Source organism: Rhinoderma darwinii, chromosome 11 (genome assembly GCF_050947455.1).
Source record: "Rhinoderma darwinii isolate aRhiDar2 chromosome 11, aRhiDar2.hap1, whole genome shotgun sequence".
Taxonomy (NCBI): Eukaryota; Metazoa; Chordata; class Amphibia; order Anura; family Rhinodermatidae; genus Rhinoderma; species Rhinoderma darwinii.
In genome coordinates, this window is record NC_134697.1 from 84,808,186 (window position 1) to 84,929,523 (window position 121,338).

At 43.5% G+C, this 121,338-nt stretch overlaps 2 protein-coding genes across 2 annotated transcripts; one reads left to right on the top strand and one right to left on the bottom strand.

Annotated features, from left to right (window-relative positions):
- The first annotated feature begins 24,973 nt into the window (after nucleotides 1-24,973).
- Nucleotides 24,974-33,374, top strand: POLD4 (DNA polymerase delta 4, accessory subunit). Its single transcript, XM_075841920.1, has 4 exons — nucleotides 24,974-25,254; nucleotides 29,862-29,939; nucleotides 30,028-30,139; nucleotides 31,504-33,374. Exons 1-4 carry the CDS (start codon nucleotides 25,083-25,085, stop codon nucleotides 31,526-31,528), a joined length of 387 nt encoding a protein of 128 aa, XP_075698035.1. The 5' UTR covers nucleotides 24,974-25,082; the 3' UTR covers nucleotides 31,529-33,374.
- A 21,450-nt stretch (nucleotides 33,375-54,824) lies between these two features.
- SSH3 (slingshot protein phosphatase 3) lies at nucleotides 54,825-119,650 on the bottom strand. Its single transcript, XM_075841921.1, has 14 exons — nucleotides 119,327-119,650; nucleotides 93,216-93,253; nucleotides 92,401-92,560; nucleotides 89,626-89,744; nucleotides 88,464-88,535; nucleotides 88,319-88,384; nucleotides 88,049-88,237; nucleotides 79,626-79,707; nucleotides 78,846-78,974; nucleotides 78,398-78,444; nucleotides 77,162-77,308; nucleotides 65,404-65,604; nucleotides 58,486-58,936; nucleotides 54,825-57,314 (listed from the first exon to the last, which is right to left on the bottom strand). Exons 1-14 carry the CDS (start codon nucleotides 119,576-119,578, stop codon nucleotides 57,051-57,053), a joined length of 2,217 nt encoding a protein of 738 aa, XP_075698036.1. The 5' UTR covers nucleotides 119,579-119,650; the 3' UTR covers nucleotides 54,825-57,050.
- Nucleotides 119,651-121,338: the final 1,688 nt, after the last annotated feature.

The following is a 121,338-nucleotide window of genomic DNA, read 5'->3' on the forward strand; positions in this document are numbered from 1 at the left end:
CCTTGTAAAAGTAGTAAAACATACAAAAATGATACAAATTTGGTATCGTTGCAATCGTAACAACCCGCTGAATAAAGTTATTGTGTTATTTATGCTACACGGTAAATGGCGTAGATTTAGGACGCGAAAAAGAGTGGCAAAATTTCAGGTTTTTTTCTATTCCTCCCCCAAAAAAAAGTTAATAAAAGTTAACCAATAAATAATAATATGTACGTCAAAATGGTGCTATTAAAAAATACAACTTGTCCCGCAAAAAACAAGACCTTATACAGCAATGTCGACGCAATGTCGCAATGACGACGCAGAATGCGACGATGGAAAAATTTAAAAAATGGCTTGGTCATTAAGGTTTAAAATAGGCTGGTCATTAAGGGGTTAATGAATATTGTAGCTGCAAATCCAGCACTAGGGTGAGATAAAACTCTTACTAGAAAGATGCAGTCTGTGTCTGTGTGTCTCTCTGCCTTTCTCTCTCACTCTGCTCCCTGCCCTCTCCACAAACTTCTATAGGCAGCTGTAATCTGATCTTTCAGTAAATCGAAATCTACTCTAAAAGACGGCTTTAGCTGTAAATTTAGAGTGAGCGAACAGCTAGGAGTGAGGGGGGGGGGGAGTCTGATAAGTGAAGAAAGAGGAATTTTCCTCTAAGAAAAACTATATTGCAAAGTTTCTTATATTCACTTGAACTATTGATTTATGCAAAGTCTGTTTAAAAATTAGTGATTAGTTAAGCTTTCCTGTAAGGGTAGTGTCTGGCTGAAGAAAGCAGACAGTAGTTGGTAGCACTGTAAGAGCATGGGAAAGAACTCAGAAATCTTAAAGGGGACTTTATTTTAGAAAACGGCCGCGGTTTCCGACAAGCGTGTTACTTATGCGGGTGGAAGTAGAGAAACCTGGTGTGATGAAGGAAGTGCTGAAGCTGCGAGTTGGTTAACACACATGAGCTTGGTGGACTGTAGTCATGGGTCATAGAGCTGCTTGCTCGCGAGGGGTAGGAGCATCCCGGTGGGTGTTCAGTGTCGTGTGAACTGTGGTCTGTTTGTGATGTGCAGGAACCTCCCCACACGAAACCGTGGTGCAGAGAAGCCAAGGCTGCAGTCAGTTGCAGCCTAGTAGGCCTATATATACCGGACATTCCCTGCATCAGGGAGGAGTTCCCTTGAGTCTGTCCGACGAAAGAGCAAGCCAGCCAACCATCAACTGTCAGCCTGAACAGCAGTTGTACCAAAAGACTATCCATAGCAGACATCCGCACGGCAAGGCTTGGGACCACCAGTGTACCTTCATGGAGCAAAAAGGCAGGGATCAGGTCCCATGGCAGGAACTGAAGAAACTGCTGAAGCTGGTCCAGGAGCAGACCGGGTCGAAACCAGGAAACGTACTACAGGTACTAAGCAGGCAAATCAGATGGATGAGGCTGGAGCGTAGTCAGTAGTCATGACCAGAATAACAGGAAAAAAAATAACTTGGACCAATGTGGCAGATTCTTTAGGAGATGAGGGTTGGACAAAACCAGTATCAGGAACTGCACTTGTGAACTGTACATTAACACTCAGGTTACGCTCCCACGTTGCACACCAATTTGACGTTAACACAGTGGTATTATGGGTAAAATTGTGTGCCATTGCCCACCGCATGCGGGTATAGTTATGTCAGCCGCCATGTGGGACTGTACATTAAGGCCTCATGCACACGACCGTAATTTTTTTTAGGGTATGTTCACACGGCAGCGTCCGTAACGGCTGAAATTACGGGGCTGTTTTCAGGAGAAAACAGCACCGTAATTTCAGCCGTAATGGCATGTTGAGGCGCTTTCTGCTGCGTCCATTACGGACGTTAAATGGAGCTGGTTTTCCATGGAAAACGGCTCCATTTACATCTGAAGAAGTGACAGGTACTTCTTTGACGCGGGCGTATTTTTTACGCCCCGCCTTTTGACAGCGGGGCGTAAAAAAAATGACCGTGTGCACAGAACATCGTAAGACCCATTCTAATGAATGGGCAGATGTTTGCCAACGCTATCGAGCCGCATTTTCGGACGTAAATCGAGGCGTAAAACGGACGAATTACGTCCGTAAATAAGCCGTGTGAACATACCCTTACTGTCCGCAAATACGGATCCATAGTCATCCGCAACTAATCCGCATATAAAACTACGGCCATGTGCATGGGGCCTTAGGCCTCATGCACACGCCGAGCCCATAATCACGGGCCACAATTGCGGGCATTGCCGTCCACTGACAGCTGCAAGCATTTTCGGCCTCTGCTCCCATTCAAAGTATGGGAACACGGCCAGTAATAAGCAAAAGAACAGACATGTCCTATCTTTTGCGGTACACTTCTGCAGCCCTGACACATGACCGTAAATAAACGGGAAGGTGTCCGTGGTCAATAGAAGTGAATGGGTCTGTAATTACGGACAGGTTTTACGGTCGTGTGCATGGGGCCTTAGATAGCGACTTTTGGCTGGGTATAAATAGCGAAGCCTTGATGAGGTCATCAGATCCGGCTGCATAGCAACAGCGCTTGGAATCAGGGAGAGAATTAACCATTGTTTTGCTGATTAGGAGGCTGATTCAGCTATTAGGAGGTGTAAGGGAGAGGAAAGTGTCTAGCAAGTTGCGCAAATTTATCATTCTGCATGTGCCATTTTGATAAAAGCTTTTAGGGGAGAATAGCTCCTATGACACTATGCCGTATGGAGGCTCAAATGGGGCAATCTCCTGTACGCGGCTCTTCTGTGTGCACGACGCCTTACCTTGCATTGTGATTGAATCGACTCTCACCTCTGACACCTGCAGTTTCTAGGAAATCAGAATGTAAGTGACGATTGTGTGTATAGATTTGTGTATTGTTGTGTGGTATTGTGGTGTGTATACGTGTCTATGTATGTGTATATATGTGTGTTTATATACAGCAAACCAGGGGATAGGAGCAGCACTGCGTAAATATCCAAGAAAACGGTTGGTGCTAGCTTCAAAGATAAGGAGTGACGCGCTCCTCATGCATATATCCAAGAAACGAGACTAGAAGCAGCACTCAGCAAAAAATGTGAATTTATTCACCCAACACAGCAACGTTTCACTTCCTCCATGGAAGCATTTTCAAGCAATCAATAGAAACCACACTTGAACATATATAGACAGAGCCACAGCTCAATTAACAGGTGTTATGAATCGTAGCAATTATATAATGTATACAAAAATACGATATTTAATAGCAGTGTAACAAAATATACAATACAGCAGTGTATGAGTCAATTACTGACATATAAATGTAGAAAGTCACATTTCCGACAAGTGAAATATAAGTGTATATAGTAGTGAAACATATTAATAACATATTAATCAGCAATCACAATACAATACAAAGAAGCTGGCGCTCACCAATCTGGATAAACAAGGATAATCAGTCCACGAGTTGTCAATAGCTAAAAACCACATTTTTTTCGGCGCCATCGTCGCCGTAATGCGCATGCCCCAATGGTCACCGTCTATTGGCTAATACTATCACATGCGTCTCTAGATGTTATGATGACGTATTCAGGCGCAGCCTTCATCATCATAAAGGGACAAAAAGTCCCGTGCAGACGCACTGTGTTACAAAGCTAGAACCACGCCATAGTATACACTGGCAAACTTGCCATTAATCTAATCGGAGTAAGCTGCCCGCTATAGTTAAAAAAGGCCAGCATAAAGTAATGCATAGAATATAGATATTAATCTTTATTAATCTCAAATTGTTGTATATATATATATACATATAAAAAGGAGAGGTTAATGGATAATGGTATCTATTCCATTCCCATAGACAAGAAATTCCCCGTACATCTGTCACGATCTATTGTCACAGAGACACTCAAGGGTATTTTGTGACAGGGTCTTAAAAAAGAAAGTTCATAACCCTCCAAAAGCCACCCCTTAATAAAAAAGATTATATATATATATATATGAGTATATAATTATGCATAGCCAGCGCCTCCGTGTCATGTACACAATAGAGACATTATAATTCCTAGACAATCTCGTAGGCAGAAAAAATATATTTGTATAAATAACAATCCTTGTTCCAGTTGGTAAGTGTCCTTCAGTGTTAACCGCAAACCTTCAATCTAAAAGACAGAAGAGAATAAAAATGAATAAACACTTTAAAAACAATTATAGTATAATTACTCCGATTTCATACATCAAAAAAGATATATATATATATATATCGAGTCCTGTACATTGTATGGTCTCAGATACAGTACAAGGGAAAGGATGCTAACGTAAGGACTATAGACACGGGCGGCAACACTTACCCTATTCCCTTTCCCTGGGGTTGCGCATGGAGCGTGAATGCCGGGTGTTCGTCTCTGTCTCCCGTCGTCTGGCCGCTGGCCCTGCGCCTGCGCTGTCTCCTTGGAGACGCGTCTTTGGAGACGCGCAGGCGCGGTGTTGGTATGACGACGGCGGATGGAGTTTGCGTGACCCCGAGCACTTCCGCACATGCGCCGTGGACCTAGGAAAGGGACACAGCTGATTACATTCATAGACAGATACAGGGGCGATATAAACGGACAGGACACACAGCAATCTACACCCCCTGAGGAAGCGATACTCGCGAAACGCGCGTCGGGGTGCCTCAACACTCGGTGGGTCACTTCACTTCTACAAACACCTCCATGGGTAAGCCTTCATCTTTTTTGTTTTGCCACATTAGTGGTTCTGTTTAATGGACGCTTGGTTCATTAGGCTCTAGCAGGCCGGCTCCTTTTTCCCTTGATCTATTTCTGGGACCATGCAATTGAAGAGTTAGACGTAACTCGTGTGGTAGTAGTCGGTAGTTGTTACTTTCATCTGCTGCTGTCCTGTATGCACTATCTGGTGGTGAGATTGCACTGCACCCGTTGCAGTGAACCAGCAATACTTGTATGTGACGGTTAGGTGCTTTCTCTCCCCCATATACTTATTTACTAACGGAACCTCTGATACTGTTATACTTATGGCATGCCCGTGTTGAAGGTTGTTTGATACCTGATCCACCTATCGACTTTCAGTTTTATACACCTCGTTGTGTACTTGTGTTTTTATATATTTTTGTATCTTTTGAGTGTTACAATAAAATCATATATTTTTGTGTACCTATAGTTTATGACTCCTTTTTCTCTTGGCTTCTTATGTTATTGTGGAGTTTTCGCTAGCTTATAGTGATATTTTTGGAGGTAAAACATTTTCGCCTTGATGGTGATACCTAGCCAATTACCATACCTGTGAGACCTTCTTGGTTGTTAATTGAGCACTTAAATACATGTAGAGGATAATCCATATTTAAACCATTAGGATGTAAGGAATTAAGTCTGTTGATCCACTGAACCTCCCGTTGTTTAAGGATCAGCTCCCTATTCCCTCCACGTTTAAGGGGTGGAACTCTATCAATGATGCAGAATCCGAGCTGTTGTACATTATGTCCCATCTCTACAAAGTGTCTGGGTACAGGAAGTTCAACCTTCTTTGTCCGATTACTCGATTTATGATTATTTAGTCTCAGCCTGCATTCAGTTGTGGTTTCACCCACATATATCAAATTGCAAGGGCATTGTAGAATGTAAATGACAAAGTCACTTCTACATGTATAATGTGAAGTGATTCTAAATGTTCTACCAGTGGTGGGATGTGTGAATGAACTACCCTTTAACATAATCGCACAACTGTCACACGACAGACAGGGAAAACAACCATGACGTGTCAAGCCCTGTGGTCCCCGACTATTCACTGCACAAACGTCCGTCTTCACAAGTTTATCCCTCAAATTTCGAGATCTTCTATATGAGAATAGAGGGGGTGACTGAAATTCTACCACTCCATCATAAAAATTGGACAAGATCCTCCAGTGTCTCCTAATGATACCCGCTACATTTGAGCTATGCACACTGAAAGTAGAGACCATAGGGAGTCTGTCAGCAGTCTGTAAAACCTTCCTACCTTGCTGTCTCAGTTGTGTTCTATCAATTTGTTGCACTCTCCCAACATGTTTCCTATGAAGTCTATTTGGATACCCTCTATCAAGAAACTTGCCTACCATCATGTCAAGTTTATGTTCTAAACGAGTTGGATCATCCACTATCCGTTTGACCCTCAACAATTGGCTATATGGTAGGGACCTAATCATCCCCCTCGGGTGATGACTATCAAAATTGAGCAGATTGTTACAATCCGTCTCTTTGACAAAGAGATCCGTCATAAGTTTAGATTCCTGAATATACACCTTCGTGTCTAAAAATTGAACACTAGTGTCAGATACCACCATCGTGAATTTTATATCCGAATCAATCTCATTCAAATATTCAAAGAAAACATTAAGACTGGGTAGATCACCCGTCCAAATAAGGAAGACGTCATCTATGTAGCGCCACCACCCAAGAACTGAGCTGAAGTGGTGGGATACATAGATCAACGTCTCCTCCAAGTCAGCCATCACGATATTGGCATACGTGGGGGCCACATTGGACCCCATGGCCATACCACGGAGTTGCATAAAGAACTCATCATTAAAAAGGAAATAATTGCAGGTAAGAACTATGTCAAGGAGGCCCAACTAGAATTCCCTGCATTCACAGGAAAATTTTGTGTCTCTCAGTGCTTTACCCACACTGTTCATACCCCTCACATGTGTAATAGAAGTGTACAAGCTCGTCACGTCAAAAGAGACCAATCGGGCCCCATTGGGAACAACAATGTCCCTGATCTTATTAAGGAAGTCAGACGTGTCTCTAATATAAGATCTAGCAGACACAGCAAATCTCCTCAAAATTTTATCTAAAAAGACTGCAAGAGGGCAAAGCAGTGAATCCCTCCCCGAAACAATGGGCCTCCCCGGGGGATTAATAAGATTTTTATGTATTTTAGGCAAACAATATAATATAGGGGTTATCGGATATAGCGGTGTTAAGTAAGTATACAGATCCCTATCAATCATATCATTTGCAAAAGCATTGTCAACGAGCACTCTGATACGTTTTTGAATATCTCTCACTGGATCAGCCAAGATTTTCCTATAAACCTCTGTATCATTTAATTGCCTGTAGACTTCATTAAGATACAGGGTTCGGTCCATAATGACAACCGCACCCCCTTTGTCCGCGGGTTTAATGATGAGGTCATCATTACGGACCAATCCTTCCAGGGCTGATTTCTCTTTAATGGATAAATTATATTGGGTATGTCCAGATACACCAGAGCAACTTTCACGTTTAAATTCTGCAATATCTTTCAATACAGATGAAATAAATGTTTCTACCACCTGCAAACATGCAGGAGGCTGAAAACTGCTCTTGTTGGACAAACCCCAATGTTTAAGGCATAATTCAATATCTGGCCCTTGACTACTAGTTTTCACAGGATTAGGCTGTTGGGAAAACCACGTCTTGATCCTAACTGACCCTAAAAAATTATTCAGGTCAATATCAAGTTGCAGCCAATCCATGTTTTGAACAGGGCAAAACGATAATCCCTTATGTAACACTGATAATTCATCAACAGATAACGTATAATCAGAAATATTTACCACTAACTGGTGGTTAGCGGAAACCTCTTCTTCACTTGGGCCGTCGATCTTAGTTGTTTTACATTCTTGCTTCTCACATCCCCGCTTGTATCTTCTACCGCCTCTCCTTGTACATGCTGATTTAACTCTGGTATGCTTGTCGCTTCCCCTAAAAAATCAGCAGAAGGAGAGTCCCTATTTCTTGGGAATCTTCCTTTAAAGTCCCTCCAGGTTGGCTTCTTCTGTAGTGTTGGTTGTTCTTTCTTCCAGTTGTAGATCTTGCCTGAAGCATAGTCGTCTCTGTCACGAAACCACTTATGTCGTTTTATTTCCTCCTGTTCATGCTGAAATTCTGAAAATCTGTAAAATGCCTTTAAACTTCTCATGATACCCAGAGAGTTCGTCACCTTCCATGACCGTATGTAATTTATCCTCCAATTCAGCCTTTTTGGACCCACAGATTTCAATCTCCTTCTGGAGAAATTCAATGTTGAGTAGAATTACATCCAAGGCGTATTTATTGGATAAACCCTCCAGGCTCATGCAGAAGTCCACATTATTTGGAAACAAGTTGGGTTTCAAATGTGATCTTAACCCACGTGGAATGATTTGGTGTCTATAGTATTCACCTAAGATAGACAGATGTAGTCTCAGGTTGATATATCTCCTCGACTCAAATTCAAAACATCGTTTGATGTCGACCTTCGCTGGAATTCCAAGGAAAGTCCCATCTCCTAATGAACCATTCAAGATCCTATTCACATCCTCTGTGGTGTAGGAAAAAATGTTGGGTGAAGCATTCAGAGCCCCCGACGGCTCCATGATACAATATACACGTGCTAAGGCCTCCTCGTCACACAATATACAGCAAACCAGGGGATAGGAGCAGCACTGCGTAAATATCCAAGAAAACGGTTGGTGCTAGCTTCAAAGATAATGAGTGACGCGCTCCTCATGCATGTATCCAAGAAACGAGACTAGAAGCAGCACTCAGCAAAAAATGTGAATTTATTCACCCAACACAGCAACGTTTCACTTCCTCCATGGAAGTATTTTCAAGCAATCAATAGAAACCACACTTGAACATATATAGACAGAGCCACAGCTCAATTAACAGGTGTTATGAATCGTAGCAATTATATAATGTATACAAAAATACGATATTTAATAGCAGTGTAACAAAATATGTTTTAAGTGTGTTTATATACGTGCATGTGTCTATCTCCATTTGTATATATATATATATATATATATATATATATATATATATATATATATATATATATATATACAGTCCAAGGTGGATGAACACAGCACTCCAAATGCAACAAATCAGGCCATGTGCTCGTTACCTGGGGGTGAATCAATTCCCCAATATCCAGATAGAGAGAAATGTAGAGCGTAGTAACGGCACCAGGACTTCAAGATGGATGAAAGCAAAAAGTGGATTTATTTCACCTCAACACAGCAACGTTTCGGTTCAACAGGAACCTTTCTCATGGCTTGAGAAAGGTTCCTGTTGAACCGAAACGTTGCTGTGTTGAGGTGAAATAAATCCACTTTTTGCTTTCATCCATCTTGAAGTCCTGGTGCCGTTACTACGCTCTACATTTCTCTCTCTATATATATATATATATATATATACACACACACACACACACACACACACACACACACACACACGCTCTGGGCTACCATAAGCCGGAAAATAAAAAAAGAAGAAGAAAGGGGACCTCTCGCCATCTGCATCACGTATATGGCCACCATAAATATATTATAGGGGCCCATCAGAAAGCCTGTACTCTCCTCACCACTTAACAAATAAAACAGTGGGTAACAGGTTGCTCGGCCGGCCGGACCCCTGTTCTATTCCTCGCCTCTCCATCTTCACAGCAGTGTGACGTGTGTGGGAAGGGGAGCAGGCAGAGACTCAGAATCAGCTTTTAAAATGTGGTGGCGGGACTCGGGAGATCAGGGCACAGCAATCACACAGGGCACAGCGAGTGATGAGTCTGTCAGGCTGCTGCAATTGGTGTTATGAAGATGTTTGTAGGGAGATGAGAAAGCTCCTGAAGCTGCGGACTGCTCTATGTTCTCTACAGGGAGCAACTCAAGAGCAATTGTTATTAGTCCCCCCTTCCCACAGAGGGCCTGAGTTATTTTTCTTCAATGCCATTTTGTCTGCCCCTTCCCCTGTCACCTAATGTGTACCTACTGTGGGATCCCCTGCTAAGGTTTGTCTCTTCCCTTCCTCCTCCCCTCTCTCACCTGCCTCCCCCCTCTATCACCTGCCTCCTACCTGCTCTCCCCTGCCCCTCTCTCCCCTGCCTCCTCCCCTCCCCCCTGCCTCCTCCCCTCTCTCCCCTGCCTCCTCCCCTCTCTCCCCTGCCTCCTCCCCTCTCTCCCCTGCCTCCACCCCTCTCTCCCCTGCCTCCACCCTGAATCCCCCACCTCTGCCCCTCCCTCCCCCGCTCTCTCCCCTGCCTCCTCCCCTCTCTCCCCCGCCTCCTCCCCTGCCTCCCCCCCTCTCCCCTGCCCCCTCACTCCTCTCTCTCCTCCCCTGCCTCCTACCCGCTCTCCCCTGCCTCCTACCCGCTCTCCCGTCTCCTCCCCTGCCTCCTACCCTCTCTCCCGTCTCCTCCCCTGCCTCCTCCCCCGTATCCTCCTGTCTCCCCCCTGCCTCCTCCCGTCTCCCCCCTGCCTCCTCCCGTCTCCCCCCTGCCTCCTCCCGTCTCCCCCCTGCCTCCTCCCGTCTCCCCCCTGCCTCCTCCCAGTATATTGGGCAAGTGATACAACGATCGCTGGTTATCCAGCATATAAGACTTGCAGAATATAAGCAAAAACCAACAGCCTGCCAGCCTGGGCACTAACTAAACAGCAGGTTTCCCCACCTTTGATAACCCAGGGGTACAGTGTTCCCTGGATCAGGCTTTTCACACTATCCTTGTGTGGATTCCCAGGCTCTGACACTGGATTACATTCACTGCAGCCCTAAACAGCCCAGTGTACTGATCTACCAATCCTCTCTGCCATTTCATTGATATCCAGGCCCAGAAAATAGACTTAAAGAGACTCTGTCACCACATTATAAGTGCCCTGTCTCCTACATAATGTGATGGGCGCTGTAATGTAGGTGACAGCAGTGCTTTTTATTTAGAAAAAACGATCTATTTTTACCATGTTAGGAGCGATTTTTAGCTTTATGCTAATTCATTTCTTAATGCCCAAGTGGGCGTGTTTTTACGTTAGACCAAGTGGGCGTTGTACAGAGGAGTGTATGATGCTGACCAATCAGTGACCAATCAGCCTCATACACTTCTCTCCATTCATTTACACTGCAGATAGCGATATAGCTATATCACTATGTGCAGCCACATACACACACTATACCGTTACTGCAGTGTCCTGACAATGAATATACATTACCTCCAGCCTGGACGTCATGTGTACTCAGAATCCTGACACTTCTGAATATTTTCTGTGAGATTTCCAGCAAGGCAAACGTAATCTCGCGAGATTACAATGTAAACTCATTTAAAACGAGATTACGTTTGCCTTGCTGTAATCTCACAGAAAAGATTCACAAGTGTCAGGATTGTGAATACACATCCCGTCCTGGCTGGAGGTAATGTATATTCATTGTCAGGACACTGCAGTAATGTCATAGTGTGTGTATGAGGCTGCACACAGCGATAGAAGAAACGAATTAGCATAAAGCTAAAAATCGCTCCTAACGTGGTAAAAATAGATTGTTTTTCTAAATAAAAAGCATTACTGTCACCTACATTACAGCGCCAATCACATTATGTAGGAGACAGGGCACTTATAATGTGGTGACAGAACCTCTTTAAGAAAAGCCTCAGCAAACTAAGTTTTGCTGAGAAACCCAACTTTCCTGGATTCCTCATCTCACCTTTTTAGTGGCGTTTTTCGTCCGTGTTATTTCGATTTAACGGCTAAAAAAAGTAATTTTGAGGTAGATTTTTTTTCTGCCTGACAAAACCTGCAGTGTGAACTCCCCCTTAGATTGTGGCTACAACAGAAAGGGGAAGTACATTCGATTTAAAAGCGTGGCGTATCCGAGGAACCACTGGATTCTTTTGTCAACGGGCCCACACAATCCTGAAATCAGCCCTGATGGGTATTGTAGTGCAGTTACATTAACAGGAGAAAAACTTTTTTTTCTAAATCTTTTTGCAGTAATTCATTCCCAACAACTCATGCAAGGTAACGTAGTCATTCATTTGTAAACTGCCTGAAGAAGGAGCCTCTGTGCTCTGAAAGCCGCATATAGAACTTTTATGGTTAGCCAATAAAGGTATCATACCTATTATACTTTTGTCTTTTTTGACACAAAAGTATTTAACATTTCATAAGGTAACGTACGGAAAGTCTCCAGGTGTTGGCTCTGAATGACACTATTGCCACCTGGTGTTCAAATAATGTAAGAGCAGCTGCCAAGATTTTTCTTTTTTAGTTTTATTAATATTTTGAAACTAGCCAGCCTTTGTATTGATCTAATCACATATCATAGAGATACAGTTCCCACGGCGGAATTTTAGCGGATTCCACCGCAAAATTCCACGTTCCATTAATTTCAATGGGAGTCTGACGCTGCTTTTTCCCAGTTTTTTTCAGCTAGCGGGAAAAAGAAGCATCCTGCTCGATCTTCGGGTGGATTCCACCCGTACCTCCCATTGATGTCAATGGGAGGGAGGAATCTTCCTGCCGACGGCTGAATAGTTTGGCGTCGGATTTTGCGGCGGGACCCGCCACGCAAAATCCGCCGTGTGAATGAGTCCTAACATAGGAAATGTAATACAAAATCTTGTGTGCATTGCACAAGTCGTCTCAAGGGGTACAAGTGCTCAGAAGAGTAAAACCGGGCCTGCAATGCTCAGTCACGGAGGAAGGGGTAGTGGGCAGAAGAAAAAAAGGGGCGATAAAAAGGGGGGTAAAACAACAGTCAATATTAACAGTGCAAACGAATTGCTCTCTTTCTCGCAAGAGGAAACAGAGACATTGAAGACCGTTTTTCTTGTCTGCCACTTTCTGGTGCGGCTTTCTATCCTCATGCCATATTTAAGAATAGAAATTTATAAGATATATATATATATATATATATATATATATATATATATATATATATATTTAAAAATGGATACAACAGGAAAGCGCTACTCGATAGGAAGGGATAAGCAGGGTACTGATGATGAGTACATTTATTTACAAAACGTGCAACGCTTTTCAAAGCAGAACCTGTGTCTTCATCAGGCCAAAAGAATCTTGAAACGCGTTGCCGCATTGTCCGTTTTGAAAATAAATTTACTCATCATCAGTCCCCTGCTTATCCCTTCCTTTTGAGTAGCGCTTTCCGGTTGTATCCATTTTCAAATATATATATATCTTTTACATTTCTATTTTCTGCGGCACCACTGCCATGATGCCGGTACTTGGATATTGAAATCTGCAAGCATTTTACTACTGCCCACCTGCATAAGTTGTACCTGCCAGTACAAACTACCTTAGGTGAGTGCAACTACTTACCATGACTATAATTACCCCACCTATCAGGTTTATCTTGCACTATGTGGCGCTGTGTACATTTTTGTCTTTCCAGACACTATATTTAGGAGTAATCTTAGTCCTTTTTTAGGACAGAAATGTGTTGTCGTAGAGCGTCGCCTCATTAGAGCGGTCCTATGCAGGGTGCAGAGTAAGATCATACGTGGCTGCCGAATCTCCTGCAGCAATGCAGCGAACCAACATTCTACAATTATCAGCAATTAACATGTCAAATTTAATTATTCTACTACTGTATTATAGAAGATATTGACTTTAAGGTTAACAATGTTTTCTTTTCAAAATTTGTAAAAAAAATAATATATTTTTACATCTCATTAGGGTTAGCATTAGAGGGTCAGGGTTGATGATTTCAACTTTATTTGCTTACGTCCTACCAGCAGCACAATAACGGGTTCTTTCTGCCCCTGGACATATGGAATTTTTAAGGAATCAAAATAAACACTAATTGACTAGAGCCCCCTCCCTACGTAAGGACATCTAGCCCCTCCACCTTGTGTTTTTTTCTGTCCTTCGAAGGTTTCCGGGCCGAAACGCGTGTCGGGGCTGACGCCAGATACGGAGGTTCTTGATATGGGTAAGAGACCTTCTTGTGCATTGTATAGATCTTTATATATGGTGTGTATACACCCTTATTAATTTATCCACTATTGTTATGGGCAAGATCTCCTGTGCATTATGTAGCGGCTATACATGGTATATACCATTGTTGTATCCATCATTGAACCACCCTATGTTCATATACATTTGGCTGCTGGAATTACTTTTCAAATATAGTCTATATATAAATAAAAGGGGGAGTAAGTTCTCTTACTCCTTCATGCTTTGAAACATATATACATAGGTGTAATGTGCTATGTATTACATAGTTCTGTCCCTCCTTCTCTATACAGCACCATTTTTTGTACTGTATTATCTGGTTGTCTATCTGCACTGTGGCAATCATCTCTATGTTTTTAATGTGTTTGTTTTTTATAATTGATTTAATAAATTTATATCGTTTTAATTAATCTTTGGTGTGTCAGACTCCAATCTTTAGGTATTTGTTTCAATCAGCGGGTTTCACCATTACCACCATGCTTACCATGGGCTTGATTGCCCGTTTCCCTTCAGACATCACACATCAATTGGGATGTATATTTACAATGAGCATTCTAGGGATTCTCTTGGTGTTCTCCATTTAGGTATAGTACTTCTATCAAAAAAGTCTACGTCTGCTTCGTTCTAGCGATCGGTGGGGGTCTCAGTGCTCGGACCCCCAGCAATCCAAACTTCTGACATGTCACTATGACATGTCAGAAGTTTGTCAAATGTTTAGCTACACTTTAATTTATCATTCTAATGGAGAATTCCAGATACATTTTTCTCCTCTGAGGAAGGTGAGGAAAAAGTTGAATATTCTTTCCCGTGGAAAGAACACAAAAATTTTGATAAACAACAGGAGACCAGGGTGTTGACCAAGTGGAAGATCAAGTCTCCACATCTAGGGGGCCTAGGGCCTTCAAAAAGAATGAAGCTTTGAAAAAAGCTATGATTTCAGAAGTGGAAACATCGTAAGCAGTGAGGTCCTCCTCCAAAGATTTATATAGCTATCACCCAAATTGTCTGCTGAACAGGGACAGTGGTGCAATGGATTATGTGAAAGTGATTAGAATAACTTTAAAAGATGACATTTTGCATGGACTCCATCTTGTATGGTAGGCGTCTATTTTGGATCGTTGGAATCAATTTTGTGGCCTAGTAATATAGTAATCTAAGTCAGAAGTTGCCTTGAAACAATTCTATGTTGAATGTTTTTGTTATTCGTGTAAGGAGCAGATCAATCATCCTTGGAAGAGTCTGGAAGAATGACATTGTTTACCATAAGGGAGGGGGTCAGTCTTGAAGAAGGGCTTTGTTTAAATGATTTAATGTTGTGCCATCTTATCTGCAGTCTCCATCCTCTAGTGAGATAAGAAGTAGAGACACATTAACTTGTAGGGACCTTGGAGGGTGAAGAATCATTATAATGCATTGAAATATTCTCATTGGCTGAATCAGAGTCATTATCATATTGTAGATGATTGGCTGAAACCAAAGCCTACACCTTTCCTGTCATTATACTTATGTACTTGTTTGGATCAATAAAGATCAGAGTAGGATTTTGAGCATACAAGCATTGTCTCTTGTGTCATCTTTTCTCTCAGAGATATATATATATATCGATCACCTATGATTTGGACACTGGATAAATCACTGGAGGGCGGGTATCGGTTGACATACCTATTACAAGTTTCAGTCTAATATATTTTGGACCATGATTGCGTTAACAGTTTACATGTCTGGCTATCGGATAACGAGATTGTAGGTTCAGCTCCTACCTGGCTCGAGAATGTTGCCTTATCCTATAGCCTGGCCAAGGAATCTCCTCTGAGCTAAGCTGAGTGTGCCTACCCTCGTCGGATCGCAGACATTACATAGCTTTGGGCCTGACAGGTGTCAGCATGGAGGACGGGCTGGGAACCCCTGGTTCTATTGACTTTTGGAAATCTCTAAACCTCTCAAAAAATGGATTCTTTAGGTCCAAGTAGATATAGATGCTGGAGTTACACATGATGATTTCATCAGTTGAGTCAAAGAGATCAGCAGCACATCCAGGTATATGACACAAGAAGGAAGGAACAAATCCCCCGTAATGGGTGGTGCATGCAGTTAGAAAATCCCAGGTTTAAGGATACGATCCTGATGTCATCAGTTGGGCACCTGACTATCTGAGTGATAGTAGCTCTCAACAGGTAAAGTTGTCAGACAAGACTATGGCCCTATCTACCACAATAGACCTTCTCTCCGGCTTAAACCCTGGATTGCAGTTAATGCTTCCAAGTACAACCTCTAAGTCAAGTAGACTCTATGGCTCCGAGCTGATTAAAATCATAGAAAGCTTCTCTAACCAGAAGGGGTAATCATTACCGCAGTCCTTGGAGGTGAAGACAGACCTTTCAAACATGGAAAAACTTCCTCCGATGCGGCAGAAGTCAATACCGAGGCAAACTAAGTATAATGTCCGTGGCTGCGGGCTGTCAGCTCCAGCCTCCCGCTGACAGCCGCAGCCACGAGTCGGCAAGCACTGGCCCCAGCCTCCTCCTCAGGAGACGCCAGCGCTTGCATCCACTCACCTCCGCCGGAGCCCGCAGGGTGCGCGCGCACGCTCGTCCCTGCTCTTAAAGGGGCAGCGCGCGCACCGGACATCTTGAACAACCTTTGACCCGTGAGTACCCTGGGCTATAAGAGGGGTCCAGCCCCCTAGTTCGATGCCTGAGCGTTGTTAGTTTTCCCAGTCTGTCTTGCAAATGGTCCCTTAGTGTTTCCCGTTCCTGTTGTTACCCGTACCTTGTTCCCCGTTCATGTTTCCCGTGCTTTGCCCTAGTATCAAGTCGTGCCACGTCCTGTGTCATCTGCCACGTCCTGTGTCATCTGCCACGTCCAGAGGAATCTGCCACGTCCTGTGTCATCTGCCACGTCTGGAGGAATCCGCCGCGTCCTGTGTCATCTGCCACGTCCGGAGGAATCCGCCACGTCCTGTGTTATCTGCCACGTCCGGAGGAATCCGCCACATCCTGTGTCATCTGCCACGTCCGGAGGAATCCGCCACGTCCCGTGTTATTTGCCACGTCCGGAGGAATCCGCCACGTCTGGCGCAACTTGCGGCTCCTGTGTCATTCGCCACGTTTGGCGCCATCTGCTGCACCCATCTCATCTGTGCCAGAGCTGCGGCCACCATCTGGACTATTCAGGTACCCTTGTGCGGGACATTGTATTTCTGGGGTGTCCTGTTGTTTGGCCAGCTGCCTCCCCGCTGCGGCGGTACGACCTAGTGGGTCCACTAACCCGCTCCGTGACAGTACGCTCAGGCCATGGACCCCGCTGGTCAACCTGAGACGTTGACTACACAAGCCATGCTGGCTGAGATGGAGGATCTCCAGTCACGACAAGACCAGCTCCTCCAGTCGGTGAACGCTATAGCCCATCGGCTGCTTGCTCCAACCACAGTCATCACCGCACCCGTTCCTGCGGTTCCGCCTGCTACACTTCCTGTCTGTACCGGTACCAACCCCCTGTGTTTCTTGCCGCTACCTCCACTCTATGACGGAGATCCGAGGTCCTGCAGGGGATTTTTGAATCAGTGCCTCATCCATTTCAGACTACATGCCAGGTCCTTCTGTTCGGATGACGTCAGGATCGCCTTTATCATCTCTCTCCTTACCGGCAAAGCCCTGGCATGGGCCAATCCTCTGTGGGAACATCAGGGACCAGAGACCCGGGACTTGCAGTGCTTCTTACAGACCTTCCGCTCGATCTTTGAGGAACCTGGGAGAGTTTCTTCGGCTGCTGCGTCCTTGCTGACCCTACACCAGGGAGACCTCTCCGTGGGCGAGTATGCCATTCAGTTCCGTATCCTGGCTGCTGAATTGACCTGGAACAACGAGGCTTTGGTGGCTACATTCTGGCAGGGACTGTCTTCAGGGATCAAGGACGAGCTGGCTGCTCGCGATCTGCCATCTACCCTGGACGATCTTATCCTACTTGCCTTCCGTGTCGACATGAGGATCCGGGAACGTTCCCAAGAGGTTCTCCGGGGGAGAGAACTTCCCAGGCTGGATTCTGCTGTCCCGCAATCCTCCTCAGTCGTCCCACCAGAGGACCCGATGCAGAGTAATTATGTTAAATTGTCTACTCAGGAGAAACAACGCAGACGCACTTCTGGACTTTGTTTGTATTGCGGCCATGGAGGCCATATTGTGCATCTATGCCCCCAGAGGCCGGAGAGACCCCATTGCCTAGGATTGGTTGGAGAAACAACCCTAGGTGGAACGGAATCTAACAGAGGATTCGCTTCCAAATTGACTATTCCTGTGACCCTGGTATCCGGCGACAGGACGCATCAAGTCTCTGTCTATCTGGACTCTGGCTCTGCTGCAAATTTCATCCAGAAAGAGCTTGTGGATCATCTTCAGCTGCCCACAGTTCCCCTGGAGACATCTTTGGCTGTTGCCTCAGTTAATGGACTGCCTCTGCCTGATCCCATTATCTCTAAAACCAAGCCGTTGAAGCTCCAGGTTGGAGTACTTCATTCTGAATTTATTTTGTTCCTTGTTTTGCCCAAGGCCATCAATCCTGTTCTACTGGGCCTGCCTTGGCTTCGACTACATCCCCCAGTCCTGGACTGGAATTCTGGAGAGGTTCTTCAATGGGGCTCCAAGTGCCATGGTCGTTGTCTGTTGCAGATCCATCCTGTCAAGCCTTCTCTGCCTCAGTCGCTGTCGGGACTGCCTCCCCATTTGGCTCAGTATGCAGATGTTTTCAGCAAAAGGGAGGCTGAGACGCTGCCTCCACATCGCACCTATGACTGCCCCATTGAACTGGTTCATAATGCCTCTCTTCCCCGTGGACGGGTATATCCTCCCTCCTTGCCTGAGTCTCTATCCATGTCGGCCTATATCAAGGAGAATCTGGAGAGGGGTTTTATATGAAAATCTTCCTCCCCGGCCGGGGCTGGATTCTTCTTCGTTAAAAGGAAGGATGGATCCCTTCGTCCCTGCATTGACTACAGGGGTCTCAACCTGATCACAGTCAAGAACAAATACCCGTTGCCACTCATCTCTGAGCTATTTGATCGCATACGAGGGGCCAAAATTTTTTCTAAGCTAGACCTGCGTGGGGCTTACAATCTAGTCCGGATTCGCCGGGGTGACGAATGGAAGATGGCATTTAACACCCGGGATGGGCACTACGAATACCTGGTGATGCCCTTCGGACTGTGTAATGCTCCCGCAGTGTCAGGAGTTCGTTAACGACATCTTCCGAGATCTACTCTATGTCTGTGTTGTTGTTTATCTCGATGATATTTTGATTTTCTCCCCAGATCAGACGACTCATCGGAGGCATGTCCGTCAGGTTCTACTACGATTGAGGGAGAATCATTTATACGCCAAGCTGGAGAAGTGCGTCTTTGAGAAGAGTTCTCTGCCCTTCCTGGGCTACATCATCTCGGATCAAGGCCTTAAGATGGATCCTGAGAAAGTGAAGGCTGTCCTGGAGTGGCCACGTCCCCAAGGCTTAAGGGCCATACAGCGGTTCCTGGGATTCGCCAATTTCTACCGGCAGTTTATTCCTAACTTCTCTTCTCAGACGTCTCCCATCTCGACCCTTACCAAGAAGGGTGTGAACGCCAAAGTGTGGACTCCAGAAGCAGAGTCTGCATTTAATAGCCTGAAGAGTGCCGTCACTTCAGCCTCGATCCTCCATCATCCTGACGTATCTCGGCAGTTCTCACTGGAAGTGGACGCTTCCTCTGTCGGTGCAGGTGCACTTCTGTTCCAGAGGAGCTCCAAAGGAAAGGCAGTAGTATGTGGCTACTACTCTAGACTGTTTTCTTCTGCTGAGCGCAATTACTCCATTGGAGATCGGGAGCTGCTGGCCATCATATTGGCTCTGGAGGAGTGGAGACATCTTCTGGAGGGCGCTGCTCACCCCATCCTGATCTTCACCGACCACAAGAACCTCACTTACCTTCAGTCCGCTCAAAGACTTAATCCTCGTCAAGCCAGGTGGTCGCTGTTCTTCACCCGTTTTCTGTTTGTGCTCCACTACCGTCCCGCGGACAAGAATGTGAGGGCCGATGCCCTGTCCAGATCGTTTGAGACGGAAGACACGGTGGAGTCCCTTCAGACCATCATAGACCCGTCCTGCATTGTCACTGCTAATCCTCTGCAGGTTAGAGACATCCCTCCTGGGAGGACTTTTGTTCAGTTGGCAGACAGGAGAAGAATTCTCCGCTGGGGACATAGTTCTAAACTTGTTGGGCACGCCAGTGTCCGTAAAACCCGAGACCTGATTGCTCGTCTCTTTTGGTGGTCCACGCTACCTAAGGATGTTCTGGACTTTGTCTCTTCTTGCACGGTGTGTGCCTCTAACAAAGTGACTCACTCCAAGCCTGCCGCTCTGCTTCAACCTCTGCCTGTACCCAATGCCCCCTGGCAGCACATTGCGATGGACTTCGTCACAGACCTCCCCCCCTCAGCAGGATGTAACACTGTCTGGGTGGTGGTGGATCAGTTCTCTAAGATGGCTCATTTTATCCCGCTGACCGGCCTACCTTATGCTCCTCGTCTGGCAAGTCTCTTCATTCAGCACATCTTCCGCTTGCATGGCTTGCCTCTTCACATTGTGTCCGACCGGGGGGTTCAGTTTACCTCAAGGTTCTGGAGAGCCCTCTGTAAACTCCTGGATGTGAGATTGGACTTTTCCTCTGCCTATCACCCCCAGTCCAATGGGCAAGTTGAGAGGATCAACCAGATCATGGAGAATTATCTCCGCCACTTCATCTCTTCACAGCACAATAACTGGGTACAGTTTCTACCATGGGCCGAATTTTCTTACAACAACCACACAAGTGAGTCCACCACCTCCACTCCGTTTCACATCGTGTACAGTCAACATCCCAGAGTCCCTCTTCCTGTGTCGACTTCATCTCAGGTTCCCGCTGCTGACTCTGCATATGGGGACTTCCTGCAAATCTGGCAACAGACCCGGTCCTCTATTTTGCTGGCAGTAGATCGCATGAAGCGAAAGGCAGATACTAAGAGAAGAGAGCGGCCTCAGTATCTTCCGGGGACTAAAGTCTGGCTGTCCTCTCGGAACATTCGCTTGAATGTGCCTCATACAAGTTCGCTCCCAGGTTCCTTGGACCATTCGAGGTCCTGCAGCAGATCAACCCTGTCGCCTACAAGCTTCGGCTGCCTCCTACCCTCAGGATTCCCAACTCCTTCCACGTCTCCCTCCTGAAGCCTGTGATCCTAAACCGCTATTCCAAGACTCCCAGCCCTGCGGTTGCTCCCAGCGACTCCTCGGACATCTTTGAGGTCAAGGAGATCTTGGACACCAAGAAAGTGAGAGGAAAGACCTTTTATTTGGTGGATTGGAGGGGGTTTGGTCCCGAAGAGAGGTCCTGGGAGCCAGAGGAGAACCTCAATGCCCCTACTCTTCTAAAGAAGTTTCTCTCTCGCTCCGGTCCCAAGAAGAGGGGGCGAAAGAGGGGGGATACTGTAATGTCCGTGGCTGCGGGCTGTCAGCTCCAGCCTCCTGCTGACAGCCGCAGCCACGAGTCGGCAAGCGCTGGCCCCAGCCTCCTCCTCAGGAGACGCCAGCGCTTGCATCCACTCACCTCCGCCGGAGCCCGCAGGGTGCGCGCGCACGCTCGTCCCTGCTCTTAAAGGGGCAGCGCGCGCACCGGACATCTTGAACAACCTTTGACCCGTGAGTACCCTGGGCTATAAGAGGGGTCCAGCCCCCTAGTTCGATGCCTGAGCGTTGTTAGTTTTCCCAGTCTGTCTTGCAAATGGTCCCTTAGTGTTTCCCGTTCCTGTTGTTACCCGTACCTTGTTCCCCGTTCATGTTTCCCGTGCTTTGCCCTAGTATCAAGTCGTGCCACGTCCTGTGTCATCTGCCACGTCCAGAGGAATCTGCCACGTCTGGAGGAATCCGCCGCGTCCTGTGTCATCTGCCACGTCCGGAGGAATCCGCCACGTCCTGTGTTATCTGCCACATCCGGAGGAATCCGCCACATCCTGTGTCATCTGCCACGCCCGGAGGAATCCGCCACGTCCTGTGTTATTTGCCACGTCCGGAGGAATCCGCCACGTCTGGCGCAACTTGCGGCTCCTGTGTCATCCGCCACGTTTGGCGCCATCTGCTGCACCCATCTCATCTGTGCCACAGCTGCGGCCACCATCTGGACTATTCAGGTACCCTTGTGCGGGACATTGTATTTCTGGGGTGTCCTGTTGTTTGGCCAGCTGCCTCCCCGCTGCGGCGGTACGGCCTAGTGGGTCCACTAACCCGCTCCGTGACACTAAGGTTCCAGAGAGGGGGATGAAGAGGCTATATAGCCCTTAAAGTTAATTAGAATAGCCGAGCAGTCTACGGCTCTGCTTTAACGTTGCAGTCTCCCCTGGAGGCAGGGATTCAGATTCCATTTCTGATACCAGAAAAGCCAAAACTCTGACGCCAGATTCCTTCCTGTAGGTGGTCACATCCAACTTTCTTCTGAAGCTGGCAAAGTAGAACCTCAGATTTCTGGTGTTGAAGATCATGTAGTCCGGTTATTCAATAGATTTTCATTTGCTTCCGCCGGAAAGATTTCTTGCACTGCTTCTTTACATCAGGCCATCCTGGACGTCTCCTTACTACAATTCATAGAAATGCAGATTCTAAAAGAAGACCCTATTCCTGGGAGAGGAACAGGAGTTTATTCTCTGGTTTAGTCTAGCTCTTACGCCTTCGGGCACATGAAGGTAAGGTATTGACCTTCGATTACTTATCCAATTCTCCAGGAAGAATAAATTCAAATAGGAGACAATCTTATCCATGATCTCCATTTTGGAAAACTGAGATTTCATTGCCTCTCTGGTCTTAAAGAGGCTCTGTCACCAGATTATAAGTGCTCTATCTCCTACATAATCTGATTGGCACTGTAATGTAGATAACAGCAGTGGTTTTTATTTTGAAAAACGATCATTTTTGAGCAAGTTATGAGCAATATTAGGTTTATGCCAATTAGTTTCTTAATGACCAACTGGGCGTGTTTTTACTTTTGACCAAGTGGGCGTTGTACAGACGAGTGTATGACACTGACCAAAGTAAAAACACGCCCAGTTGGTCATTAAGAAACTAATTAGAATAAATCTAAAATTGTTTCTAACTTGCTAAAAAATATGATCGTTTTTCAAAATAAAAACCACTGTTGTTATCTACATCACAGCGCCGATCAGATTATGTAGGAGATAGAGCATTTATAATCTGGTGATAGAAACTCTTTAAAGGATGCTTACCTTCCCATTCCCATTTTCGTGCCTCTCAGAAAATATCTAACAATAACGGTGTAGAGAAGAGGCAGTTCAGTTCAGGATCTCTTCGTCTCCTCACACCTTTTCTAAGGTGGTGTCCATTGTAGCTTCTCGTAAGAACAGAGGGGATATCTAGGATTCCACACCTGGACGATTGGCGAAAAAGTCTCTTCTGAAGACATTCTGATACTTCATCTTCAAACTACTGTCCAGTTACTCCAACAATGTTGGATAATAAGTTGGGAAAAGTCAGACATTGCTCCATCAAGAACAAAGACGTTCTTAGGCTTGGTCATAAATATCCAAGAGATACTTTCTCCCTTCCTCCCGCTTGGCGTGAAAGAATCTTGGCAGCAGAGGTTCTTACGTTTCACGTCAGCAGCTGCAGAGGCAGTTCTTTTGGCCTTATGGCACTTGCGACCCCTCCAGAGAAAGATTTAGAACCTGTGGTATTGCAACCCGAAGCAGTTGAACAGTAGATCCAATCCATCAGTAGGAGGTCCGTGATCTAGCCCCTTTGGATCTTGTTGACTACAGATGCATCTCAGCTAGGTTGGGAGAACATTTGGAGGAGTATACAGTCCAGGTCACAAAGAGTCCCCTCTAGAGGTCTATGCCCTTCATCCTCTAGGAACTCATAGCCATATGATATGCTCTATTTTATTTTGCTCTGCAGATCCAGAAGAAAGCAATCCGTGTAGGGTCAGACAACACAATATCAAGCAGGGTGGCCTCCGATCAGAACTCCTTCTCGGGGAAGTGGGAAAGATCTTGGCATGGACAGAGTTGAATCTACCCATCGGTCTGCTGTACATATTCAAGGTGCCCCAACATTATAGCCGACCGACTGAGTCAAGCTCTAGCAGTCCCAGGAGAAAGGTCTCTGAATCTACAGAATTGTAAGCAGATCACTAGGATTTGGGAAGTGCCAGAGAACGATGTCATGGCGAACAGGTTTAGCACCAAGGTGAAAACATTTCTTTCCCTTTACCATGGGGGAAATCCCTTTGCAGTGTACTGTCCATACCTTGGAGGTCCAGGCCGGCCTACATTTTCACTCTGTTTTCCATTAGTCCTAACAGCAGCACAAGCTTCCCGCCCTAATTAAGGTTACTACTTTATAATAAATACAAGGGGGGGGGTTTCGACATCCTTTTTTAGGATCAGGGAGGCTTTAGGTAATTAGTGTCTAATTTGATTAATTAAAAATTCAGTCTTTCCTACTAGTTCACAGGGGCAGAAATACCCTCCATTACTGTGCTGCTGTTAGGACTAATGGAAAACAGATTAACGTTAGAAATCGACACTTTCCCGTCATTGAAGCATGCTACTTGGATAATTTGGGTTGGTGGGGTTCGGTTTTTGTTTTGTTTTTTTTTACCAATTTTTACGTAATCGGTCACCCAAGAAATCAAAGAACATCCTAACTTAAAAATACATTTTTTTAAAGTTTTCCACTCCAACTTTATCATCCATAATATCATAGGAACATTTGGTAGGCAATGCTTATTTGGGTTTACCAAGACCCACCAGTCCTGCCATGCAGAGGGCACCCAGTGATCATGTGATCAGTCAAGTCCACTTGCTATTTCCCTTCGGCCTTTTCGTCTGGCCTTGGTTGTAAATATTTGTAATGTTGTTGTCCAAAAATCTTGATTGCGTGTTTTTGTTTATGACCAGCTTTAAGCTTCTGCATAACATTTACGGATGGCCCTGTAATTTTGGCGCAGGAATGACAAAACGCATAACACGTCATTTTTAAGACCAGTGTTTTGATAAGTGTGCCCTAAATATGCCCTATTCACATGATCTATGGGTTACCACCTCCCTTACCAGTCCCTGTGTCACGAGCGGTCATGTAGTCCAGCCCTGCAGTCCACCCAGAATTTAGTCTAAAAGAAAAACACGTGAAACCGTTGCGTAATGTTCTGCACTTCCTCCTTGTGTACACTAGGTGGCGCAGTTTGTGTGTATACCGTACAGGCAGGCGTGACTGGTGACATGGTAGCTGCAGAGGGTAAACAAGGAAGAAGTCAGAGTATTATCTAATTACCAGGGACAAGTCTGAGCAGCTCCCCAAGGCTGCGGATCATGGAAAGAAAGCTGACGGACTATCTGCCTGTGACGAGGCATGGAAACAAGAGAAACGGTCTGACTAGGGGAAAGCAAGAGGAAAGAGACCGGGTAGAGAGCACTGGATCATCCAACAGGAAGAGACAGCCAGCAAGCAGGAGAGCCGGGGCCACTGAGCAAGAGACAGATGGTAACTATCACTGCTTGCCTGATGTCTGTGTGTGAGCTGTCAGTCACTGAGGAGCTGTCAATCAATGGTGGCTGTTAATGCCACTATGGAATCATTGGTGAGATGTCTACTATTGGGTGGCAGTCATTTACGGAATAATAGGCAGTTCTGGGAGACCTGGCTTTTATTATGGGGCTTTCTTAAAGAGCGGACACTCAGAACTATGCAAAATAGCTCTCCTACAGAAGAAAAGCTGTCTCTCTAGCGCCACCTATAAGCGACTACCCTGTAAGTAAATGTCCAATCCTTTAAAAGCAGCACTACTCAGCTGGCTAACTGAGGACCAGTGACACCAGCTCTCCAGACCCACACACCTGCTGTCATAGATGCATTGTAGGAGGGCAGTGCATTAATGACGGCAAATCTGCCGTCAGGAGCGGAACTGCCGCTGGCACACACGGTCCGAACGCTGACACTCTAAAATAGCTCTCCTCTAGGAGGAAGAAAACGTTTTCTGTAGTGCCACCTATAGGCAAGGAGAATTATTTTACATACTTTTCCCAGGGACTTTTCCCCTTAAGACTCCAAACAAGCTGGATCTCCGCAAGTAGAATCAGTACCTTCCAAGAGCTGCTTCAAAGGCCTCTCACTCAGCCAACCAATACCCTACTCTGTACTAATGAGGAGCAACAGCTCCGAAATGGTGCTGGCTACAGGTGGGTGTTTCTGGTGTTGGCTCATTAACCAGAATTATGTTTTAAAGTGCTATAAAGGGTTGGACATTGACTTACTGGTAGTCATTAGAGATGAGCGAATTTTCTAAAATTTGATCCTAATTTAGTTTGAATAAACTTGTGTTGAACTAAAAGTGCCCTGATTGCCAGGACCAGATTAAAAGGGGTTCTCCACTACCGGACAACTGATGACCTATCTCCCGGATGCGGGTCCGACACCTGGACCCTTCACCGATCAGCCGCTACGGTGGCCTGCGGGCACCTGATGTTATGGCACAGTATGCTATGTACAGAGCCGGAAGCAGTTGGCTCCGTATATAGCATAGCGGCCGTGCTGCAGGACTGCTCCTATTCACTTGAATACTGTAGCTCGGCCGCTATTCCGTGGCTGGAGCCAACTGCTTTTGGCATGTACGTCTGGTACACGGAGGCCACCGAAGCAGCCGATTGGTGCAGGGTCCGGATGTCGGACCCCCACAGATCATGTCGGTGGATAGGTCATCAGCTGTCCAGTAGTGGACAACCCCTTTAAGGCTGCCAGTGGTATGGAGCAGTTATTTACGATGGAGACCCCCACCCCATCCAACTAACACAGGGTTCTCCACGACAATGCTACTAGACATGTAAAGCTTAGTACAACCTATTCTAAACTGTGCCCCACAAAATAGAAGCCCGGGTGCTTGAGATATTAGAAAAAAAGTCCACTAAGTTAGATATTAAAAGCAGTGACTTACATTTGATGTCCATCCTTCTTCGCGCTGTACCCATAGATGGTGGGTCGCATGTAGTGAGTGCAGGTTCATCTTTGCTAAGTGATAAAAAGAAATACAGATAATATTACACTCATTGCTGGCTAGGCCGGTAAAACCAGGTGTCTTAAAAAGGACTTGTTACGCCAGAGGTCACCGAGACACCAGTGACCAAAAGGAAAATGTACATTAGATATAAAATATGTAGAATTAAAGATGTTTTCTCATCTCATACATTTATGGCATATCCGCAGGACAGCTCGCTATGCTATTTGTTGAACCCAATTGACTTCTATTGGAGTTCAGCCCCATGCACATAACCGTAGAATTAATCCGTAATTACGGAAATTCATTTCTATGGCCGACGGACACCTTTACGGGATGGTGTCTGTGCCGTAGAAAACTTCCGTAAAAAATAGGACATGTCCTATTTTTTTCTTTTACGGATAGTGCTCCCATACTTTATAATGGGAGCACGGCCTGCGGCCGTGATTACGTGCACGGTCATGTACATGGGGCCTTACACAATATATAAATCATCCCCTTCCTATCTAGTACAGTGTTATAAATAAGCCAATTGACTACACACCAGTTGTAAACTACACCAAAGGGACAAGTTCAATTCTAGGCCCACTGGGCAGCCGATATACAGGAGATATGGGTGAAAGAAGCCCGGAATCTACTCACACCACGTAGATGGTCAGGTTCTTCACGTCACCTAAAGAAAAAAGTAAATACGTTAATACAGCTACTCCTCAACACATCAGTCAGTTCCTAACCTGCCCACCTCATGATTTACTTACATAGCAGCATCCTCTTCCATTGCACCATACCAATCAAGTATAAGCCCATCCCCAAAATTACTTTCCATATGGTAAACGTGATCTAGACCTACCCCACCCTGTTTAATACTCCACTGTCTACACATAAGTTCGTGATCTACTCACCAGTTGTAAATTACACCAAAGGGACAAGTTCAATGTTATGCCTGCTGGTGACGTCGGGGAGGTGCAAGTGTCAACTGGGGACGGGGCAATGTCAAATTAGCGTTTGCGGCCTGCGAAGGGGCCCGGACAGAAGACTATGTATAGGAACATAATATGCATCTATACCAGAGGCAAAAGACCCAAAACATGCCCCCCCCCCCCCCCCAATCTAAAAGACTACGACCCCTGTAGCTACACCACTGGATAAAATTAGTTACAGTGCCTCAGCAGACTTTATAAGACATTATAGGATTAGATTTAGCAGACAGTATCCCACAATACGTTTAGATACCGTGGCTCAGCAAACAGTATCATGATAAGATTAGATGCAACAGCTCAGCAGACAATATCACACGATAGGTTTACATTGCCCCCCTGTAGATAGTGCCACACACATCCCCTGTAAATAGTGCCACACACATCCCCTGTAGAGAGTGCCACACAGTGGCCCCTGAAGGTAGTGCCATGCCCCCCTGTAGGAAATGACCCACCTTCATCTGTAGATAGTGCCACACCCCCCTGTAGGTAGTGCCACACAATGCCCTTTGTAGACATATGCCACTACACTTGTCAATAGTGCCCACAGTGTCCTCTGTAGATAGTACCTTGTAGATGGTGCCACACCCCCCTTGTACATAGTGCACCACACACACACCCTGTAGATGGTGCCACACAATGCCCTTCCTGTAGATAGTGCCAACCCCTTTTAGATCGTGCCACACACAGTCTTCAATAGTGCCACACCCCACTGTAGATAATGCCACACAACCCCCTTGTAGATCGTGCCCCCTGTAGATGGTGCCACACACCCTCCTCTTGTAGACAGTACCACACTCATCCGCTGTAGGTAGTGCCACACAATGCCCTCCTTGGAGATAGTGCCGGGTCCCCCTTGAGTGAGGGGAACGCGGGGCCTGGAGCTGGAGCTCCAATAATAATCCGGCCCGGCTGATTGCCTTCTGTCTGACGCTCTGATGTTTTCTAGGACTGAATCCAAGTTAAATTCGACCCCTTTTAAATGGTTTAAGGCCCAAGCCGGGACTAGTTGACACCATCTTAAATGACCTACGTTTGATGTATAAGCTGGGAAAAGCTCCCGAATTATATTACTGTAATGGTATCCGTTTAATGTATATGTCATAAAAAGCTATTAAAAAGCCAGTGATGTACGCCACACAATGGCATACGTGATCCCGTGTTAAAAAACATATACCGCGCATTAAAAGTGACAGCAACTTCTATAGGTAGAGATAGGGATAACCGCAGTGCATTTTGGGAAAGCTGCTCGAGGTCATGTGATTCTTTTTGTAATCTGTAAAATGGTGGCCAGAATTTGGCAAATATAACACTTTTGAGAAATTCCGACCAAATTAGATTCATGTAGAGTCGAATCGCTACCTATAGGCGGCACTAGAGAGACAGTTTGTCCTTCTGGGGGAGAGCTATTTTGCATACTATTTCCCAGAGAGCATTGGCCTTAAGAGTTCCTATGAGCTGGATCTCCCCAATGAGAATCAGTACTTTTCTACGGACTAATTCAGAAAGTTGTTTTTTTTAAACTGGGGAGTTCTTATTCTGGGAAAGATCTGTCAGACAGTGTGAAGATATCATGACAGTAATTATGAGCTGTCATCTGCTGGGGCAATTTGAATTCTGTTAGACTGGTCATTCATTGGGAAGTTGTCATTGTAAATCATTGGGGGGGGGGGGTCTCAATCGTTAGGATCAGCTATTCACTGGTTATTTATCAATAGGGAGGTGCCAGTCACTAGATAGCTGTCAATAATTGGGGAGTAGTCCCTTTAGTGCTTGTAATAGCTGCCATATTGTATAAGGCGGTGGGTCTGTTAAAGCAGTGTCCTCCTTTAGAGAGATTCATCAGGAACCACATGCAAGTTTTTTTTTATTAAGTAATGTATTTACCAGCCTGACGGTGGACTCACACGCGGCAAATTTTTTTGCAAAAATCTCTGCGACTCAAAATCAGTTCCGTTCATTGCAGAAATTCATACACCAGCTGTAGGAACAACCCCATTCAGATGAATGGAACGAATTTTCAGAAGCAAAGATTTTGGCCACAAAATCTGTCGCGTGTGAATTTACCCTAATAAGTAACAAACGCGTGTCATCCCCTGTTCACTCTGTCTCCTGTCCTGCAGTGGCCTTTCTCCCAGAGTTATCTCCCTTGGACAAACTCATCCGATTTGACCTGGACTGGCAGTTTGGACCTTGTACAGGTAGAGTTGTTGCATATTATATCCTTGGTGTCTCTTTTATATTTGTATCTTGGTGATGCTACAAGAGAACCTATTGGTTTGTCTTCAGGTATCACGCGGTTAGAGCGGTGGCAGAGAGCAGAAGAGTTGGGACTAACACCTCCAAGGAACATAAGAGACATTCTAATGGCCCACCACGCGGATGACCATTACCAGTCCAAGTGAGTGCTCTATGGCTTTGGTTGCAGTAGATCACGGCTTCAGGTACACAGGTCATAGCAATCCATCGTTGACTTCGAAAGGTTGTGTATCTTCGTCCTGCATGAGAACATCTCAGCTATCTCATCCCAAAAAGAAAGCAGTATGTGTTTGGCTCAAATTCCTCACAAAAAAAAAATAAAAATAAAAAAATAATAATAATTTGAAAAAAAATAAGAATTCTGAATTTCCGATGACGTCCCGACTATTTAGCGATCTCCTGTTCTCCCAGACAAATGCCTCTTCCGGCTGGCTCACTGAATGGCGCGCCATCAATGACGCCCGTTCAGTGGGTTGCCCCAGTCGAAGAGGCACCAGGCATGTTTAGTACATTGAGTCTCCATTGCTAATAGAGATGTACTGAAGGCAGTAGAGTGGCGACGGGGAGGAGGGAGCATGGCCATTAGTGTGTACTGGGCGGGTTTGATGCGGCCTTCGCTCCCAGCATACTGGGAGAGAACCGGTGCATGCTGGGAGCGGAGCCGGATGCTGTAATAGAAGCAACAAAGAGATGTCAAGAAAGTGCGGGGTGACAACAAATGAAGATTATAGGACGGAAATTACGTGAAAAGTAAAAAAAAAAAAGGGGGGGGTTTATGTGGCAAAAATTAAGGCGGCCGCAAATAAATGAAATGAAGTATGAGATCCCGAAAAACCCCTTTAATTAATCCAGCATGTTGGGGGAATTTTGAGGCAGATTTTGACCTGCCTACACTCTTTGCCGCGTTTTTTGGCCGCGGCCATTGAGTGCCGCGGGCAAAAACAGCTTTCTCTGCCTCCCATTGATGTCAATGGGAGGTAAGAAACGGAAACGCTCGAAGAAAGGGCATGACGCTTACTTTAGTCAGTGGTTTAAGTTTAGTTTCAGTTTAGCGGGTTAATCGGATCCGTGAAAACAGACCCGACTCTCCGATCCGTGGAAAGACAGAACACATCCGATCCTTCCACGGATCACGGACGAGACTCGGGCAGGGCACACAGTCATGTACGTTAGGCCTTATTCTGTTATTGGTCCATTATTGTAGCAGGTTGGGGGAAAATAAAACAATATGGATATGAGTAAATGCTTTCACTCTTAAATAATACATTTGAAATGAAAAGAACAAAAAAGTAATGAAACATGACGTGGTGACCCTTAAACAGCGGTCTCCAACCTGTGGCTCAGAAGCGGTTGTGAAACTACAACTCCCAGTATACCCTGGCATACATGACATGCTGGGAGTTCACTCATCTGCACTGGAACAATATGGGCTTGAATATGATGGCCGCTATGTGCAACAGTTGTCTGTACAGTCACCGAAAACGCTTCATCTCCTTGTCCTTTCAGCTTGTGGATTTCATACGCCATCTGAGATCACATGATGTCACGTCGGAGGCAACACGGACGCCTGCAGGAAATCGGACGGCCGCAAGGATGACCAGCATTGCATCAATTTAATGATGGAGCAGAGGACATGGGCACTATTTTCATATATGAACCTTTTAGAACATCAATTTGCTTTTAGATTTGGTCTTCTCATCTGGTAACAAAAGAAAATACTACTTCAAGATGGGAGAGAAAATATCTGTTTTTAGGTTCTGCCCTTGGATGAGGCGGTAAACATAGCGCTAGGTGCCATGATAAGCCTTACAGACACTTCCTTTAAAACACTCCAGAAAAAACGGATACACTGTGTTATGTCTACTGTATCATGCCTGGTACAGGGCCCTGAGGGGGCGGGGCATGACCCAGGTCATGTACCGCCCCCCAGGTCCTGCACAGTATATCCGCTCTTCCTATATCATTTTTACTATGGAGCACTTGGTATAAAGAGTTCCAATAATGAAATTCACCAGAGTAATCTCTGAACAAGCAGAAAATGCTGGAAGATTTCAGCTCTGAAGCCTGCAGAATTGTGAGTACAGCTCTGGAGTATAATGCAGGCTGTTAGGCACTGTTCACATCTGTGTTGGAGGATCTGTTCGGAGCCTCCATCTCAGTTTCTGTCATATTTGACGGGAAAATAGCGTTGCATGCAGCACTCTTTTTTTTCCCATCCAAACGATTGAACCCATTATAAGTCGAGGATTGTGGCTTCCGTTATGAATGTAACACACAATGCAAATGTGACCAGAGCCTTACTCAGCACAAGATAAAATAAACTGTAAAATAGAGTTTAAAGCTGGACAAAGCCTTCGGCTATGTTCACACAAGGCGCATATGTGGTGCAGTTTTGTGGTCGGAATGTTCTCTGCGGAAAACTGCACGTAAATTTTTTAATTTTTAAAAAAAAGTGTCATACTTAAGTAGCCATGGCGACGTGTCCCTCTTCCGTACTGCAGCCCAGCCTCCCGGGATGACGTTTCATCCCACGTAACCAAAGTAGCCTGTGATTGGCTGCAACGGTCGCATGGGATGAAACATCATCGTAGGAGGCCGGCGTGGACGAAGAAGCACAGAAATCTGGTTAAGTATAAGTTGTTTTTTTTCTGAGCTGTGAATTCCGCGGCGGAATTGCAGATTTTCCACCGCAAAAATCGCAACATCCCACAAAACAAATTGTTTCGCGGGTTTTAGCTCCACATTGAATTCAATGGGGAAAACCCGCTACACATAAGCAGCGATTACGCAAATACAATGACATGCTGCGGACTAGAAAAAACGCACTGCAGGTCAATTTCTGAGCGGTTCTTCCGCTTAAACATTTACGCAGCGCGTGGAGGAGGTTTGTTCAAATCTGATCCACTTTGCTGCTACTGTATTATTCTGCGGATTTTCAGGAAAATCCGCAGTATTTACACTACGTGTGAACTTACCCTTTATCTTTTGTATAGAAAAATTATGATGTATTTTTTTATCTAGCAGATATCAATCCCCGTTTTTCAAGACGTTTGTTATAGGACAGTGTGACGTTTCGATTCCTCTGGATATTTTCCTACATCTGTGTCTCTATCCAGCTGCAGAATTTCAGACCAGAGAATGATAAAGGGTTAATGTGTACTTAAAATTGCTTAAACCCGTCATATGATTTTAAGTATCCTTCCTACTTGTGGTAGCAAACATCCTCTCCCCACAGGCTGCCTCAAAGATCATGCCGGCACGACGATATCCGGTCACGTGTTCTCGTTGTGGGACAGGAGAGGAAAACTTGTTCTGCTTTTATTTTTTCTAACTATTGAAATCATTTCATATTATAAAAAAAAGGTAATTAAAGTCAATTTTGTCTTTTTTTTTTCCCCACTGCCGGGGATCAGAGAAATGGAGAGAGAGAATAATTATTATAAGGTATGTGTGTGTGTGTATATATATATATGTTAAAAATGTTCTTACCTTGTTATTTTCATTTCCTCGAGTCCAAGGCGGCACAACAGGGATATTATATTTTGTTCCTCAGTCCCCATATTAGGGCCGCCCACCGAGCAAAAACTAAAAAAACAGCCATTAGCTCATTGATGGCATTCACAGGAAGTATAAGAGACCGGTACGCCCAGAAATACGTGTGTAATAAAATAGTCCGAATTCAATGTACAAATGTGAAGGTTCATCTGTGCTGCCTTGGACTCGAGGAAATGAAAATGACAAGGTAAGAATTGGATGCTGGTAATGAAAATTTCCCGTCAGTGAAGGAATTTATGGCAGCCATATGGACTCTCAAGGTGCTGGCTTTGAGGCAGGAAGAATCCTGTAGCCAAGAAGAAAATTCTTCCAGATTCTTGAATAGAGCGAACTAATGGAACGTTTCTGGCTACAAGAAAGATAGAGAACAGTTTCTCTTTTAGATACAAGGCCGTCAGATGTAGTCTGTCCAGGAACAGACCTCCCTAACAATGGACCTTTGTGTAGGGGCATTCTCCAGTATTCTACCCTCGAAATACGTAACAAGATTTTAAAAAAACAGACCCTTCAGGGCCAGAAAGGAGCCAGTAGAATTGCAGTTGACTTCTCAAACGTATCTTGGCCCAAATTCTGTTTAGAAGACACACCAGAAGAAAAATGTAGCGATAGTGGCTCTTCCTGCTGACTGAGAACGCATCTATTAGGCCTGGAGTCAAATCTGCTCAGATAGCAAAAGTATTCTAATTTTCAATTCGACCCGGTGGCCATGAGAACTATCTGATGAATGTCCCATTTGCGCGTCAGCAGCAGAAAATACTTCATGCTCAATCCCGCTTCTCCAGAACTCAGCGTTTTCCGGAGCAGAACATTCACATATCCTCCGATGTACAGAGCACCTAGATCTAGAAAATTCTGTATCTTCTTGCACTCTTTCAGAAATGATGAAGAGCCAATTTAATGGTCTTCAGCTCCTTCAGGTTGGAAGAGAGTCATCTGTTCTTGTACTGAATTCCCGGGACCCTACTGGAGGCATCCTTAGCGAGGACAACTTGGTCCAACATTATAAAGCATCTCTCTATGGCACAATTTTTGTCTATCAACCACCATTGAAGAGTATCTTGAATATAGGAACCTATCTGGAGCCTTTTCTGGAGGTTGAGAGGGTTGCGATCCCAAACGGATAGGATTTCTTGCTAAGGTTCCCACTTGTGAGGCCTTTACACAATGCTCGGCCACAATAGATGCTGGGAAACGCCTTAGCACTCTTCTCATAGGAACTCTGATCAGGTGAATAATTACCTCTTTGATTGTGGCCATCTTGTCTGATGGAAGAAAAAAAAAAAGTGTCTGACTTACGCCATTTTATGACAAACTCCAGAAAATGCTCCCTGGTACCTGAAACTAGGTCGAATTTCTGTAGATTGATAAGGAGACCCAGATCTTTCAGGAGCTCCATAGTAGAGTGGAGGTGAGACAGTAGGATCTTTGGATGATGCAGTGACTAAACAGTCGTCCAGATACTGACTCCCCTAGAGCCGAGGGCAGCAACTGCATCTACAGCCACCTTCGAGAAGACTGGGAGCCGAAGATAGATCAAAAGGCATGGCCCTGAAATGCAGGTGAAGAATTGCTCTATGATGTACAATATCGAACATTCTTAGGAATGTTTTGTCTTCCTTTCTGATTGGCATCTGAAGATTCGCATCTGTTAAAGCTAAAGATGCCATAAAATCTTCTGGCTTCGGGAACGCTGTGACAGATCTTATTGTCTCTATTCTGAACTTTGTCTTCTTTAGGTCACAATTCAGGTAACAGAAATCTATGATTAGGCGTCGAGCCCCACCAGGTTTGGGTACAGGAAATAGCCCAAAACCCTGTTGTTCCTGGTGTACCAATTCTAGAGCCTATTTTAACATGAATTCTCTTATAAAGGTAGGGGAGGAAAATGTAGGACTTTTTTATATTAGTAACCTCCAGGCCCCCACTTGTCTGTAGTAATCTGCCAGAAACGAAAGAAATGTAATAATTTCGTGCCTACAGCAGACGATCTTCTGGCGTCAGAATTCCAGTTTAGGTTTCGGGGAACATTCTGTTTCCCTTTAGATCCGTTCTGGAATCTATTGCTATATCCACCGCCGATGGTAACCTGTTCCGGGCGTCTGCGGACTCTGGCACCGTATTCTCTGAAATAAAAGGAATGAAAATTCTGACGTCTACGAAGACTAGGAAACACTAGCACCTCATCATCCTTGTTAGCCATTAGGATGTTGTCAAGTGTAGTTACAAATAATCTTTCTGGCTCAAAGGCAAGGAAACAAAATTGCTCTTAGATTCTGTCGCCTTTCCAGGATTTGAGCCAAATCGCTCGCTTTTCTAACCAGATTGGCAAGGACCAGGTTCTTTGAAGAACCACGGCGAACATCTAAAAGGAAAAACACACATATAATCTGCCGCCAATTTTAATGTTCAGACCTGGTATAGAAGGCCGTCTCTAGGAACCTCATCTTGGATGTCATTTTAAAAGAAAATTCTCTTCAGACACTAGCGTCTCCGCCTCGGAGATCACTTCACCCTGATAATTCAGTGTCGGATACAGAGGGGGTGGAGTCAGTGGCGGATTATCATTAGGGCGTTTCGGGCGGTCGCCCGGGGCCCAAGGCTGCCAGGGGGCCCAAGGCTCCCAGGGGGCCTATGACCGCCCGAACCCCCTCATGCCCAGTGGCGTCGCTAGCACCGGAGGGAGCCCCGGTGCCAGGACCGCACCTGTCAGGCGAGGGGAGCTTCGCTTCTACTTAGCAGCCGTGGTCTGTGCTGCTTTAGAAGCTCCCCCTCCAGCCCCCCTTCCCTGCTCTAAACATCTCTCCTCTGCTGCTAGCTGTCGGGACATGGGGGAGGGGAGACTGTCGGCGGGCTCTGTGTCATGCTGTGAGCAGAAGAGCTGTGGTGAAGACATAAAAGGTAAGTGCATTTGTGTTTAATGTCCATATTCATGTGTGTTTAATGTCCATATTCATGTGTGTTTAATGTCCATATTCATGTGTGTTTAATATCCATATTCATGTATGTTTAATGTCCATATTCATGTATGTTTAATGTCCATATTCATGTGTTTACAAGGTGTACTTTGTGTATAATGTGCATACTCGTGTATAATGTGCCTACTTTGTGTATAATGTGCATACTCGTGTGTACTTTGTGTACTATGCATACTTTGTGTATAATGTGCCTACTTTGTGTACTTTGTGCATAATGTGTGTACTTTGTGTACTGTGCGTACTTTGTACTGTGCGTACTTTGTGCATAATGTGTGTACTGTGCCTACTTTGTGTATAATGTGCATACTCGTGTGTACTTTGTGTACTATGCATACTTTGTGTATAATGTGCATAATGTGTGTACTTTGTGTACTGTGCGTACTTTGTACTGTGCGTACTTTGTGCATGTGTGTACTGTGCGTACTTTGTGCATAATGTGCGTACTTTGTGCATAATTTGTGCATAATGTGCGTACTTTGTACTGTGCATACTTTGTGCATAATGTGCCTACTTTGTGCATAATGTGCGTACTTTGTGCATAATGTGCCTACTTTGTGTACTTTGTGCATAATGTGCGTACTTTGTGCATAATGTCCTTACTTTGTGCATAATGTGCGTACTTTGTGCATAATGTGGTACTTTGTGCATAATGTGGTACTTTGTGTACTGTGCGTACTTTGTGCATAATGTGCCTACTTTGTGCATAATGCGCGTACTTTGTGCATAATGTGCCTACTTTGTGTACTAGTGTTTAGCTAGTGTTAGCAATAGTTACGGCGCGGCAGGGTGGTGGTGGAGAAGGGGGGCCCAAGTTTGGGTAACAACCCAGGGCCCATGGTCTTCTTAATCCGCCACTGGGTGGAGTACAAGTCATAGTCCCGGTTTACAGCTATGTTTTACCTCCTTAGATGTAGATGGCTTCACCTGTGTCTTGAGCCATGAAAAAACTTCTTAGTTTCATAATTCTTGGCTGCATCACTGCCAGGAAAAGAACAATCAGCACAGATCTTAGAGTCAAAAACCATGAGGCAGCGGCTGACTACAACGGATGCCTAAACGGCACTTGGACTTGTGGTTTTTCTTAGGACTCTTTGAGGGGAGGCTTCAAACTGAGACATGAACAGATCACAGGATTCCTCAGGTAAATAATCAGCAGAGGCTGCTCCATCAGAGAACCCCAACAGCTCAGCACCCCCCCCCCCCCCCGACAGCTAAAATACCCGCCTAACCCCCTAGCTGCTTAGTAGCTGCAGCTCAGCACAGACCTCAGAAACAGGTACTCAGGTTGTAACCACAAGTCCAGAGGAAACAACTCTGTATACTGTCCTTCTGGTATCACGCATGTTCTCACATAAACTCATACTGTGGGGTAAAAGGAAAGTAGCCCAGGGAATCCTCTTCCTGCCAGAGCCTCATTTTTCAAATCTGACATGTTTCACTTTATGTGGTAATAACTCCGGAATGCTTTTACCTATCCAAGAGATTATTTTCTCATGACACATTGGACTTTATGTTACTGCCAAAATTTGCCCAATACATTTCAGTATTTAATTGTGAAAAACACCAAAATTTAGCGAAAAATTGCAAACATTAGCATTTTTCTCAATTTAAATGTATCTGCTTGTAAGACAGGCAGTTATAGTACACAAAATGATGCTAATTAACATCCCCCATATGTCTACTTTAGTTTGGCATTGTTTTTTGAACATCCTTTTATTTTTCTAAGACGTTACAAGGCTTAGAACTTTACCTGCAATTTCTCACATTTTCAAGAAAATGTCAAAATGCTATTTTTACAGGGGCCAGTTCAGTTGTGAAGTGGCTTTGAGGTCCTTAGATATTAGAATCCCCCAATAAGTCACCCCATTTTAAAAACTACACCCCTCAAAGTATTCAAAACCGCATTTAGAAAGTTTCTTAACCCTTTAGACATTGCGCAGGAATTAAGGAAAACTAGAGGTGAAATTTACAAAGTTCATAATTTTTTCCCAGAAATTCATTTTGAATCCATTTTTTTTGTACCACAGAATGTTTTACCAGAGAAATGCAACTCAATATTTATTGCCCAGGTTCTGCAGTTTTAGGAAATATCCCACATGTGGCCCTAGTGTGCTAATGGACTGAAGCGCCGGCCTCAGAAGCAAAGGAGCACCTAGTGGATTTTGAGCTTGTAGAACTATAACAGTGGAAACCCCCCCAAAAGTGACCCCATTTGGGAAACTACACCCCTCGAAGAATTTATTTAGGGGTGTAGCAAGCATTTTGAACCGCCAGTTTTTTTGAAAAAAATGTTGGAACTAGGCCATGAAAATTTTTTTCATTTCCAAAAGAACTAAAGTAGAAAAAGCACCACAACATTTGTAGAGCAAATTCTCCCGAGTAAAACAATACCCCAGATGTGGTAATAAACGGTTGTTTGGACACACGTCAGGGCTTAGAAGGGATGGAGCGCCATTTGGCTCTTGGAGCTCAAATTTAGCAGGAATGGTTTGCGGAGGCCATGTCGCATTTGCAAAGCCCCTGAGGGGACAAAACAGTGGAAACCCCCAACAAGTGACCCCATTTTGGAAACCATACCCCTTGAGGAAATTATCTAGGGGTATAGTGAGCATTTTGACTCCACAGGTTTTTTGCTGAAATTTTTGGAATTAGGCTGTGAAAATGAAAACCTAAATTTTTTTCAAAGAAAACTTAGGTTTAGGTAATTTTTTTTCATTTCCACAAGGACTGAAGGAGAAAGAGTACCGCAACATTTGTAAAGCAATTTCTCCCGAGTAAAACAATACCCCACATGTGGTCATAAACGTCTGCTTGGACACACGGTAGGGCTCAGAATGGAAGGAGCACAATTTGGATTTTGGAATGGTTTCTGGGCGCCATGTCACATTTGCTGAGCCCCTGTAGTACTAGTACAGTGGAAAAACCCCAAAAGTGACTCCATTTGGGAAACTGCACCCCCTCTGGAATCATCTAGGGGTATAATGAAAATTTTGATCGCAAAGGTTTTTTGCTGAATTAATTAGAATTAAGCCATGAAAATGAAAAATATTTTTTTTCCCCAACAAGATGTCGTTTTAGATCAACATTTTTCATTTTTACAAGGAATAGAGAAGAAAAAGCACCCCAACATTTGTAAAGAAATTTCTCCCGAGTACGGTAACACCCCATATGTGGTTATAATCGGCTGTTTACGTATATGGGAGCATTCAGAAGAAAAGGAGCGGTATTTATCTTTTGGAGCGTAGATTTTGCTGGAATGGTTTGTGGACTCCATGTTGCATTTGCAAAACCACTGATGTACCAAACAAAAGTGACCCCATTTTAGAAACTACACCCCTAAAGGAATTTATCAAGGGGTGTAGTGAGAATTTAGACTCCACAGGTGTTTTTCAGAAATGAATATGCAGTGGATGGTGCAAAGTGAGAATTGCAATTTTTCCACTGATCTGCCCATTCACCGCACAAGATGTTGTGCCCCTAGAAAATCTTACCCCATAAATTGTTGTGGGTTCTCCCGGGTATGGTAATGCCTTACTTGTGGCCATAAATTGCTGTTTGGGCACACTGTAGTGCTAAGAAGGGAAAGACCGCCATTTTGAGCATGGATTTTGCTTGGTAGTAGTTCTGTTTGGGGTTTTGCTGGTATTTCAGTTTATAATGTGGGGGTATATGTAATCTGTGCGGAGTACATCAGGGTATATGTAATATGTGAGGAGTACATCAGGGTATATGTAATATGTGAGGAGTACATCAGGGCATATGTAATCTGTGCGGAGTACATCAGGATATATGTACTATGTGAGGAGTACATCAGGGTATATGTCATCTGTGCTGAGTACATCAGGGTATATGTAATCTGTACGGAGTATATCAGAGTATATGTAATCTGTGCGGAGTATATCAGAGTATATGTAATCTGTGCGGAGTATATCAGAGTATAAGTAATCTGTGCGGAGTACATCAGGATATATGTAATACGTGAGGAGTACATCAGGGTATATGTAATATGGGAGGAGTACATCAGGGTATATGTAATATGGGAGGAGTACATCAGGGTATATGTAAGCTGTGCGGAGTACATCAGGGTATATGTAATATGTGAGGAGTACATCAGGGTATATGTAAGCTGTGAGGAGTACATCAGGGTATATGTAATATGTGAGGAGTACATCAGGGTATATGTAATATGTGCGGAGTACATCAGGGTATATGTAATCTGTGCGGAGTACATCAGGGTATATGTAATATGTGAGGAGTACATCAGGGTATATGTAATATGTGAGGAGTACATCAGGGCATATGTAATCTGTGCGGAGTACATCAGGATATATGTACTATGTGAGGAGTACATCAGGGTATATGTAATCTGTACGGAGTATATCAGAGTATATGTAATCTGTGCGGAGTATATCAGAGTATAAGTAATCTGTGCGGAGTACATCAGGATATATGTAATACGTGAGGAGTACATCAGGGTATATGTAATACGGGAGGAGTACATCAGGGTATATGTAATATGGGAGGAGTACATCAGGGTATATGTAATATGTGCGGAGTACATCAGGGTATATGTAAGCTGTGCGGAGTACATCAGGGTATATGTAATATGTGAGGAGTACATCAGGGTATATGTAAGCTGTGAGGAGTACATCAGGGTATATGTAATATGTGAGGAGTACATCAGGGTATATGTAATATGTGCGGAGTACATCAGGGTATATGTAATCAGTGCGGAGTACATCAGGGTATATGTAATCAGTGCGGAGTACATCAGGGTATATGTAATCAGTGCGGAGTACATCAGAGTATATGTAATCAGTGCGGAGTACATCAGAGTATATGTAATATGTGAGGAGTACATCAGGGTATATGTAAGCTGTGATGAGTACATCAGGGTATATGTAATCTGTGCGGAGTATATCAGAGTATAAGTAATCTGTGCTGAGTACATCAGGATATATGTAATACGTGAGGAGTACATCAGGGTATATGTAATACGGGAGGAGTACATCAGGGTATATGTAATACGGGAGGAGTACATCAGGGTATATGTAATACGGGCGGAGTACATCAGGGTATATGTAAGCTGTGCGGAGTACATCAGGGTATATGTAATACGTGAGGAGTACATCAGGGTATATGTAATATGTGCGGAGTACATCAGGGTATATGTAATCAGTGCGGAGTACATCAGGGTATATGTAATATGTGAGGAGTACATCAGGGTATATGTAATATGTGAGGAGTACATCAGGGTATATGTAAGCTGGGCGGAGTACATCAGGTTATATGTAATATGTGAGGAGTACATCAGGGTATATGTAATATGTGCGGAGTACATCAGGGTATATGTAATATGTGAGGAGTACATCAGGGTATATGTAATATGTGAGGAGTACATCAGGGTATATGTAAGCTGTGAGGAGTACATCAGGGTATATGTAAGCTGTGAGGAGTACATCAGGGTATATGTAATATGTGAGGAGTACATCAGGGTATATGTAATATGTGCGGAGTACATCAGGGTATATGTAATATGTGAGGAGTACATCAGGGTATATGTAATCTGTGCGGAGTACATCAGGATATATGTAATCTGTGCGGAGTACATCAGGATATATGTAATCTGTGCGGAGTACATCAGGGTATATGTAATATGTGAGGAGTACATCAGGGTATATGTAAGCTGTGAGGAGTACATCAGGGTATATGTAATATGTGCGGAGTACATCAGGGTATATGTAATCAGTGCGGAGTACATCAGGGTATATGTAATCAGTGCGGAGTACATCAGGATATATGTAATATGTGAGGAGTACATCAGAGTATATGTAATATGTGAGGAGTACATCAGGGTATATGTAATGTGTGAGGAGTACATCAGGGTATATGTAAGGTGTGCGGAGTACATCCGGGTATATGTAAGCTGTGCGAGGTACATCAGGGTATATGTAAACTGTGCGGAGTACATCAGGGTATATGTAATATGTGAGGAGTACATCAGGGTATATGTAATATGTGAGGAGTACATCAGGGTATATGTAATATGTGAGGAGTACATCAGGGTATATGTAATCTGTGAGGAGTATATCAGGGTATATGTAATCTGTGCTGAGTACATCAGGGTATATGTAATATGTGAGGAGTACATCAGGGTATATGTAATATGTGAGGAGTACATCAGGATATATGTAATATGTGAGGAGTACATCAGGGTATATGTAAGCTGTGAGGAGTACATCAGGGTATATGTAATATGTGAGGAGTACATCAGGGTATATGTAAGCTGTGAGGAGTACATCAGGGTATATGTAATATGTGAGGAGTACATCAGGGTATATGTAAGCTGTGAGGAGTACATCAGGGTATATGTAATGTGCGGAGTACATCAGGGTATATGTAATATGTGAGGAGTACATCAGGGTATATGTAAGCTGTGAGGAGTACATCAGGGTATATGTAATCAGTGCGGAGTACATCAGGGTATATGTAATATGTGAGGAGTACATCAGGGTATATGTAATATGTGAGGAGTACATCAGGGTATATGTAATCTGTGAGGAGTACATCAGGGTATATGTAATATGTGAGGAGTACATCAGGGTATATGTAATATGTGAGGAGTACATCAGGGTATATGTAATCTGTGCGGAGTACATCAGGATATATGTAATCTGTGCGGAGTACATCAGGGTATATGTAAGCTGTGAGGAGTACATCAGGGTATATGTAAGCTGTGAGGAGTACATCAGGGTATATGTAATATGTGAGGAGTACATCAGGGTATATGTAATGTGAGGAGTACATCAGGTTATATGTAATATGTGAGGAGTACATCAGGGTATATGTAATATGTGTGGAGTACATCAGGGTATATGTAATATGTGTGGAGTACATCAGGGTATATGTAAGATGTGAGGAGTACATCAGGGTATATGCAATATGTGAGGAGTACATCAGGGTATATGTAATATGTGAGGAGTACATCAGGGTATATGTAATATGTGCGGAGTACATCAGGGTATATGTAATATGTGAGGAGTACATCAGGGTATATGTAATATGTGAGGAGTACATCAGGGTATATGTAATATGTGAGGAGTACATCAGGGTATATGCAATATGTGAGGAGTACATCAGGGTATATGTAATATGTGAGGAGTACATCAGGGTATATGTAATATGTGCGGAGTACATCAGGGTATATGTAATATGTGAGGAGTACATCAGGGTATATGTAATATGTGAGGAGTACATCAGGGTATATGTAATATGTGAGGAGTACATCAGGGTATATGTAATATGTGAGGAGTACATCAGGGTATATGTAAGCTGGGCGGAGTTCAGCAGGGTATATGTAAGCTGGGCGGAGTACATCAGGGTATATGTAATCTGTGAGGAGTACATCAGGGTATATGTAATCTGTGAGGAGTACATCAGGGTATATGTAATATGTGAGGAGTACATCAGGATATATGTAATATGTGAGGAGTACATCAGGATATATGTAATATGTGAGGAGTACATCAGGGTATATGTAATATGTGAGGAGTACATCAGGATATATGTAATATGTGAGGAGTACATCAGGGTATATGTAATATGTGAGGAGTACATCAGGGTATATGTAATCTGTGCGGAGTATATCAGGGGTATATGTAAGCTGTGAGGAGTACATCAGGGTATATGTAATATGTGAGGAGTACATCAGGGTATATGTAATATGTGAGGAGTACATCAGGGTATATGTAATCTGTGCGGAGTATATCAGGGGTATATGTAAGCTGTGAGGAGTACATCAGGGTATATGCAATATGTGAGGAGTACATCAGGGTATAAGTAATCTGTGCGGAGTACATCAGGATATATGTAATACGTGAGGAGTACATCAGGGTATATGTAATCTGTGAGGAGTACATCAGGGTATATGTAATATGGGAGGAGTACATCAGGGTATATGTAATATGTGCGGAGTACATCAGGGTATATGTAATATGTGCGGAGTACATCAGGGTATATGTAAGCTGTGCGGAGTACATCAGGGTATATGTAATATGTGAGGAGTACATCAGGGTATATGTAAGCTGTGAGGAGTACATCAGGGTAAATGTAATATGTGAGGAGTACATCAGGGTATATGTAATATGTGAGGAGTACATCAGGGTATATGTAATATGTGAGGAGTACATCAGGGTATATGTAATATGTGAGGAGTACATCAGGGTATATGTAATATGTGAGGAGTACATCAGGGTATATGTAAGCTGTGGGGAGTACATCAGGGTATATGTAAGCTGTGGGGAGTACATCAGGGTATATGTAAGCTGTGAGGAGTACATCAGGGTATATGTAATCAGTGCGGAGTACATCAGGGTATATGTAATCAGTGCGGAGTACATCAGAGTATATGTAATATGTGAGGAGTACATCAGGGTATATGTAATATGTGAGGAGTACATCAGGGTATATGTAAGGTGTGCGGAGTACATCCGGGTATATGTAAGGTGTGCGAGGTACATCAGGGTATATGTAAACTGTGCGGAGTACATCAGGGTATATGTAATATGTGAGGAGTACATCAGGGTATATGTAATATGTGAGGAGTACATCAGGGTATATGTAATATGTGAGGAGTATATCAGGGTATATGTAATCTGTGCTGAGTACATCAGGGTATATGTAATATGTGAGGAGTACATCAGGGTATATGTAATATGTGAGGAGTACATCAGGATATATGTAATATGTGAGGAGTACATCAGGGTATATGTAAGCTGTGAGGAGTACATCAGGGTATATGTAATATGTGAGGAGTACATCAGGGTATATGTAAGCTGTGAGGAGTACATCAGGGTATATGTAATGTGCGGAGTACATCAGGGTATATGTAAGCTGTGAGGAGTACATCAGGGTATATGTAATCAGTGCGGAGTACATCAGGGTATATGTAATATGTGAGGAGTACATCAGGGTATATGTAATCTGTGAGGAGTACATCAGGGTATATGTAATCTGTGAGGAGTACATCAGGGTATATGTAATCTGTGAGGAGTACATCAGGTTATATGTAAGCTGTGGGGAGTACATCAGGGTATATGTAAGCTGTGAGGAGTACATCAGGGTATATGTAATCAGTGCGGAGTACATCAGGGTATATGTAATCAGTGCGGAGTACATCAGAGTATATGTAATATGTGAGGAGTACATCAGGGTATATGTAATATGTGAGGAGTACATCAGGGTATATGTAAGGTGTGCGGAGTACATCCGGGTATATGTAAGCTGTGCGAGGTACATCAGGGTATATGTAAACTGTGCGGAGTACATCAGGGTATATGTAATATGTGAGGAGTACATCAGGGTATATGTAATATGTGAGGAGTACATCAGGGTATATGTAATCTGTGCGGAGTATATCAGGGGTATATGTAAGCTGTGAGGAGTACATCAGGGTATATGCAATATGTGAGGAGTACATCAGGGTATAAGTAATCTGTGCGGAGTACATCAGGATATATGTAATACGTGAGGAGTACATCAGGGTATATGTAATCTGTGAGGAGTACATCAGGGTATATGTAATATGGGAGGAGTACATCAGGGTATATGTAATATGTGCGGAGTACATCAGGGTATATGTAATATGTGCGGAGTACATCAGGGTATATGTAAGCTGTGCGGAGTACATCAGGGTATATGTAATATGTGAGGAGTACATCAGGGTATATGTAAGCTGTGAGGAGTACATCAGGGTAAATGTAATATGTGAGGAGTACATCAGGGTATATGTAATATGTGAGGAGTACATCAGGGTATATGTAATATGTGAGGAGTACATCAGGGTATATGTAATATGTGAGGAGTACATCAGGGTATATGTAATATGTGAGGAGTACATCAGGGTATATGTAAGCTGTGGGGAGTACATCAGGGTATATGTAAGCTGTGGGGAGTACATCAGGGTATATGTAAGCTGTGAGGAGTACATCAGGGTATATGTAATCAGTGCGGAGTACATCAGGGTATATGTAATCAGTGCGGAGTACATCAGAGTATATGTAATATGTGAGGAGTACATCAGGGTATATGTAATATGTGAGGAGTACATCAGGGTATATGTAAGGTGTGCGGAGTACATCCGGGTATATGTAAGGTGTGCGAGGTACATCAGGGTATATGTAAACTGTGCGGAGTACATCAGGGTATATGTAATATGTGAGGAGTACATCAGGGTATATGTAATATGTGAGGAGTACATCAGGGTATATGTAATATGTGAGGAGTATATCAGGGTATATGTAATCTGTGCTGAGTACATCAGGGTATATGTAATATGTGAGGAGTACATCAGGGTATATGTAATATGTGAGGAGTACATCAGGATATATGTAATATGTGAGGAGTACATCAGGGTATATGTAAGCTGTGAGGAGTACATCAGGGTATATGTAATATGTGAGGAGTACATCAGGGTATATGTAAGCTGTGAGGAGTACATCAGGGTATATGTAATGTGCGGAGTACATCAGGGTATATGTAAGCTGTGAGGAGTACATCAGGGTATATGTAATCAGTGCGGAGTACATCAGGGTATATGTAATATGTGAGGAGTACATCAGGGTATATGTAATCTGTGAGGAGTACATCAGGGTATATGTAATCTGTGAGGAGTACATCAGGGTATATGTAATCTGTGAGGAGTACATCAGGTTATATGTAAGCTGTGGGGAGTACATCAGGGTATATGTAAGCTGTGAGGAGTACATCAGGGTATATGTAATCAGTGCGGAGTACATCAGGGTATATGTAATCAGTGCGGAGTACATCAGAGTATATGTAATATGTGAGGAGTACATCAGGGTATATGTAATATGTGAGGAGTACATCAGGGTATATGTAAGGTGTGCGGAGTACATCCGGGTATATGTAAGCTGTGCGAGGTACATCAGGGTATATGTAAACTGTGCGGAGTACATCAGGGTATATGTAATATGTGAGGAGTACATCAGGGTATATGTAATATGTGAGGAGTACATCAGGGTATATGTAATATGTGAGGAGTACATCAGGGTATATGTAATATGTGAGGAGTACATTAGGGTATATGCAATATGTGAGGAGTACATCAGGGTATAAGTAATCTGTGCGGAGTACATCAGGATATATGTAATACGTGAGGAGTACATCAGGGTATATGTAATCTGTGAGGAGTACATCAGGGTATATGTAATATGGGAGGAGTACATCAGGGTATATGTAATATGTGCGGAGTACATCAGGGTATATGTAATATGTGCGGAGTACATCAGGGTATATGTAAGCTGTGCGGAGTACATCAGGGTATATGTAATATGTGAGGAGTACATCAGGGTATATGTAAGCTGTGAGGAGTACATCAGGGTAAATGTAATATGTGAGGAGTACATCAGGGTATATGTAATATGTGAGGAGTACATCAGGGTATATGTAATATGTGAGGAGTACATCAGGGTATATGTAATATGTGAGGAGTACATCAGGGTATATGTAATATGTGAGGAGTACATCAGGGTATATGTAAGCTGTGGGGAGTACATCAGGGTATATGTAAGCTGTGGGGAGTACATCAGGGTATATGTAAGCTGTGAGGAGTACATCAGGGTATATGTAATCAGTGCGGAGTACATCAGGGTATATGTAATCAGTGCGGAGTACATCAGAGTATATGTAATATGTGAGGAGTACATCAGGGTATATGTAATATGTGAGGAGTACATCAGGGTATATGTAAGGTGTGCGGAGTACATCCGGGTATATGTAAGGTGTGCGAGGTACATCAGGGTATATGTAAACTGTGCGGAGTACATCAGGGTATATGTAATATGTGAGGAGTACATCAGGGTATATGTAATATGTGAGGAGTACATCAGGGTATATGTAATATGTGAGGAGTATATCAGGGTATATGTAATCTGTGCTGAGTACATCAGGGTATATGTAATATGTGAGGAGTACATCAGGGTATATGTAATATGTGAGGAGTACATCAGGATATATGTAATATGTGAGGAGTACATCAGGGTATATGTAAGCTGTGAGGAGTACATCAGGGTATATGTAATATGTGAGGAGTACATCAGGGTATATGTAAGCTGTGAGGAGTACATCAGGGTATATGTAATGTGCGGAGTACATCAGGGTATATGTAAGCTGTGAGGAGTACATCAGGGTATATGTAATCAGTGCGGAGTACATCAGGGTATATGTAATATGTGAGGAGTACATCAGGGTATATGTAATCTGTGAGGAGTACATCAGGGTATATGTAATCTGTGAGGAGTACATCAGGGTATATGTAATCTGTGAGGAGTACATCAGGTTATATGTAAGCTGTGGGGAGTACATCAGGGTATATGTAAGCTGTGAGGAGTACATCAGGGTATATGTAATCAGTGCGGAGTACATCAGGGTATATGTAATCAGTGCGGAGTACATCAGAGTATATGTAATATGTGAGGAGTACATCAGGGTATATGTAATATGTGAGGAGTACATCAGGGTATATGTAAGGTGTGCGGAGTACATCCGGGTATATGTAAGCTGTGCGAGGTACATCAGGGTATATGTAAACTGTGCGGAGTACATCAGGGTATATGTAATATGTGAGGAGTACATCAGGGTATATGTAATATGTGAGGAGTACATCAGGGTATATGTAATATGTGAGGAGTACATCAGGATATATGTAATATGTGAGGAGTACATCAGGGTATATGTAAGCTGTGAGGAGTACATCAGGGTATATGTAATATGTGAGGAGTACATCAGGGTATATGTAAGCTGTGAGGAGTACATCAGGGTATATGTAATGTGCGGAGTACATCAGGGTATATGTAATATGTGAGGAGTACATCAGGGTATATGTAAGCTGTGAGGAGTACATCAGGGTATATGTAATCAGTGCGGAGTACATCAGGGTATATGTAATCAGTGCGGAGTACATCAGGGTATATGTAATATGTGAGGAGTACATCAGGGTATATGTAATATGTGAGGAGTACATCAGGGTATATGTAAGCTGGGCGGAGTTCAGCAGGGTATATGTAAGCTGGGCGGAGTACATCAGGGTATATGTAATCTGTGAGGAGTACATCAGGGTATATGTAATCTGTGAGGAGTACATCAGGGTATATGTAATATGTGAGGAGTACATCAGGATATATGTAATATGTGAGGAGTACATCAGGGTATATGTAATATGTGAGGAGTACATCAGGATATATGTAATATTTGAGGAGTACATCAGGGTATATGTAATATGTGAGGAGTACATCAGGGTATATGTAATCTGTGCGGAGTATATCAGGGGTATATGTAAGCTGTGAGGAGTACATCAGGGTATATGCAATATGTGAGGAGTACATCAGGGTATATGTAATATGTGAGGAGTACATCAGGGTATATGTAATATGTGAGGAGTACATCAGGGTATATGTAAGCTGTGAGGAGTACATCAGGGTATATGTAATCTGTGAGGAGTACATCAGGATATATGTAATCTGTGAGGAGTACATCAGGGTATATGTAAGCTGTGAGTAGTACATCAGGGTATATGTAAACTGGGTGGAGTACATCAGGGTATATGTAATATGTGCGGAGTACATCAGGGTATATGTAATATGTGAGGAGTACATCAGGGTATATGTAATATGTGAGGAGTACATCAGGGTATATGTAAGCTGTGAGGAGTACATCAGGGTATATGTAATATGTGAGGAGTACATCAGGGTATATGTAAGCTGTGAGGAGTACATCAGGGTATATGTAAGCTGTGAGGAGTACATCAGGGTATATGTAAGCTGGGCGGAGTACATCAGGGTATATGTAATGTGCGGAGTACATCAGGGTATATGTAATATGTGAGGAGTACATCAGGGTATATGTAAGCTGTGAGGAGTACATCAGGGTATATGTAATCAGTGCGGAGTACATCAGGGTATATGTAATATGTGAGGAGTACATCAGGGTATATGTAATATGTGAGGAGTACATCAGGGTATATGTAATCTGTGAGGAGTACATCAGGTTATATGTAATATGTGAGGAGTACATCAGGGTATATGTAATATGTGAGGAGTACATCAGGGTATATGTAAGCTGGGCGGAGTACATCAGGGTATATGTAATCTGTGAGGAGTACATCAGGGTATATGTAATATGTGAGGAGAACATCAGGGTATATGTAATATGTGAGGAGTACATCAGGGTATATGTAAGCTGTGAGGAGTACATCAGGGTATATGTAATCTGTGAGGAGTACATCAGGGTATATGTAATATGTGAGGAGTACATCAGGGCATAATAAGAGGGTATAATAATGGGGTAAATAATACAATTCTCCATAGATGTGTGTTACGCTGTGAAGCAATCCGTTATGCACAGGCCGATGTCAGACTGATAAACGGTTTTCTTTCTTATCCCCCTTTTGTAACGCTCTGCACCTTTTGGGGACTTTCTTGGTTCCTAAATTCTAGGGCCCTGAAACTGAAGGAATGTTCCCCTCCGGCCTGCGCATTCAGATGATTTTTCATCACCGCATTACTAGTGCCATAACTTTTTTGTTTTTCAGTTGATTGAGCAGTGTGCGGGCTTGTTTTTTGCGAGACGGGCTGTAGATTTTATTGGTACCATTTTAGAACACATACGACTTTTTGATCACTTTTTATTTCATTTTTTGGTAAAGGAAATTACCAAAAACAAGCAATTCTGGAATAGTTTTTATTGGTTTTTTTTTCGGCATCTACAGTGCGCCCTAAATTACATGTTAGCTTTATTCTGCGGGTCGATACAATTACGGCGATACCAAATTTATATAGTTTTTTTTTATGTATTGCAGCTTTTGCTCAATAAAATCCCCTTTTTTTATAAAATCATTTGTTTTCAGTGTCGACATATTCTAAGACCCATAACTTTTTTATTTTTGCGTGGACAAAGTTGTGTCAGAGATTATTTTTTGCGGGACCGATTGTCGTTTTTATTGGTATTATTTTGGAGTAAATGCGACTTTTCGATAATTTTTTATAGCATTTTTTGGAAGGAGATGTGACCTAAAAACAAAGATTCTGGCGTTGTTTTTCATGGTTTTTTTTTACGGCGCTTACCGTGCGAGATAAATTACATAATAGTTTTGTAGTTTGGGTCGTTACGAACGTGGCGATACCAATTATGTATTAGTTTAATTTTTAACGGTTTTTCCCATAATAAAAGACTTACTATGGCTTTTTTTTTTTTTTACTTGAAACGTGTTTTTTTTTTTTGTTTTACGACATTTTTATTTACTTTTTTTACTTGTCCCACTAGGGGACACGAGGGCCTGATGCCCCGATCGCTACTCTAATACACTGCACTACATACGTAGTGCAGTGTATTAGCGCTGTCAGTTATTCACTGACAGCAAGCCTTTGAGGACACGCCGCAGGCGGGTCCTCATCGGCTCCCGTACAAGGCAGACTCGGACGCCTTTTTTTGCCGTCCGATTGCCATAGCAACTCAGCGATTGCTTTGCTAGGTTGCCGGTCAGGTTAAAACCTATCAGATGCTGCGCTCTATTGAGAGCAGCACCTGAGGGGTTAATCAGCCGGTTCGGAGAATAGCTCCGGTCCTGGCAGTTACAGGAGGGTGGCAGCTGTATAATACAGCTGTCACCCCGCGGTGATGGTGCCGGCTCTGCTTCTGAGCCCGCACCATCACTGCGACGTAACTGTACTGCGCTTTGCGGGAAGCACCTTCCCGGCAGCGCCGTATATATACGGCGGATGTCGGGAAGGGGTTAATATAAATGTATAAAGCTGGAACAATATAGAATAAAATACATATCGCTCTATGCAGTATGTACGTTATATAATGTCGGTAACTGACAATGATTGTAAACAGGGACCAATGTCGGTACCTTGTTGGATGCCTAGGTTTCCACTCAATCTGGTTGCAAATCCATCAGTTTTATTAAGATTTGAAAAATACTAATATGTTGTGGATATTTATAACACTGTTAAAGGCCTTTTGTTGTGTAAACAGGGAGACGTGCTGCCGACATGATGGTAACGCATGGGGGATAAAGGATTTTAGTAACGACCGCTCGTCCCCAAACATTACTGATTATAGTTACGTGTGAAAGGAGCAAACGAGCGCCGATCAACGAGGTGTTTCATTGATTGGTGCTCGTTGTCACAGCCGGTGGATAAGTACCTTTACATTGTCCTCTCCACAGATTGAAAACGGCTGATCAATAGTCGGAAGGCCACAGTGTATCAATAGGGCGGTCTAGTTATTCCTTGAGCCGACTATCTAGCCCCTAGAAGAGCCACCAGTTGGATGTACGGCAATAAGGCGGCTGTCTAACTGACCATTGATCTCTCTGTCTGACCCTACTAAAGCCCTGCACGTTTCTTCACCATTTATTGTGTGCTGCAGTGAATCACCAGGGGCATCGCAGCATACTCAGGTTTAGTTCTCTCTGACAATGCCGCAATACTTTAAACCCCTTCCCGACATCCGCCGTATATGTAGGTTGAGTGGGGGGACTATGGAGCGGGCTCACGGGCTGAGCCCGAACCATTGAACGAGTGTGTTGGCTGTATCTTACAGCCGAAACTTCAGTATAACGAGTAGGATCCTGCTAGTTTAACCCCTTAGATGCCGTGGTCAATAGTGAGCTCCGGATCTAAACGGTTAGAAACAGGGGGGGCGGCCCCCTCAGACATGCCATCAGCCCCCACTGTGACTCGTTCACAGGGTGCCGAATGTAGTCATGGCAGCCTGGGGTCCTGAGGAAGGCCCTCAGGTCTGCAATCTTTGTACACCTATTACGCTCTGCTGGTGGCCTGTCAGAATAACGATATACTGAAATACGAATGTATTACAGTATATCGTGTAAGCGATCCAATGATCGCTGGTTCATGTTCTCTAGGGGGACAAGGAAAAAATTAAACGTCTTTTTCATATATAAAATAAAAATATTAAAAAGTTAAAAAAAAATATCCTTTTCCTATTTACCCCCAAAACCAATGTAAAAAAAATAAACATAATTGGTATCTCCGCGTCTGTAAAACTTAAAAAATTATTACTATATACAATTATTTATCCCGGACGGTGAATGCTGTAAAAAATAAAAAATTAAAAGGTAACTGGTATCGCCGTGTCCATAAAAGTCAGAACAATCACAATATAACATTATTTAACCTGCACGGTGAACGCTGTAAATAAAAATACGCCAGAATATAAAAGAGATAAAGTCGTGTACCCCAAAATGGTACCAATAGAAAACTACAGCACGTCGCGCAAGAAAAAAGCCCTCACACCGCTCAAATCGACGGAAAAATAAAAAGTTATGGCTCTCAGAATTTGACGATTTTATTTTTAACAATAATGTATAAAGTCATTTATACCGCAGTGTGAATGCTGTAATAACGAGACGACCCCCCCCCGCAAGAAAAAAATTGAGGAATTGCTGTTTTTTCCCATTCCACTCCACGAAGAAATTTTTTCCCAGTCTCCTAGTACATTATATGGTCCAATAAATGGCGCCATGAAAAACAACAAAAAAAATCAATCTCTTATATGGCTTTATCCACGGAAAAATAAAAAAAGTTATGGCTTTTGGAAGGTGGGAACAAAAATTAAAAATCCCAAAAATGCCTGCGGAGGGAAGGGGTTAAACAACGTAGAATCGGGCTCAGTGTGGACATAATTGCGAGCCCAGTATGAGAGGGTACAAAACATGAAATTTCCTTCAATGCTCCTAAAAATTTTTAATATAAGTTTTTTTTATTCGGATAAGGACCCATCACAGAAAATGTTCATTTCGTTTTTCAGAACCTCATCGCCTACGTGTAACTTATACATTGGGAGCTTTTTCCGCGTATACGTTAAATGTAGGCCAAAAATTATAAATATATTTTTAGATTTTTGTCAGGTCACCTTTGACACCTGATCTTGCGGAAGGCATGAAGGATATGTTATAATGTTATTAAAAGTTTATTAAGAAAGAAAAATAAATGCACAGCCAGTTATAAATAATACAGTCTTTCATGCAGATTGAGGTAGAGGAGCGGCTCCTTGCGGTGTGTAAACATAGACGATCATGCTCGTAAGGCCGTATTCACACGAACGGGTGTCAAATTGGCCATGAAAAAACACGGGCCAATTTGTACCTGTGCGGAACCCGTTTTCACGGGTCCCTCATAGACTTGGGTCTATCGAGGGATCCGGGAAAACGGGCAAAGATCGGACACATCCTATATTTTCAAGGGCCGTTGAGTTAAAAAAAACGGCCGGGTGAATAACCCCATAGACGTGCATTGATTTTAGTGCAGCCGTGTCGCGAGGCCGATTAAAGCGGTCGTGTGAATAAGCCCTTACAGAAGAATGCCAACATGACGGTTTTATAGGGAACTCCTCCAAAAATGAACAACTTCCCATGTCTTTATTGAAGGGGTTTTCCAGTCACTAAAAATTGATGGGCTACCCTGATGGTTCGGGTCTGACTCCCGGGTCCCCCCGCCGATCAGCTGTTTTGACGGGGCCGCAGCCCCTTTGTTTCTTCTCGCTCACTGTGAATCGTTGACACGGATGTAGCGGCGATTCACAGGTATTGCAGTCTTCTTCTTCCACTCAATTCAATAAGAGTCCCGGGAGTCGGACCCCGACCCTTCAGCTATTGATGGCCTATCCGGAGGATAAGCCATCAATTTTTAGCGACTGGACAACCCCTTTAAAGGTTTCCTTACATTTTACGCTTCATCTCCACAATGATCCGTCACCAATTAGCCTACTTTATTTCAATAGCGATTATAAAAAAAAGAAAAGTAGAAGGTCATCACAGACCCAATTATCGGCAAATGGCAATAGGCGAATGTTTTTACTGAAGTTCCACCATATACAGCCATTCTCTAGTATACAGCGATGACCAGAATGGCTCCCATTAGGGTTATGTGCACATCAAATTTTTGGCCTACATTTTAACGTATACGCGGGAAAAGCTCCCAAGGTATATGTTACACATAGGCTGTGACGGCGCCTTGGCAGTGGTATCCGTCACCATAGAGATTAATAGTGTACGTTAAACACGATCATGACCCTATATATTAAATGGATACCGTTATAATCTATGGGCGACGGACGTCACTTCTAGGCATTCGTTCGACACAAACGTTGCCCATAGGCTGTAATGGTATCCGTTTAACGTATACGTCATAAAAGGCTATTGAAAAGTACGGCATACGTCACCTAGACTACAATGCACGATATACGTTTTTTTTGTGGGATTCCTTGGGATGGAAAAAGCGGAGTCTACTATGCTATCCCACCCTCCAAAACAAAGGGGTACTGATGTAAAAAGGACACACTTTTGGCCTCCGTCGGGCTAATGGAGCCCTATGGACACGTTTAGCGTATACATTGGGAGCTTTCCAGACGTTCCAGTTGAACGTAGGGGCAAAACGCAATACTAACATAGCCGAAGAGCTGGTAATACTGCGTAACCATAGGAAGTGTTCGGTGACGGGAAATAAAGGTGCTGTAGCCTGTCCATTCCCATCAGAGAATATTAATAAGATGGCACCTAGTTTATATGGTCTAGAACTTTACTTACGGTCTATACTTGGACTATGAACAGGATAAGGCACTATTCAGACAGGGATAAATCGGCCGTGTGACAGCAGTTTTCTTAACGGCTGTCACATGGCTGCATTGAAATCCATGCACGTCTATGGGGCTATTTACACGGCCGTTTTTGTAACGGACCATGTGAAAAAAAAGGGGCGTCCAATTTTAGCCCGATTTCCCGGATTCCTCAATAGACTCAAGTCTACAAGGGAGTCGTGGAAACGGGTCGTACACGGGTGTAAATCATCCGCGAAAATAGTGACACCCGGTCGTGTGAATAAAGCCTAAGGATTACAGTGGTCACACATTGTGGTGCAGGTGGAGAAATAGAAATAACAGGAAAAAAGATCTAGATTATAAATCGAGGTGAAAATGTTTTGGCAGGTTTAGGCACAGCGGCTGCGGGGAGGTTGGAGGACATTAAGATGGAAGAGTATTATATAAAAAAATATATATATGGTAAAAAAAAAAAAAAAGGCCTCCATGTGTATCCGTAGGCAGGGTGGGCTACATTTACGGCTTAGGTGTTGGCAAAAAAAAGACAATGTCGTCCCAATAGAAGAGTCATTGCGGCACACAGACGCTCCGGAGCTGCATCCAGCCTTGAAGGCCATCATCCGGCAGGCAGAGTCGCGCTTATATTGGCATTAATACGATTTGTGGTCTTCGATGGCAACGACAGAGCATAGCGATGCTCTCCCTGAGTCCGTCCCGTTTTAAAGCAGCGGTAATATCCATTGTGGCAACGCTATGCATTCAAAAAAAAGGAAAAGATAAGATCTAAATTAAAAATAATTATTTTATAAAAAAAAAAAAAAAAAAACACAATCTCCCCGGGTATGTCCTGTCCACATCTCTTGGCCGGAAGGCGAAGCACTGGATCTATGAGAGTTCCTCAGGCGTTTCCCCAACGTTGCTCTGCCGAGTGACCCTGGCTTTGCGGGCAAGTTGCTCGGCCTCCTGCAGGCGCTTGCTTACAAGTGCGGCTCCTTGAAGCTCCGACACGGATTGGGACTGTGCTGCATACCCTGCACGGGATGGCTCCTGAGATTGCTGGGTGGCAAGCTTCTTTTTGCGTCTGGATCTTCGGCGGGCGGATGATGTACTACGCGGGGCTGGAGAAATAGGAGAGCCGCTTCTGAATACCTGTAAAATTAACATTACGGAACAGATTTACTTCTCGGATCTTTTGGATCTCTTCTGCCATGTCTCATTCATATCACATCTGCTTATATGAGAATATTCCCAAAATACAGTAACATTCACGGAATTACTTAAATAGTCTATACAGCTTTGGCCATCCCCTCAAACTGGACGTCTACCTATTAACACCGAGTCATTAATCAGTCCATAATTCTGTGCTAAATGGTTTAATATATCTTAATAGTGGTCGGAGCTCCCAATCCCCATAAGACGACCTATCACGAAGCGAACATGATCATGTTGATCGCCGTGATTGGTCTTCTTTAGATTAGGAACTTACTGTACAAGCTACAGGGGAAATTACACTTATCACCTACACTGTGGATAGGTGATCAATGCCAATTCTGGGAATACCACTTTAAGTAAACATCAGGGTCTTCCGTATATGCTTGGTGACAGAGGAGCATTAGGAAAAATCAGCTATGAGATATCGAGTATGATCATAGTGACAATGGAGTTTGAAAGTGATTAAAAGGCATCGGACACTTTGTCAAATTTCTAAAATGCCCTAAACTGCTGTCGTCGGACATAGGCTGCTGTATATTGCTTACCCTGCATTTCAAAGACCCCCGTATTGGCTGTGTAAATGGTGGACTTTGATCTCATCGATAGCCCTGAAGATGTGGCGGTCACGCGATTTACCCACGGGACCTCCGCCCCGACTGTCTGCTCTTTTGCAAACAACGGTTGAACGCATTCAGTGCATGCGCAAATATAGGAGATTCTGCTGCCTGTACCTGCGCTGAACACAGGCAGCCATTGTTCAGAAGCGCCGCGGAAGAGCAGACAGCCGGGAAGGCGTTCACATGGATAAATCACGTGAGAGCTATGGGCGGGATCACCGCCACCTTCCGGTGTTTACACAGACCATCCTGGGGAGCCTTGAAATCCAGCGCAGGGTTAAACAATGGGAGTATGTACAGTTACCTATATCAGAACACGGCATTTTAGAAGTTTGACTCGAAAGTGGCTCTTTAAGGCCGGGTGGAGTTCTGAATAAAGAGTTCCAAATGTCTAGTAAGAAATCAAGGACACATCAATTCTTCTAACACTATGAAGTATGAACAGAATTGTGCTCCGATATGTCCGAGCATCGGAGTACACATGATCCTACCTCATCCAGAGAGGAGTTTTCCTCCAGTAATGCAGAACTCTTTGGGTTGGAATCTGTTGTGATCAATCCGACTTCTGTGTCCGGCTCCTCTGCTTTATGTAAACTCTCTTCTTGCTCCATAAAACTCTCCTGTCCTTCATATAAACTCCCATCCATGGAAGATACACTGTCCAGCTGTTCCGACATGCTCTCCTGACCTTCGGACACGGTGTCCAACTTTTCCGAGTGTCGATCATCTTCGCACTTGGCTTTTTCCATGGTCCTTTCCTCTGGCGCGGTGTCCGTCACCTCCATCTCACTGATGGATCGCATGAGAGCACGCAAGTTCATTTTCCTCTGTCTAGGAGCAAGGGATGCCACAGAAGACCCAGACAGAGATTCTAGAGGACTTGGTAGTTGTGGAAGCGGGGGTGCAGAGCTCGGGTCCCACAGATAACTGTGCCTTTGCTTACTACAGGAAACGGAATGATAGGGAGAAGTCAATTATTTTGCTATTTGTTTGGGCTATTAAATCATATCTTATGTCCACTTTCGAGACCACTTTGAATACGGGTTAGATGCCGCCGTTGCTATTGACTGCAGCATCTAAGTGGTTAAACGGCCTAGATAGGAGTTCCCCGTCGTTACGGTGAAGTGTAACATTCAGCTGACACCCTCGGTATGGAGCGGACTTAGTCCATGAGCAGTCTTCATACGCCCCATAGATACCTTTGCAACTAATTTATTGCTCCAAAGCACATAAAATTTAAAACGAATCAACTTTGCAAGTAGTTTTGATTTACCCCTTCCCGCTTCAGAACGTATATGCATGTCACCCTGGGAAGGCGGTTTGTGTAATTTGCAGTACTGGTCGTGTGTTGAGCAGCTAGCTCCGATCTTGGCCGCTTAACCCCTTAGATGCCAAGGCCAATAGCGACCACTGGATCTAAGTGGTTGACAGAGGAAGGAGGCTCCCGCTCTACCCCATCGGCCTCCCGCGAGCGATCACCAGGTGCCAATACTTGCTATGGCCACCAGGAAACCTAAAAATACCCGTCTCTTCTGCCACGTGCAGAAGCCAGAGGCAGGGCCTAAAACTGTAGGCCGCCTTCCTGTTGAAAAAAAATATATAGTTACAAAATATAGTTACAATACACTGTTGAAAAAAATATATAGTTACTATAAGTAGTGCAGTGTATTGTACATGTGATCAGAAGTAAAAGGGCTTCAAGTCCCCTAGAAGGACTAAAGAAAAAAATAAAAAAGTTTCAAGTTACAAAAACAAAACTAAAAATTGCCTGTTTTCCTCATCAACTCCTTTATATGCGAGAGAAAAAAAAAAAGAGAAAAACTATACATAATTGATTTTGCCGCACCAGAACGACCTAAACTATCATGCTATTTATCCCCTTTGGTAAACGCCGTAAAAAATATATACCCATCCTACAGGCATTGAGATAGTCAGTGTATAAATTCAGTAGAAGAAGCAGAAGACAAGGTGATAAAACAATATTAGAACCTCATAAGAGAACACTGTACAACAGACAACCTTATTAACGTCAGAACGAAAAAAGGGTGGGAGTTGTCCCCCCCCCCCCCCATGGACTGGAGAGAAAGTATTTTACAGGGAGTACTCAAAAAATCTTGGTTTTCTTGTTCGTCTTATTGGGGGGACACAGACTATGGGCCGTCCCAAAGCATTCCACATGGTTGGGAACTGACAGAGAAAAACGTAACCATGTACTCCACAGAAGTGCGCAATACCTTGTGACCAACGGAAATGCACCCTGTAGAATTTGGTGAATGTGCGCAAAGACGATCAGGTAGCCACCTTGCAAAACTGAAGAGCCAAAGCCTGATGGTGCACACCCAGGAAGCACAACGCACCCTAGTGGAATAGGCCGTAACCCGGAACAGGGGTTTCTCCCGCTTAGGCTGGCAGACCTCTCAAATAGTCAACCACAGTAATCAAGCGATTGTAGCCTTAGAGGCAGTCCACCCCATCCTGGGGACCACGAACAAGGAATCGGAATGGCGAAATGAGGAAGTGACCGAGAGGCAGAACTGCAGGGCGCGGACCACATGCAGATTGTGAAGGGTCAGACTGTGCAGATTGCACAGTAGAGGGGCAGAAGAATGGCAAAACAATAACCTCATTAAAGGTGGTAAGTACCACCTTATCTCAATGGTGAGACAGATAGAGAGCGCGACAAAATAGAGTCGTCAGCCAAATGGAGGTCATTGCCACACTAACACCACCTTCTCCTCAAGTGAGCAGACACGGCTCAAAAGCAGCCAACTACAGAACCCAAGACGGATTTGGGGGGGTCGATTGTTGGTTACTGCATGTGCAACTCTATGAATAAAAGGTTTAGACATCAGAATTGGGTGCCAGAGGCCTGGTGAAGAAAAACAATAGTCAACGCGGACAACTGCCCTTTGAGAGCGGAGGGCTAGTCCATGAACACATTCCTCCTGGAGGAATGTCAGGAGCCGAGGCAAGGCAAACGCCAAGGACAAAAGATATCAATCCTCGTACCAATGGAGATACGTCTTCTAAGTGCGGTGATAAATGTGTGTCGATGAGGGCTTTGGGCCCGCAACATGGTTTGGAGCATACGCTGCGATAAGCCACAAGCCGTAAGAACCGCAGCTTCAAACGACTCAAACATAGTGAACTGTGAACTCGGGTGGAATAGAGGCCCATGAGAGAAGAGGTATGCACCAGGGAGCATCGGCTAGTAGAGCCACCACGTCCGTGTACCAAAAACGGCATGGGCCAGTCTGGAGCACCCAGAATGGTCAGAATCCACTCCGCCTTGATCCTCTTGAGAACATAAGTGAAGATGCAGCGGGGGAAGCATTTAAATCAGGTGGTAGTGAACCCACGGTGTCACACGAGCATCAACTGTGTATGCCTCAGAATCCAGAGAACTGGCGAAGAAGGGAACCTGGTGAGTAAATAGAGATACCACCAAGTCCATGTGCTTCAAGTGTCCTACCTGGAAAATTGTGTGTGCAAACAATACGCCTACTCCCCTTTGCCGATCCGCTTGCGAGTGAGATAATCCCATACCCAGTTGATGACCTGGGAAGTGATCTGCCAAGAGAGGATGCATGTGAAGCTCCACCTACTCCAAAATCTTGAAGGCTGCCGCCAATGCCGCCGAACTATGGGTGCCACCATGGTGATTAAGGTAGGTGACGGCCGTGACATTGTCTGTCCGGTCTTGAACCAGAGTGGTGGCCAGTAGAGAAATTCATTGACTGAGAAGATGTTGATTGGGAGACCGGCCTACTGGTGGAACCAAAGGCCCTGAGCCGCAAGATTCCAGAAGGCATCTCCCTAACCCTGAAGGCTGGCGTCCGCTGAAAGGACCTGCCACCGGAGCTGGATAGAGGAGCCGCCCTGAGGGATTGCTAGGAAGGAAAGCCACCAGAGACCGGAAGACATGATTGGGAAGGATTCGGCGGTCTAGGAAATCCAGAGAGCGGAACCGCCGGGCGAGGATCGCCCTTTGAAATAGAGTACTGTGAAACTGGGTAAAGGGGCTCATCTCGATGGAGGCCACTTTAGTGCCCAGATCCTTCATACAAATGTGGAGAGAGGTTGGAGTGCCCAGCTGCAGGGCGGTCAGTTTAGACCGAGAGGGGCCTAAGTGGTGTTGAACACCATTCCCAGGAAGGCTAGTCTCAAACAAGGAATCAGACAGGCTTTTGACTGGTTGACAATTCATTCTAAAAGAGCCAGTGTATCCAATATGACCTGCAGGCTCGTAAGTGTTTTTTCCTTGAACGGGAACTTTATGAGAAGATAGTCTAGATAGGGGGGGGGGGGCAGACAAAATCCCTTTGGAACGAAGAAGAGCCATGACCACAGAGAAAATGTTTGTGAAGACCCAGGGGGTCGTTGACAGGCCAAATGGAAGTGCCGCAACCTGGAATTGGTGAGGAAGAACCCCAAATCGCAGGAAGCACTTAGACGATAGGAGGTCCCCAGTTTCCATGGGGGCGATCACCGACCTAAGGGACTTCATCCGGAAATTATAGAGCTGGACAAATACAGCTGCTTAAGGTCAAAGATGGTATGAACTGAGCCGTAATTTTTTAGACAACCAAAAGATTTGAGTATTACCCGTGGGACTCCTGGTCTGGAGTAATGGGAGCAATGACTCTTTGATCCAAGAGAGTTTCTACTACTTGAAAACGGAAGAGCCAGTTGGTGCAAGCTGTTTAAACTCAATCACGTACCCCGAGGAAACTACTTCCCGCATTGCGGCGTTCGAAATGTGAGAAAGCCAGATGCCCTTGACAGTAGAAGCCTGCACCCACCCAAAACCCGAGTGGGGCGCACCTTAAGGCAGAAGTGTTCCTTCCTGCTGCAGGCTTAGCAGACAGCGGGTACACAAGGAGAAATTAGACTTGAATGTAGGCCTGTTATTGGAGCCCTGGTGGGACTGCTGATCGTATGCCCGTGGTCTGAGGAATATGCAAAACGGCTGCAAAGGAAGTCTGGGGTTTGGAGCAGGGCGAGTCTTACTTTGAGACATGTGAGTGCTCTTTCAACCAGTGTCTTCTGAGATGATATCTCCCATCTTTCTGGATTCCGTCTGGATGAGAACAAAAGAAGGAGCTGTCAAGGAAAGCTTAGAAGCAGCGTCGGCAGACCAGCACTTAGGCCACGCTGTCCGGCAACTAGGGAAGCGGATGCATGAGCCATAAGGCAAGCTACATCCAGAGAAACTTTACAGATACACTTGGTAACCTGACAGCTGTTGAGAAATATTCACTAGATCTTCAGTAGGTGCTCCTGAGAGGATGCCATGGCGGAGTTGGCGCAGCCACTTAGTAGAGGCTCTATTGACCCATTCAGAAGCAAAAATTTGCAGTTTGCATTCCTTTGTGACTATCTGTTCCAGGTGATCGACTCCGCTGCGGGAGTAACATATAAGGTGTCTCAGTCAGAGACACGTAAGGTTTCTCCAACCTGCAAAGATATGACCGTCAACCGCAGAGGACAGCTTGGAGGAATGCTCGTTATCCAGCTCAGAGATGGAATTCGAGAGCTCACCCTCGGACAAGGGCTCCCTGTAAGGGGAAGAAACAGTGGAGTGGTCCACTGGAGGGGAGGGGAAACTGATAAGGTAAACTATATGGAGGGAGGAGACCACACAGATCTGACCCATTTAGGTGGTCAGCCATGGGAAGATGTGGACGGAGAGTCCCCAGAGATTTTGTAGGCAAGGTGGATTAACGATGCCCAACATGGACTTGGCGGCATTGGAGAGGTCAACAATGACCCTGGAAGGGGGGTTGGCCCATAGCAACACAGTGCCAGCACTAGGCGTGGATATGGTTGAGGGTGGAAGAGATTGAGCCACAAGATGAGTGTTCACAGATGCTTGGCAAGGGGGCCAGAATGCATTGCACAGAGGAGTAGGTTGACCACATGTGGAACAGACAAAATGAGTTATATAAGATAGTTGTCTAGATGATTCTCCTCTGGTGCCTGACATCGCAGTACAGAGGTCACCAAGTTCCCAAGTAGCTTGGGAAATAACTAGGGACTACGAGTCCACTTAATACTGCAAGGCAAGGATGTGACTCCCTAAAAGGGGTATTGGATGTCTGAGGGTACATAAAATCAGTGTTAGGTAAATGCTCCCCAACTGTACCTAAGAGAATGCCTGAAGAGGAAATAGGAGGAAGGGGGTGCCAAAGGAGATCCTACCAGTTTGTGTGGTAAAAAAACGCGGTCCCAAGGCCAACAGCTGGTGCCCTGGAGAGATCCTGTGAGACTGTGTTCCCACTCATCTGTGAGGAGCAGAGAGCTGGGGAAGAGGACATGCCCCTTTTCACTGCTGCCCGCATAGGGAAAATGGCAGTTTGGCGACTTGAAAACGGGGGATCATGTCCCCACCGAAGACAACCCCCTGAGAAGCGACCATGGCACACCAGGAGCGACGTTGTAGTGCAAGCCGATGAAGGCGTAAAGCAAACTTGTAGGACTATAAGCAGTGCCTCAATAATCCCTCACCACCAGAATGTCACTGTAATGTAGTGCCTATACTTAACCCGTTATCTTAATACCCCTACTGTTACTCCTTTTTGCTTTGTCCCTAACATTTTCTGTCCTTCCTAGGCATTATAATGGAATCATATCAGACCTTCCTTTGTACCCATCAAAAGTGGCTGTGAGGGCTGATATTTAACTAAAATCTTGGATCGAAGTTCATTCCGGAGTGATTTCAGTTAACCCCCGATATCTCAACTCCCTCCCCCAAAGTCACACTCACACTATAGAGCAGCTTTAGCTATCCCTGTGCTTATATGTGGAACGACGAAAGACTGTGCTCACTGGTGATTTTACAGGGTAACCAAGTCAAAAAGGAGTATTTTGACCCTGCAGATCCATTATTCTGTGGGATAAAGATATAAAATCACTGGTGACCACAGTGCTCCCTTTATGTAGCAGTCAGGCTCAAGGAGCGCATTGGAGTTCACTGCATTCGCATGGAAATTTCAGCTTTTTAGTGGAGTTAGGCTGGGTTCACACGACCACATTAACGTCCGTAATGGACGGACGTATTTCGGCCGCAAGTCCCGGACCGAACTCAGTGCAGGGAGCCGGGCTCCTAGCATCATAGTTATGTACGACGCTAGGAGTCCCTGCCTCTCCGTGGAACTACTGTCCCGTACTGAAAACATGATTACAGTACGGGACAGTTGTCCTGCAGAGAGGCAGGGACTCCTAGCATCGTACATAACTATGATGCTAGGAGCCAGGCTCCCTGCACTGAGTTCGTTCCGGGACTTGCGGCCGAAATACGTCCGTCCATTACGGACGTTAATGTGGTCGTGTGAACCCAGCCTTAGGCTCTAAATAGTCAACGCGGCAAAATAGATACTATTGTTTTTTTTTTTCATATTACTTCTCACCTTGCTCCTAGGATGCCCTGGTAGGTCTGAAGTTGTCGTAGAAATCCAGCATTTGGCTGCACAATACTCCTCCTTTCCTTAACGTATTTCAAAGCTTCTTCAAACGTCCACTCATACTCCTTCATGGCATAAGCTATAACTGTGGAGGCTGAACGAGAAACCCCCATCTTACAGTGGACAAGGACACGGGTGCCTATTTGCCTGCAGAAACAAAAAGGGAAAAACAGAATTTTAAAATAGCCTCACAGAGTAGCAGTGGTAAGCTAGGCGCGGCATACGTAAAAGGTTGTAAACAAGGTTTTTTTTTAAAAAAAAAAAGGAAAAATACACTAGCTGACACCATGTAAGATGCCCTAACAAATGGAAATTTGGGGGTGCGTTTGCACTGACCAAAGGGCCCCACTGATCCTCCAATTGTGATTTTTGAACCGCGAAGTGTTAAGTCCATACCACAAGGTTATTGCTATATGAGCCTACTTGGCGAATCTGATAGAGCTGATTTGCTTACCGTGCAGCAAGTCAACAGCTGTTTGGTGGGTACAGACGCACGCACGGAGTTGCACTTTTTAGGGAATTGCAAAGCCCAAAAAGCTTCAACATCTCACTGCATAAACATTTATATAGTTCCCATTAAAGGGATAGAATATCTATCTATCTATCCATCTATATCCCTATTCATGAAGAATAAGTAGGCTGTGCAATTAATTGTTTTGTTTTTTAAAAAAACTCTTCCCTAAAGCGCCCACTAGCCTGAGCACCGCTCGTTGTTTTATTCTTTTGTATTAAAAAAACAAATAATAATTCAGGACCACCCCTTTAAAAGGAGTATTCTCATATCAAACATTTATGGCATATCCACAGTATATGCTATTAATGTCCTATAGATAAAAAGGTCCCATCTCTGGGACCCAGACCGATCTCTAAAACACGGCCCCCTGACCCCCGTCCTACCTTTACCCGTTTTCGCTGCTCTCCAGCCACTGAGTTACCGAAACAGTATAGCTCAGCGATATCGGCTGTTACCATACTTCTGGACACCACGTAACTCAGTGGCAGGAGAGAAGACAGTGGGACAAGGTAGGATGAGGGCACCATTCTAGAGATAGGTGTTGGTCCCACTGTGGGACGTTTAGAAACAGTCAAAGAGGGTGGGAAGAATACAGCCATGCGACCTGCCTAATGCACAGCTGCCTGCAGCACCTTGTGACCCAGACTGGAATCAGAGGCGGCCAAAGAATTAATCTGATAAAAATTGGTGAAGGTGTGCACCAAAGCACAGGTAGCAGCCTCAAAGACCTGAGCAACTAATGCTTGATGCCTGACCGCCCAGGAGGCACCAACACCTCATGTAGAATGGGCAAGGACCTGAAGGCGAGGAACTTCACCCTTGCAGGGATAGGCTTCCAAAATCACAGACCGGACCAAATGCAAAATAGTGGACTTGGACGCTACCAATACCTTGTGTGGCCCTTCAGAAACGACAAAAGAATTGGAGCGAAACGACTCACTGCCAGATAAATGCGGATTGCTCTCACCATGTCAAGGCAATGCAAAGTTTGTTCCATTGAATGAGATGGGAGGGGCAGAAAGAAGGGAGAACAATCTCTTCATTCATCGTAAAGGCCGAGAAGACCTTCGAGAGACAGCACAGGCCGGAGAACCACCTCATCCCTATGGATAAGGAAGGACTTACAGTACAGGGCAGCCAGTTCCAAAACCAACTTTATGAAATTGACGACTACAAGGACTTTCCAGGAGAGTAAATGCAGTGAACTGTCCCTGAAGGGTTCAAAAGGTGCAACTTGAGAAGCTGCCAAGACCAAATTTAGATTCCAAGACTTAGTGGGATATCGGAATAGAGGGACGGCATAAGCCACTCCTTGTCTTCACTTGAGAATAAAGGGCCAAGACCCGCTGAAATAGAATGGATAGATAACAAACTGGACCTGATTGCAGGAAAGACACGATTCTAGGTGTAGGACATACGATGGGATGGAAACTACACTTTTCACACGAGCAAAAACAAGCCTTCAGTGTACGGTGGTAAAACTTGGCTGATTGAGGCTCCCGGCCGTCATCAACTGGATGACTGGCTCAGAGACCTCGGGGCCTCAGAATCACGGCTTCAACAGCCACACCGTTAAACGAGGTAAAGTGGGGTGGATTAGCAAACCGAAGGAAATTAAAATCAGGTCAAGTTGGAAGACGCCAATGTGCGTCAACAAGCAGGTAAACTATATCAGCGAAGCAAACCCAACAAGGTCAGTCCGTTGCCATTAGGATTGCGGGAACGCCTCCTCATGAGCAATCTGAACAAGAGTGGAAGGGTAGAGAACAGATACAGGAGGGAGAAGTGTGACACTAGAAGATCCATGTCTGGTGTGCCCCATTTCTCGAAAAGGTGATGGAATACGTCTGGGTTAAGGGACCACTCTCCTTGGTCCAGTCTCTCCCACTTAGGAGGTCTGTGGCCCAGTCGTCCATTCCTTGTACGTAGACAGCTGACAATGATGGTACATGACTATGTCCATACAAGAACTCGATAGAAATGCCATAGAGCCAATCTACTCCTGGTGCCGCCCTGGTGGTTCAGATCTGGATCCTGACCAGGTGTCCTTGGAAGAATGCCCAATGGGAGAGGGCCAAGAAACTGATCTATAAGGATGACTCCTCTGTTGACCAGGTACACTGGATCATGTGGGGGCCACAAATAGCACCCCACCCTGGCAGATAAGCCACTGGAGGGAAGGGAGGACTGTCTGAGCATAATGGCCAGTGAGGTCTCTCACCAGTAGAACTCCTGGCAAATCCGAGAGGGCAGGAGAATCAACTTGTCCAGAGAAATCGAAGACTGAAATTTAGATATAAATTCTTCCTGAAAGGGAAACCGAGTATTAATGCGTTTTGAAATAGAATGCTTCAAATCTGAGCATTATATCTCCTCAAACTCGCTATAGTTTGGAAAAGAATGCCTTTGGCTCTGTAAGAGTGCCTCCTCCTAAGAAGGGGTGATAGGGTCATATTTTACATCCTTGAGTAAGTATACGCCTTCCCAGCAGCCAATGTGAGGATGCCGGCCGATGGGGGTCGCCGGGATCATGTGAAAAAGAGGGGGCGTGGCGTGAGCAGTCTTGCACTGATGGGAAAAACGGCACAATGTCGCAGGGAGTGGTGCAGCATGGCGCTCGTTCCCCTTCCAATTGTAACAGAAGTATAAAGGGAGAGGAAGCGGCTCCCCTGCAGCTGGTCCATATACAGGGAAAAAAAAGGTGCCAAAAAAGGGATGTGCAGCTATAATGTCACCAAATTGGGTTTACTGCCCGAATAAACCATTTTACCCATTCTCAAGGGGTTAATTTAAGTCCCACATGGGAATGTCCCTAGAGATGTCAAGAGGAGATTTTCATACTCCCCCCTCCGTAGTCTTCGGGAGTCACCTCTTCAGTAACCTCATACGTAGGGTGAAGTAACTGGCACTCCATCTGCGGCAGCAAAATATTATGTTAGGTGATCGGCGGTGTTGGAAATTCAGTGCAGAGAACTGCATGGTTTCCCGGCATCCGTAGCGGGCTGACTAGGCTGGTGACAAGTCGGACAACCCACCAGCAGCTAAAGAAAAAAAATTCAACTAAATTTAGCAGACCTGATCACAGATCAGATCTGCCTTCTACAGACACTAGGCTAAAATGCATTTAGGATATAGCCTACCTGGGCGAAGCCAAGACTTCTTCTTACCTAGTGTCAGCCTTCTAGTGGAAGGCTTTAGAGGGAAGGTGTCATGATTTTTTATTATATTGCTTTTAATAAAATGTAAACTAAAATTGTATTTATTAGTGTTGTGACTTTAAACTTTTTACTGTATTCATACTTTTACTTCTCTATGGGGGCTGCCATTTTTTTTTCCATCTCTGTATGTTTCGATTAACGACACATACAGAGATGGAATACAGCACATACAACCCCATAGAGAATGCGAACAGGAGCCGTTCCATTCTCAGAAGCGTACGCCATCTGTGTGGGAACAGCGCATGCGCCGCTCCCACACAGACCAAAACGAAGCTCGCTCGTAGAGCGAAATCCGGCACCATTTTCATGTGGACCGGACAGTAAGATGACGATTTCCGGCCGCGGCTTCCGGCCATATGTTCAACTAATCGAAGGTGCAAGGAGCGTAGACCAACGGAGGCAGGAGCAGGTAATTTATGTTCATGTATGTGATGTGTGTATTATGTTCGTGTTATACTGTCTGCTGAGCCCTGTATCTAATCCTCCTACACTGTGCAGTCGCTCAGAAAGTGGCGGCACAGTGTAGGAGGTTTGAAGACCTTCAAACCCCTCCCTCTCCTGGCACTAGCCAGAATAAGGGAGGGGGGATTGTGTGAGGACACTACACCGTGTTCCAAATTATTATGCACATTGGATTTAAGTGTCATAAACATTTAATTATTAGTTTTTCAATTAAACTCATGGATGGTATTGTGTCTTAGGGCTCTTTGGATCATTGTAATCAATCTCAGACACCTGTGATAATTAGTTTGCCAGGTGTGCCCAATCAAAGGAAAACTACTTAAGAAGGACGTTCCACATTATTAAGCAGGCCACAGGTTTCAAGCAATATGGAAAAGAAAAAGGATCTCCCTGCTGACGAAAAGCGTGAAATTGTCCAAGGTATTGCACTAGGTATGAAAACATTGGATATTTCAAGAAAACTTAGGCGTGATCATCGTACTAAGAAAAGATTTGTGGCTGATTCAGAGCACAGACGGGTTCGTTCCGATAAAGGCATAATGAGGAAGGTTTCTGCCAGACAAATTAATAGGATTAGGAGAGCAGCTGCAAAAATGCCATTGCAAAGCAGCAAACAGGTATTTGAAGCCGCTGGTGCCTCTGGAGTCCCGCGAACCTCAAGGTGTAGGATCCTCCAGAGGTTTGCAAGTGTGCATAAAGCTATTATTCGGCCACCCCTAAACAATGCTCACAAGCAGAAACGGTTGCAGTGGGCTCAGAAATACATGAAGACTAATTTTCAAACCGTGTTGTTTACGGACGAGTGCCGTGCAACTCTGGATGGTCCAGATGGATGGAGTAGTGGATGGTTGGTGAACGGCCACCATGTCCCAACAAGGCTGCGACGTCAGCAAGGAGGTGGCGGAGTCATGTTTTGGGCTGGAATCATGGGGAGAGAGCTGGTAGGCCCCTTTAGGGTCCCAGACGGTGTGAAAATGACCTCTGCAAAGTACGTAGAGTTTATGACTGACCACTTTCTTCCGTGGTACAAAAAGAAGAACCGTGCCTTCCGTAGCAAAATTATCTTCATGCATGACAATGCACCATCTCATGCTGCAAAGAATACCTCTGTGTCATTGGCTGCTACGGGCCTAAAAGGAGAGAAACTCATGGTGTGGCCCCCATGTTCCCCTGACCTCAACCCTATTGAGAACCTTTGGAGCATCCTCAAGCAAAAGATCTATGAGGGTGGGAGGCAGTTCACATCAAAACAGAAGCTCTGGGAGGCTATTCTGACATCCTGCAAAGATATTCAAGCAGAAACTGTCCAAATACTCACAAATTCAATGGATGCAAGAATTGTGGAGGTGATATCAAAGAAGGGGTCCTATGTTAACATGTAACTTGGCCTGTTACGTTTTTTTTGATTGAAAGAGCTTTTGATTTCTGTAAATATGACCTCCTGATGCTGCAAATTCAACAAATAACCATTTTAGTTCTCTTTACAATCTTTAAAATGTTTTGATCACTGTTGTCCATAATAATGTGAAACCGTGCATTTGAGTTTTTTTACTTCTAAAAAAATATTCAGTTATCATTAGATTTGTTCAATAAAATTCGCATTATACTCCAACGGTTGATGGCTTGAAGATTATACTGACTGTCATTTGCATCGACTATTTAGGAAAATCAGCGAAACATAACATTTGCATAATAATTTGGAACGCGGTGTAGAGGAGTGTGTCCACCCCAAATTTGCAGCATAAATCTATGAGGTTGCTTTACCACATGCCAATGCTGCAATTTTGGGAACTGCTCCCTCTAGTGACCAGCACATGGAAATATTATAAATTAGAATCTAATTTATAATATTTCCTGACTTGTGAAAAAATTAAAAAAATTAAAACAATGTGTAATCACTCAAATACTAAATTGTTTAACTGAAAAAAGTAATAATTTCTAGCGACATTCCCTTTAAGTGGTGGAGATTTAAGACGTTGAATATAGGACACATTTCTACCATTAAAGAAACTATATTAACATATCAGAGAATGAGTAGTTATTTATTAATCTGTTGAGAATATATATTCCGATTCCCTACCCGAGACTACCCAAGACGCTAGGAAAAAGGCAGCTGCACATGGTACCTGATGAATTTATTTTAGGTGCAATGATTTACATTATGCTCCCTTTAGACTCCTCATACCACTCCATAGCAGTCCTCGAACCAAAGTCAATGACATATTGGTTAGGAAGTAAATTTACCATTTGCACAAAATTATGGGGGACCGTGACTGTAAACACCACAAAACAAGACAAAACCACAGCACCGGCACAGCAAGAACGAGGACAAACCCTGTGGAGTAGAAGCAGGGAAGGCAGCAGATCAAACAGATCCCAGGACAATCAGGCGTCAATATCAGGAAAGCGGGAAGAGAGGACAGGAATCGAGCGGCAGCGGTAACTATGGCCTCCCTGACTGGAAGGATGATACAGCCAATCAAACTATAGCAGTGATGGGAATGTCCAATCAGAACTGAGAAAGTGAAGAACAAAAAGAGCAACTGGAGATTATTGCGCATCGTCATGATAAGAACATTAGCCAAGCCCCAACGGTGACTTATAGTAGATGTCGAAACATTCAGCAATATTACTTTATCCCATGATTCCCTTAGGGCCGGTTCCATTGCTAATATTAGGTGTACAGTGCAGTTCAACCTTATATACTAGCGGAGAAGAAAAAAAGGTAGATGTATTCCCTCACGGCAAAGTAGCGATGCATCATCAAGGGCGATATAACCTCACCCTGCCCACCCCCAGCTGACCAATTCAGTGATCATGGTTCTTCACAAGATCTGACTATATCACAGCTGATACGAGGACTGACATGGCGTCGCTAAGCACAAAACCAGCTTTGACCTATTTACTCCTTAACGCCGAATATCCGTCCTCAGCAGATGCTAGTTCGCGCCGGAGGACGGATATATCCGTCCTGTGATGGCGCGGGTACTGTCACTGTACCCACGCGATCAGCGGCAGGAGCACGGCTGTTATACACAGCCCGGCTCCTGCTGCAACTGCCGGAATCGAAGCGTGCTCCGATTCCGGCAGTTTAACCCATTAAATGCCGCTGTCAATAGTGACAGCGGCATCTAATGTGTTTGACAGAGGGAGGGAGCTCCCTCTGTCACCCGATCGGCGCCCCCGCAAACAAATCGCGGGTCGCCGTCGGGTTTCCATGACAGCCGGGGGTCTAACAAAGACCCCCAGGTCTGTCTTCCGCAACTGCCTGTTAGGCGATGCCGGAGGCATGACCTATTAGATTGCCTGTCAGTTTTACACTATACTAAGTATAACAAAGCATTATATATGCGATCGGCACATCGCATAGTGAAGTGTCCTGGTGGGACTTAAAAAAAAAAAAAATGTCAATCAGTTAAATAAAGTTTGTGGAAAAAAAATAAAAATAATTACAGTCAAAATCAAATAAAACTGTTTTATTCAGTAAAAGTGTCAAAACAAATAACACATACACATATATGGTATCCCCGCGATCGTAACAACTTGACCAATAAAATGAACACATTAATTAAACCGCCGGATAAACGGCGTCCAAAAAAAAAACGCATAAAACAACGGCAAAATTCTCTTTTCTCCCATTCCCCCCCATAAAAAATAAAATAAAAATTAATCTATAAGTCCTATGTACCCCAAAATAGTACTAATGAAAACTACACATTGGCCCGCAAAAATCAAGCCCACATACGGCCACATCGACGGAAAAATAAAAAAATTACGGCTCTTGGAATGCGGCGATGCAAAAACAAGTAATTTTTTTCTCAAAGGGTTTTTATTGTGCAAACGTAGGAAAACATATAAAACCTTTACATATTTGGTATCCCCGTAATCGTGCCGACCCATAGAATAAAGTGAACATGTTATTTACGCTGCATAGTAAATGGCGTAAATTTATAACGTGAAAATCAATGTTGGAATAGCGGCTTATTTGCAATTCTCTCCTAAAATAAAGTTAATAAAAGTTAATCAATATATTGTAAGCATCTAAAAATGGTACAATTACAAAATACAACTCGTCCCGCAAGAAACAAGCCCTTATACGGCTATGTCGACGGAATAAAAAAAAAGTTACGACTTTTGGAATGCGACCGTGAAAAAACAAAAAATAATCCTTGGTCATTAACGTGCAAAATGGCCCGGTCATTAAGGGGTTAAGCCATTTGAAACAGACTGGTTGCTATGGACATACTTCCTTATAGTTACAGCCTTTGTGAGGTTGTCAGGCAGTTCATCCCTAGCAACCAATCCGGCTCTAGTTACTCTTTAGCTCAAGGCACTAATCTGAGGCTATAAAAGTGATAAAATCTCACATTTCCTAATATCGCCATATTAAGGCATTGCCGCTGCGGTCGTGTTACGTTATTATGGAGTCGCTCTTGAAAGCATTGTGCAACGGGAGTTAAGGTGCTGAATAATGAGCGTATCATTCCTCTAGTGGATATGCATCTTTATAAGGTATTTTTTCAGGACTTTGATATCGATCGCCTATTCTTAGGATAGGCCATTAATAACAGATCTGTTCGGTTTCGACTCCCGGGAACCCCACAATCAGCTGCTCGAGGGGCGTCATCTTCATTGTTTACCAGGCACAGCGCCATACATTTTGTAGTGGTGGTGCCTGATATTGCAGCCTAGTCACATTCACTTGAATGGTTATTATATTGATGTAGATCCCTAATATGTATAAGACCTGTGCTTTTATGTAATGTATGGGCAATAAAATATATTTTACACTAAATAATGAATTTTTGTGGACATTTCTTTATTTTCTTGCTACATTTTTTTATTTCATGAAGGAATAACTTAATATTTTTTTTTTATTAGAACAACAAACTATTATAAAATACAGTATCCTCCCCCCCCCCCTGTAAAGTCGGCTCCGAAGAAACGCAGACCGCAAAAAAAATATATTTTTTATACTTTAACCGTTTTCTTATACATAATTTGTGTTGCTTTAGTAACTTAATTTTATACTTATAATGTATTCGCATACTCCCGTACACTAATAAAATGGAATGTGTCACTAGGATGCAGGCTGATGTTAGGGCAGCACATAGTGTACCCTAACAGCTGGCTTACAGAACAGGCAGCCCTGGGGACGTTTCTAAGTCCCCAGGACTGACTGCAAAGGGTTCCCTCAGTCTCTGATAGAGTCACTGATGACGCAATCAATGAGGCTAGTGCCCTTTCATCATGCCGTGATCACTGATCGCAGCGATCAAAGGCTTTAACAGCTGGGGTCGGAGTTTCCTTCTATCCCAGCTGTAACAGCTCCTGCTTAGAGAATCAGCGGTCACTGGAATGCTCATAAGCATATTCTACAGTAACGCCAATAGACGTCTGTCGATTCTGGACCTGCACCGCCCGCCGTAAAAAAAACAAACTGTGGGAACAGGTGAATTAAATAATAATTTTTATATAGAACCAACATATTCCACAGCACTTTACAATCATGAGGGAACATGTACAGACAATATCAGACATTAAGGGGAAGTGAAGGCTCTGCTCGCAAGAGCTTACAATCTATGAACTTCAGGTTATGATCAGCCGATAAGTGACTGAGCGCTTTTAGATCCCTTCTTTTTCTCTTTACTTCATCTGACAATCTTTGTCTGTGCAAGGTTGCGAACGCTTGTAATGCTATTGGCCAAAAGAACATTCGGACCACCAATATTATAAACTCTGGACTGTAGGTTTCGATCTCCTTTATGGAGTAATGTATCAGCAGTCTGAAAGGGGTTTTCCACTACCAGACAACTGATGACCTATCCACTGGTATATCAGTATATCATCAGTGCGGGTCCGACACCCGGACTCTGCGTCGATCAGCTGCTCCTGCTGCCTGCGGGCACCGGATGTCATTGCACAGTATGCCATGTACGAAGCCGGAAGCAGATAGCTCCGTATATTGCATAGCGGCCATGCTGCCGAATTGCAGCTCTGCTCCTATTCACTTGAATACTGCAGTACTGAAGCTCGGCCGCTATTCCGTAATATTCTGATCAGTGTGGGGTCCGGGTGTCGTACCCGCACCGATCATACACGGATGACCTATCTAGTGTATAGTTCATCAGTTGTCTGGTAGTAGACAACCCCTTTAATCTTAGGCTTCTCACTAGAGGTGTATTTCTACCTTAAGGGTATGTTCACACGTAGTCAACCAAAACGTCTGAAAATCCAGAGCTGTTTTCAAGGGAAAACAGACCCTGCTTTTCAGACGTTTTTTTACCAACTCGCATTTTTCGCGGCGTTTTTCGCGCCGTTTTCGCGGCGTTTTTTACGTCCGTTTTTGGAGCTGTTTTCATTGGAGTCTATGAGAAAACAGCTCCAAAAACGTCCAAAGAAGTGTCCTGCACTTCTTTTGACGAGGCTGTATTTTTACGCGTCGTCGTTTGACAGCTGTCAAACGACGACGCGTAAATAACAGGTCGTCTGCACAGTACGTCGGCAAACCCATTCAAATGAATGGGCAGATGTTTGCCGACGTATTGGAGCCCTATTTTCAGACGTAAAACGAGGCATAATACGCCTCGTATACGTCTGAAATTTGGCCGTGTGAACATACCCTGAACGCCACGGATTCCTCAAGCCAGAGTCAACAAAAACGCTTGCACATGCCCTGAGCATATCCAGTCTAGACTACTGCAACATCCTCCTCGGTGGCATCCCCTCCAATCCATTTTCAACTATGCTGCCAGGTTAATCCACCTGTCTCCTCGTTCTCGCCTCTCTGCCAGTCCCTTGACTGGAAAGTCATTGCTCAACAAAACAATAATTTTAAAAAAACGGCCGTGTAAAAAACCGCCTCGTAATAATGAAGTGCATGAGCCGTTTTTGATTGACTCAATAGAAAAGCCGCTCCAAACACGGCCGTAGAAAAACACCGCAAAAAACGCAAGTTGCTTAAAAAACGTCTGTAAATCAGGATTTCCCATAGTCTCCATATTTTCAGCCGTTTTTTGTAGGCGTGTGAGCATAGCCTTACTCGCCGCGAGCTTCTTCTACAGTTACTCCCCCGAGCGTCTTCCAGTGTTACTCCCCCCGAGCTTCTTCCAGTTACTCCCCCCGAGCTTCTTCCAGTTACCCCCCCCGAGCTTCTTCCACAGTTACCCACCCCCCCCCCCCCCGAGCTTCTTCCACAGTTACCCCCCCCCCCCCGAGCTTCTTCCACAGTTACCCCCCCCCCCCCCGAGCTTCTTCCACAGTTACCCCCCCCCCCGAGCTTCTTCCCCAGTTACCCCCCCCCCCGAGCTTCTTCCACAGTTACTCCCCCCCCCCCCCCAGCTCCTTCCGCACCCTAAGTGATTGATATTGCACACATTTTCAGAATGAACTCTCGTTGTCCGTCACATCTGGCAAACTATCTGTAGGCCTATGGCGATCATATGAGGTCTACTTTGGGTAACCAATGTGACTTCATCAGCCTTGGGCTGCATCTACAGCTTTGACCCACCTGGCATTATAGATGAATCTGTGAGTCTCTTTCCAATATTGCAGCAGGTTCGTGCACTCCTCATCCAGGACTCGGATGTTTAAATAAGTAAATGTCTCAGGGAAGAAGTTATCAATCTCACGTGTGACATTTAGTATGTGTGTGACCCTGAGGAAGGAAAAAGAAGGTCACAAAGTCTGTTGACACTTGTGTTATTTGTGCCTCTATGAGACAATTGAGATGGTTAACATCGCTGATAGATATAGCAGGTTGTAAATCTCTTCATGGCAAGACCTGCTGATCAGAACTTACATGATCAGGCTATATGGGTCTACCTTCAGAACTTTAACCCCTCGGTGCCACAGCCATTTTTCGTTAAATTTTTTACTTGCAAGAGCCATAACTTTTTTTTTTTCCCATCAATGTGGTGGTGCGGAGACTTATTTTTTGCTGGAGGAGTTGTAGTTTCTACTTGGCAAGATCTAAAGTACCATATAATGTACTGGGAAATTGAAAAAAAATTCTTTGTGGGGTGGAATTGGGAAAAACTGCAATTTCTTCATTTTTTGGGGGGCTTAATTTTTAAGCCTTTCACCCAGCGGTGAAAATGTCAACTTAGTTTTATTCTGGCGTTTAAATTATTGTTTTTTTTTTCACGGTGTTCTCCGTGCGAGATAAATGAGGTTATATGGTTATATTTCAGACTTTTACGAACGCGGCGATACCAATTTTGTTTATTATTTTACGTTAGAGGAAAAATGGGAAAAGGTTTTTTTTTTTTTAAACTTTTAATATATTTTTTTTGTACATTAAAGAAAACTTTATTCAATTCATTTTCAACACTTTTTATTAGTCCCCCTAGGGGATTTGAACCAGCGATCGTTATATCCCTGGTTCAATATACTGCAATACTAATGTATCACAGTGTATTGTCATTTTTACAAGCTCCTGGAGCAGAAAGAAGGCAAACCTGGGGGCCTTCATTGACAACCATCCGCACCCTAACAGCTTAGATGCCAAGGTCGCTATTGACCGCAGCATCTAAGTGATTAAACGGCCAGGATCAGAGTTCAGTAATATACAGCTGATGCACCCGCAGCTTATGGAGCGGGTTAAACACGAGCGCCCGCTCCATACTATACAACCCCCCATCCCCCCCACCAGGGTGTACGGGGACGTCCTGGGATTAATAATAATGGTGTAGCCATATTGTTGAATATTCATGGGAAAACATGCATGTGTTTTGCAAAAACGTACTTGTTTTTCTGAAGTTCTTCCAAATTTGAGGCGTTCCACTCAGAACCCTACAACATAATACAGAGCAGGAAATTGAGCAGAAGAAAATGATTGCTTGGGTAACCGTAGTTCTACTTTCTGCTCTCACAAACAATGAGGAACGTAAATGGTTCACAACCTATTGATATTCTTTTAGACGTAGGGCTTACAGACGCCCAAAACATTTTTGTAACTCCTATTAACTTCAATCCTAAGGCAATAGTACATGTGTGGCCAAATTGTAACACGGACTAGGGTCAGTAGGAGGCTCCTAAGGATGCCGTAAAAATGTCAATTGTGGAAATCTTCTGTAACCCCTATGCTCAGCAACAACACATGAGTGGAGAAACCCAAAGACTTTTTAAAGTTCCCCTTAAAGAGAAAGAGTTTGAATTATTAGGGTAGAAAATTTTCCCGTATAAAACCATACCAAATAAAGGTAGGGGAAGATCTCCGAGGGACGGTCCATTTGAGCTAGGATCATGATCATCTCATTATCAATGAACTCTGTGTAATCCTGCAGAACACAATGGGTATGCTGCTCCAGAGCGGTGCGTACCTGCAAAAGTACAGAGGAAAGTGAGAAACAATCCTAATAATCTGATGCAGGGGATAGCTGGCAGGGGGGGGGGGGGGGGTCAAGCTTCCCTAGGGCCCTACGTTTTCCGTAAAGATCCAGTGACGAGTTGTTGGGGACTTCTTCAGTCTTGATCGTTAAGAGCCGGTCACTGCCATGGCTATCCTACAAGGACGTATCTCAAAGTTTCTTCTCATAGGAATATTTTACTGTAAATTCTAATAAAATTCCCTTAATGGGGTATTCCGCTGGATATGCTATAAATATCGGATACACGGGACTCCAGCCCATCAGAAATGTATGGCAAATCCGAAAAATATGCTATAAGTGATAGTAGTCAGAAATATACGATTAATGTAAGTACACTCACAGCCAGTTAAAAATCAGCATGCACGAACACAAAAGAAAAATAACTAAAAAATAACATCTGTCTCTTTAATTAAAACAGTTTAGTCATTTGTGGTCTTCAGTCTTCCACTGTTAAGACCATGGAAATTGCAGGTTGATTCGCATGTGGATTAAAGGAAATTTTACTAAATACATCCCCAGGTTACCATGATTCACCGTGGTCTGCTCGCCCCCATACCAAACACCAGCCGACCCAGCAGTAAGAATCCCGTGTTCTCCTCTTACCTGTTTAGAGGTTATATTCTCAAGATCACTCTCTCTCAAGATGTCTCGTAGCTTTTTCCGGATGATTCTCTCAGTTTCTTCCCTACATAAGAAAATAAGACAAAAAAAAACAAAAAAACTTACAGAAAGCGACTTTTAGAGAATGCTTTTTGGCTTCACTACAACGTAACGTAGCAGCCAAGAGAACAATTGTCACCTGTATAGAATCAAAAATACCTTGCAAGTAGTGGCCATGCATGGTATTGCACCGCTGTCCCATTCAAGTGAATTGCACGGCCGCTACAAGTGTAATGGCGCGGACAAGTACCAACAGAAAGATGAACCATGTAAACAATGAAGAGGCCGCGGCACTCGTAGAACGCCACAGGCCCTTCAAACAGCTGATCGGCGAGGGTGCCGACAGTCGGACCGCCACTGATCTAATATTGATGGTCTATCCTGAGGAAAGGCCATCAAATTTTATAACCCAGATAACCCTTTTAATCTAAAAAAAAGTGAGACATCAAGTTATAGAATGCCCTACCCTACCCCACCCCAAAAAGTAGTACTGGCAGGTATGATAGCTGCATTCAAACAAGAGATAGCTGCTTATCCAATGACAAATGTCAGAGTATAATTAATTTAGCAATGAATGATGTATAATTGATCTAGGTAAGAGCATGTTCACATCACCGTTAAGATCTGTTTGGGGTTTCCATTCATCCATTCTGTCAGTGGAACAGAAAGCTGAATGGAAACTATAGCTTCCGTTTGAATTACCTCTGATTTCAATGGTAATGCTTCCGTGGATGGTAGATTCCGTTTGTTTCCGTTCCATAAAGTTTTGGTTTTTTTCACGGGATAGCGTAGTCCTCTATGCAATTTCCGTTTTATTTCCTCTACTGTTTACACTGTGAATCCAGAGGAAGGCAAAACCCCCATGAGGTTGATGCCAATTGCCTCATTATTGGAAAAATTCCTCCCTGACTCCAAATATGACAATCAGAATAAATCCCTGGATCAACGTCCGAGCTCCAGAATCTAGTACTCATAACCTGTAATATTATATTTATCAAAAAGCCCATCAAGGCCCTTTTAGAACTTGTTCAGAGAATCAACCATCACAACCTCCTGTGGTAGAGAGTTCCACAGGCTCACTGCTCTTACAGTAAAGAATCCCTGTCTGTGATAATGGTGCAAGCTTTTCTCCTCTAGATGTAGAGGACGACCCCTTGTCCCTGTTACAGGCCTAGGTGTAAAAAGATTAGAAAGATCTGAGCTGTCCAATTATATATCCGTACGTTGTAATTAGATCGCCCCATAGCCGTAGTTTTTCTAAACTGAATAGCCCCATGTGTGACCACCTTTCTTGGTGCTGCAATCCAACCATTCCCTTAATTATCTTGGTCGCCCTCCTTTGACATTGGATATTAATTTTGGGGCCCCTGAATGGCTTTAAATATCTAGGTCTTTGTATGAGCCGTGATAGAAGTGATTTTTCTTCCCTAAGTTGGGTGCCATTGTTAAAGATAAAATATTCATATGAAAAAGGTTTCCTTCATCAATAGCCCTGGTCAAGATGGTGCTATTACCCATGATTCTATGTTACATCTAACGCGCCAATCTAGATAAAGTAATATTTATTGAATAGTATACATGTTATTTTTATGAAATTCATCTGGAAATGTAAACCTGGCATTGACCTCCAAAAATTATTCTTTTGGGAGCATCGGATAGGAGGCTAGCAGTCCCGAATATTAAACTCTTATCTCGCCGCAAAACTAAGACAGATTAAGGAGTGAGAGCACGTCCCAGTAAATATGCCCCTACTGGGTCTCTTAACAAAATATGGATATAACTCCATCTATCATATATTGGAGTCACCAATACACCAAATGTCATACATATACAGTACGAAGAGAAAAAACACACGGCGCCACATAGTGCAATTATCCAAGGGTCATAGGAAAAACAATACTAGGGCAAATACACTCACCTAGAGAGGTTATGCTGACCAGGCACAACACTGTTGAAAGGTATGAGACAACCTCCATGCAGATCACCACTGTGGAGATGCGTGAAGAGGAGACACACCCAGGGTGTGTACAGCCAGATCCGAGGTGTAGCTGCTGCCCAGGTCCAAAAGCCGGTGAACGGGAATTCACCGCCAACAATAAGGTAAAAGGATAGGAAAAAAAAGGAACAATTTGGTAGGCGCTGCTATACCAATTTGTTTTTATTATATGAATGAATACAGGCTACGCGTTTCGACGCAGGACATGCGTCTTCATCAGGCCATGAATATACAAAAAAACACCATATATATATATATATATACACATGTCAGTGTAAAACTAAGTGATATAAACTCCTCCCTGCCGGAAGCGGTGGCCCCTGAAACTAATGCGCAGCCTTTCGGGATTCCGTTTTTTCTTTGGGAGTTTCTCTTGTCCCCTCCCTGTGATTGGCCCTTTGATTTACACTGACATATATATATGATGTTTTTTTGTATATTCATGGCCTGATGAAGACGCATGTCCTGCATCGAAACGCGTAGCCTGTATTCATTCATATAATAAAAACATAAAATTGGTATAGCAGCGCCTACCAAATTGGTCCTTTTTTTCTTATCCTTTTACCATACATATACAGTGTATGAGATGTCATCTCAAACCCCAGAATAGAAATAGATAGGAATAGCATTCCAAGGTATAAGGTTGTACCAAGGAAAACGTCAAAATGCCAAGGCTACATGTGAGAGCCAAGAGGGGGAGAGCAAATACCAGTCAAACCACCAAACCGAACGCGAACTTCAAACTAAATGCTTCGTCTGGAGCGCCGAAACGACTTTGTTGTAGCCAGATAAATTCGGACTACTCTTCCCAAATGAAAGGCAATCAAAAGCCTGTTCCCACGTATTAGTAGGCTAGGGGCAAATAGAAGGAAGAACAGTTTCCCAATTAATATGGAAAATAGATAGAGACTACCTTCAGTAGAAAAGTACAGGTCAAAACACCACCTTATCCTTATGGATGACTAAAAAAGGTGACTTGTGGGACAAGGGAGTAAGTTCCGAAACCCACCCGATGGAGGAGATAGCCACCAGAAAAGTTACCTTCCAGGAAAGGAGACGCAGCAAAAGTTCCCAAGGCTAAATAGAATTGTCTGATAGGAGGGATCGCAAAAGCAACCCCGTCAAAAAAAAAGTGTTCACCGTAGTACGAAAAGCCAACGTTTCTTGAAAAAGAGTAGACAAAGTAGAGATCTGTTTCCTCACAGAGAAGATAAATTAAGTCACTGTTCAAGGCCCGATTGCAGAAAGGACAAGACTCTAGGTGTTGAACAATTCATAGGATGGAAATTAATGCGTTCATAACAGCGGAAATGAGCCCTCCACGTACGGTGGAAGACCTTGGCTTATTTAGGTTTTCTGGCCTTTGACATAGTCTGGATAACTGCATCAGAGAAACAGTGGGTCCTCAGAACCTCAGCACCAACAGCCTCATTGTTAAATACATCTGATGTAAAGGGAGGTGGAATAGCAGGTGGGAAAATAGGTCAGGAAGAAGCCCAAGACACCATGGCGTGTACACTTGTAGTCCAGGGCCAATTCATGGGAATGCCCTCCCTTTTGAGTCTCTTGAGCACTCTGGACAAGAGGGGAAGTGGAGGGAAGAGATACAGGCGAGAAAACTCTTTCCATAGAGTGACCAGCGCGTTGACAGCTATGGCCCTAAGAACTCGTGCCCTGGCCACATAGGTTAGAACCTTGTGGTCGAGACACACATCAATGTAGCCCCACCTCTAGCACAGATGAAATACCCTTGGGTGAAGACACCCCTCTCCCTGATATAGTCTCTCTCAGCTGAGAAAATCTGCAGTGTAATTGTCCACCACTGGTATGTGGACCGCTGAAAGCGCTGTAATATGTTGCTCCGCCCACAGTAGGATCCGAGAGGATTCCAACAGTCGCCCAACTCCTGGCGCTGCCCTGGTGGTTCAGATAAGCATCCACCATGGTGTAGTCCGTCCGCATCCGGAGGAAAGAGGCACAGTGGGAGAGGGTTGATCTACAAGGACATTTCTTCCTGCGACCAAGTTCTGTGAACTGGGTGAAGACCGAAAAGGGTAAGCCACCTGGACAGACTGGAATCCGTTTAGATGGCCAGCCACTGTAGAGGACTCATTGGGATGGTCGGTGAGGTCTCTTACCATTGCAACACCTGATGGACCGGAGAGGGCAGGAGAATCAACCGGTCCAACGACTCCCGAGACGTGTCTCAACGTGAAAGGATTTCCCTCTGTTTGGTAACATTTTTATCTCTCCAATGTATACCTCTCTGGTTTAACCCGATTTACTCTTGGAAACACAAATGGTGCTCACACAATTGCAGTTATCTTTCTACAGCCGTGTATGCGAGCTATTTAAACTCACTGGCTTATGCACTCACCGTTCTCCATGTCCGCCGCTGACCCAGGTTCTGTGGAGCATGGTTGATGGCATCTAGGTGAATACTAACCACTCCGTTTCCTCTCTTCTGCTTTCTGGCCACTTTCTCACTGCAGTGTGAGCGGTGAGCTCGTTGGCATCTGTCGCAAGGTACGTCATCTGTTTGTTTCTATGTGTATCCGAACACGGACGACACTGCTGAATGCAATGCATCCCACCACTACCGAGTGGGACTCTCCACTGCTGGGCTTTGATTTACAGCCCGGTGAAGAGACCTGGCTACATGGCAAGCACCAGTTGCGCGTCCGTTGTATATATTTTCAGTATCGGAACAGCAATTTCTAGAGGCAATAAATACAATAGGGTTTTTCTGTTGTGCAACAGGTTCATATTTCTAATACAGTACCTGTGCAGTTTATTGAATAGATTGGAGCGGATTAGATAGCCTCCAAATCTCCGCACAGAGTATAAGGGAATGGGACACTTATGTTGCTCACCAGAATCACTCGTCTCCTTACGGAACAGGCTCTTGATATACTCGGACCTATTGGTCCATAGTGCAGAAATAGGGGACATCTGCACTTCTCGGTTATAACACATTAGATTTTGAAATCAAGTTTATTAATAAAACATTTTTATTTTTATTTGTCAAAATTCCTCATTAGTCACACAATTTTCCTCTCCCCACTTGAATATTTCTCATTATCAACCGAATCTCAAAGTATCCAGAGAAAAACTAGAGACGGTGAATTATGTCCCCTCTGGAGGGTTCTTTCACCAAGACCCCATCCATGTAAGGGATGACCACGACTCCCTTGGCACAGAGAAATGCCATTATAGTCACTAGGGCCTTGGTAAAGTCCTGAGGGGGAGCAAAAAATTGGAAAAATTTTGAGAACCCACTGCAAAACGAGTGGAACGTCGGTGGGTCCTTGCGATGGGGATATGGAGGTATGCCTTATGAATGTTGATGGAGAAGAGGTATTCTCCTTGTCCCAGCGATGTGATAACGGACCTTAAGTATTCCATGTGAAAGCCCCAAAAATGGATGAAGCGGTTCAACTTCAAAGTACTGTAAAAAGATTCAAGTCGAACCCTTGAAATTGTCACAAATAAAAAATAGCAGCAGACCTGAGTATCTGCCTTCTACGTCACTAAGCTCAAAATTGTATCATCCAGTGTCTGTGGGAAGGGTATGGCCTGTCTAGCGGAGCCAAGACGCTTTCCTATCTAGTGTCGTCTTCTATTGGCAGGAGCATATACCCATAAAACGGTGTCGTCGTCCCCCCCCCCCCCCAATGATTAACAAGAAAAAGTGTTAAATTCTAGCACCTTCTAGAGCAGTGGTTCTTAACCTTATTGGATGTACTGAACCCCACCAGTTTCATATGCGCATTCACTGAACCCTTCTTAATTGGAAAAATAAAATATGATTTTTTTCAAATTCAAAACACAGGTATATATTTTACTGGTGCACAAAATGAACCGTGCATCAACATCACTGTGTTCAAAAAACAAAACCATCAAAACATGATTTTCACACAAAAACATAATATTGAATATTTACTGCAAATCAGTGTGACTTCTGCTGTTGCCTTTCAGAGATCAGTTCAGAAATGCGTGGCTTCACCTTGGCAAGTGCCACTCTCATGTCATTTTCGCAACAAAGTCTGTTCCTTTTCTTCGTTTTTATGTCCAGCATCCTCGAAAAGGATTACTCGCAAAGATATGTTGTAACAAACGGTATGAAAATCTCCAGAGCTTTCTTAGCAATAACAGGGTACGTTACCATTTGTTGACACCAAAACATTGAGAGCGTTGTTGTTCTGAAGAGTTGCTGTTAAACCTGGCTCTGCTGAATTTCAATGATTTCAGCGAGGTATTCATCATTGACACCTGTTGTCTCACCCATGCTGGATATGACTCTTGTAGGGAAGTATCCGTCGAGCGACTTTGCAAGCTCATGTGCGTGGCAATTGCTTGCTTCAGTTCCGCGGGAATTGGATTCCAGATACATCTTCGATCTTACTTACACAGTCATCCAGTGTTCGTCGTTTCCATAACGGTAGCTTTTTTTTTTTAAAAGCCTTCAGGTTTTCTTCCGCTTCGATTATGTGGACTCCACCGCCCTGCATCTGTTGATTGAGGTGATTAAGAGCTGCGAAGATATCAGCTATGTACGCGAAAATGAGAATGAACTCAGAATTTTTGAAGCAATCTGCATGACAATGTTGGTGCTCTTGCAAAAACAGGGCCAATTCCACACGCACGGCAAAAACACGATTCAGCACCTGTCCCTGGGATAACCACCGAATGTTAGAATGGTACAGAAGTACCTCGAATTCAGAGCCCATTTCTTTACACAGCTCACTGAAGATGCGGTGCCTCAGAGCACTATTTCGCACATAGTTCACGCATTCCACTACAAATTTTAATACTTCAGCCAGTTTTGGAGGCAATGTTTTTGTTGCCAACGCATGCCTGTGCAGAACACAATGCGTAACAATGATGTGTGGTGCATCGGCTTCCACTAGCGCACCAAAACCAGACTTTCTTCCCAGCATGACTGGAGCTCCGTCCGAACAAACTGCAGAAACCATATCCCACGAAAGATTGTGGTCTTTGAAAAAAGTCATCCACAAGTTTCTTCACATCGGCTGCCTTAGTTGTTATTGTAAGAGGCTTACAAAATAAAAAAATCTTTCTTCATCACGTCGTCGTTCACATAGCGCACGAATACAGCAAGCTGGCTTAGATTGGAAACGTCTGTGGTCTCGTCGAGTTGAAGGCTGAATTTTGCCGGGCTTGAAATCAGATATGCAACTACTTGAGTCAAGATATCTTTGCTCATGTCCTCTATTCTGTCGCTGATGGTGTCATTTGAAAGAGGAATTTGGGATAACTTAACTTCAGCCTCTTTTCCCAGCATGATATTCGCCATCTTCAACACAGCTGGTTTTATGAGTGTTTCACCAATGGTGTGTGGTTTGCCCTGCTTTGCGATCAGGTAAGCAACTTCGTACGATGCTGTGAGGATCGGTTTGTTGATGGGTACAAAGCCAAGAACATGCAGAGTAGCCTTTTCATCGACTCGGGCTCTCTTCACCTTGAATTCAGCGAGCGTTGTATTCTTGTATTTTCCATCTCCATGCAGCTTAAGGAAGTGTTCTCTTAGTTTTGCCGGTGCTAGACTAGAATTGCTCAACTTGGCATTGCAAATCATGCAGTTAGGACGCTGACTCCCATCACGTTCCGTTATACATGTGAATCCATATTGTACATATTCGTCCGACCACTATTTTTTTGCTTGACATGGTTAGTATGAAGGGATTAAAATATTAAGAAAGAAATCACACGACGTACCATCACGACAGTCACAAGTCGACTACTGAGCGCACCAAATTCCCCGCAGCACAGATAGGCCAAGCGATGTAGCGTTATCACCTGCAGCCAATGATGGCCAAGCGGGGTGTGTCATCACAAATCATATGAGTCGGATGTGTGTCTTGACCTCCACCGAACCCCTGAAGCTGACTCACCGAACCCTTGGGGTTCGATCGAACCCAGGTTAAGAACCACTGTTCTAGAGGAATCAAATGATCATAAGCATGGTGTATCAACCATGGCTAATATATTGCATGAACACTGGGACCTCTTAGAAGTTGGATTTGAGCCAGTTTCCCCACCGGAAGAAGATGTAAGAACTCTTCTATTAACTTCCTAATCTCCCTTCGGATTTTAGTTTTGTCTGAAAACCCCCAGTGGACGGTGCGGTGAATAAAAATAATAATCTTTATTTATAACATACCGTATTCTGTGGTACTATTGGATTAGAATCTATGGAAAGAATATGCCGCTTAGTCCCTTAAAAAACAAGGGACCACTTGTATTAATCCACAAAAAGAGCTCCACAATATATTGAATCCATTTTTTAGTCTGGCCCTTTAACGACAAATTGTTTGCGGTCATCAACCCACGTGTCATCTCCTCTCACCTCTCTGGGGTGGTGGGATCTCTTCGTGTAGATTCGATGTCTGACCTGGCTGTCCATGCATTAATACATCCCTGGGGTGAACGGTGATGATCAAGGTAATACACCAGTCCAGGACATAGATTGGTTCCCGGAATATAGTTATTTGCCTCTGCGGCCTCACAGGCTTTGTGGAGCATCTGTAGCAGTGCCCTAGAATGACATAAAACGACATCATTATCTAAGGGCAGCGTGAAATGCCCAAGTCACTAGCTGCCTGTATTATAAACTCACCACATGGTCTGCACAGATATAGGTTTAAATGACCTGATGTCCATCCCGCACGTCACACTGAACCCCCTGTAGAAACAAAGCAGATGGTTAAATATCTAGAGCCAAGAGCTACCAAGCCACAGCCCCATACTGGTGGTGTACTCACCCATCTCCATCTAGAAAGACTTGTGTATTGCTCCATACTGGTAGAACGGAGCCAATTGTGCAAACATTGGACCTAGAAAAGTAGCGAGGAATAAATAATGCACTTATTTTATTATTTATATAGCGCCAACAAGTCCTGACGTGCTGTACACAGCATCTACCAACTCATGTCAGTTTATGCCCCCCAGTAAAGCTCCCAATTAAAGATTCCCCATCTCAGACACAACTTCCCAAGTAACTCAGCTAGGGTAACCCCATGAAAGCATGTGGAGAACATGAATAGATGTTCACGTTAGAAAACTGGGGCACAGGATCAGCGGTCAGACCTCCACATGAGCAAACATCTTACCTATATTCCATATTCTGCACCCACTAATAGAGTGAGGGTCCAAGTCAAAGGATCCCCTTCCATGAGTGAGGGTCCAAGTCAAAGGATCCCCTTCTATGAGTGAGGGTCCAAGTCAAAGGATCCCCTTCTATGAGTGAGGGTCCAAGTCAAAGGATCCCCTTCTATGAGTGAGGGTCCAAGTTAAAGGATCCCCTTCTATGAGTGAGGGTCCAAGTCAAAGGATCCCCTTCCATTACATCAAAATAATATGAAACATTCAATTCCTTTAAAGAGGACCTGTCACTAGGTCCTAAAAAGTGAACCATCAGTCTCCACTTACTACCACGGTCTCCTGGACTGCAGCAGGGCTTTTGTTTTATTTCTAGGCTCCCCGTTCAGGAGATATATCCCCTGGTTGTTTCTGTGCCAAATATTTGAATGAATCGCTAGATCGCAAAGAGGGCGTCAACGCCAACGATTCTCCAGAGGTGGAGCTACCGCACAACCTCTGACACTGTCCTATCAGTGTGAGGCTGCTTCACACACAACGCTAAATTAGCGTGATCTCGCAAGATCACATTGAGCTAGGACAGGGAGACGGATGGTTCATTTTTTAGGACCTAGTGGCAAGTCCTCTTTAATCTATCAGTCAGCAAAAGAAAGTTGTTTTCTGGCCACAGTCAACCCACTATTCTCAGCTTAGCTGAACGAGGGCTGAGCATTAATAATACTGCGGCGTTGTACAACTTATTGGCCGACATATCATTTTGCATATTCAGTGGTTACAAAATTAACGTTACAAAGACATGTAGAAAGGGTCATTAGATCGTCTTACCCATCATGGGCAAAGTCCACACCTAGTAGAATTGTCTGGTCTTCTATAGATCTTCCCATAGAGGAAACCACAACCAGATATCTAGTTAGACATGACCGGACGGGCTCCAGACGGACAGCCTGTTGGGAAAAGATAATCACTACTTGAGTCTCTAAGGAGGATGGAGCAGAGATGAAAAATTATTTACATATACTTGGAGAAACACACGCAAAAACGTAAAAAAATTATTCTTCAATTATATAAAGTTTACATAAAGATAATGAGAGAGTATCATTTTTTTTCTTTCATATTGGAACCATTACTCATATTTGGACCACAGGACAGGGAATATGGGCCAATATGACCTTTCCCTCTGTATGCCTGGTGATTTTTGGTAAACTCTCGTGTCCTCATCTTGGTAATTAAATCTACTGTAAAAACGACACGGTTACTGCCATTCTGGCTTCCTAACATTGCCCGTAGAAAAGTAAAAAACAGTGTTCACTACTTATCTATCGCGGTCAAGATCTTTGAGGTGTTACAAGAGGCTCGAAGTAGGTCCAAGGGCCAGCCTTTGATTTCTTTTTGACAGCACATTAACTGCAACTACACATGAGCATATTATAAGTGCACTCTGGACGTTTTTCACGGCATCCGAGTGGCACCCGATAGTTTTCATGGACCGATTAACTTTAGTAGAGGACTAGAGTCGATGAAAACTGACCCAACTCTCCGATCCGTGGAAAGATGGGACACGTCCCATTTTTCCACTGATCACGGACGAGACTCGGCCAGCACACAACGGTCGTATGCACTAGGCATAACTCCGACTTGTATGGAGCTGTAATAGGACACCCATAGACTTCTATATGGATTCTGCTATACCTTCATAAAGCGGAGAAAAATAAAAATCAGGGCATGCTCAATTGGATACTGTATTACGGAGCTACTCCTCTAGTAGCATTGCTTCTAGGGGTTAAAAACTCTAATACTGTTACTTACGAAGCACCAAACCGAAGTGTACAGAGCCGTCGGCACATGATATTAACCCCTTTGAGACGCAGCAATTTTTTGGATTTTCATTTTTCCTCCCCGCCTTCCAAAAGCCATAACTATTTTTTTTTTCCTGTTGATCTAGCCGTAGGAGGGCTTGATATTTGCAGGACAAGTTGTCTTTTATCACAGCATTATTTAATGTGCCATATAATGTACTGGGAAAGTGAAAAAGAAAATCTTTGTGGGGTGGAATGGCAAACACACAGCGATTTCTCGTTGATTTTTAGGTTTCGTTTTTACAGCGTTCATCATGCGGTAAAAAGAACATTTTAACTTTTTTCTGTGGGCAAATACGATTACGGCGATACCAAATTTATATATATATATATATATATATATATATATATATATATATATTTTTTTTTTTTAATGTTCCTCTACTTTTACAAGCTAAAAAACAAATTGATAAAATACATTTTGGGTTTTGCCGCCATATTCTGAGAGCTCTTACTTTTTTATTTTTCCGTGAATTGAGCGGTGTTGATAGCTTATTTTGTCGGGCGAACTATAGTTTTTAATGGTACCATAGTAGGGCGCATGTGACTTTTTGATCACTTTTTATTCCATTTTTGTGGGAGAATTTTATTTATTTTTTTATATATTTTTGTATAAAATAACGATTTGACTTTTTTTTTTCCCCCTAGGGGACTTGAATGAGCGATCGTTGGATCACTTGCATTAAATACTGCAATACTAATGTATTGGAGTATATTGAGATTTCTACAGGCTCTTATTAAGCCCCGCCTTTGGCAGGGCTTAGTAGGAGAACAAAGATGGCAGACCTTCATTAGGCCCCAGGATGTCATGTCAATCATCAACACCCTGCGTTTCATTGTACCACCCCCCCACGATGCAGAGAACAGAGGGGCCGCTCTCTATTTCCATGCTATTGACCGCGGGATCCCACTCAATACATTGGAGGGATGGCTCTAACATACAGCCGACACAGTCAACCTATGGAGCGGGCTCAGTCTGAGTCCGCTCCATACTCCACGCAGTATATATACGGCGGATGATGGGAAAGGGTTAAAACTTTAGAAAGTGGTGGTTATATACTTAAGGTTCTTGCATAAAAAATAAAAAAAATAAAAAAAGTGTGTGATATCAATTGCTTCTAGATGTCAAAGCCTTTGTATACACAGCCCAATCGTCACATCAGGTCACCTGGACCTCTACGATAGGAGTCATTTCACTTCTATTAGTACTTGAAAGAGATAATAAGCAGACTATTGTTCAGCACAGCCCTAGTCTAAAGTAAGAAACATCGTGTTCTCCTTTTTCTTCCAGGAGTATTGAAGTAAATCTGATCATACGATCGATTGTTCTCGATCATGGTCTAGTGCAAAGATCAGCGGATGATCGAGCAAACGCTAGTTCATGGGCTGATCGTATAGTTTATGCAGCATGAAATATCATCATTGTCGGCAGGACATCTCCCTGCTCTTGTTGATCGGCGCTGGTTTACACGGCCTTCGTAAGGCCCTCGCCAGGCCAGGTAAAAGGACCCTAGGTCTAAGCTTCGGGGCACAACACAAAAAATGTGGCTAGGGCCTCAACAATGGCAATAAGCAACCAGTCCGTCCAACTACTGAGAGATTCCACAGTCCCCACCAAGCCTCTCAAATAACGGGATGTCCCGTGACCTCCCTTTCACCTGATCCCCAGAGCAGTCTGGTTGAAGAACTAGTTTATGAATGAACAGCCTCGGACACAAACGTTTAACAAGTCAAGGAATCTCACCAATTTCAGAGAGTCCTCCTCCCAAACTAGTCTCAGCATGGACTGTAAGTGGAGCTCCTGCTCACTGGGGCCGGATGTTTGAGGGGGCCCGTCAGTCTCTTCCGGTTCACCCTCTTCCTGCAGGAGAAGGGCCGCCCCTTTTGTCATGACAAAGCTTTGCCTATGAAGGAATGAGCGCACAAATTAAAGAGAATTTATCACCTATATTTTTTTTTTTTACCAAATACCAGATTCGGAAACATATTTTTTGTAATCTTTTGATTTTCTGTTTTGTAGAATTTTTTATTCTATTTTCTGTACATGATTATGGGGCAGCCATCTTGCCTGAGCGGTTATTAACAGCATTTAGAGATTTGCTTTACAGCAGCCACATGGACCATAGGAACCTGTAGTAGGAGCTCATTGACCTCTATGGGAGTTTTCTGGGGGGGTGGGGGGAGCGGTGCTCATTACCCATTATTAATGGATCGTATTATCTGCCTTCAACTTTATAACAGAGATATTATGCAAAATTTTAATTCTGCCTGTGTTAGAATAACTGAGTAGCAGTGACCTCTACGGGTTAGCCAATGATGAGGCTCAGTGGCCAGAGTTAAAACAGCAAGATTTTAGGATTTTTTTTTTTTTTTTTTAAATAAAAACATATAGGTCAACAAAATTTTAAAAATACGTTGAACATAAAAGCTTTTTTTAAACAGTAGGACATTTTCTGATGGAAATCAGCTACAAAAAACAATGGAAATCCAAAAAGGAAGGGAAGGCGTTAAAGAGAGACCACAAATGGACAGCTCAGAATAAGAGAAATGCTCTCTCACCGTCTTTGCATCCGCCTCCTCCTGCTTTTTTCATCATCCTAAAATAACAAGAAACACAAAAAAAAACAAAACAATCAGAAGTCGTCAAATAAGGACAAGTTTATAGGTTGTCGTCCATAGATCTCCACCATTGTTCTTCCTTCATAAATGGGATCTCCAGGACAGCAGGCACATAAGCCAAAATATTTATAGGGTTTATTTCTAGTCCCGGCAGCGTTGATGTGCAGAGGGGGGACAGTGGTAGAAAAAATACTTTAGTGGTCCTGCTAGAAGAACTTCCATAGACAAATTTAAAAAAAAAAACAAAAAACAAAAAAACACAACCCAAAAAGTTTCCTATCGAAGGAAAGTTTTTTACTTAAAGATGCATTTCTTTTTCTTTACTATATAGTGCAGTATGGCTATTACACCATCTCAGACTTTCATGGCATATCTTCAACTTGAACCCGCATCGAGAACAGCGGTCATCCGACACCCGCCCCCCCATATCATCTGGTCAGGCAGCCCTAGGTCGCTGATTCTAGGCGGGAGCTAAGGGAGAGGTGGTTGCACACGAGGGCGGCTCTCTCAATTCTGTTCCATGGGAGTTTCTGAAACAGCCGAGCAATGCCTCACCAAGCGGGGCAGGTTAGGGGGGACATTGGTTCTCTACATAGCTGTGGGACCGCACCCATCACACATTTATGGCATATCCTGTGGATATCATATGACTGAGAACGCAGCTCGCTTAACATATTTCATGTCAAGTGATAAACAATGTGTCAAATATAACAAGTTCTCTAAAAGGAATATAGGCACAAAAACATTTACATTTAAGTCTTCAAAAAGTTATGTAAAAAACAACTATGACGTAGAACGCCATGTACCCAAGGATGCAACAGCATGAACCCCCAGTACTATGATGGGGCAAGAGAGGAAAAAGGGTAAACGTGAGCCCGGGAACATACAGATTCTACTCTACATCAGTAAGAGACCCTGGTACATCCCTATGATAATGCCCTGAGACCAGCATAATCGCCCCAAAAAGGGCGGCTATGTTCTGGAACCTCTTATAAAGCCCTGATGCCTCCGTCAGTGTATTTATCGGACTACACCAGCTAATTCTCAAAAGAAACCATGAATCTGATATTGTGTCGATTGCAAGAGGATAGACTATGCAGATAGTAAAAAAAACAAGGACATTCTAAAAATCTTTTTCTCGTTCAACTATAGTGAAAAAAAAAAAGTCCATACTTCATTTCCTATTGACGTTATAGCGACGGATCCTCGTTCCCATGGCTGTTCTTTATGCCTCCGGGCCCCTGGGATGACGTTTCATCCCACGTGACTGCACCAGCCAAATCGGAGGCTGTAGCGGTCACATGGGCTGCAGCATCATCCCAGGAGGCCGGACTGTACGGAAACCAGAGATGGCCAGAGCAACGCCAGTGAGGTAAGCATTGATTAGTTTTGTCTTTTTTCTGCTCCGCTTTCCGCTGCGGCCGAAAATCTGTGCCACAACTTGGTGCGGTCTTTCGGCCGGAATTCCCTGTGGGTTCTAGGTCTGATTGCAGTATATGATATCCAGCACACGCTCGTCAATAGTCATATAAACCTGTAGGGAATAAAACTCCTGCATATAAACCAAAAGGCACTTACGTATCCCATTACATATGAAGGGTCCCAGTGCTTCGATTGGCATCACACAGTGCAGGTGGTATGCTGCTCTTATAGCATGGTGGCGATAAAGAGCAGTTGTGATCACAGCAGGTGGAATCCTGCCCTCCCTGCGCCTGCCCTCCCTGCGTGGTGTCAATACAGAGCCACAGCAAGAAAAACAAGAACAGTAAAAATAAAATATATATATATATATTTTTTTTACATTAAAAGTGGTTTTATTTTGTAAAAGTGTTAAAAAACAAAAAAAAAAAAAAACATATGGGGGCCAGGCTGTACTCAGAGCAGAGGGATGCGTCACTAAGAGAACAGAGAACGGTATAAGTATTAACTTATTTTTTTTTCTAGCAGTGTGGTTCTTCGGACGGAATTCTCTGCGGGTTCCAGGACGGATACGCTGTGTACTTTTTGAACGGTTCTGCAGCATAAAATTGGACATGCGGATTAAAAAAAAATAAAAATACATCAACGCACCGCAGGTAAATTTTTGCACATTTTCAGTGGATTTTTCTCTCTGCAGCACGTAGACTAGATTTCGCTTTTGATGCATAAATGCTGCGGATTTTCCACACAGAATTCTGTTGTGGAAATTCTGCAGCGTTTACGCTATGTGGGATTCCCAGCGTTTTTTTAACTACATTTCCGCTGCGGATACGCTGTACAACACTCAATTTGTGTATTTCATTGTGGAATTTATGTTCCTCATTCAAGTCTATGGGCCAAACGCTCAGCATCTACGCTGCATAAAGTGACATGACTCGCCAAAAAAAAAAAAATGGCTCAAAAGCTTCACCGTCAAAAACCTCCCGGGGAAAAAAAACAAGACGCCTCTACCTCCAATTAAAATCAATAGAGGAAGATTTAGGGCGTTTTTTGGTGCACATTCAGACACTGTTTTTCCACGTCACAAAACTATGTGAACTAGGCCTTATAGGTCGGCTGTCCTGGATCCAATTCTGTATTCGGCTTAAAAACAAGCATGCAAAAATCTGCAGTGTGTGTGAACAAGGCCTTAAAGTTGTCATCGGGGGACATAGTTGTTTTTGGCAGGCCCCATATGATCATTTGCAGGGGGTACACAAACTTTATGTAAGCGCAAAATAATCAGATTGAAGGGACACTGTAGATCATAAACGTGTGTTCAATTAAATTGATTAAAACTTTTACAACTCTATTTATTGGAAGGGTCCCCAAGCGATAAGGATCTTGAACCGATTAATTTCCTTGTAGCGCCACCACTGGGAAGATTAAAGAGAACCTTTCACCTCCCCATACATGTGCAGCTGAGGGCAGCATGTAATGGGGGGGGGGGGGGGAGGGCTGCACAAACTCTGGGGTACTTTACATTTTTTTTCTACCTCCCTCCGTTATTTAGATATCGGTGCCGTTATATTTGGCGCCTGTTTTTTAAATAACCCCCTGAACAGTCAACGGGGCGTGTACTGTCAAGGGGGCTTGTCACTATGGCTGTGGCACTGTCCAATCAGATATGGACAGTGTTACAGCAAGAGCGAGGAATGAGAGTGTGCGCGCGTGCACACACGCCCTCACTCACTCTTCAGCTTTCAAGATTAGTCTTCTGCCGCACTGGCAAGGGGGCATATCACTGCTACGGACAGTGTTAGAGCTGGGGTGCATGTGACTCCGCAACTGTATCAACCTGCGCGCACTAGCGTCCACTGGACCAACAGTTTCCGAATAATTGATGACACCAGAGGCTGGACCCGCACTTACCAGAAATTTATGGCATAGCCCATGGATATACTTTATATATATTTTTAAACATCAGTATTTTATTAATTTTCTAAAACCTCCTCAATAGTGGAAAAGTGCAAGTGGCAACAACAAAAAGAAAAAGATTTGCATACAGTCAAATTAGGCAACGCAGTGCCCCAACATAGAGTCAAACAAAGGAAAGAAAAAAGGGGAAGGGAAAAAAAAAAAGGGAAGAGGAAGATAAAGAGAATTAATCAGAGAAGGGGCCAATTTCTTGTAATATAATAGGGAAAAACCACCTGGACCCGGGCTTTTAGAACCTCACAGCAGTTGACAGAGGTTGCCGTTTCTTATGAGCCAAGCCCATTTGAGATATTAGATGACCTCTAATCACTGTGAGCAAACCAAAAAGACTGAGGAGAGGCCTGGGGAGGGCGATCATGTCAAAATAAGTTTTCAAGCGAGACTACAAGGTAGTGAAAATGTGGGGATGAGAGAGAAGAGCATCGAGTTTCCAGGAGAACGCATGCGGTGAGGAATGCCAAGCTAGCGAGTTTTTGGGAATAGAAACCGACCACAGGCAAGGATAATACTTGGATAATTGGGCAGTAAGTAAAAAAGAAAAAAAAAAGTCTTGATGAGAGAAGCTACCACGAGGGGCCAAGTAAAAAGAATAGTTTTCTGCCTAGCGAATGATCCCGCATCCATTGTTTAATTTAGGCAAATTGTTTAATGCGCCTAACCAAGGACCTTGGGGGGCCTGTGGTGTAAGAATACTAGTCCCATTGGGAATTTAGGACTATTATAATCGCCTCCTAAAATAATATACGTGTTTGCAAAGGGCTCTAACTTTGAAAAAAAAATATGAAAAAAAGGTCGTGGGAGGGGGAGGTGGGAACAAGTGTGGTTAGGGTTATTCGATAATTAGCACGATGACCCGATAGAATGAGATATCTGCCCTAAGGGTCAATAGTTTATCCTGTAACTGAACGAGAAAGCGTTTTCCAGAAAAATAGTGACATCCTTTGTCTCGTGGTCGAAAGTAGATAGAAAAGCCCCGGAATAACATCGATTAAAAAAGGAAGGGTGATTAGGGTGCGAGAAGTAACAATATGACATCGCAATGACGCGGTATATAATTAGTAAACGCAATCCGCCTCTTAATAGGGTAATTAAAACCCTTAACATTGTGTGAAATTATGGAGTACGCCATAGTTTAGGAAATCCGGGGAAAGAAAAATAGGCAGAGAGATGAACCCCGTGTGTGCAAGAACGTGACTAGAGCACCCATGACCGAGAAAACAAAGAAAACATTCATACAAAAAAAAAAAAAATCAAAAGCAAAAATTGTGGAGAATTAGAGAACCTATTTCCGCATCACTTCTACTCAGGAGAAACAAGTTAACCAACTGTATCCCAAGCAGCAACCGAGCAATATCTCAGTGGCGCGTGTGATGCTTAGGAGACGAGGAGCCCTGTGGGCTGCCCACTTGCCCGCACCAAAATACTACAATCTTAAAAGGGAACCTGTCACCAGCATTTCACCTATTGAACTTTACTTCTCCCTCACTTGCTGCTGCTATAAAAAGTTAATTGCCGTTATCCCCTCTCCTGAACTCCTCCTCCGACTGTAAATAACGGTCTGCAAACGTTTCGCGCCTTTTATCGTAATAATCCGGTGTCCCTTTGTGCGCACACACCAAAGGAGGACATCAATGCAGAAGCGCGGGATGTTGTGTGCTGGGGGAATGCGAGGAGCTGTCAATCAAAAGTAAGGAGGCGGGGTAAACTCGGAAAGACTTGAGGAATGACTCTTTTCAAAACGAAGATTTGACTCTTTTCAAATGAAGATCTGACTCTTTTCTGCTCATTAGCATACGGTGTGGGAACACTAAAAAGCTAAATACTAAAGCTACAGAGCCGACTAAGAAGACAATTATAGGTTATATAGAAATGATTTTTCACCCACTACCACCAGGTATAGTCGGTTTAATAGGTGAAATGCTGGTGACAGGTTCCCTTTAAGATAAGGAGAGATATCTCAAAAGAACCCTTGACCAGTTCGTCTCTGCAACCAGAAACGAAACTTAGTGCACCCTGCTGTACTAAGGGGGCTAAACAGAGATTAACGCCCAGACCTTAATTCAACGCAGTCAACGGTCAGTAGCGAAGGATGGTCCACTTTGAGGACGGTTGATGTCGGCCTCTCGGACTTGTGATATGGACGGTGCCTCCAGGCCCAGCCATGTCAGGAGTTGAATCCCAGCCATCAAGGAGGGAATGGAGTAGAAGGACCCCCTGTGGGATAATTGTAATTGGAAATACTCAGCGATCGTGGATGCCAGCCGCACATAGGGAGTCAGTAACTGGTTTAAATTGTCCACTTTGGTCTAATGTTATGGGGGAGATGTCAGCAAATATTTCAAAGGTAACTGTAGCCTTTTCTCTTCATACCATCAGAACGACCTCCTTAACAGGAGGTCTTGTCCATATATAGCCAGTGTCCATATATAGCCAGTGACATCGGGAGCAGTACTGGAGTCCCGGCAGAGCATCAGCTGTTGCTCTGCTCGGGGGCCTCCAGCGATAGGAAACCCCTGATGTCACTTGTCCATATATGGAGTGTGACGTCAAGAGCAGTGCCGGAGTCCCCGGGCTGATGCTCTGTTTGAGGACTACAGCAATAGGCAATGTGCCAGGCCCTTGCAGTCATGTGCCGACACAGGAAGCAAGCCCTCAGTCACATGGGGCTGTGTCGGCGCATCATCAATATAAGGAAGACTACAGGACTTCCGGCACCAATTGACCGGGTTTGAACTGCAGGATTTAGTACAGAATTAAAAATAAAAGTAGATGTACAGCATAAGCAGAAGCCAGTTCGTCACGTTTGGTTTTCAGACAACCCATGCGTCACCTCGGGGAGGAGAGTCCCGCTGAAACGTCATGTTAAGCATTTAAAGTTCTGCTTGGAAAGAGGAGGGTATCTTACTGAAGAGGTTTTCCATACAGGACTTATTTTTTAATGAGGAAGGAGTGGGGAAGGATCTCCGAGCAAGGAACTTTGAGAATTCATGGAATCCTCATCGCCATGTGGGGCAGATGTCACCATTGTATTTCCGTGAAACAACGTGGAGAAGAACGCTTGTGAGGAAGAGGGCGAGGAGGATAGCTGGAGTCTTGGCAGGACTACATTGCAAAACAGAATAGTCACTCGCTGTTGTCTGATGCACTCACACAATTGGGCACCGCCAACAATCTCTTCGTTTCCGTACTGCAGCTCTGCTCCTATTTTAGCGAATAGGAGCAGAGCTGCAGAAACCCAGAACAGCTGTTACATTGTGACCGGCACCTTCTTCTTCTGGCACCAACCAATGCATAGCTTCTGGTGCCCGGAGACCGCCAGAACAGCTGATTGGTGCACGGTCTGGGTGTTGGACCCCCACCGATCATAAACCGATGACCTATCCATACGCTGGCGTAAGCGCTGTGCCGCTTCGTTTCTGAATGGCTTTCATCAGAGCGGTGTAGGGGCTCATTAGAAAGTCTGAGCCCGAAACAGTGGCACTCTCTAACAGCTCATGCACTAGATTTTCAGTGATTTGGAAACCCTGGTCAACGTTCCGTATCACAGCCCGGTTTTTGGAGGTAGGCTTGGTCACATAATAGCCATCCTGTAGATGTCCGAACTGTAGGAATAGTTAGTTCTTGGGTAGTCGTATCTTTGGAACTCACACATATATCTCAGATACATTTTTCTAGTAAATCTCTCTCAATCCCCCCTACTCCTTCTTTCTCATAACCTTTCCCCCTTCCTCTTGTATGTTTATTTTACATTGCATCACTAATTTTTACTCTAAATTTTGCTTCTTAACCTAATCATTAAGTCATTTCTACATATGCAAAGTTACTTTGGAATTACTGTCATATGACATTTTCTTGATGGTAACTACATCTGCTGTCTAAAACGGTTTGACATTCTGTTTCAATGATTTCATTTTGTTCAAAACAATAAAAAAGAAAATTGAAAAGTAAAAGTTAGTCTGAGCCCGTACACCGCTTGCTCGGCTTTTCGAGAAAAGCAGATTAGAAACTAAGCGGCATAGCGCTCACCTGAGCTCTTCTGCCACTTAGTTTGAGCGATCGGTGGAGGTCTGAATGCTCGGACCTCCACGGATCAAAACTTCTGACATGCCAACATTTTTTTCAAAGTTTAGTTGCCCTTTAAATATCTGCTCATTGGTTGGAGATCGGGGTTTTTGGAATTTAGAGCATTTGCTCTCCACTCCGAAACACATTCTTAGCCGCATTTAGCCCCTTCAGGATGTAGGTTGCGCATGTGTGAAAAGAAACAGGGGTGGAGATGTGTATGGGGGCACTGATAATATCCAGTTTTACCGCATAGGTGTCTAAAAACCTGGGATTAGAATACAATACTATATGGTCCGAATTCTGTCCATTTACCTCTAATCTTATGGGATTATAGCTCTGAATTTAGGTGCCAAAAAAACGTCAGAAAACGTTACTCACCAATCACTGCAGAGGAGGTCACCAAAGCGGAGGTCTTTAGGGGTTAATTTATAAATATTCATAAGGCAGGTTTTCTACGCGGTGCATGATAGTGGCCATTTCGCACAAACAAAAAGGTGAAATATGGAATCAGATCTAACTGCGACCTTTGCAAAAATGTGAACACAGAAACGTAAACGCCTGTATTTCATTACTACGAGACTTTAGACACTTTTTACACCTCTGTCAACAGTTCTGAAGAGTTGATGATGGCAAGTCTATATGTCAGATAAGCGAGAACATACAGAGTTTTGTATCGATATGAGAGAACGGCTAAGCCCACCCACACAGGCCACGCTGGACTTTGTCCTATTTACCTTTTCCTTCTCCGCACATGTAATGTACAAGCATATATAGAAGACATGACAAATGGTGAAACCTACTGTCCCAGTCAGGAGGACTTTACTAGACAGGCCTAGTCAGGAGGACTTTACTAGACAGGCCTAGTCAGGTGGACTTTACTAGTCAGGCCTAGTCATCTACCTAGTAACCCCTACCCTCTGAGTGACGGCTCTTGGATCGTATGGCATATGACGCCAAGGACCAGTAGAGTCGTCACTCAAGAGCAAAGGCGAGAGATTGGGTAAGGGTAAGGCCAGGATCACCCATACAGTTTTGTTGCCGTTTTTGGCTCAGTTTTTGAGCCAAACATAGAAATGGACACAAATGAAAGGAGACTATTCAGTCTTTTCTTTATACCTTTCCATCTGGCTGGGACTCAAAAAACATCCACAAAAACTGCATCAAAACGGTGTGTGAGATCTTGGCTTTACAGCGGAGAAGTCAGATTATTCACATTTATTAGTAAACGACGCATGAAAATTAAAAAGTTAATTTCCCTACTGGGGCCTGTGGCTTGATCGCCAACATAGGTATGACTAAAACTAGTCTCTTCTACCCCTATAAAGTGGAGTTAGCGTTGAGGGGGCAAAATTGGTGACAGACTCTCTTTAACATTACCTGCCACTGGAAAGAAGGGGTCAAGTGCCAAACTCTGAAAAAACAGCCCCAGACTATTATGCGTTCTCTACTAAATTTGACAGTAGGCACTCGGTATTCCGGTAGGTAGCGTTCTCCTGGCATTCGCCACATCTTCAGACTGCCAGATAGAGAAGAGTTATTAGTCACTCCACAGAACACGTTTCCACTGCTGCAGAGTCCAGTGGCGGCGTGCTTTACACCCCTCCATCTGAGGCTTGGCATTGTGATCTGATTTGTGTGCAGTTCACGGAAACCCATTTCATGGAGCTCCGGAGGCACAGTACCGATGCCACTTCCAGAGACTTTTTGGGACTCTGTAGTGAGTAACGCAACAGAGGATAGGCGATTATTACATGCCTCATGGCCTGTTCACATCACAGACCAAAATAATGTCCTTTTCACCACTGTCTGGTTGGTATACCTTTTTTTAAGGTTGGAATAGCATAGTAGACTACGCTAGTCTATCCCGCCGCATCCTGCAAAAAAAGTATACAGCCTGGTATATGTTTTTTTTAGATTGGGGCCTACGGGTAACATATGCCATTTTATGGAATAAGTCACAGGCACCCGTTTAACGGAGACATCACAAGCTTTCCAATAGCCTTTCATGACATATCCGTTAAATGGATACCGTTATAGTCTACGGATCTGTTAAACGGATGCCTTATATTGGTATCTATCACCCATAGATTACACTGCCCCAGTGCCCAATCTTCCCCAGGTAAGTGACGCATGCGCACCCAGCAATCTACATGATGTAAAAGAAAACGTTGATTCATCAGACCTGGCCACCTTATTCCATTGCTCCGTGGTCCAGTTCTGAAGCGCATGTGTCCATTGAAGGCATTTTCAGTGGTGGACAGGGGTCAGCATGAGCCCTCCGACCAGTCTGCAACTACACAGCCAGCAGCAATGCACCGAGCCTATGACACGAGAGCATCCCCTACGTCTAGAGGTAAGACGATTTCACTATAATCACAGACTATGGAACTCTCTGCCACAGGACGTGGTGATGGTTGATTCATAGAACAAGTTCAAGGAGGGTCTAGATGCCTTTCTTGAAAAATATAATATTAGAAAGTTATGGTTTCTGGATTCTGCAGATGGGATAATGATCCAGGGATTTATTCTGATCAATTTTTCATGGGAGCCCATTACCCTGTCGATGCTTCACCAATTGTCCTTCCTTCGACCACTTTTGGTGGGTACTAACCACTACATACCAGGCACAGCCCACAAGACTGGCCAATTTACATTTGCTTTGACCCAGTCGCCTAGTCATTACAATTTGGACAGTGTCAAAGTCGCTCAGATCCTTACACTTGCCGATTTTTCCGATTTTCGGCAGTTCACTTTCTGCCTAATATATCCCACCCCTTGACAAGGTAATCTATGTTATTCACCCAACCTGTCAGTGCTTTAAACCAGTTAGTGACCACCGATATGCCTTTTCACACGCGGTCACTAACGGGCCTTAGACTAGGCCGCTGCCTCTTCACGGGTGGAGCGGGTGCTCATCTGTCTCATAACTGCCGGGCTCCTGCTCTAATGGTTGAGATTAAAGTTTCCTTTGATTGCGACTGTTTAAACCTTTAGATGGCGCTGTCACCAAGCAGCTGCCTGCTGTCACGATGCGAGGTGTGGACCCACTGGACCGTACCGTGTAGCGGAACGGCAGCTGACCAAACATGTACACACAGAGCCAATAGTCCAGAGAGGGTACCTGTGGCATCTTGGACAGCAGTAAGGCAGGCTCGGCTGGGACCAGGCGTCAGGTAGACGTCAGGCGTGGCGCGGCAGAACAGGCATGGTATGCAGCCCAACACGACAACAGCTCAGCACGGTACTGGAACTGGATAGCACGAGAAACAGGATACAGGAACGGGGAACACTTGGAAACTCGAAGCCACTAGGGGACCATTAGCAAGACAAACTTTGGGAAACAAACAACGCTCAGGCAAAGAACAAGAGGGCAGGGCCCTTTTTATAGCCCAGTAGCCTTCTGGGCTAGATTGCAGACTTCCCGCAATATGCGCGCACTAGCTCTTTAAGGGCGGGAGCGCCCTCCGGGAGACAGTCTCGAAACCAGTAAGTGAGTGTCGGCGCCTCACAGGAGGATGTCGCTGCAAGGAACTCAGATGGCCATGGCCGTCGAGGGGCAAGTCAGAACGATGGGCCGCGGCCATAGACGTTACAGTATCCCCCCTCTTACGCCCCCTCTTCTTGGGACCAGAGCGGGAGAGAAACTTCCTCATGAGGACAGGGGCATCGATGTTCTCCTCTGGCTCCCAAGACCTCTCTTCTGGACAAAACCCCCTCCAATCCACTAAATAAAACTTCCTTCCTCCCACCCTTTTGGTGGCCAGAATCTTCCTTACTTCGAACGTCCCAGATGAGCTGGCAGGGACCACTGCGGAACTAGGAGTCCTGGAGTAGTGGTTCAGGACCAGGGGTTTCAGCAAGGAGACCTGGAAGGAGTTAGGGATCTTGAGGCAGCCGTAGCTTGTAAGACACCGGGTTGATCTGTAGCAGGATCTCGAAGGGTCCGAGGAACCTAGGGACAAGTTTGCAGGACGGCACCCTCAGCCGGATATTCCTTGAAGACAACCAGACATTTGTACCTGGAAGAAACTGAGGAGGAGCCCGTCTTCTTGTATCTGCCTTTCTCTTCATGCGGTCCACCGCCAGCAGGATAGAAGATTGGGTCTGTTGCAATATTAGCAGAAAGTCCCTGAAGGTAGCGTCAGCTGCAGGCACCTGGGACATAGTAGAGACAGGAAGATGTATACGAGGATGTTGGCCGTAGACGATGTAAAACGGACTGGAACTGGTGGACTCACTAGTGTGGTTATTATAGGAGAACTCTGCCCCAGCGAGCAGCTGTACCCAGTCATCATGCCGCCTGGAAACAAAGTGACGCAGATAGTTCTCCATAATCTGGTTAACCCTCTTGACTTCACCATTGGACTGGGGATGGTAGGCCGAGGAGAAGTCCAACTTTACACCGAGGAGACCGCAGAGTGCTCTCCAAAACTTTGAGGTGAACTGGACCCCTCGGTCCGAGACAATATGCAGGGGCAAGCCATGCAGACGGAAGATGTGTTGAATGAAAAAGTCGGCCAATCGTGCAGCAGAAGGCAGACCGGTCAAGGGAACGAAATGAGCCATCTTAGAAAATCGATCCCCCACCACCCAGATCACACTGCAACCCGCAGAGAGAGGGAGATCCGTGACAAAGTCCTTTGCGACATGCTGCCAGGGAGCAACGGGCACAGGCAGTGGTTGGAGCAGGCCAGCAGGTCTGGAGTGAGCAACTTTATTTGCTGCGCACAACGTACAGGAGTAGACAAAGTCCATGACATCTTTGGACAGCGTGGGCCACCAGAACTGGCGGGCAAATTAGATCTTGGGTCTTACGAGCACCCAGGTGACTTGCCAGCTTGGAACTGTGACCCCAGCGAAGGATTCTTCCTCTGTCAGCCAGACGCACAAAAGTCCCTCCTGAAGGAATGTCTCTAACTTGCAGGGGATTCACAGAGAAGATGCAGGAAGGGTCAATAATATTCTGTGGGGACTCCATAGTGTCCTCTGTCTCAAATGACTTAGACAAGGCATCGGCCCTCACATTCTTGTCGGCAGGTCGGTAGTGGAGTTCAAACCGGAACTGAGCAAAGAAGGACCACCTGGCTTGACGAGGATTTAACTGCTGGGCCGTCTGTAGGTAGGTCAAGTACTTGTGATCCGTGAAGACCAGGATAGGATGGACTGCGCCCTCCATTAGGTGTCTCCACTCCCGCAGAGCCAGCTTGATGGCCAGTAACTCCCGATCCCCAATCGAGTAGTTACGCTCTGCGGAAGAAAACAGCTTGGAATAGTAGCCACATACCAGAGTCTTGCCCTTTGAACCTTTCTGGAACAACAGTGCACCAGCACCAACAGAGGAGGCGTCCACCTCGAACGAAAACTGTAGGGATACATCAGGGTGGTGAAGTATAGAGGCGGATGTGAAGGCTTTTTTTTAAGGATTCAAATGCAGCTTCTGCCTCCGGAGTCCACTCTTTGGCATTCATACCCTTTTTATTGAGGGTTGAGATGGGAGCTGTCAAAGATGAGAAGTTAGGAATGAACAGCTGGTAGAAGTTGGCGAATCCCAGGAAGCGTTGTATGGCCCTTAAGCCTTGGGGACGTGGCCACTCCAGGACAGCCTTTAGCTTCTCAGGGTCCATCTTGAGGCCCTGATCGGAGATGATGTAGCCCAGGAAGGGAAAAGCCTTTTTCTCAAACACACACTTCTCCAGCTTGGCATAAAGATGATTCTCTCTTAAACGAAGCAACACCTGGCGGACATGACTGATGAGTTACTGGATCTGAGGAAAAAAAAAAAAATCAAAATGTCATCGAGATACACCACAACAAAAACATAATTGAGATCTCGAAAAATTTCATTGACAAATTCTTGAAACACTGCGGGGGCGTTACACAGGCCGAAGGGCATAACTAGGTATTCATAGTGCCCATCAGGAGTATTAAAAGCAGTCTTCCACTCGTCACCTTGATGAATCCGGGTCTGATTGTAGGCCCCCCCGCAGGTCTAGTTTAGAAAACAAAATTGCCCCCCGTATGCGATCAAACAGTTCGGAAATCAAAGGCAGTGGGTACCTGTTCTTCACCGTGATCTGGTTGAGGCCTCGGTAGTCAATGCAGGGTCTCAGGGATCCAACGTTCTTCTTAACAAAGAAAGAACCCAGTTCCGGCCGGGGATGAGGATTTACGAATGAAGCCCCTCTCCAGATTCTCTTTAATGTAGGCATACATAGACTGGGTCTCCAGCAGGGAAAGAGGGTACACTCTACCGCGAGGATGGGACGACTCAGGAACAAAGTCGATCGGACAATCATATGCTCGATGTGGCAGCAAGGTCTCAGCTTCCTTCTTATCGAAGACATCAGAGAACATAGAGTAACAGGAAGGCAAGCCTGCCAATGACTGAAGCGGAGGAGGCTGCGGTGGCAGGATATGACCCAGACAGCGGCCGAGACACTTGGGACCCCACTGGAGAACCTCTCCAGATTTTCAATCCAGGACAGGGGCGTGCCAACAGAGCCAAGTCAAACCCAGCAGCACGGGGTTGACGGCCTTGGACAGGACAAACGGAGATGAGCTCAGAATGAAGAGCTCCCACTTGAAGTCTTAATGGCTTGGTCACAGACACGACTGGGTCAGGCAATGGCAGTCCAACTACCGAGACAACTATCAACGGCCTTTCCAGCAGGACAGTGGGCAACTGAAGAAGATCCACAAGGTCTTGGCAGATGAAATTGGATGCAGAGCCAGAGTCCAGGTAGGCAGAGACCGGATGGGGCCTCTAGCCAGCAATGATAGTTACGAGAATGAACTGTTTGGAGGAGAGTTCTCGGTTAAATGCAGTAGCGCCCAGGGTTGTCTCTCCAACCACACTTAGGCGCTGTTTTTTTTTTTGGGCTTCTGAGGACACAGACGCACGACATGGCCAACGAAGCCGCAATATAAACAGAGTCCAGAGGTGCGCCTGCGCGGTTTCTCCTGGACGGACAATTTTAGCCGATCCACTTGCATCGGAACATCGGGCAAAGCAGTAGGAGGCGGCAAGAGGGGTTGCTGGAAGTTGGGCGCCAGTCTAGGAAGCCGTCTCTCCTGACGAACCTCATGAGATCTCTCCCTCAGCCTTATGTCCACCAGAGTGGCAAGTAGAATCAGGTCGTCCAAGGCAGGTGGCAGATCTCAAGCGGCAAGTTCGTCCTTGATCTCGGGCGATAGGCCATGCCAGAAGAATGCCACCAAGGCCTCATTGTTCCAGGATAGTTCTCCTTCCAGGGTCCGGAACTGGATGGTGTATTCGCCCACAGGAGGTCTCCTCCAGGCGAAGGTTAAAGATAGCAGCGGCTGCCGATGAGACTCCTTGAAAACAGGCCGGAATAACCGCACGAACCCCTGGAAGTCTTGGGTCTCGGGTCCCTGACATTCCCAGACAGGATTTACCCATGCCAGGGCTTTGTCGGCAAGTAGAGACACGATGAAGGCGATCTTGGTTCCGTCCGACGGAAATGCTCGGGCGTGTGGGGTAAAATGGATATAGCAGTGATTCAGAAACCCTTGGCACGTACTTGCGCCTCCATAGAACCGAGAAGGGAATGACAGCGAGAACCGAGGATCCGAGCCGGAACTGCCAGGAGGTGTAGCAGGAGGCTCGATCTGAGGAGCTTGCATAGAGGCAGGAATGGAAGCAGCTAGTGTCCCTAGCTGCTGTGCCATGGAGTCCACTGCCACAAGTAGTTTATCCTGTCTTGCTCGGAGATCCTGCAGGTCCGCCTGCATGGCTTGGGAGGGTGACATGCCATTGAATGGGCCAGCGGAGTCCATGGCTTGAGCGTACTGTCACGATGCGGTGTGTGGACCCACTGCACCGTACCGCTTAGTGGAATGGCAGCTGACCAAACAGGTAAGTACAGAGTCTATAGTCCAGAGAGGGTACCTGTGGCAACTTGGACAGCAGTAAGGCAGGCTCGGCTAGGACCAGGCAGACATCATGCGTGGCGCAGCAGAACAGGCGTGGTATGCAGCGCAACACGATAACAGCTCAGCACTGGAACTGGATAGCACGGGACACAGGATACAGGAACAGGGAAGACATGGAAACTGGAAGACACTAGGGGACCATTAGCAAGACAAATTTTGGGAAACTAACAACGCTCAGGAAAAGAACAAGAGGGCAGGGTCCATTTTATAGCCCAGTAGCCTTCTGGGCTAGATTGCAGACTTCCTGCAATGTGCACGCACTGGTCCTATAATGATGTGCGCGCGCCCTCCGGGAGACAGTCTCGAAACCAGGATGCGAGTGCCGGCGCCTCACAGGAGGACGACTCTGCAAGGAACTCAGATGTCCATGGTCACGGTCGACGAGGGGTAAGTCAGAACGACGGGCCGTGGCCATAGACGTTACACCTGCAAATGCGATCGCGGGCCACCGATGGGTTGCCATGGCAGCTGGGGGCCTAACAAATGCCCCCAGGCCTGCCCTGGCTATGTGCCTATGGGCCATGCCAGAGGCATGACCTAATAGATGCCTATCAGTTATACAATACTTTGGTATACTAAGTAAGTTAATCAATAAGTCCCATGTACCAATAAAAGCTGTCTCGTCCTGCAAAAAACGAGCTCTCACATGGCTACATCAACAAAAAAAATGTAAAAAGTTATAGGTCTCGGCAATGCAAAAACTAAGAATTTTAGTTCAATAGTAGTAAATCATAAAAAAATATACATATGTGGTATAGCCGTAATCGTACCGACCCATAGAATAAAGGCAGCAAGATATTTACGCCGCACGATGAACGGCATAAATTGAAAACGTAAAGCACAATGGCAAAACTGCTGTTTCCTTTATTCCACCTTAAAAAAGGGAAAACGAAATTAATCAAAAATTCACATGTACCCCAAAACGGTGCCATGAAAAAAAACAAATACAATTCATCCCGCAAAAAAAAAAAAAAAGTCCTCATACAGCTACGTCGACAGAAAAACAACAAAAAAAAAAAAAAGTATAACTCTTTAAATGCGACAATGGAAAAAAAAAAAAAAATGCTGGTCATTGAGGCCCAGAATGCATGCAGGGGAAAAGGGTTAATATTATGGCTGACAGGTGTTGTATACACAGTCAGTCTATTCTAGAGGATCATAGCCCTTTAATTAGACTTGACAGCCTAATTACACCACGCCACACCCATCACCAGCGTCTTCATTGCCAAAATGATATAATGTAATAAGAAACAGGAGAGGCAGAAAGCACTAAAGGAGCGCGGTCCCAGAATCATCCTGTATTTATAACAGTCCCGGCGGCTGCAGGACATCGTAACATTACATCATAATGCTATAGAAATATTACAGGAGCTCTAAACCGGGACCGGCGCTCATTGTTATCAGCGCCGCTGCATGTGGCGACAACTTCCCGTACCATGACCGCGCCACATTGCTGCATACACATATATGGGGAGGGTGGCAACTCCCACTCACGTTATAAAGGGATAGGACCCCATAATAATACCCATTGTACCACATATACTATATCCACATACACATCCCCAGTACCTGTATACACATGTATATGATCTGGTAATAGTATCACTTATATATTATACTACATATATACTATATCCACATACACATCCCCCAGTACCTGTATACACATGTATATGATCTGGTAATAGTATCACTTATATATTATACTACATATATACTATACCCACATACACATCCCCCAGTACCTGTATACACATGTATATGATCTAGTAATAGTATCACTTATATAATATACTTAATATATACTATATCCACATACACGTCCCCCAGTACCTGTATACACATGTATATGATCTAGTAATAGTATCACTTATATATTATACTTCATATATACTATACCCACATACATGTCCCCCAGTACCTGTATACACATGTATATGATCTAGTAATAGGAACACATATATATTATACTACATATATACTATATCCACATACACATCCCCAGTACCTGTATACACATGTATATGATCTAGTAATAGTATCACTTATATATTATACTATATATACTATACCCACATACACATCCCCCAGTACCTGTATACACATGTATATGATCTAGTAATAGTATCACTTATATAATATACTTCATATATACTATACCCACATACACATCCCCCAGTACCTGTATACACATGTATATGATCTAGTAATAGTATCACTTATATATTATACTATATATACTATACCCACATACACATTCCCCAGTACCTGTATACACATGTATATGATCTAGTAATAGTATCACTTATATATTATACTTCATATATACTATATCCACATACACATCCCCCAGTACCTGTATACACATGTATAGGATCTAGTAATAGTATCACTTATATAATATACTATATCCACATACACATCCCCCAGTACCTGTATACACATGTATATGATCTAGTAATAGTATCACTTATATACTATATTACATATATACTATACCCACATACACATCCCCCAGTACCTGTATACACATGTATATGATCTAGTAATAGTATCACTTATATATTATACTTCATATATACTATACCCACATACACCCCCCCCCAGTACCTGTATACACATGTATATGATCTAGTAATAGTATCACTTATATATTATACTACATATATACTATATCCACATACACATCCCCCAGTACATGTATACACATGTATATCATCTAGTAATAGTATCACTTATATATTATACTTCATATATACTATACCCACATACACATGTATATGATCTAGTAATAGTATCACTTATATATTATACTATATCCACATACACATCCCCCAGTACCTGTATACACATGTATATGATCTAGTAATAGTATCACTTATATATTATACTATATATACTATATCCACATACACCCCCCAGTACCTGTATACACATGTATATGATCTAGTAATAGTATCACTTATATATTATACTACATATATACTATATCCACATACACATCCCCAGTACCTGTATACACATGTATATGATCTAGTAATAGTATCACTTATATATTATACTACATATATACTATATCCACATACACATCCCCAGTACCTGTATACACATGTATATGATCTAGTAGTAGTATCACTTATATATTATACTACATATATACTATATCCACATACGCATCCCCAGTACCTGTATACACATGTATATGATCTAGTAATAGTATCACTTATATATTATACTACATATATACTATACCCACATACACATCCCCCAGTACCTGTATACACATGTATATGATCTAGTAATAGTATCACTTATATATTATACTTCATATATACTATATCCACATACACGTCCCCCAGTACCTGTATACACATGTATATGATCTAGTAATAGTATCACTTATATATTATACTTCATATATACTATATCCACATACACATCCCCCAGTACCTGTATACACATGTATATGATCTAGTAATAGTATCACTTATATATTATACTACATATATACTATACCCACATACACATCCCCCAGTACCTGTATACACATGTATATGATCTAGTAATAGTATCACTTATATATTATACTACATATATACTATACCCACATACACATTCCCCAGTACCTGTATACACATGTATATGATCTAGTAATAGTATCACTTATATTATACTTCATATATACTATACCCACATACACATCCCCCAGTACCTGTATACACATGTATATGATCTAGTAATAGTATCACTTATATATTATACTACATATATACTATATCCACATACACATCCCCCAGTACCTGTATACACATGTATATGATCTAGTAATAGTATCACTTATATATTATACTACATATATACTATATCCACATACACATCCCCCAGTACCTGTATACACATGTATATGATCTAGTAATAGTATCACTTATATATTATACTACATATATACTATACCCACATACACGTCCCCCAGTACCTGTATACACATGTATATGATCTAGTAATAGTATCACTTATATATTATACTACATATATATTATATCCACTTACACGTCCCCCAGTACCTGTATACACATGTATATGATCTAGTAATAGTATCACTTATATATTATACTTCATATATACTATATCCACATACACCCCCCCAGTACCTGTATACACATGTATATGATCTAGTAATAGTATCACTTATATATTATACTTCATATATACTATATCCACATACACATCCCCCAGTACCTGTATACACATTATACTACATATATACTATATCCACATACACATCCCCCAGTACCTGTATACACATGTATATGATCTAGTAATAGTATCACTTATATATTATACTTCATATATACTATACCCACATACACGTTCCCCAGTACCTGTATACACATGTATATGATCTAGTAATAGTATCACTTATATATTATACTATATCCACATACACGTTCCCCAGTACCTGTATACACATGTATATGATCTAGTAATATGATCTAGTAATAGTATCACTTATATATTATACTACATATATACTATACCCACATACACATCCCCCAGTACCTGTATACACATGTATATGATCTAGTAATAGTATCACTTATATATTATACTACATATATACTATACCCACATAAACATCCCCAGTACCTGTATACACATGTATATGATCTAGTAATAGTATCACTTATATATTATACTTCATATATACTATACCCACATACACATCCCCCAGTACCTGTATACACATGTATATGATCTAGTAATAGTATCACTTATATAATATACTATATCCACATACACATCCCCCAGTACCTGTATACACATGTATATGATCTAGTAATAGTATCACTTATATATTATACTACATATATACTATATCCACATACACGTCCCCCAGTACCTGTATACACATGTATATGATCTAGTAATAGTATCACTTATATATTATACTACATATATACTATACCCACATACACGTCCCCCAGTACCTGTATACACATGTATATGATCTAGTAATAGTATCACTTATATAATATACTATATCCACATACACATCCCCCAGTACCTGTATACACATGTATATGATCTAGTAATAGTATCACTTATATATTATACTACATATATACTATATCCACATACACACCCCCCAGTACCTGTATACACATGTATATGATCTAGTAATAGTATCACTTATATATTATACTACATATATACTATATCCACATACACGTCCCCAGTACCTGTATACACATGTATATGATCTAGTAATAGTATCACTTATATAATATACTATATCCACATACACATCCCCCAGTACCTGTATACACATGTATATGATCTAGTAATAGTATCACTTATATAATATACTACATATATACTATATCCACATACACGTCCCCCAGTACCTGTATACACATGTATATGATCTGGTAATAGTATCACTTATATATTATACTACATATATACTATATCCACATACACATCCCCCAGTACCTGTATACACATGTATATGATCTAGTAATAGTATCACTTATATAATATACTATATCCACATACACATCCCCCAGTACCTGTATACACATGTATATGATCTAGTAATAGTATCACTTATATAATATACTTCATATATACTATATCCACATACACCCCCCCCAGTACCTGTATACACATGTATATGATCTAGTAATAGTATCACTTATATATTATACTACATATATACTATATCCACATACACATCCCCCAGTACATGTATACACATGTATATCATCTAGTAATAGTATCACTTATATATTATACTTCATATATACTATACCCACATACACCCCCCCCAGTACCTGTATACACATGTATATGATCTAGTAATAGTATCACTTATATATTATACTACATATATACTATACCCACATACACATCCCCAGTACCTGTATACACATGTATATGATCTAATAATAGTATCACTTATATATTATACTAAATATATACTATACCCACATACACATTCCCCAGTACCTGTATACACATGTATATGATCTAGTAATAGTATCACTTATATATTATACTACATATATACTATACCCACATACACCCCCCCCAGTACCTGTATACACATGTATATGATCTAGTAATAGTATCACTTATATATTATACTACATATATACTATATCCACATACACATCCCCAGTACCTGTATACACATGTATATGATCTAGTAATAGTATCACTTATATATTATACTATATCCACATACACATCCCCAGTACCTGTATACACATGTATATGATCTAGTAGTAGTATCACTTATATATTATACTACATATATACTATATCCACATACGCATCCCCAGTACCTGTATACACATGTATATGATCTAGTAATAGTATCACTTAAATAATATACTTCATATATACTATATCCACATACACATCCCCAGTACCTGTATACACATGTATATGATCTAGTAATAGTATCACTTATATATTATACTACATATATACTATACCCACATACACATCCCCCAGTACCTGTATACACATGTATATGATCTAGTAATAGTATCACTTATATATTATACTTCATATATACTATATCCACATACACGTCCCCCAGTACCTGTATACACATGTATATGATCTGGTAATAGGAACACATATATATTATACTACATATATACTATATCCACATACACGTCCCCCAGTACCTGTATACACATGTATATGATCTAGTAATAGTATCACTTATATATTATACTACATATATACTATATCCACATACACATCCCCAGTACCTGTATACACATGTATATGATCTGGTAACAGTATCACTTATATATTATACTACATATATACTATATCCACATACACGTCCCCAGTACCTGTATACACATGTATATGATCTAGTAATAGTATCACTTATATATTATACTTCATATATACTATACCCACATACACGTCCCCCAGTACCTGTATACACATGTATATGATCTAGTAATAGTATCACTTATATATTATACTACATATATACTATATCCACATACACATCTCCCAGTACCTGTATACACATGTATATGATCTAGTAATAGTATCACTTATATATTATACTACATATATACTATATCCACATACACATCCCCCAGTACCTGTATACACATGTATATGATCTAGTAATAGGAACACATATATATTATACTACATATATACTATACCCACATACACATCCCCCAGTACCTGTATACACATGTATATGATCTAGTAATAGTATCACTTATATATTATACTACATATATACTATACCCACATACACGTCCCCCAGTACCTGTATACACATGTATATGATCTAGTAATAGTATCACTTATATATTATACTACATATATATTATATCCACATACACGTCCCCCAGTACCTGTATACACATGTATATGATCTAGTAATAGTATCACTTATATATTATACTACATATATACTATACCCACATACACATCCCCCAGTACCTGTACACACATGTATATGATCTAGTAATAGTATCACTTATATATTATACTACATATATACTATATCCACATACACATCCCCCAGTACCTGTATACACATGTATATGATCTAGTAATAGTATCACTTATATAATATACTACATATATACTATATCCACATACACGTCCCCCAGTACCTGTATACACATGTATATTATCTAGTAATAGTATCACTTATATATTATACTAAATATATACTATACCCACATACACATTCCCCAGTACCTGTATACACATGTATATGATCTAGTAATAGTATCACTTATATATACTACATATATACTATATCCACATACACATCCCCCAGTACCTGTATACACATGTATATGATCTAGTAATAGTATCACTTATATATTATACTACATATATACTATACCCACATACACGTCCCCCAGTACCTGTATACACATGTATATGATCTAGTAATAGTATCACTTATATATTATACTATATATACTATATCCACATACACATCCCCCAGTACCTGTATACACATGTATATGATCTGGTAATAGTATCACTTATATATTATACTACATATATACTATACCCACATACACCCCCCCAGTACCTGTATACACATGTATATGATCTAGTAATAGTATCACTTATATATTATACTTCATATATACTATACCCACATACACATCCCCCCCAGTACCTGTATACACATGTATATGATCTAGTAATAGTATCACTTCTATAATATACTTCATATATATACTATATCCACATACACGTCCCCCAGTACCTGTATACACATGTATATGATCTAGTAATAGTATCACTTATATATTATACTACATATATACTATATCCACATACACATCCCCCCCAGTACCTGTATACACATGTATATGATCTAGTAATAGTATCACTTATATATTATACTACATATATACTATACCCACATACACATCCCCCAGTACCTGTATACACATGTATATGATCTAGTAATAGTATCACTTATATATTATACTACATATATACTATATCCACATACACGTCCCCAGTACCTGTATACACATGTATATGATCTAGTAATAGTATCACTTATATATTATACTACATATATACTATATCCACATACACGTCCCCCAGTACCTGTATACACATGTATATGATCTAGTAATAGTATCACTTATATATTATACTACATATATACTATACCCACATACACATCCCCCAGTACCTGTATACACATGTATATGATCTAGTAATAGGAACACATATATATTATACTACATATATACTATATCCACATACACGTCCCCCAGTACCTGTATACACATGTATATGATCTAGTAATAGTATCACTTATATATTATACTACATATATACTATATCCACATACACCCCCCCAGTACCTGTATACACATGTATATGATCTAGTAATAGTATCACTTATATATTATACTTCATATATACTATACCCACATACACATCCCCCCCAGTACCTGTATACACATGTATATGATCTAGTAATAGTATCACTTCTATAATATACTTCATATATATACTATATCCACATACACGTCCCCCAGTACCTGTATACACATGTATATGATCTAGTAATAGTATCACTTATATATTATACTATATCCACATACACATCCCCCAGTACCTGTATACACATGTATATGATCTAGTAATAGTATCACTTATATATTATACTACATATATACTATACCCACATACACATCCCCAGTACCTGTATACACATGTATATGATCTAGTAATAGTATCACTTATATATTATACTACATATATACTATATCCACATACACGTCCCCCAGTACCTGTATACACATGTATATGATCTAGTAATAGTATCACTTATATATTATACTATATATACTATATCCACATACACATCCCCCAGTACCTGTATACACATGTATATGATCTAGTAATAGGAACACATATATATTATACTACATATATACTATATCCACATACACGTCCCCCAGTACCTGTATACACATGTATATGATCTAGTAATAGTATCACTTATATATTATACTACATATATACTATACCCACATACACATCCCCCAGTACCTGTATACACATGTATATGATCTAGTAATAGTATCACTTATATATTATACTATATATACTATATCCACATACACATCCCCCAGTACCAGTATACACATGTATATGATCTGGTAATAGGAACACATATATATTATACTACATATATACTATATCCACATACACGTCCCCCAGTACCTGTATACACATGTATATGATCTAGTAATAGTATCACTTATATATTATACTACATATATACTATATCCACATACACATCCCCCAGTACCTGTATACACATGTATATGATCTAGTAATAGTATCACTTATATATTATACTACATATATACTATACCCACATACACATCCCCCAGTACCTGTATACACATGTATATGATCTAGTAATAGTATCACTTATATATTATACTATATATACTATATCCACATACACATCCCCCAGTACCTGTATACACATGTATATGATCTAGTAATAGTATCACTTATATATTATACTATATATACTATACCCACATACACGTCCCCCAGTACCTGTATACACATGTATATGATCTAGTAATAGTATCACATATATTATACTACATATATACTATATCCACATACACATCCCCCCCAGTACCTGTATACACATGTATATGATCTAGTAATAGTATCACTTATATATTATACTTCATATATACTATACCCACATACACATCCCCCAGTACCTGTATACACATGTATATGATCTAGTAATAGTATCACTTATATATTATACTACATATATACTATATCCACATACACATCCCCCAGTACCTGTATACACATGTATATGATCTAGTAATAGTATCACATATATTATACTATATATACTATATCCACATACACCCCCCCAGTACCTGTATACACATGTATATGATCTAGTAATAGTATCACTTATATATTATACTTCATATATACTATATCCACATACACCCCCCCCAGTACCTGTATACACATGTATATGATAGAAGTACATACAGAATATTTAGCTTTGCTCAGTATATAGGGTGCAGCCCTCCCATTCACCCCCTTGTTACCTGGACAGGTGCGGGCCTGGCCCCCTCCTCCTCCAGTGAGGACAGCTGCAGGGTGACCAGCGCCATGTTGACAGCCCGGTCTCTGCCGGTCCTGGCCGTCTCTCCCCGGGACTTTCTTGGCTCTCGGCGTCTTTCTTGCTTTCTTACTTTGCCTGCAAAAATCAGGAAGAGAGAGACGGACAGCCTCTTGAAGGAGGAGCCGGGACACTGGAGGTATGTGAGGGGGAAGAGAGTCTCCGCAGACAGTGACATGCCCCTACATGGAGGGACTGTGCGGCGCCGCTTATCAGGCCACTCGTGTTGCAGCCGCTCCTCTATCGCTGATGTGCAGGCAGTCTCTGCGGTTTTACACGTGTTTTGACAAAAACGTCACATGTAAACGGCGACTGACATAACGCTCCTCCCCTTCCCGAAAGGCATGCGTTACTAGAATACATTGCCTCGTCTGCTGCAGAACCTCTTAACAAGAGAGAGGGACACCACCACCATGGCAATCCCAAAGAGCAGCTCTTCCCCAATCTACTGAAAGAGGTTCTGCAGCAGCTGTCAGGGACAGTATGGGGGTCTGGTTACTACACAAGAGGATCATGTCAATCACCACAAACCGCTCTCCTTGAGGTTGTGCAGCAGCTGCGGTTACCACTGTGGACAGAAGGGCTTATTCACACGAACGTGGGGAAACTCGGAAACTTGTGTGAACGGACCCCTTGAAATGCAGGCGTCCGTGTGACGGCTGTCGTTTTAACCGCCGTCACATGGATGTATTAAACGTTCGTGTGAATAAGCCCTAAGTGTAGGTTCACACGTAGCGGCAGATTTTCCGCAACGTATTTCATTGCGAAAAATCGGCAGTGTAATAGAGTAGCAGCAAAGTGGATGGGATATGAACAAATCTCCACACGCTGCATAAACATTCCGCCGACAAACCGTTCATAGAGTGACCTGCGGTGCAGATTTTTAATCCGCTGCATGTCAATTTATGTTTGCGGAATCGCTGGTTTTCTGTTGCGGGTTTTGATTGAATTCAATTGGAAGGTAAAACCTGCAACAAAAAGCTGGGATTCCGCGCAAAAAACGCAACTCGGAAAAAAAGAAAAAGGTTATGCTTACACGTAGTCATGGCAACGCGTCCCTTTGATGTCATGCAGCCCGGCCTCCTGGGATGATGTTTCGATGACTGCTGCAGCGGGCTGCCGGAATTTAGAGGGACGCGTCGCCATGACTACGGGTAAGTATCATTTTTTTTTTACCTGTTGCTTTTCCGCAGAGGACATTCCAGCCGAAAAACTGCACCACAATTTCCTGCGGGGCCCAGGGTGGATACGCTGTGTGCATTTACGCAGCTAATCCCCCCCTATGTATACATAGGCCCCATGCACACGACCGTAAAATTGCCCGTAATTACGGGCCCATTCATTTCTATGACCGACGGACACCTTCCCGTATGTCTACAGGAGGGTGTCCGTGCCGTAGAAACCTGCCGAAACAGACCGTGCTCCTATACTTTATAATGGGAGCACAGCCCGTAAAAACGGCCGGCCGTGCCCGGAAGTACCGGTGGTAATTACGGGCACGGTAGTGTGAATGGATCCTCAGGGTCAATTTTTTCCGCTGTGCCACTTAGGGTATATGTTCACACAGGCTATTTACAGCCGTACACGGTCCGAAAACCAGCTGAAAAATCGGAAGCAGAAAAATCTCCAAGCATCTGCCCATTGATTTCAATGGGAAATACGGCGTTCTGTTGCGACGGGGCGTTTTTTAGGCGCCCGTTTTTAAAAACGGCCGCCTAAAAAAAACGCCTCATAAAAAGAAGTGCATGTTGCTTCTTGAGCTGTTTTTGGAGCCGATTTTCACTGGCCCAATAGAAAAACAGCTCCAAAAATGGCCGTAAAAAAACGCAAATTTTTTAAAAAAACGGCTGAAAATCAGAAGTTCTTTTCCCTTGAAAACAGCCCCGTATTTTCAGCCGTTTTTTGTTAAGCGTGTGAACATGGCCTTATTGTAATACG

What these genes read in the sequence shown, in the direction of transcription:
- SSH3 (XM_075841921.1), bottom strand. Translation starts at nt 119,578, where the DNA reads ATGTCACTGTCTGCGGAGACTCTCTTCCCCCTCACATACCTCCAGTGT. An exon ending in AGGAGGACTCTCTGAAATTG is followed by an intron (nt 89,745 to 92,400) that starts GTGAGATTCCTT and finishes TTTTCCCAACAG; the next exon opens with GCTGTCCGTCTGGAGCCCGT. An exon ending in GTCTTTCTAGATGGAGATGG is followed by an intron (nt 88,385 to 88,463) that starts GTGAGTACACCA and finishes TTGTTTCTACAG; the next exon opens with GGGGTTCAGTGTGACGTGCG.
- POLD4 (XM_075841920.1), top strand. Translation starts at nt 25,083, where the DNA reads ATGGAAAGAAAGCTGACGGACTATCTGCCTGTGACGAGGCATGGAAAC. An exon ending in GCAGTTTGGACCTTGTACAG is followed by an intron (nt 29,940 to 30,027) that starts GTAGAGTTGTTG and finishes GTTTGTCTTCAG; the next exon opens with GTATCACGCGGTTAGAGCGG. An exon ending in GATGACCATTACCAGTCCAA is followed by an intron (nt 30,140 to 31,503) that starts GTGAGTGCTCTA and finishes TTGTCCTTTCAG; the next exon opens with CTTGTGGATTTCATACGCCA.